Source organism: Loxodonta africana, chromosome 6 (genome assembly GCF_030014295.1).
Source record: "Loxodonta africana isolate mLoxAfr1 chromosome 6, mLoxAfr1.hap2, whole genome shotgun sequence".
In the NCBI taxonomy this organism is placed as follows: domain Eukaryota; kingdom Metazoa; phylum Chordata; class Mammalia; order Proboscidea; family Elephantidae; genus Loxodonta; species Loxodonta africana.
This window is the reverse complement of record NC_087347.1, coordinates 2076584-2199243: the sequence shown is the minus strand read 5'-3', so window position 1 is coordinate 2199243 and position 122660 is coordinate 2076584. Positions and strand designations below refer to the sequence as shown.

The 122660-nt window shown below is 53.8% G+C and overlaps 1 protein-coding gene across 4 annotated transcripts; it reads right to left on the bottom strand.

Moving 5' to 3' along the window:
* Positions 1–5128: 5128 nt before the first annotated feature.
* On the bottom strand, positions 5129–71424 carry KIF1A (kinesin family member 1A). 4 transcript variants are annotated; one of them, XM_064286385.1, is made up of 48 exons: positions 71173–71424; positions 63512–63588; positions 63178–63357; positions 62447–62512; positions 61828–62006; positions 61161–61272; positions 60255–60332; positions 59575–59640; positions 58814–58831; positions 56748–56823; positions 54380–54458; positions 53364–53506; positions 52699–52725; positions 51254–51387; positions 49554–49633; positions 49011–49086; positions 47264–47343; positions 46625–46731; positions 45445–45528; positions 43829–44009; positions 43343–43415; positions 42984–43077; positions 41342–41490; positions 40818–40996; positions 38450–38587; positions 37477–37740; positions 30206–30324; positions 28359–28444; positions 27792–27930; positions 27408–27576; positions 27116–27206; positions 26083–26201; positions 24919–24974; positions 24333–24441; positions 23304–23370; positions 23016–23100; positions 21158–21263; positions 13672–13786; positions 12155–12288; positions 11744–11805; positions 11097–11242; positions 10475–10675; positions 9998–10075; positions 9638–9759; positions 8722–8874; positions 7929–8121; positions 7173–7291; positions 5129–6508 (listed from the first exon to the last, which is right to left on the bottom strand). In XM_064286385.1, exons 1-48 carry the CDS (start codon positions 71276–71278, stop codon positions 6466–6468), a joined length of 5358 nt encoding a protein of 1785 aa, XP_064142455.1. In that variant the 5' UTR covers positions 71279–71424; the 3' UTR covers positions 5129–6465. The 4 variants fall into 4 exon arrangements, with proteins under 4 accessions (XP_064142455.1, XP_064142457.1, XP_064142458.1 ...); XM_064286387.1 differs by lacking the exon at positions 52699–52725 and adding an exon at positions 18361–18387; XM_064286388.1 differs by lacking the exon at positions 52699–52725 and adding an exon at positions 18361–18387 and having other exon boundaries at positions 37477–37716.
* Between the last annotated feature and the right edge of the window lie 51236 nt (positions 71425–122660).

Genomic DNA, 122660 nt, shown 5'->3' with positions numbered 1-122660 from the left:
GTGACAGGCAGAGAGAGTGGGCTACCGGGGCTGGGGGCCGGAGCACTGTGCTGGGGGTTGGGGGATGTTCAAGGAAGGCAGTCCTGGCCCTCAGCCAGGATGCGCCCTAGAGGGTTCTAGTCTGGAGAGTGGTGGTCTCCCACTGACGTTGGCTCCTCTGAAACCAGAACACCAGTCAGGCTGTGGGGGAGCTCAAGCGGGGCCAGGTTTTTTCGAACAGAGGCCGTGTCTGCCCTGTGTGCCCCTCGGAGCTCTTGGGGGTTCTTGCGCCTGTTGTTGTGGGTTGCCTGGTCCTGTGCCATTCCCATGATTGGTTGTGGGTCAGACCATTGTGACCTACAGGATTTTCACTGGCTGATTTTCCGAAGCAGATCGCCAGACCTTCCTTCCTCGTCTGTCTTAGTCTGGCAGCTCCACTGACACCCGTTCCACGCGAGTCCCCGCTAACAGACAGGTGGTAGCTGCCCACGAGATGCACTGGCTGGGAATCGAACCCAGGTCTCCTGCATGCGAGGCGAGAATCCTACCACCGAACCACCACTGCCTCACAATAATTCGTTAACCGTGTAATATTTATATTTGATTGTAGGAGAATGTGAAATCCTAAGTGTTCACCATTCATTCTTCTGTCGTTAAACATGTTGGCTGTGAGTTAATCGGGTTAAGCAGTTTTCTCCTATTCCGAGTTTTGATCAGGAACGGATGTTGGGTTTTGTCAAAGGCGTTTTCTGCACCTGTAAGATGATGATGTGGTTTTTCTTTTGTGAGTTTGTTAATGTGGTGAATTGCATTGATCGGCTTTTGAATGTTGAACCAACTTTGTGTTCCCAAGATAAGTATCAATTGGTCAAGATGTGTTATTCTTTTTGCCTATTGTTGGATTCAATTTGGCAAAATATTATTGAGGATATTAGTATCTCAATCGATAAAAGATATTGGTCTGTAGTTTTATTTTCTTGCAATGTCTTTGCCTGGTTTTGGTATCAGGGTGACGCTGGCCTCATAAAATGAGTTCACTGTAGCGTTGATATTTTCTCTTCCTTACGTGTCTGGTAGAATTCACCATTGCAGCCATCTGGGCATGGATTTTTCTTTATATTGAAACTTTTAAATTATGAATTCAATTTCTTTAATGGATATAGGACTATTCAGGTTATCTATTTCTTCTTGAGTGAGCTTGGGTAGTTTGTATCTTTTAAGAAATGTGTTCCTTTCATGTAAAAGTTTTCAAATTTATGGGCATGACGTTGTTTGTAATATTCTGTTATTATTATTTTAATGTCTGTAGAATCCATAATGTGTTCTCTTTTATTAATTTTCTAGAAATAATTAATTTTTCTTGAGCATTTTAGCCAGAGGTTTACAATCTTATTAATCATTTCCAAGAATCAGATTTTGGTCTCATTCATTTATTATTCTTTTTGTCCTGTTTTAAATTTCATTGATTCCTATTCTTTATTATTTTCTTCCTTCTGCTTGCCTCGGGTTTAACATACGAAAAAAAGTCATCGACACGAATAAGTAAAGTTGAAATGTAACGAGGTACCATTGATCAGCCGTCAATCAGGAGAAGAGAGGAGACTCTTCCGGTGTAGCCTGTGGTGAGAGTACCAATTGGCAATGCCCATCAGAAGCTGTGTGTGCACGTGGGTACATGTGTCCACACGCATAGGTACATACATATGTACAGATATGCATATGTGTATAAACTCAGACAAAGCAATTCCAGCTAGGAATTTGCCCAAAAATTTAGAATAAGGGCACCGTTTCATGTATAAAGATGCTTCTTGCACCATTGTTTATTATCCTGAAAAGTTGAAAAATAAGTTTTATTATGGTACATCCACGTGGTGACATTTTATGAAACCTTTAAAATGCTGTCGATTCCTGTTTGTTGACAAAGAATAAAATTCATTCTTTTATTTTAAACCGAAAACAAAGGTTCTGTGCGCGTGACAAAATCTGCCTCCAGCAAGAAAGCGTGCCGGTTTGTCAGAGCAGTCTTACATCTGCCCTCCGCTCCATCTCGCATTTCTACGGAGAAGCTGTTTGGAGGAGCTGGAGAGGGACCCCTTTGCTCCACATGGCAGAGGAGGGGGGCTGGGGTGAAGAGCGGGGCGGAGGCCGACTCCACGGGGGGCAGCAGGAGAGGAGTATCCTGGGACCTGGAGCCGACACGTGGGGAAGAGACAGGTAATGGGAGTTCTTTGGGAATACTGTTTGCTGTGAGGTGGGGGCCGTCTGGGCACCCCACACGTGACAATCAGGATCTCCTTGGTGTGACTGGGTTTGGGGGACACTGGGAGGGGCTGTTGGGCCTGGCAAGGAACAAGCTCAGCCCACAGGGCGCCCGTAGCTGAGGGTTTTAGTCGGGGAGATTTTGCATCCCAGTCCTGCATTGTGCTGAGACTACAGGTCATCCCTTTCTACCAGCTGGGTGAGGGGCACACAGGACCTCTCTCTGCACTATTTTCTGCAACTTCCTGGGAATCTACAGTTATCTGAAAACTAAAGAACAATTTTCCCTACAATTTCTAACTTTCCCTACAATGGCTTTGGATTTCTGCATGACCCTTTTAAAACAGAGCAAAAAGTAAATGAAGGCAGAATTCTGTGCGAGGCAGAGTCTTAGCCACAGCCTTGTAGGCTGTCGACAGGTTAAAAGATGTGACAGCTGTAGAAGGCTCAGACCAGGGCCTCACAGACTGAGTGTGGGTGGGGTTAAGTTTTTATTTAAAAAAATAGTAAACAAAATAAAATACTTTACACAAGAGCATGCATTTCAGGTTCAAGGAGACACCCACCAGCACCTCAGCACTCTGGCTCCACCCAACCTTCCTTGTGGGGGATCCTCGGAGACCAGTGTCCTCAGAAGGTTCTGGAAGAAGGCAAGCGCTGAGAGCCCCTGACTGGCCCAGGCTCTGATGCTGGGTCTTCCCCTTTGGTGTGGAGGCTGGGACAGTGTCCTCTCCATGGGTAGCTCTGGGGTGGCCTTGTTGTGGGGCCTCGTCCACCTGCCCTGCACAGCCCGTCCTGGCTGGGATGGCCTTTCTCTCCTCACTGGTTCTGGCAGTTACCTGGGCAGTCCTCCGACCCCGTCCCTTCTGCCACCAGCCTGCTTGGTGGGCCTCCCTCATGCTGCTGCCTCAGAGCCAGAACAGGCCACTGTGGGTCCCTGCATTGCCCCTGAGCCCCCCCAACTCTCCCTTTCCCAGCTCCAAGGGGTGCCGGCCTCCTTCTGAGAGCAGGGGACTGTGTGGAGGCAGGGTCTGGGGCGAGGAATGGGATCAGGTGCTGCCCAGCAGCGGAGTTGTCCTGAGGCCCTGCCTGAATGGCAGCGTCTGAGAGGTTCTGGGGCCCTGGTACAGCCAAGGCTGCTGGGGACCCTGGGACCTTGGGACCCAGCCTCACAGGACCCTGGCCTGTCCCACCAAGACCTGTACTCCAACCCCAGGTGCCCCTAAAAGTACTCTCCCAGCCTGACCCTGTGGCTGTCTCAAGGTCCACAGGTTGCGGGCTGAGTCGTCTTTGGGGCTGAGCCCAGCCTTGGGGACGCCTAGACAGGAACCTTAGTGAACCTCCCTCACCCTGCAGCCTTCTCCTCCCCTGTCCCCACCACCCAAAGCCTGAACCCACTGGACTGCTACTCCCTGCACTGGTGCTCCCCAAGCGTGGCCCCAGAACCTCTGAGCCTGAGCCCCCCTCCTGAACCTGAGGGTAAGCCCTCCTCTTTGCTGGCCTGTCTGCAGCCAGAGGGTCACCCCCTGTGGCCCTGGAGCCCATGGCCCAGCCTCACTGGGCAGGGCTCTGAGGGGCAGGCCCCAAAGGGTCAGCATCCCTGGGGAGGGCATGGGGAGCAGGTGGGTGTGCCCGAGACCATCACTTTTTCCCTCTTCCATCAGAAGCCAGCTCTCCAGGCCTCGTCTCCAGACTGGGTGCCTGGGTGTCTCAGCCGCACCAACTTACTGAAGCTCGAGTAATGACACGGCTGGTTGTGCTGCGTAAGAGCCACATTTATTTCTTACTAGACAGAGTCTGGGAGCACACAGACAGGACAGGGCCACAGCCCACCACGCAGCAGAGAGTGGGGCTCAGTGACGGGGTGGGTGCGGTATAAGCGGGCCAGTCAGTCACGTATGTACAAAGTGGGGATGCAGCTCGGTGGTGGGGGAAGGGCTGCAGGGGGGCTCAGGACGGAAAACTGGGGCCAGGCCAGGAGGAGGAGAGTCAGCCACGGCTGGACCTTGGGGCAGGGGGCCGCCCTCCCAGGCCCTGTGACCTCACTTATGCCCTGACAGCGACATTCAGGGACCTCACCTGAGCTGGGCAGCAGCCCATCCTGAGGTGGGAAGGGGGCAGTGGGGAGCGAGTCATGGGGCAGGGGTGATGGTGGGAACCTGGGTCACTGCAGAGGGCCCAGCTCTGTGTGTGTGTGGGGGGGGGGGAGGGCCTATGTGTAACTCGCTGGTATCTTAGGTACAATCAGAGTCTGGACCCCCCCTTGGTGAAGCCCTGGACTGGTGCTCAGGGCCCCACTTCCCCCAGGGCCCCTGGTGGGTCACTGGGCAGCAGTGGAAGGGGCACCCTTGCCCTCAGGGACAGAGCGACCCCCCAAGGGGAGGAGAGCGGTCCCCAAACCATGGTGGAGCCACAGCCTGGGCAGTGTCAAACATGACAGCAAAAACCACCCAAGGGGCGACTTTGTCTCCACCTCTCAGGGTGTGGGAGGCAGCAGCCCGAGACTGAACCCCCTCAACTCCCTTGATGGGCATGGTGCCCTTGCTGCCTCAGGAGCAGAAACCAAGTCCCAGGCAGGTGAATGAGCTAAACACACTATGGAGGCAGTTGCGGGCAGGGCAGTACAAGAAGCCAGGAGTCCTGACTTAGATGCGTGTTCCGGACTCCACTCGGGGGGGCCCCCCATTGAGCAGACTCAACAGAGGAAGCAAACGGGGCCTGGTGCCCCCAGCTCCGCAGCAGTGCAAAACCGCTCCAGGCCCAAATGAACCAGCCGGAGTCTGGGAGTCCTGGATGCTGCATTCAGCTGGCTCCCACCCCTCCTTCCTCCCCCCATCCCAGGCAGTAGGTGCTCTGCAGGTTGGCTGGCCTCAGACACCTGCGTCCTGGCGGGAGGGCTCAGGCTGCCCACGGCCGGGCTTCAGGTTGGCTGACCTGCACCCTGAGTGGGGTGGCCGGCCCTGCGCCCCCCCACCCCCTCTTGCTGAAGGGAAGGCGGTTCTCAGGAACCCTTCCATCTTAGCTTGCTCCCCCCTGCTGAGTGTGTACATGCTCCTGACATCCTGTCACCTGTGTCCCCTGCTGGAGTGGGAGCACTGGCCCTATGCTCCCCAGGATGGGAGCCCTCCTCTGGTCTGAGGAGAGCTGCTGGTTCTGTGCGTCATGGATGTGGTGAAGACACCCCCTGTGGGGATTTCTCATTGCATGCACAGAAACTCTCCCTGGGGCCAGGAGAAGGAAGCTCTCCTATAAACATGTCTGTCAGGGAGCCATGGGCTCCTCAGCCATGCTGTGCTCAGTCACCCACTTCTCGGCTGCACCACAGGCCGCTGGCCACCCCAGAACTCTGCCCCGCCCTGCCATCCTATAGCTCTGCCTAGAATTCCAGTCACCATCCAGGTGATGGACAGGTGGGGGACTCGGCACAGTGGCACAACCACTGTCACCTCGGTGGCTGTGAGGCTGGCACCCAAGCCTTCTCCCATCTGGCCCCGCCCTGGACCCTGACCCGCCCCACCTGTGACTGCTGACACACACACCCGCTCCCATGGCCTTTGGTCACATCCCAGGTGTGCCCAGATGGGACATGGGCTCTACCTCCCACTAGAAGCGGTGTGATACCACCCATCCCAGCATCAGGGCATTCCCCCCCCACACACACACCCTGGGACAGTGCGGGGGAGAGGCCCCAGGCCAGGGCTCCCCACGAGCGCTGCCCCAACCCTGTCTTTCCCTAAGAGGCTGGGGATGAATGTGGGGACAAACGGGGTGGGGGCAGGAAAGGGGCGGGGTCCATGGGCATCTGCCAGGTCTGGTGAAGGCGTCAGAAATAAATACTTATAAATAGAACAAGTCTCACAGTTAGTTTCAGGAGGGACTGACTGCTTCATTGTCACTAACTAGCGATATATTAATTATAAGTCTGTCTATCCTTAAAAAAATATTAGAAGGGCAGTGCCCCCACCCTACCCCGCCCCCCACGTGTGCCCTCTGGGGGTTCCGGCGCCTCCCGACTCTTCCTCTCCAGTAGCTAAAGAAATGATAAGAACGGCGTCAGCTGTGAGCCTCGGTCATGTGGCTGAGCCCCTAGGTGGGGAGACCCCGGGGCTTGGTGCCCCCCACCATGGGCATTCACCACCTGGTGGGGGCAGGGCTGATGGCAGATGACAGGACAGATGGGATAGGGTGGAGGCAGGCTGGGTCGGTGGCCATCACTGGGGGCTTCGCTCAGACCCTCATCTGGGCAGACCGCCTCCGGGAAAGCTTGGACCTGTGTAGGGGTGGGGAAGGGTGGTCACAGCCTATGTCAGGGAAGGCAGAAGGCTGGTGAGAGGTGCAGCCCCTCCCTGGGGGCGCCCGGCCCTGCACGCCCCTGCTCACTTTTCAGCCCTTCCCCCAAAAACCCATTGTTGCCATGGAGTCAGCCCCAACTCCTGGCACCTCCGTCTGTTAGAGCAGAACTGTGCTCCACAGGGTTTTCAGGGGCTGATTTTTCAGAGGTTAGTTGCCAGGCCTTTCTTCACAGGTGCCTCTGGGTGGACTCAAACCACCAACTTTAAGCTGAGCAGCTGAGCAGATTAATGTTTAGCATTCCTCTTTTCACCCCAAACAGAGGGGTTTAACCTGTTTCCTGCAAATACTTGTGGCAGCCCTCTGCCTGTCCCTCCCCACTGATTTGTATAAAGGCATGGAGGAAAGTTTCCAGAAATCTACAGTCTGTGTTTTTTCTCCTTTCATCAAGGCCCATTCTGGGGTCTAAACCCTTCTTGAATAGAAATGACCCCACGCAAGCATCGACATCCCCACGAACACCTGCACTCCCTTCTTTGGAACACTCGGGTGGTGCCCTGGAGGCCGGAACCTCATCAGGGTCCCCAGCAGACCTCTGCTGAGGCCGCATGGGGAAGGGGCACCCCGCCCGCGTCCCCACGCACCGTATGGTCCCGGCCAGGAGGGGGTTGAAGGCGTATAGCCAGTCATGCATGTCCTTGTCGCTGTTGGCCTGCAGCAAGATCCCACGGTGCTCCGTGCACACGGCAAACGTGTTAGGTGTCTATAGTTGGCGGGGAGGTGACTGGTGAGACCTGAGGTCTGCACTGACCCCCAGGGCTCAGGCTGGGGGGTAAGGACCCCACCAGGAAAGCTCAGGGATAAGGGGGCAAAAATGGCACCAACACCAGGGGCTAGAGAAACTGAACACAGGCTTCGACCCCTTCTGGAAACCTGACCCCACAGCTCCCAACCCAGGGGCACCCCACAGGGAGCATCACCCCTCCCGGGTTCCCTTCCCTGCTGGCCGGGGTGGTGGCCACCAGGCCCATCAGTGGTGGTGGACATGCCAGATGGTTGAATTCACACTGCCCTCCCCTCCACCCTCCCACGGAGGGAGTCCGACTCGTAGATTCCCCCTGCAGGCTGCAGCAGACACCTGACCCAGACAGCAGGAGCGCCTTCCCCTGGGGCCTCCATGGCTCAGCGAGGAGCAGGGTAAAACCCAGGAGCAGGAGGTCAGCGCCCACCGCGCTGCCCGCCCCGGTCTCAGTGCTGCCTCACCCTGGTCTTCACCAGGACTCTGCAGGCAGGCAGAGACCCCAAGATGGTGGGGGGCTGGCCATCAGGTGGGCAGGCGAGCCCAGCCCTCCTCTCCGGGGCTCTGGGCCCCGCTCGCACCCTGAGCCAGCTGGGCTCACCTTGAGCATGGCCTGCTGGTCCTCACTGTACTCCACCTGGGCAGTGGACAGGTTGAGCACGAACCTCTCCACGCTGTCCTTGTCACTGTTGTACATGTAGGCATAGGGGCGCCGCACCACCACAAAGCGCTTGGCCCAGCCGGCTGTGTGCGGCTCCAGGAAGTGCAGGTAGCCCTTCTTGGAGACAATGGGGCTGGGCGGGGAGGGGTGGGGGGGATAACCTGCTTACTCAGGTGTTCCAGGCAGTCAGTAGGGGACCCCAACCAGGTCCTCCATGACTCCCGAGCCAGGCCCCACGGCAGAGCCAGCCCCAAGGAAGAGCATCCAGAGCCGGGTGGTGGGGGCACTGGCAGACCCTTCTGTGGGGCTGGGACCACAGCCATTGGCCAGCCCCTCATCTTCCAGCTGTTAAGGGTGGGCTTAAGGAAGCTAGAGACGCCCCCTTGGGCCTGACACCGAGGCCTGACCCCACCCAGCTTGTTGCAGCCTCCTCAAGGCTGGAGGGCCAAGGGGCCTTGTCCAGAGAGGTCGAGCCAGCCAGTGAGCAGAGGCACCAAAGCCACCCTCCTGCAGGGCTGCCCACCAGGGCGGACGTGGCTGACACATCCTCTTTCCTGCTACTGTCTGCCCACTGCCCACACCGGCCAGTGAGCACAGAGCCTCCCCCCACCCACGGCCCAGGGTGCTGCCTGACCCTCCTGGTGCAGAGCTGGCCTCGCTTGCAGGCTGGGGTGGATGCCTGGCCCCCAGGCCCCCTGTTTGGGGCAGGTCCAGGCTAGACGGCCTTACACACCTGACCCTGATCTCCTGGATGTCGGGCACTAGCAGACGCTGGGGCTCCTTGTCCGTCTCTGTGGTCTGGGTGGGGGAGGGGGACTTCTTGGTGTCCACCTCAGGCACTGGCTCGGGCTCCGGGCTGGCTGGCCGAGAGCAGGGCTGTGGGGTCCTGGGAAGCAGAGGGGACGGATGTGTCCCTGTTAGATGATCCTCACTGGGCCAAGCCAGCCCACCTGGGGTCCCCCGCACGCCCAGACACAGGTAAGCCCCCACCCCCACCTGTGTGGGCCAGCCCTCACCCCTGCCCCTGCAGCAGGGCAGCTGAGCTGAGGGTGCCTGGACCCCAGGGCTATGTAGGCACCACGGGGAGGGCTCCCCTACTGACCCCAGTGGCTGGCCAAGGGGCACAGCTGACCATGTAGGCTACTGCTCCCCCCCGGCCCCCGCCCCAATAAAGCGGGCCCAGCATCTCCTCATCCTGTGACATGCTCAGGGAACCCATGGCACTGCCAGGCCCAAGTGACTGGACCTTGGGGGGGGGGGGCAATGCCTACTTCTATCGTTTTTAAAACAAAATTTGGAAACCCCAAGGCACTTTAAAAACAAGAGCAGAAATTGCCAGCAACAGAAACACTTTATAATCGGTGCCTATATACGACTGGTTTATACCCGTCCCATCTGTTTGCAGCCTGGTTTTTCTCCAGAGTGTTTACGAACTCAGATCCGTGGAAAGGGTGGGATTTTTACAGCTCTGGTGTTGGCCACTTTAGCAGACAGGCCGTCTGAAAGGTAACCACGCCCAGGGCTGTGATGGAGGTGGAGGGACAGCACTCCCACAGTGAGGGGCGCACTCTGCCGCTCCAAGTCCTAGTCTCGGCCACTGTCACTGGTCATGATGCCGGAAGCTTCTACAGGCACCGGCGATCACTCACCTCAGGTCAGTGTTGTAGCGCCCTTCGACCAGGGAGGGGCAGGTGGAGGAGGGTGTGAGCGTGGCTGCTCCGAGAGGGGACATGGAGGGGTCCCGCAGCAGGGTGACGGACATCTCAGAGAGCTGAGGGAAGGGGAGAGAGTGCCTTTCCTGGGGGCCTGGGGCAGTGTCCCGCCCACTGTGCGAGGGGACACCCCTCGGTGTGGACTTGGCCTCCCCCTCCTCCATCTCTGCTGGTGTTCCTCCTGCTCAGGAAGACAGGCTCGGCCCGGAGGACGCTGCCTCTGTCCCTCTCAGCACCCGGCTTCCCAGGGCCAGGTCCCCAGGCCCTCAGAGGGGCGTCCCTGGCACCCCCACCCACCTTGCTCTCGCTGGCGCTGATGCAGACGTGGCTGTGGGTGTACTCTCTGTTGAACGTGTGTGTGAGGAGACGCAAGCACTGTCAGGGAGGGGACAGCATCGTCAGGACCCCCTAGACCTGGCAGACAGTCGGGGGCCACAAGGGCAGAAGGTCGAGGTGGGCAGCATCCCCTCAGGAGGTAGGGAGAGGCAGGGAAACCTCAAGGTCAGGCCCAGCACAGGGAGAGGGCCAGAGTGGCAGCTGTGCCTGGGGTGGTGAGCTGCCCATTCAAGGGGGTATTCAAGGGGGTGAATCACAGCTGGTGGAGGAGGCTGTAAAAGGCCCCAAGATCCCAGGGCAGGTTGAGAAGTGAGCAAGGGGACTCTAAGAGCCCCCATTTCCCTCTCCCGGTGGGGTGGCCCCAGCCAGAAGCCAGCTGCAGAGAAGCCCCAGAGCAGAGGTCCAGTGCCCAGCTGTGCTGCTCCCAGCCCAGCCCACCTTGACGGCCAACTCCCGCTGCCTCTCGTTGGGGACCTCCAGGGGTGATGGCCGGCCCTCGGCCGAGAGAGGAGAGGAGGCACCAGAGGAGCTGCGAGATTCGGAGTCCTCACTATAGATGGGCGACAACACCTCGGGGCCGGGCCGCTGGGTGGTCTCCAGCTTCTCCCGCAGGAGCAGGTAGTGCCTGGTCTTCTCCACCTGCCCAGGATGGATGGGCGGCCTCACTCACTGCTGCCCGGGGTGCAGCCACCCTGGCCTCCATCGGGGCTCCTCCCCACCCCATCCCCTGGGTGCTGCCCCATCCTCCAGGACTCCTGAGACCCCAGGCATCATCCCACCCCTCCCCGGGCCAGCTCACCCTCCCTCCCATTCCCCACCAGCCCTCCCCCTACCTCCTGCGGGACCCCTCCCTGAGCCCTGCCCCACCTCCCCGGCCACCTACTCTCCGGCCCCCTCCCTGGACGCTGTCCCACCTCCCCCCACTTCCTGGCCCCCTCCCTGGATGCTGTCCCACCTCCCCCTACTCCCCAGCCCCCTCCCTGGACGCTGTCCCACCTCCCCCCACTTCCCGGCCCCCTCTCTGGACGCTGTCCCACCTGCCCCTGCCCTTCCACCCTACCTCCTGCAGCAGGCTGAGCTTCTCCAGCTCCCACTGGTGGTCCAGGATGAGGCTGTCACTCCGCGGCCTCCAGCCTGCCAGGTTCTCCTCACCACGCACGTAGGCCACAGACGTGTCCAGCACCCGCCTGCGGCGTCGCTGCATCCCTAGAGGACAACCCAGGGTCAAGTGCATCCAACCATAGCCCGGGGGCGACCTGAGGTCAGGCGCTTCCGACCACTGCCTGAGGGGCCATGGGTCCAGGCCCTACCACCACTCACTCCGGGGCCATTCTGGCTGCTGGAGTCCTGTCCCCTCTGGGATCAAGATTGGACTGTACCGCCGGGCCCACCCCCACCCCCACGCCCAGAGCCCCCCAGACCCTGTGCTGCAGGTGAAGAGAGAGCATCAGATGAGGGCTGTGTTAGACCCACTGCCCGACCGTGACCCCTACCCCTTGCTGGCCCCTCAGGGTGGCCACGGGAGGCACCCAGTCTGACCTTCACGCCACCCTCACCTCCCTGACCCCTTGGTTCTCAGAGTAAGCCAGGGCTGCAGGTGCACACGTGCATGGCAGGTGAGGCCACCTGATGATAGCAGAGCTTCCAGGGACCCTGCCCCAATACTCCACAAGGTGCGCCACCCCCACTGGAGGGTGGGGCGCCTACCTGGGCTGCCTGCGTCGGCCACGTGGCTCAGGCTGAGCTCATACACGCCCGTCACGCGGTTGCTGTGGGGGCAGAGGGGGCGACGTCACCCCAGCACGAAGAGGGGTGCAGATGGCGGGCCCCCTCCCACTTCACCATGCCTGCTGGCACGAGTCCCACCATACTGAGCCCTAGGTGGCCTCGCTGGGTGACCGCCACACGGGTGGGGGTGTCGGAATCCCCATGCTGCAGGCCGAGGCAGACAAACACCCAGCCCCTTCCAGCCCTAGTACTGGAGGTTACCCGGAAGCAGGGAAGCAGCAGGGACCAGGGCGAGTCCCCCTCCCATCCAGGTCCCCCATTGCTGGGGTACCTAGTGCCAGGGCCGCTCCCCCATGGCGTCCATCAGCCCTTGCCCACCTCGCTGCTCACCTCTCTGAAGCCCTCAGGCTCCCACTGCCGAACAGGTTTCGGATGGATCGAGAGGCGGGCAACTTGGCATCCCGGGAGTAGAAGACCATGCAGAAGTCCTTGGTGACGACGGCCGGCTGCGTGCAGTTCTCCATCTGGGGGGTGAAGGGCGGGGCGGGCTCGGCATGGGGACACCGTGTGCCCCCCAACCCTGCCCCGACCTCCCCCTGGGGGCCCAGGCTTGGCCTCAGGCCAGGCAAAATCTCTCCTCCTCCCCAAGACAACTGCCACAGGAAGAGAGTACCAAGGTCCTGCTGCCAGCCAGGGTGCCTGGGACAGGGTGTTAGGGCATGGGGTCCCCAAAGGCCCCCAGACAAGGCTCCTCGGCAGCACAGACCCCGGCAGCTGGTGAGGAGGGTGTCAGGCCCTGCCTGTGCACAGAGACCCCAGACACCCTGGAGACCACTTCACAGCAGGCCGTGCTAACTTTCACAGTCCTGCCTTCTGGCTTCCTGACGTTTATAGTAACTCTGTTGTGTGGACACCTGCTGATGGGTTGAGCAGCTAGCTAACTGTGTCTTCATCACCGTCCCAGGAGGCACTCACACGCCGTCCCCATGTGACAGACCAGGCACTCAGGCTCCAAGGAGAGGTGGCGTCCCACTGGCTATCCACTACAACCTCCCTACCCCTCACTACTGCAGTGCCCAGCTAGAAACGCCCATACTGCCAGTGTCCTGTACTTCAAAGGAAGGCCACGACCCAGCACTGGGCTGCTGACTCTGTGGGTGGGGGGGTCCTTCAGCTTCTGAGCTGCCTGGAATAGTGATGCAACGTGTGGTGGTGTTGCAGCCATCTTTCGACCCCGAGGACAAAATCCACACACTACAGATTGAAGAGTGGGTTAACTCCAAGCATGCCCATTAGATACATGGGTTTAAACTGAGGACTTGAGAAGTATCTGGGGTTGTCCAGAGCTAACCAAACAAAAAAACCCAATTGCTGTAGGGTTGATTTTGATTCATAGCATCTGCTCTATAAAGATTAAAGTGAACCCACTGCCATCAAGTCAACTTCAACTCACAGTGACCCTATAGGATAGAGTAGAACTGCCCCATAAGGTTTCCAAAGCTGTAAATGTTTATGGAAGTAGATCGCCACACCTTTCCACCACAAAGCAGCCGGTGGGTTGGAACCGCCGACCTTTTGGTTAGCAGACAAGTGCGTAACCGCTGCACCACCAAAGCTCCTTCCATGAGGATTACAGCCTTGGAAATCCTATGCGACATTTCTACTCTGTCCTATGCGGCCACTATGAGTTGGAATCGACTCGATGGCAATGGGTTTGGTTTAATCTTTAGGGAGGCTGCTTGCTAGGTCTTTTCTCCAGCGGAACAGCTGGTGGGTTCTAAGCTTAACCACTGCACAACCAAGGCTCCTTCCAAGGCTAACGAGCACCCTCATGTCCCCTGTGTGAGCACCCCAGGCTTGCGAGGATGGGTGATTTGTGGGGAGGGCCCCGGACATAGGACTCTTGCCTCAATGTAGGCAGAGAGGGTCATGTAGATTTTCTCCCGGTAAGGGGTGACCCGGTTCAGCAGGAGAGAGTTGTGCATGGAGCTGTCCCACGCGGCCTCAAACTGGTAAAATGTCCTGGAAGGAAGCAGACATGAGGTAAAGGTAACCGTGTGTTGCCGCTCTCAGCTGGGAGGGGACATGCAGACAGACAGACAGACACAGGGAGAGCCAAGGAGGTGCCTAGGAAGGCTGGGATCCTCCTTACTCAGGACCCAGGGTGCCGCGAGGGGCCTCCAGTGCCCTTCCAGCTCCACGCAGGCGCTCGGTGGGTGGGAACAGAGTCCTCCCAGCCCCACGCGGGCGCTGGGTGGGTAGGAACAGAGTCCTTCCAGCTCCACGCGGGTGCTGGGTGGGTGGGAACTTGGTTGCTGCAGCCCTCTGGCTAAGGCTGGAAGAGGAGGGTGGTGGAGAAAAGAAGGGCAGAGAGGAGAGGGAAGGGAAGACAGGGAGGGTGTGGAGCGGAGAAGAGAGGGCAAGAGAGGAGGAGGGATGGGATGGGAGGGGACTGGGTGGCCCGGCCCCAGCCCAGCCTTGGTCTGAGTAAGGAGGCGCCTTCACCTCTCCCTGGATCTGAGGGGACCTGGCCTGGGCTTGCCGAGAACCTCCCTGGGCCAGCCCCAGTGCTGTCCATGTGGGGACAAAGCACCCACTGGGGGAACGGATGCGTTGAGTGGAAACCGGGGAGGCGGCCCCGCTGTGAGTGAGCAGGTCTCTACTTGGTGCTAAGGAGAGCCACCTCTCCTCTCTGTCCCTGATCTCCAGCCCGGAAAGGTGACGAGGGAGTGGGACCACAGACGACCAACCCCTCCTCAAGCCAGCTCGGCCCACCCAGGAGGTCCCACCAGGCTCTGGACACACCCGGTGCCCCCTCCTCTGAAACAAGGCTTTCTGTTATAGGACAGTTTCTGTTCCCAACCCGTCCGAATGGTCAGTAAAGCCAGTCGCCATCAAGTCAACTCCGACTCCTGGCAACCCCACGTGTCAGGTGAGAACTGTGCTCCGTAGGGTTTTCAGTGGCTGATTTTTCTGAAGTAAACTGCCAGGCCTTTCTTCCGAGGCACCCCAGGTGGACTCAAACATCCAACCTTTCAGTCAGTAGCCGAGTGCATTAACGCTTTGCACCACCAGGGACTCCAGTCCTGCCGTGGGCCTGGGCTCGCGGAGGGCCATTCACTGTGAGGTTGGGAATTTACCTTGATCCAAAGGCCCCGGGTGGCCCCCTCAGCTTCCCTGGTTTCCATCAAAGCATCCTCACAAACACACAGCTTCACAGAGACATGTCAGCGCAAACAGTGAGGGTAGCAGCTCGCACCCCAACACGGCCAGGCCTTTCCCACGTTCTGGGTCCCCCGGGGCACCCAGGTAAGGCACCCAGCCTCTCCTGGGCAGAGCCAGCTCCCCTTGGGCATGGCCACGTTGGGGCACAGACAGTGCCACCACCGCCAACTACCCCAGAGCCAGTCCAGGGACACAGGGACACGGAGTGAGTAGAGGGACGGGGCGGGGCCACTACCACACACGTCACCAGGGACAGAGCTCCAGAGGACAGTGAAGACAGGGAGCCAGAGGGGGTGGAGGGGAACGTGAGCAGAAGGGATCTAAGAAGCGGAAGAGGACAGACCAAGCAAGGGTGGAAGAGAAAAGTGGGGTGTACCTAGTGTCATTTCCGAGTGACAGGCTAAAGCGGAGGCAGCCCGGCACACACACGACACACACAGAAGAAATGAGAACGTCAGAACGCGTGTCAGCCACATGGTGCCCGGGCGCGGCAGGCGTGTGGGGGCGTGCCCTGTGCCCCCCACTCTCCCCGTGAAGCCTGGCAGCATGGATACCCCCTCGCCCAGTGTCTGCAGGGAGAACCACCACTGAGGCCGGGAGACACCTCCCCTCCGAGCAGGGACTGCCGGGGCCGGCCCCGGGGTCTAGAGCCAGAGCCCAGGACACCTCAGGAGGCCAAGAACACCCTCCAGATGCCTGGCTTCAAACACCACCATGCCACTTCACAGCCAAGTGACTTCTGGGGGCCACAAAACGTCTCTGCCTCCGCCAGTGCAGCAGGGCTGTGACGTCCCTCCACACGGGAACACGGTGTCAGTGAGAGGGAAGGACTGATGAGAGGTTTGAACTGCGACTCTAAAAGCGTCAATTACACTACATCCGCCCCCACCGCCTCCGTCTGCTCTCTCGGTGGCCCTGTGCAACGCGTCTGTGTGACCTGGAACTGGTCACGATCAGCGGCAGAGATGCTCAGCTCAGTGAGTGTGTGTTTTTAACCCGACACTAACTGGGAGGGGGTAGCCACAGCGTCACAATCACACCTGTGACCTGACCCGTGCCAGGCCCCCTGCTGGGAGATTTCTGTGCCCCGTCTCACTTAATCCTCGCCACAACTGCGTCGGGCTATCATGGCCCCCATGTTCCGGGAAGGTTCCAGGGTGCTCGGCCACTTGCCCACATTCACACACTTAGCAAAAGGCCCAGCCAGGCCACCCAGAGCCCAGCCTCACCTCCAGGCTCTGGGCCCACTCCTGGCTCTGGGACCAGGCCTGCCTTCCCCCACCTCCGCACCTCTGCTTGTCCCCTGTGCCACTGCCATGATGGCTCTGTGCCCCGCAGAACGGGGCTCTGGGCAAGGAGGCTCAAGCAAGACCGCATCTCGGGGCCCTCACCCTCGCTTTTCCTCTCAGTGCCCTGAGCGCAGTCTACTGTCCACCGAGGAGCTGACGAGCTCACCTATCGAATGGAGAAGGAGCTCACGTATAGGAAAGACCAAGGCGCACATGTTCTAGTACAGGGGCGAGGAGCCCCGGCCCACCTGCTCAGGTATGGGGGTGAGGAGCCCCAGCCCACCTGCTCAGGTACAGAGTAGGGAGCCTCATAGAGGCCAGTGAGCTGGAGTCCTCCTTGATCCCTGTTGCAAAGGAGAACCAGCTCCCTCTTCCTTGGCGCCTCCACTGGTTGCCCCCCAGCCTGAGACTTTCTTTGCTTACCTTACCCAGAACCCGATCTAGGGTGGAGTTGGGGGGTGGTTTGGAGACCAGCCTGCATGCCACCCTCCAACGCACTACGCTGTTGTGAACCTAAAAACTTGACAACTGTGACTTCAAACCTTGCGCAGGATAAGATCTGACTGACAGGCCTGGGCATTGCCATGTGTGAAGCATATAGCCTCCAAATCAGGCCCCTCCCCAGGGACACCCTGTGTTGCTCTGAGAACAGGGAACTGCCTGAGCAGGCTGCAGCCACCCTGGCCAATCCGACCCGCCCTCAGAACCTAGCCAGCATGCTGCCTCCTCCAAGGAGCCCTCTCTGACTTCCAGGGAGACCTAAGTCCCTGCTTTGGCCCTGCAGGGCAGGGTTCCCATCTCCGTCGTATGCACCACCACTGCAGTTTTTCGTTACAAGTCCCATTTCCTTCTGGGAGCAAGGGGCTAGGGGTATCTGCCTTACCTGGCTCAGGGCCCTAAAACTAGCACAGCCCCAGCCTGTAGCCCCTTTGGAAGCAGGCACGTCTGCACACTTGCCCAGGGAACATGCGAGCAAGAAAGTCCAGCTCCACTGCCCTAAGGGTCTCCTTGTGGCCGCAGTGGCCTTCATCCACAGCTGCTCAGGCACACTCACAGGGACGTCTGTCCTGCCCCCCATGGCTATCATGGCCAGACCTCAGAAAGCCCCGGCTGGGCACCCACCCTACCCTGAAGGGTCAGGCACATCTTCCATTGACTTTAAGGCTCAATACGCCTGCGTTGGAGATTTCTGCTGCTCGTTCATGAAGATGCTGTCCTCCTTTCAAACAAGCCAACCCACAGAACCACCTCCAGGAAGCCTGGCTGGAAGCCCATGGGCCCCGACTCCCATTCGGAATGGATTTGAGTTCTTGTGGCACTTGGAAGCCAGCGCGGGCAGGGGCCTTGCTTGATCCAGCAAAGATTCACAGCTCCTTGCCCAGGAGCCTGTGGGGCGCCTGAGTCCCTGACAGCCCTAGCCTCTCCATGACTTTACCACCTGCCTACTTTTCAAATGCTGGTGCTCTGGCCATGGCCAACAAGTGTGGCTGGAGGCACCATCCCTCCTCCCGGCCTGGCCAGGCGAGAGGATCACAGGCAGAGAGGGAACTTGCTGGAGCCTGAGTCTGCCGTCGGCCCCTCCCCGTCCTTCACTCCTGGCGAACTGCCTGCTAGGCCCCTGCCCCTCTTTTCTCTTTCACCTTGCACAGAGGGCCTGGTCCTCAGGAGCCGGTGCAGCCACAGGCAGCCTGGCTCACATGCAGAAGCGCTGGCTCTGCGCAGCCAGGTGCAGTCAGCACAGGGCAGGCAGGGCTCAGGGCGGGAGGAGCGGGGGCCAGCCAGTCTCTACAGAGAACAAGATGCTAGGAAAGCAGCCAAACTCAAGAGTGAGGGGCAGGAGGGGCTCAGCCAAGAAGATAAAGGAGAGAAGCGATTAAAAAAAAAAAAAAACCGAAGGAATACCCCAAGGAAATGAAAATAAAGGAGACAGGAGAAACAGAAGAGAAAAAGTGAGCAACTGTGTGAGGAACCCAAAAAGCTGAAGCTAAAGGTGATGTTCGGGATTGTGGGGTGGCGGGGGGGGGGGGCTGGGGAAGGCGGGAGGAAGAGGAGGCTGAAGTAAAGCCAGGGAGAGAATGATACCTAGGCAGGTCCGAATCAAGAAACTGCCTGCAAAACACAAACATCACACGTTAGTGAGGCCGGGCGGAGGGCCGGGTGGAGGGCCGGGTGGAGGGCAGAGGACTGGGCAGAGGGCAGAGGGCCAGGCAGAGGGCTGGGCAGAGGGCCGGGTGGAGGGCAGAGGCCAGAGGGCAGAGGGCAGAGGCCAGAGGGCAGAGGCTGGGCAGAGGGCAGAGGCTGGGCAGAGGGCAGAGGCTGGGCAGAGGGCAGAGGGCCAGGTGGAGGGCAGAGGGCAGAGGGCAGAGGTCTGGGCAGAGGGCAGAGGTCCGGGCAGAGGTCTGGGCAGAGGGCTGGGCAGAGGGCTGGGCAGAGGGCAGATGGCCAGGTAGAGGGCAGAGGTCTGGGCAGAGGACAGAGGGCAGAGGGCTGGGTGGAGGGCAGAGGGCAGAGGTCCGGGCAGAGGGCAGAGGGCAGAGGGCCGGGCAGCGGGTGGGGCAGAGGGTTGAGTGGAGGGCAGAGGGCAGAGGGCTGGGCAGAGGGACGGGCAGAGGGCAGCGGGCAGCGCAGCAAGTGGGTGCTGCAGAGGGAGCCAGAGGCTCTGGCGGCCACATCCGGTGGCCACTCTGAGGGGAAGGCAGCCAAGCATGGCCTCTCAGCCGGGAAGGGTGAGACAAAGCACAATGGTAGGCTGGCCCTCGGCCGAGCCAGGTCTGGGTCTCAGAGTCTCGGCATTTGTGGGTAGAGGAAAGCTGGACTCCCCACGGGACCCATCATGGCCACAAGCCAGGGAGGAGGGGCCCTGTCTGCCTGGCCAGCTGAGCCCCCACGGTGGAGGGTTCTGAGACTTTTCTGGGCAGGGCTGCGGGTGGGGCGGTCCTGAGGCAGCACCAGCGTGGGCAGAGCCAAGCAAGGCCTCCAAGTAGCTGAGGGCAAGGTCTACTCCCGTCAGCCACGGGCCTTCCTCTGTCCATGGTCCTAGGGCCTGGGCCCTGAGGTGGGTTGGGCAGACCCCAGAGCTGCCGGCCTCACTTCTCACAGCTCACAGGGAGCGGGAGGGAAGCCCCTTCAGCAATGGACTCCAGGGCCAGGGCCTGGGTCCTCGGGCCCCAGGAACAGAGATAGACCCAAGGACAGGCCCCCAGCTGCTGTCTCCTAAGCTCCCCTCTGACTCAGCCCTGGGACTAGCTTCTCCCCCACCCCGCTGGGCAGTCCAGGGGCCAAGCTGGCCAGGAGGACGGGCAGACCCCAGAACACAGCACTGGGCCTCAGTCAGGGAGCTCGAGGCGGGAAGGGCCAGAGATACCCATCATCCCACCCCCCTCTTTGTGCCCTCCACCCCCCAGATGCTCAAGAAGCCAGGAGTTTCTGGGGCTAAGGGACAGTCAGAGGTCAGGGGGAACACCGAGGTCACCTCCCAGGCTCCAAAGCATGGCTTAGCAAGGCAGACAGACCCCTCCCAGAGGCCCAGGCATGGTTGCCCACATCCCTTGGGTGGCCCTGTGGGGCAGTCCCTACAACTCTCTGCTGCTCCCAAGGCCAGAGCACGCCCCTGCGGGGCCCCAGGCCCACCCTCTGCATGAAGTCTTAGCTCCCAGGTGTGACACCTCCACCCTGGCCTGCCTTTAAGTGGAACACAACTCCCAACCCAGCATCCTTCACCCACTGGACATAAGCAACAGGGTAAGCTCTTCTGGAAGGCCCCTGCCCATTGGCCCCACTGCCCCCCTGCACTGCCCACCCCACAGCCCCTCAGAACACAGCCAGCTCCCACCCTGAAGCTGCTGCTCTGCTACCGGCACGGAGGAGGTTCTCTTAAAGTTCACCTCCCACATCCGTGAGGAAACCAAGCTCTGTCTGAACACAGAAGTCGAAGGAACAGGACGCGACCCCCAGGATCCTCTTCTCCTGTGGGACAGGCCTCCTCCTCCTCACCCCTCTCCGAGCACAGCGGGCCCTCAAAGATGGTTTTCCTGCAAACTCAGGAGCAGTGGGCAGACGCCCCTAGCTAGAGCCCTGAGAGTCAGCTCCACCTCTGTGTCCGGGGGGGATGAGGGGTTGGGAGTGGCCCTCGGGGAGCCCCCAGCACACACTCAAACTCTTTCATCTCCTCAAACTCCTGGAGAGCTGGCTTTGCAGATGTGGTCACAGCACCTGACGTACCCACCAGCACCGACCAGACAGGCGTCTCGCCCACCTGTGAGCTGAAGCGGCCCCACCCTTCTCAGAGTCTGACTGCACATGCGCCCCCGGCACATCCCACACCACTGCAACCACAACCACTCTGACCGCCCAACCAGGGGGCTCTGGCAGGCTCGAGCGCCTGGCTCATGGCCCTGCCCACAGCCCCAGGTGTGGCCAAGGAGAGGCCCAGGCAGGGCTCCAGCTACAAGCTCTCGGCCACCTCCCCCAGGAGCCCCAAGAGTAAAAGCCCAGTGACAGGGAGGATGCGTCAAGCCATGCCCTGTGGGCCCACCACCTCCAGGTGCAGGGGCAGGCAGAGCACAGGACCTCACACAGCCTGCCTCCGAGAAGCTCAGGACCCTGTCCCAGAGTCTGTGCAGTGTCACCCTCTGGCATGGGCCTACAAGTCTGTCCACCTACCCATGACACTCCCAAGGACAGGACTCTGCCAGCCACATCTGCTAGAGAACCCCACGAAGAGGCATGGATGAGTGTGACTGCAGACAAGCGAGGCCACCAGGCCCCCTCACTGCCCAGCACCCTCGTTGTTAGTGCAATTAGTGGAGCCTAGTATCCTGACCCAGGCCCGACCCCAGGGAGCAGGGGCAGAACCCACCACCACCCCACAGGGACTCACCGGTCATCCTGGGCGGGGTGAATGTACCCAGATGAAAGGATGTTGAGAGACAAGATGTTGGGGTCGATCAAAGACTCGTCGGTTTCTGGGGTGTTCCGGATGCGACCTGCGGGAACGCAATGTGTTACCTCAGGGGGGGCTGGTGGGGTGCTCTCTCTGCCACTGTCTCCACCTGGCAGGGACCAGGAGACTGTGATTCTGCATCTGGGGGCCAACTCCACATGGCCAGAGAGGACTCTGAGGTCAGAGGCTGGCCCCATGCCATTTGTCCACAGGCTCCCATTCATTCCAGCTTCCTCCCTCCTGAAGTCCCAGTTCTGAGCATCTCAGCCATAAACTCTGTGTCCATCCAGGTCTCTTTCCCTTTTCCCTTCTTCTTTTCCTGTCTGTCTTTCTGTGTTTCTCTCTGTATCTATATTTCTGTCTCTGACTCTTCTTTTCTTCCTCTCTGTATGTCTCTCTATCCTGGCAAGTGGTGCCTGCAGCAGGGCATCTCATAAGACACCTGTGCCTGGGTGGAGGCTCATTTGGTGACTTCACCCTAATGGTAACAGTTAAATTGGCCTCTTGTTTATCCAAAGGCAAAAACAAACACCAGAAAGTATCTTTGTTATGGGAAGAGGGTCACTGTCCCCCACCCCGACTCCCACGTGCAGTGGAAGTGAAACACAGGACTGGCTAGATTTGTGCTTCCACACACACTGGGAACTGCCCGGAGCCCCCTTCTGGAACCTTCTTGATCCTGCCTGGCAGCAGTATCCAGATTCTGAGAGGAGGCAGATGTAGGCTCTCCCCAAGGCGCCCTTTCTCCAGTTTAGGGTGGGGCTAGCTTGAGGGTGCATCCCCCATGCTGCAGGCAGACAGGGTATCCACAGCCAACCTCCAGGCTGGGGTTCAAATGCAGGCGGGAGCTCACCCAGAATCAGCCTCATGCCTCACTGAGCCTAACAGGGGAGCCCAGCCTGTAAAACCGATGCCCGTAGAGCCACCCTGGTCAGGGTGGAGATGGGGGGATGTATGGATGCAGGAGCTGGGGTCCTGCTTCTCATTGTCTGCACCTCCAACCCAGCCCCAGAAGGTCTTATCCAGAGCTCCCATGAGCATCGTGGCCACCGCGGGGTCCCTGCTTATCACTCACTGGGAACAGGGGAGGTCTCGTCCCTTTTTCTGAGCCCCCCCATACCATGTCCAGGTCACTGGGCCCAGAAACCCTCACAGCTCTTGCTCCACTGGGGTCTCACAGGGGAGGGGGCACTGGGGTCGGAGGAAGCACGTGAACAGTGAGTTCAGGGTCCTGGGGGGCCAGAAGAGAGGCTTAGATCCCCCCAGAAAGACTCCACTGCCCTGGAACTGTGCCCAAGCACACATCGGCTTGATTTAAGACTCCCAGAGAGGCAACTTGGTGGGACTGGTGTTGACAACAGCATCTCCAAAAATCCCTTTACGTAGTGCCCCTCCCACACACAGATGCCCCTCTCCAGGCTCTGACCTGGGGCCCAGGGGGCAGCCCCAGAGACACTGGTCTGGAGCCACCACCCAGCCACAGGCACCGAGGGTGGAGCTGCGGGGGGGACCTGGGGGCCTCCTGCCCACCAGACACATGAGTGGACAGTTGACCCTGCCCTCCATGATGCAAATGGGAAGGTAAACTCCAACAGCTGGCAAAGGAAACCTGAGGAGTGGAAGGAAAATGCCTGACACCCTTGGTGATCCAGCAGAAATTCGGGGATCATCACTTGGCCCAAGGTTCTCCCCTTCAGGTCAAGTGGTAGCCGCGAGCACACAGCAATAGGGGCAGGGCTGCGTTAGAACGCGGGTGTCTGGCTGGGGCTAGTGTTCACACCCCGGCCCCGCTCACCCACGACCAGCTCGCGCACTTCCTTCCAGCGGATGTGGCTGCCGGTCTCGTGCAGCAGTGTCACGGTTATCCGCCTCTGGATTCCCTGCAGGGGTCAGGAGAGAGGGCCATCAGACCACCTGGGGCCACGTGGGCATGGCCTTGGAGTGGGGAAGCCAACCCGACCCGGACCTCACGGGGCGGGACCTGGGCCAGGGGCGGGGCCTGGGCCTGGGGCGGGGCCTGAGCCGGGGGTGAACGCAAAGGTTAGGTGGGGCCGTCAGAGTGCGGTGGCGGTGGGCTGCACACCTGGTGAAGCAGGAAGGTTCCCATACAGGGCATACCCCCTCGGTGGTCCACCACAGCTGGGATGTAACTGCAAGAGAAAGATGGTAAAGCGCTGGCCCCGCCTCCCTTGTCCCCTCTTGACGCCCAGCACAGCCCCTGGTTCCGGAGTGGTCAAGAGGTGGAGAACCAGGACACATCAGTCGCTCCCTAGGTCAGAGATGGAGTCTACGGAAACCAGAGCCTGCGGGGCACAGAAACCCTCCCTGGGCCGCAGCGCCCATCACCCACCCAGTTCCCCCCACTGCGCCAGGAGGCTTAGGGCAGGACGAGGTCAGGCCACTCCAGCAGGCCGTCTCCTGGCTTCCCCTTGCCCCTACAGATTCACAGCCTACAGCCAGAGGGCTGTGATAGAGTCGGCCACGCACCCCCAGGCCTGAGGCTCCCTCCAACTCAGGGCCAAAATCCAAACTGCCCCCTGCCCGGGTGGTGGCCCTGCACCTTCCCCCCCCACCCCAAGGCCTCGCCTGCCCCACTCCAGCAGCAGCAGGGGCTCTGTGCTAGTCCCCACACAGCAGGAGATGCCCCCTCACCCCTACCCCTGCCCCGCCTTTGCGCAGCTGTTTCCCCCCAGCACCCGCCCCGGCGACCTGGGCTGCTGTCCCCCCGATATTTGCTCATGTCTCCCTTCCCGGTGAGGGCTCCCCTGTCCCACACTGCAACCTCCAAGTCCCTACCCCAGCCCCCCTTCACTCATCACCATGAGGGGACAGGCGATTGCTTCCACCCCACCCCTGCCTGCCCCCATCAGCTCCGAAGGGCAGGGTTCTACTCCCCAGCACCTAGCCGGGCAGCATGATGCCTGGACTGCACCAGGTGTACAGTATACACCTGCTGAAGAATGACCACCTGCACTGCCAAGCCTTGAGGCAGCCCAGCACCTGGCCCTCTCCTTCTCCCCCACAACCCTCAGGGACACCCCGGCTGAGCCCCCAGGACTCTCTCCTCCCCACACCATACTCCCACATGGTCCCCCAGCCCACCCGCACTCACTCTCCATTGGCCTCCAGCTCGCAGATCTCGAAGTAGACCAGCAGGTCATACTTGCAGTGGCAGGGCCCTGGGGAGGGCCGTGTCAGTGTGCTCAGCTTGGTGGCAGGCACTGAGGAACAGGAGGAAGCAGGTGGGATCCTGGCCCATCAGGTAGGGAGGGCACATGCTCCGGGAGGGGCAGGGAGGGGAGAGTGTGTGTGCTTGCCTGAGCTTGGGGGCAGGGGCCTCAACAGTAGTGAGGGAACCTCCCTCCACTCCTGCTCCCACCGGGGAAAAACCAGCCACCCGCCCTGTCTCCAGCATCCAGCCCAGTCCTGGCATGGTCAGGCCCTGGCACCCATGTATGCTCCCTGCCCCATCTGACATGTCCTGCTGCTCTGTGTCATCCTGGAGGGGTGAGCAACAGTTCCACTTCTGAAGCCCTCGCCCCAGAACGGAGCACCTTGCAGATCAGGGGACAGGAGAGGGTGGTCAGGTACAGGGGCCCCAGGGCCTGGGCAGGTACAGCCCACCTCGGGAGGAGGGCACAACTTCGGTCCCAGACTGGGACACGGTGGGGCGCACGCTGGCTGGGAACCTCACCTACCTGGCTTGGACAGTGGCATGACTCTTGGAAAATGCCGGCGTGATGGCCTCAGGGGGCTGTGTAAGGAGAGGCGCAGGCTGAAAGGGAGCCCCTGCTGTGAGGCAGCCCTGGGCAGGCAGGCAGAGTCTGCGGGGACCCTGGACCAGAGTGGCCCCCACCCACCAGGCCAGTCTCTGGGGCCTGGAGACAGCAGGGATGCTGATCCCATGCCTGTCTGTCCATCTGTCCTCCCTCCCACCAGGCTTGGGAAAGGCCCCTGTCTCAGGCTCTCCACCATCTTGAAAGGGAGAGGAAGGACCTTCAGGATCCCCCCTCAACTGCTCGCCGGACGCCTGAGGCCCCCAGAGGCCACAGAACGTCAGGCCAAGGACCAGGCACTGATTCTCATCCCGGTCAGAGCTACCCTCAGCTTCCTGGGACTGATGAGGCTCCTAGGGCCAAACATCCCAAAATCAAAGCCTCTCATGGCCCTCTTCCTGAGCCTGGACGTCCTGCTCAGTTCTGGGTCCTATACGGCAGCTGAGGAGGGATGGAGTGAAACCAGGGGATCCCAGAGCCCTAGGGCCTGTACACGGTTCTCTTTGCTCCCCAGGCCTGGCCCCAGAGAGGACACCCTACCCACACGCTACAGGGTTTGGGGGAGCATGGCCCACGGTGATACACTGATGAGGGTTCTGGCCTTGACCCCCAGCCCTGGGAAGCCATGTCAATGAGGGGACTGGACACATACTCCCCAGTCGCTAAAGACCTGGGGTGAAGGACGAGCTGGGCTGCCTGCAGAGGCCTGCCTCTGGCCCAGCACTGCTGCCCACGCCCTGCCCCGCTGGGAGTCCAGGTTCGGATATCAGGGCTCTTTAGAAGCCCCCTCCTCAGCCCTGCAGGGGAAAGCCGGGTGCAGGCCCAGGTCTGATCAGCTCTGAACTGTGCCCACCTTGTGTAAAGGGCTAGGGATGGAGAGGGAGGTGGGTGTTGGGAGGAGCAGGGCTCTGTGCCCCAAGACCCAGCCCCTGTCTGTGTGGGGCCAGGGTCTGCCTCACAACTTGGAAGTGGAGGTGCTACTGGGAGGTAGGACGAGGAGGTGTCCAGAGTGGGCTTTAAGCCAGCAGTCCCTGCCCCATGCCACCCAGAGCCTCCCCATCCAGCTCCCCTTGTCAAGGTGCTGACCTGAGCACGTCCTTGCAGAGGGGTGGGAATGGGTGCTGCTGGTAGTGGCCGAAGACTTCAAACACAATAGGCTGGCTCTTGATATACTCGATGAAGGACTTGGTCACCTCCACGGCAATCTGGTGGCAGCGCCGGAGGGGGAGGGAAGTTGCACAATGAGCGCTCAGTGGAGACCCAGGCCTCCTGGACCAGCCCAGCTTCGGCCAGCGCCCCCAGGTGGGGCTCAGCGGCCCTTTCAGAACTCGGAGGTGGAGACCATGAGAAAGGGCAAGCACTGTCTCTGCGGGCACTGACCCATAACAAGCCCTCACTCATTCATAGAGTGTCCCCAGTATCAGAACTGGCCTTACACCCGGGAGTAAAAAAATCAGAGTCCCTGAACGCCTTTTGGTCAGGTCTGGCTATGCAATCTACAGGGGCCCAGGGCCATGTGAGAACTGGGGCCCATGAAGCAGTGATGAAGGTCACATTCACACTCAAGGCTCCACCACCTACAGCTTCTGTGGTCACCAGTGTCCACACATCTCTCTCCCTGCTGCCCACCTAACCCTGTGTGCAGCCCACCTAACGCTATGTCTAGCCCCAGGGAGCTGCTGCACCCCAAGAGCCTCTGCTCTCTACCATCCTGACAGCCTGGCACTTGGCCCTCTTTCTGCCCGGAACACTTTCCTGGCTTCTCTCCCCTGGAATATGCCCCCTTTGTGCACGGTACGGCCCCTTCCCTGATGTCCAGGCCAGGGGTGCCTAAGAGCTCCCAACTTCCCAGGGATAGTCCATATGCCTCAGCCTGGCACATGGCAGGGGTTCAGAACATGGAGAACGGACGACGGGGAGAACGGACGACGGGGGGAACGGACGACGAGGGGAGCGGAGGACTGGGGGAGCGGAGGACGGGGGGAGCGGACGACGGGGGGAGCGGACGATGGGGAGAATGGATGACAGGGCAATGATCAAGAGGAGAACGGATGACGCGGAGGATGACTGTATGCTCGGTGGGAGGGTGGAAGTATGGACAAGGGCTCCAAGGACATACATTCTGGACGTGATAGAAGCCAAGCGGTGGGCCCCGGCCTGTGTTCTTCAGAGGCTCCGTGGAGAAGGCCTCATCATGGCGGTGGATAAAGCTGCAAACCAAGAGGATACATGGTTTAGCCCCACAGGGGCACTTGGGACAGGGGCGGAACCCACACCACATTGGAGGCAAAAGGGGGCATGTGGGCATGCACACTGATCATGCCCCCCCCTCCCGCTCCCCGGCTTGTGTCGTGCTAACGGCAGAGAGCAAAGACCACCAGTGCCCCCGGAGACACAGGACACCGGCTCACTTGAACTGGCAGAAGATGTCAGCGTATTCAGCGGAGATGCTGGATGCCTGTAGGACTGTCACTCGGAAGGTGAAGGTGCTGCCGAGGCGGAGGTGGTCCAGGGCAGCGTCCAGGGGCCCATCCAGCATGGATTTCTCTGGGCTGTCTAGGAGGCCTTCAGGAGGCACTGCTGCTGGAGACCAAGTGGACAGTGATGTGATGGGGGACCCCAAGGGAACCTGGGCCTCCAGGGGTCAGGCAAGGAGCCCATGAAGGCCTTGGCTGTCTGTGGGGTTCATAGCTTGGGGGCTTGGAGGGGTTGGGTCTAGAGCTTGGTCTGCTGAGCGGGGATACCCACGTCTCTGTGTGCCTCAATGTCCTTGGCAGCTGAGCAGGACAGCCTACCTGAGCAGGTGTTGTTGTTGACCTCGTCAGCAGAGGGTCCCACATCAGCACCCTGGCCCTGGCCTTCCACGATGCGTAGCTCTTCCTGGGAGGTCCCTGAGCGGGACATCCCCACCACAGGGCAGGACTCGGACTGGAACTGTGGGGAGGAGGAGGAAGGCAGAGTCAGAGGGGATCCGGGAACTGATGGAGAGCCTACCCAGGGTGGGGCCATCCACAGTCCTGTCCAGGGCCCACCACCACCACTGCCCCTGTAAGTGTGGGCCTGAGCCTTCACAGACCTGTGTTCCAGATCTACCCTGCCTTGGATAGGACAACCACTTCCTGAGGCTTCAGTTCCCCGGCTATGAATTGGCCTCAAAGTCACCTTTGGGCTCTACAGTTTGTGGTTATCTGAAGAGTGAGCCATTTTAGTAACAGCTCACCACCTGCCCCTCAGCTCAGCAAGAGAAAGTGGCAGGGAAGGTGCAAAAGGTGTCTGATCTCCAACTATGCCTCATCACAAACATGGCACCCCAGTCAAGCATGCCACAGCCCTTGCTTCTGCCCACCTCATCCTCATAGTACCTTTTCGAAATGCTGGTCATCAAAGGAGATTTTGGCAGTTCCCGACTGGCGGACGCCTGAGCCATAATCGGGGGCTTCTTCATCAGCTGAAAGAGGAACCGAACAGGATAGTTGGGGACCAGCTCATCCCTGAGAGGTGGGTATGCTCAGAGCTCAGCCAAGCCTCCCCATTGGGAGGGGGTGCACAGGAACAGGACAGGTGGCAGGGCTCCGACCCACACTAGGGCAGCTGAGCCCTGGCAAAGCCCCAACACTGCCAACTGCAGCTCAGTAACCACAAGGGTGCCCCTCTTGGCACACCCGGACACCCAGCCTGTGCCACAGCAGGGTCCCAAAGTCAGCTGTTCTCTCAGCACAGCCCACTCTGATCAGTGCCGTGAACTTGACATTTTAAAAAACAAAATTCCAACAAACTAGACAACCTGGATGAAACGGATAAATTCCTAGAAACACACAAACTACCTAAATTGACTCCAGAAGAAACAGAAAATCTGAGCAGACCTGTTAAAGGGAAGAGATTGAATCAGTAATCAAAAACGTGCCAACAAAGAAGAGTCCAGGACCTGGTGGCTTCACTGGTGAATCTACCAAACATTTAAAGAATTCGCACCAAATTCTTCCCAAACGCTTCCAAAAATAGAGGAGGAAACAAGAGTTCCTGACATTCTGAGGCCAGCATTACCTTGGTAACAGCCAGGCAGAGACACAAGAAAACTACAGACCAATATCCCTTGTGAATATACGTGCAATGATCCTCTACAAAATACTACCAAACCAATCCAACAGTATGTTAACAGCATGGCAGCCATGACCAAGCAGGATTTATCCCAGGACTCGAGGTTCTACATACAAAAATCAATCAACTTAATACACCACATTAATGTTGGTGTCGTGTGCTGTCAGGTTGGTTTTCTTCTCAAAGGGAAAAAACAACCAGAAGGTCATCTCAACTGACCAGAAAAGGCATTTGCCAACATCCAACACCCTTTTATGACAAAAGTCCTCAGCAAACTAGGAATAGAAGGGAATTTCCTCAGCCTGATAGAGGTTTTTATAATAAACCCACAGCAAACATCATACTCAATGAGAAAACACTCTCTTCTCACCCCTCTTTTGTTTGAAGCTCTCAGTGGCTTCCCATTGTGCCTGGGATAAAGCCCGAAGCCCCTTTACCTGTTGCCTAAAGGCTTTTGACCCAGTTTCTGCCACCACTCCACTCTGGCCACTCTGGCTAAACACCTCCCCCGAGGGGACTTGCAGGCCTCCCTCCAGCGGCCTGGGCCTTCTGTTACACACCTCCACCCCTCCTACACCCAGTGCAGCCTGGGGGACTGTCACGCTGCCCCAGGGGATCCTTTGAGCACCAACACTCCTGGTTCTAGCCTGTGGCTTCCAGGGCAGGGCACGTAGCACTGATCTGCCATTGCCCAGTGGGGCCCAGTGCCAACCTGAGCCCATGGCCGAATCCCCCAAGTCTGTAGGTGTGGTCAGCGGCCTTTTCTAAGACTCCTTTGCCACCACAGCCACTGGACTGTGGGAATGTCATGTGTGGCCCAAAGTAAAATCAAGGGCACCCTATAAAGCGTCCTGCTTGATGGGATCCAGGTTCAACTGGCCCAGCCTGTCAGGATCCCAGGGAGAACCGAGAAAAGCCAAGGAGGGCAGAGACCCCCACCACCACCCCGGCAGAGTCTCCTCCTTGAGACAGCATCATTGCTGCTCCAGCTGCTGGGACGAGCCTGGAGTATCCCGACCCCTGCAGCTCCCACCCCAGAGCCCCCACCTGCCCACACAGTGCCTAGGAGACCCCTGCCCCCCAGGCACCCTCCGGGACGGCCTACACACACCTGAGATGGCCTGAACAGCCACTCGGAGGAAGCCCTTGACTTCGCCCTTCTCGCTGACAATGGCCACACGGTGCACCAGGGGTACAGGGTACAGTAGGTTGCTGAGATACACAAAGGCCCTGGGGAGAGGAGAGGCCGAAGTCAGGGCCGCCTGTACACTCCGACCAGAGGTGGCGGCAGGGCCCAGCCCACAACACGATGGACACGGAGCTGCAGAGCAGAGCAAGCGAAGCGGCCATAGCCAGCAGGGCAGCGAGCAGGTGGGCAGCCGGGCGTGGGGGTCCGTGGTGCTCAGAGGAGATGGAGGAGGCCCAGAGAGACATCGAGGAGGGAGGGAGTGGGCTGCAGAGAGCCGAGGGGGCAGGAGGGAGGAGTGAGGTGAGCGCAGGCCGTACCTGTCCAGTCCAGGAAGAACGTACTGGGGAGGGGAGGTTCCAGCCTGCTTCAAGAGGACTGGAGGGTCTGAGCAGGGCCTGGACCATAACCTACAACCCTAACACAGGCACTGATGCTGGCTGGCCCCCCATCCCTACTTCACCAAAAAAACAAAAAACCGACTGCTGTAGAGTTGATTCCAACTCATAGCAATCCCATAGGACAGGGAAGAACGGCCCCATAGGGTTTCCAAGGCTGTAATCTTTACGGAAGCCAACTGTTGCATCTTTCTCCCTCAAATGGCTGGCAGTTTTGAATCGCTGACCTCTGGTTTAGCAGCTGAGCGCTTTAACCACTGTGCCACCAGAGCTCCTCCTTTCCTTACTTCACAGGCCTCCACAATTTCTTTCTGAATCCATCCCTGGAAACGGCAGGGAGTCAGCCGAGCATGGATGGGCATGCCACCCACAGCCCAGTGCTGAGTGGGCTCTCTGAGAGGTGCCTAAGGATGGCCCCGGCTGCCTGGTGCGCCCCCTCAGCGACCCCACCCTGCTAGAGCTGGGAGGGGCTGAAGCAGGGGGGGCCACATGGGCAGCCAGGTGGCATTGGCCCTGTGTCCCTGCCAGGTGGGTGGCAGACATGGCACAAAACTCCCCTGCTGTTCCGGGCACCTTCTAGGGGTCACCATCCTGGTGGGGTCACCCTACTGGGGCAGAGGGAGTGAGGTGAGTATCGCTGACCCACTCAGGCTTCAGCTAGAAACCAGCCCTCATCTGCCCACCCACCCCTGACTTCCAGGTACAGCATCAACCCCTGAGAGGCACAGATATGAACAGCCCCAGCCCCCCACAAGGGCAGCGGGGAGGGGTCCTGGAGGAGGGGCACCAGAAGAGCAGGATTTGGACACAGGGGTGGGTGGGAGGCAGGGAAGGGCATACATGAACAGGTGTGGTCACCTGGCCGGGTCTAACGCAGTGCCAATGGCAATGACAGTGACGACGATGACGACCAGGAGGGAGCAGCTAGTGACAGACACCCAGTGAGTCCAGGTGCTTCTCAGGGGTCCTCACCCTGGCATGTCAGCCCCCAGGGGCATCAGGCAGTGTTTGTACACACTAGACTGGGGAGTGCTACTGGCACATAGTGGGCGGAGGCCAGGGATGCTGCCAAACACCCTACAATGCACAAAACGTCCCCGAAAGGACTACATGACCCAAAGGTGGACGGTGTGGCATGAGGATGCCTGTTGTACTGCGTGGCCTTGTTATGTTGCCCACGCTGCAGAAGGAGGGGTGTCACTGTCCACAGAAGAGGACCCACACTAATGCCAGCCCGGGGCTGCACCCAGTGGCTAGCCCCAGAGCCCTCGTTCTCACACCATGCTATGAGGGGGTGCAAAGAGAAAGGGGGCTATGGGAGCTCCCCGAGGACTGAGGGTGTCAGAGCAGACAGTGAGTCAGGGAGGGCTGTGTGTTTGACCAGGGAGGTGGAGGCAGGAAGAGCTCCAGAACCAGTCAGCATAAGGGTAGGTGAGGGGCAGGAGGCAGGAGTTGGAGGCTAGGTGGGGTCCAAAGGCGTAGCCCTGAGATGTCCAGGGCCTGAGCCAGGGTGCTGAGGCAGAGGGTCTGGGGACAGGGAGAGTTTGCCCTGCTCTGGCCAGGTGGGCGCTGGGGCCAAAGGTGGGTGGCTGAGGGTGTGTCACTTGTCCCTGGTTCACTCGCCCCAAGGTCAGACCCCAGGCTGTCCCTTGGCCTTGCCTATACCCCGCACACCCCACTCCAGCAGGAACAGCTTTGAGTGCCATACGCTGGGCACAGAGAAGGGTCAGACTCCTGAAGTGGCACTGATGACCCAGCCGAGTGGCCCAGAGATCAGAGACCTCAACATGCCCCAGCTGGCCACAAACACCCTGGCATACCTCTTAGGGGCCCTGGTCTTGCCACCCCCTCCCCACATCAGATGGCAGGGACCTGGGCACCTCCCTGGCTCCGTCTTTCTAACTAAATCCTCAGTTCTACCTAAATCTCCTCACAGTCCCCTTGGCTAACCCACCATTGTCTCCTGAAAGGAGCCTCCAGCTGCCTTCCTGCTGCCCCTACAGCCACATGGCAGCCAGGAGATCTTAGGGAGCCATCGGAACCTGCCCCTACACCACTGGATGAAGTCCAGGCTCCGGGCAGAGGCAGCATGGCCCACAAGTCCCCAGCCCTGACTCGCCCTCCTGATACTGCTCAGTCCCGCCCGCCCACACCAGCCGCTACTGGGCCCCTCTAGCAGATGTTCCAGGCCTCTAGCCTGCACCCTGAAGACCTCACTGGCCGGGCCTCTTCCAGGGAGTAGTGCCCACTGCAGCAAGGCCATGGCTGGGAGACAGAGAGGCCCTGAGGACGTGGAAAGTGGCCACACCAGGAGCAGACGCAGAGTACCACAGCCCTCACCACCCTCGGGCCTCAAGACGGGTGGGATGAGGACACAGTGTCAGGCACGAGGGCCCCTTAATCGGCACAGTGTCCCTGGAAGAAGAGGTCAGATGTTCAACCAGGGCTGCCCGGCCAGCAGGGTGGAGCCAGAGAGCTCAGAGCCCCGGTTGGCCCAGGCCGTCCCCTGGAAACCCAAGGGGTAGTTAAGAAGAGCTTCCTTCTGGCTAGCTGGCCAGGCTCTGGGACCCCGACTTGCAACAGGCACTGTCCTATCACTCTTGGAGCCACGGAGGTGACCCTCAGGCTTGTGGGCGCCTCTGGATTCATATTGGAAGGGACAAGGCTTCCCTAGCCCCAGTGGGTGCCCCTCTCTCTTCCTGAATTCCCAGAGTTAACACAGACCGGCTCCCGGCCTCTCCCACCCTGCTCCCCAAAAGGCTAGGCCCCAGGGATTTGGAGGCACATTCTAACCAACGGCCCGCTACACCGAGAGGGAAACCGAGGCAGAGGATCAGGCCTGGCCCAGGTCACATGGCGAGGCTGCAGCAACACAGGCCCCGCTTGGCTCCCCGCCAGGGCCTCTCTGCACCCCAAGCCTGCTCACCCAGAGTGGACGCTCTCCTGCCATATTGCTAGTGGTGAGCTCAGTAACAAGCTGTACACTGCACAGAGAAGTCAGCCACAAATTAGATGGGGGCGGGGCTCATGGACAAGGCCCAGACCCTCATAGGTCCTAGGCTCAACGTGAAGCAACATAAGAAAGGGCAATCCAATTAGAAGTGACAGCAACCACTACGTGCAGGGGTGAGCATGTGACGGGGCTGGAACAGGTAACTTCCAGCACCCTGGAAGGGGGAGGGTGTCCTGTCTCATGTGTCTAAGACATACAGTTTGTTCCCATCTCAAAGCTGATCTGGGACATGTCCTCCCCAAAGGAACATCTGAGTTCAACTGACGGCAAGGTCCCTCTCTTGGGCACACAGAATGCGGTGCCTTACACCTCAGACGGCACTCAGACCTGGTAATATGTTATCCACACCCCATTCTAGAGGAAGAAACTGAGGCACAAGGAGGAAAGGAAGTTGCAGGGCCAGAAGCTTAATAGAGCAGTTAATCAGTCAATTAGATAAATTCTTTCATGATCTTCCAGAATGCTCTCTCGTCAAAGGTAGAAAACTCAGACCCCCGTGCCACCCAGGGTAGCCACTGACCACGTTTCAACTGTCAGACAAGCTGGAACCAGCTGTGCCCCAGAGAGAGGGTTCCCCACAGGATGGGAGGCTGCAAGGGGCTCCCGGTTGGGGGCTGGGGTTATACCCCTTGGGTCTGTGGTTACCCTCTTCTCTGCCCTCCCAATCCGGCTGTGGGCAATGGGTATCCTCAGGCCCGTTCGCCGGGATGCCAAAGCCAGGACACCCAGGTGGGATCACAGACTCAGCAGCATCTCTGCTGCTGGCTGTTCCAGAAGGAAATGGAGGCTTGCTGGCTCCTCTCCCAGACCACAGTGGGGGACTTGCCTGAGCTGGAAGGGACCTCTGGGCCAGCACCCCACCCCATGGCCTGCGCCTGCCCCATGACCAGCATCCACCCAGAGGGAGCTGTGAGCCCAAGCCTGGGGACTACGTGGCACCCAGGCTACAGCAGGACATGGCCTCTTCCCAGGTCTCGCAGGACCCGCACCTGGCTGACTTCACTTTGAGGTGTGAGGTGCCAGGCACGTGGTGCAGGCCTGAGGGACCCACGACTTTGCCCCCCACCCACCAGGTGCCAGAGACCACCTGGCATCAGCTCCCACCACTGTGGGGGCCAGGACCCAGACCCTGGACACCTGGCTTGGGCACGGCACATGGACAGCTCTGGGTCCCTGGGCTGAGAGGCTCCACCTTGGCCATGCTAGCAGAGTCAGCCCAGCGTGCGGAAGGCACCACTACGCAGTCCCCAGGGCTCGGAGTGGGCACCCAGGCCCTCCGTCTGCACCCAGAGTCCTGGACCCTGTCCCTGGACAGCGCCTCTGCTCCCTGGATCCTTCCTCCCCCTCCGCAGCCCCTGCCTGCCCAGCCTTCTCCTGTGCTACCCCCTTTCTGGAAGCATCGGTGGTCCAGGCAGGGAGAACTAGCCTTAAGAGCCCCAGGCCAGTTTTCTGTCTAGGCAGCAGGAATCAGGAGGCTCTGTGGCCTACAACCCCTCCCCAATTCACCTGGCGCCCCAGATGCTAGAGAGAGAGCCCCTTGGCCCTGCCAAGGACCAACCCAGGGCTGGGGAAAGGGGCCCTGGCTCAGGAGAAGTGGGGTCCCCGCTTGGCGGCCTCGCCTAGAGGGGAGAGTACCTTGAAGCAGACTGAAACCCCCTCCCAGAGAGAAAGGAGGCGGGCGGGACAGGCAGAGCCGGGGGTGCGGGAGGGAGGAGGCAGGCGCTGGCCACAGGTTGGTGAGGCAGAGACGCATGCTGGCTGAGAAGAGCCTTTCAAAAGAAGACAGAATGAGGCCCCCAATTTTGCTGAAGCTTTGGAGGAGAGCCAGCAGCTACAAAATGGTGAAAGGAGCTAAAAGATGGGGGTTCACCCACAAACCCGTGGAAGCACACGTCACAGGGCAGGCAGGCGGGCCTGCACAGCTGCTGCATGAAGCCAAATTGTGCCAAACCAAAAAGATTGTCCAGAAGCTTCCGAACGAAGCCCTTGGCAGAGGCCCCATGATGCCAGGCGGCCAGGCCTCGCATAGATTACTTCGGTTTGGTTTGTTTGTTTTGTAAAATCTCAAATTCACAAGGAGAAAAAAAAAGTGTTGGAAGGACCCAGCTCTTTTCGGCCGAGACTGTGAGAGCCCACCCCGTTTCTGCTCGCGTCCTTGACCCCCTGCACCCCCTGGTCTCGCAGCCACCTCACAGCCTCTCAGGAGCCACCCCCCTAGCCACCCCGGCTCAGCAGGTGAGGGGGCATGGCAGCCCCAGTACTCTGACCTCAGGGGGCTGTTCCTCACTCTTGGGCTCAGCAGAGCCCAGACCCAGGACATCATGGGGGACAGCGCACAGGGTCTGACGCAGCGGGGCAGCATGTCACAGGCGCGACTGGCCCAATAGCCTCAGGGGAAACTAATCAGAACCAATCCATGGTGCTGATGTGCACCCACAGGAACATTTCCTTCTGAGGATGGCTGGGGCTCCCAGTGTAGACCCCAATATCTGGAGGTCACCGTCAACTTTCAGCATTGGGGCTCCAAAGTCAAGGCTTCTAGAAACTTCTATCGGGCTAGCCCAAGGGAACAATCTCAAACTCCTAAAAAAGTTTCTATTAAAAATTATCTTTTTCTATACCTAAAATACGTAAAACCTGTTTCATGAGCCGAATTCCCCACGACAGCCTTGTTTCCAAAGCTTCCCCTCACCTGTCTGGCCTCCATTTCACAATAATAAAACCATGCGTGGTGCGCTGTAATTGCCAAATCTGCCTGCAGGATGCCTCTCCCCCCCTCCTGCCAGGCGTGGTCCCTGACGGCCTCTGTCCCCTCTCGACCTCTGCCTCGCCTTGCCCATCTGGGAGACATATCCCCAGCAGTTCTCTGCAAAGGGCACAGCTGGTATCTCTCACCACGGCAACCTGGAGGTCAGCAGGGATGGTCCTGTCCTCACCTTCACACAGGAGACAGGCTGGGAGACAGGCAGAGTCAGCCCCGGCTTCAGGGGTAGGTGACCGAGCTCCCGCAGGCTCCTGAGCTGAGGCCTGCCCCTCACCAAGCACCGGCCCCTCCTGCCCTCCCTCCGGCCTCCTCAGGACTCCTCCCCCCTTCCCTGTAAAACAACCCTGAGTGTCTCCAGGCTCCATGAACCTCCAGTGGAGAAGTGCCATCAGCTGGGAAGAAGCAGGAGGTGAAGCTGGTCCGAGGTGTCAGCTCGGGGGCCTGCCTCACCTTCCAAATGTCCCCTCGGGCTGGCTCAAGAACTCCTAGAGGATTTTGGGCATCTGGGGCCTGGTTGGCATTCCCATCCCCCCTCCCACAGCCTCTGCAGAAATAATCCCACCTGCCCAGCTGGGTGACCCGCGCTCAGGTCTGTGCCCGGGGCCACAGATGCAAGCTCAGGGCCACCCTGCCCTTTCCATAACTGGTACCCTGGCTCTGCCTTGCCCCAGCCAAAGCGTCATGAAGACCAACTGAGAAGACGAGTGTTCTGGAATGTGCCGTGGGGAGCCTTTGTGCTCCCTCGAAGCCCTCTCCTGGGGGAGGCCAGCCCCTCTGTCTGCCCCACTGCCCAGGGAACACACCTGGGTCCCTCATACCTGGGTCCTGCATATCTGGGTCCCTCACACCTGGGTCCCTCACATCTCGGTACCCTCACACCTGGGTCCCCTCACACCTGAGTCCCTCACACCTGGGTCCCTCACACCTGGGTCCCGCCCTGTGGCGGCCGAATTATGCCCCAGCAGTGCTCTGTGCAAAAGAGCTGGGTCCTTCCCAGCATGCGCGCCTCGATCTCACCAACCTTCCTACTAAACTGAACAGGGGGGGCCGGTCGTAAAACGGGTCCCGGCCGTGGCACAGCGCGTGCTCCGGAAAGACGTCGTCTTCCTCCAGGTCCTCCTCCTCCTCCTCCTCCTCCTCCTCCTCCCCCATGCTCTGCTCCTCGGCCGGCTCGGTGACATCGGAGTCGGGGCTCGAGAAGGTGGGGGAGGGGGTGAGAGCAGCCATGCGCTCGCTCATGCATGTGTTGAGAAGTGGGTAGCTGCTGCAGCCAGAGATGACTGAACTGAGGTTAGTACGACAAGACAGAGAGAGGTTAACACCAGCAACTTGCGGGGGCGGGGTGGGGCGGGGGAGCATCTCTCTAAAACCAAACACACAGGCCATCAAGAATGCAGCTTTCAAAGATGAGAAAATCCAAAAGGTACCCCATCTCCAGGCTTAGAAAGAAACAGCAAGGTGTGGTAGGCCAAAAGGTGCCAGAAGGTACTGGAAGGTACCATGGAAGGCACCGGCTGGTTTAATGGAGAATAGGGGTGTGACTGAGGCCGTGTAAGACCTCATAAGCTTGGTCCCGTGGGTGCAGGGGGCCTCAGATTGGGAGACGAGGGAAAGGTGGTCGGTGAGGGTCTGGGGTGACACGGTCCTGCTCCCTGCTCACCCTCAAGGCCATGAGGTGACCCCAGAGACCTGCCCAAGGCCCAGGGATGCTTGGGTATCTTACATGTTCACACACGTAGACATGTGCCACCTGGTGGCTGCAGCCCTGCAGCAGGTGTAGGGACAATACCGGGACCCCGCGCCAGGTCCCCTGAAATCACAGGGCCTCCGAATATGGAGGGTGGGCTGGGGCACTACAAGCCGGGGGACGACGGGGGGGTGCAGTCTGGGCAGGCACGTGAAGGGGTGTCTCGCTGGCTCCCTTCCCCACACCAGGGTCCAGGCCTTGGCTCTCTCTCCCTTTCACTCTCCCAGCTGGGGGAGGGGGCACCCACCTGCCCACGAGCCGGAACCAGGGGAAGCGGTCGTAGAAGGGGTCTCCACCGGTGACCACGTTGTCACAGTCCTCGATGATGCTGGAGGGCACCTCGGCCGCTCGGTCGTACATCTCCCGCATTAGGTCTAGGCGTTGCCTGTGGAGACCGAGGGGTCAGTGGGCGCAGCCCAGCTCCAGCCACAGCTCCCTGTTTGGCCCTGGTCATTCCTGGACCCAAATGCCTCGGCCAACTGCCAGTGGCAGGTTTCTGGTGAAACACGCAAGTTTACCAGGAATCCCTCCCAAATCTACCAAACAACAACAAAGCGATCTTAACAGGTAGGATGGGCCAGGACAAGCCCACAGGATGAGGACTGAAGAGGGGGCGGCTGTGCTTGGAAGCTGGGAAGCCGATGGGAAGGGGGAGAAAATCCCAACTGAAGCTGGCTGGTGTGGGGAGGGCTCAGAAATGGGGCCCCACGCAGAACCTGGAAGGTTAGGAGTCGGGACAGATTGGTGCTGGGGACGCAGAACACTAATACTTTAAACATTACCGTTCCCAGGAGAAAGCGTCATACAAGGAAGGACATGCAAAGTCAGGCTGTCACTTCTAGCCTATCGGACTGTGAGAGAATAAACTTTTCTTTGTCAAAGCCGTTCACTTGTGGCATTTCTTTTATAGAAGCACTAGGTGACTAAGACAAGTGTGCCAAGTTCCTGAAGGGTCATTGAGCTGCACACTTACGGTATGTGCGTTTTCCATACGCACGTGACACTTTAAGAGTTTTTAAAAAGTTACACAGGGCATGGGACAAGCCTTTGATGTGTGGTATTGTCCAGGGCATTGCAGGACCCATCGTTCCTGGGCCCCGCCCACCAACTGTCAACAAAACAAAACAAAAACCAAATGTGCGAGTTCAAGTGTGAGTGTGTGACTGTATGTGTGTCTTCCAAGGTGTGTGAGTGTACGTGTGTGTCCATGAGTGTATGAGTAGCTGCCAAGGTGTGTGAGTATGTGAGTGTGTGTATGTTTGTGAGCATGTGTGCATGTGTGAGTATGTGAGTGTGTGTGGGTGTATGCATGTCTGCCAAAGTGTGTGTGTGTGTATGTGTCTATATGAGCGTGTGTCTGCCCATGTGTGTGTGAGTATGTGCATGTTTGTGACTGTGTAACTGTGCTTGTGAGTGTGTGTGAGTGAACGTGAGGGTACGCGTGTCTGCCAATGCGTGTGAGACTGTGAGTGAGTATATCAGCATTTGCGTGTATTCAAGCATGAATTATTGTGTGTGTGTTGGGTGCCTGAGTGTGTGTGACTGTCTATATGAACGTGTTTGTGTCTGTGAATGAATTGTACAAGAAAGGAAAGTTTATGAGTGTGATTATGTCTGAATGTGTGTGAGTGTACTTGTGAGCATGCATGCCTATGTGTGAGTATGCACGTCTGCCAATGTGTGTGTTATTTGTTAGTGTGAGTGTGCTTGTGTGTGGGTATGTGAGTGACTGTGTGTGTCTGCCAATGTTTGAGTGTAGGTGTGTATACAAGTATGTATGTATGTGCACGTGTGTGTATGTGTGTAATAAGCATGCGTGAGTATACATATGTGTATATGCATGCAAGTGTGTATTTATGCACGTGGGTAGTGTGCATGTGTGTGTGGGCATGTGTATGAGTGTGGTGAGTGCGGGTAGAACTTTAGGAGAGACACCATCTCTCAAGTTGAGCAATGGAGGAGGCAGCGGGATAGCAGAACATGTGTGTGTGTGTGAGAGTGTGTGAGTGTGAGAGTGTATGAGTGTGAGTGAGCAGTGGAGGAGGCAGTGGGACAGCAGAACGTGTATGAGTGAGTGTGTATGTGACTGTGTGTGTGAGCCTGAGTGTATGGGTGTCTGTGAGTGAGCAGTGGAGGAGGCAGCAGGACAGCAGTGGCCTCCTCGGCTCCCTCCTCACCCTCAGCCCAGCCCCCCCCCATGGGGCTTCCTCCACAGCCCCCCTCACCTCTACTGGGTTGGCCAAGGGAAACGTCTCCTGCAGGGGTGGGGTGGAGGAGTGAGAGGTGGGGTGCTCCTCCCCCCATCCCTGTGTGGCCCAGCTCAGGTAGCCCAGCTCCGCCTGGCTGTCACACCACCGCCCTGCACTTCAGGCCCAGGCAACAACTCCCTGCTTGTCCCTGCCAGCCCTGCTGCTGCCCGCAGCCCTGCCCTCATCCCCCAGCAGCACTGTGATGAGCCGGTGGCCCTCTGGCCTTCACCTGCCCCTTTCTCCATGGAAACACTAAAATGTCTCTCGACCATGCTAGCATCAGGAGATACTCCATTTCTGTGGCCTCGGCCCAGGACCCCGCCTGCCCTGTCCACTGTCTACCCCCTGCCCGTCTACTAGCCACACCTGAGCTTCTCCAGTGTCCAGTAGTGAGTGGCCCCATTCTTCTGGTCCTGCACCTCCACGGCCACAATGGTGCGGGGAAAGGGACGCGTCTCCCTGTCTTTGGCGGCCTCGGGGGGCAGCAGGTCGGGGGGCAGTGGGGAGTACAGCGTGTCCGTGAGGAGGACAAACTGGAACTGGACCTGGGGCAGGCGGGAGGGGCCATATGTCAGCCCCATGGGGTGACCGGGTTCCCCAGGGGTGCCCGCCCCACCTCCCGGAGGCCTGTCCCGAGACCCCTCTGCACCCACAACCGTTCACCAGAACCTTCCAGCTATCCTGGAGCGAAAGCTGCGCCTGCCCACCACCAGCCCATTGGCCTGAGTTCCCCCACCGCCTGCCCTTCTTGGGATCCAGGTGAGGTGGGGTCCATTCCACTCTCCCAGGCTGGTTGATGCCCCATCCCAGCTGTGAGCCAGGGTCCCCATCACTCATGGATGGGCCATTGTCTCTGATACATGCTACTGACTGGCAGGGAGGGGGCCCACCTTCTTCTTGAGCTCCACGCTGATGGCATTGGCCTCCTTGAGGAAAATGGCATTACCCCACAACAGGTCACGCAGGGACGTGAACTGGTACCACTTCCACTTCCGGAAGGCCCACAGTGCCAGCTCACACTCCCGTTCCGTCCACTGGACTGTGGAGACAGGCACGTGGTCATCATGGGAGATGCCATGGCCTGCCTGCCAAGCATCCTGGCCTCAAGGAGGCTGAGTGGACAAGACAGCCCTGGTCACTCTGTAGGACTGCCCTGAGCCGACCCCATGCCCTTGCAGCCAGCACTGCCAGCAGGGCTGGAGCTAAAGGTGGCCCTACCCCAGGGTCGCTGTGACTAGAGGTGACAGGAGGAGGCCCAGGCCCCTGTTCCACACACACTTCTCTTCCGGGCCCAGAGAGAAGGAGGCAGGAGAAAGAGCTGCCTGAGGAGCAATGTGCAGAGGCCCGTGTACCCCAAAGAGCAGAGGCCTCAACTCCATGAGCTGGCTGGGAGCTGAAGGGAAGCTCAGCACAGACCACGGGAGCCTCACAGCCAAGTACAGTCCCACGCCATTGGGGGTTGGCATCCGTGGGAGAGGAGGCAGGTGGGCAGGTAGCCCTCACCCTCACCCAGCTCACATGCCCTCTCTGAGCCAGGACTCCAGGAAGGCTGGTCCTGGCCCCAGGGCTCTACCCTGTGCTCCCCACGCCCCTACCGGCCTTCAGCTGCCCACCCAGAGCCCATACTTTGGGCGGGAAGGAGCCTTGGTGGGCAGATGAGGCAACAAAGTCCAGACCACAGAAGAGGCCTGCTTGCCCAAGGTCACATATAGGCCAGAGGCTGAGATGGATACGAACTTGTCCCCAACTCCATACCCTCAGACCCCAGGACAGCCAGCATTCGACATCCAGCTCACGAGCAAACCCTCAGACAGGGAATTCTGAGGGGAGGTGGAGCAGTCTCCGTCCTGGAGGGACATCAGACACATGGCTGGCTGGGTGGGGTGAGCCAGGGCCACTCCATCACCCATCAGAACCAGCTTGTGTGCACATGTGTAAGTACATTGTGTGTGTACAATGTGCACATATGTATGTGTGTGCACGTGCATTTTATATGTGCATGTTTGTATGTGCACATGTGAAAGCATTGTGTATGTACGTATGGCATGTGCACATGTATGTGTGAATGCGCATTTACACGCATGTGTGTGCATTCATGTGCCTTCAGATCTATGTGTGTGTGACTCTGTATATACACAGGATGCACACATGTATGTGCATGTGTGTTCACTGCATACACGTGTGAGCACATGTGCGTATGGCACATGCACACGTACGTGTGTTTATGTATCTGTGTGCGTGTGTGTACGTGCTCGTGTCCTTTAGAACCAGCACGTGCACACATGTGTATGTCATGTACACTCATGTGTATGCATGTTTGTATGTGCACATGTGTGCACTGTACCTGTGTGTGCATCCCTGTTGCATTACAGCCCCCCTGAGTCCCACCTTGGTGGACGCTCCCAGGAATGAGGTGCCCTCTCCTGGGGGGGGGGCAGGCTGGGGCCTCAGGGCAAAGCGATGACCACTGACCTCCAGAAGGACCTGGGGCTACCTCTTCTCCAAGACCCCTCCCCACTCAGGCCCTCTCACCTTCATCTTCCAGCTCCTCCTCCTCCTCGTTCACCTCTGGGTAGTACTTGGAGTCCATCTGCTTCTTCAGGGCCTCCAGCTTACTCTCATAGTCCTGTGGGGGGAGGAGGCCACACCAGCTGGCTCAGCCCCTCCACAGCTCTCCTGGCCTGGGTGGGGCTGCCCCCGGGGAGCCTGGACACGTCCTCGCCACATCCCACTCTGTAGGGGCAACTGAGGGCTGGGCAGGTGCGCAAGGGTGGGCTCTGGGAAAGCAGGCACACCCCAGCTTCTCCAGAGCCCCCGACCACCCAGCGTGGGCCAAGAGCCTGGGCAGGGGCTCCCCAGGGTGTGGCATGTAGATGGGGCTGGGTCCTCACCAGCCTCTGCTGCTCCAGCAGGTAGGTGGCCTCCTCCCGCTCCTTGCGGTACTGGTCCTCCAGCTCCTGGAGCCTGCGGGGGCCAGGGGTGAGCAGGCACTGAGGATGTGGGGGCACTGGGGCATGGCGGCCCTACCTCTGCTCTGCCCCCCACTTCTGCTCTCCACCTCATCTCAGCCCCACCTGCCTCACCTCTGCCCCTCTCTTCTCCCCTCGCCTCTGCCTCTCCACCTCTGTCTCCCTCACCATTCCCCACTCCTGCTCCCTTCACCTCTCTCCCACCCCTGCCCCACCAGCCTCACCTCTGCTCCCTCTCCTGCCCCCATCTCCCACCCCTGCCCCACCCATCTCACCTCTGCTCCATCTCCTGCCCCTGCCCTGCCTGCCTCACCTCTGCTCCATCTCCTGCCCCCTCACCTATCTCCCACCCCCGCCCCGCCCACCTCACCTCTGCTCCCTCTCCTACCCCTGCCCCGCCCACCTCACCTCTGCTCCATCTCCTGCTTCATGTCGATGCCCTGTTTCTCCAGCAGCTCTCGCTGGGCGAAGGCCCAGTCCACGGGCTCAGCGGGCGTCTCCGCGCAGGGCGTGCGCTCCCGCTCTTGCCGCGCCTGCTCCGGGTGGTTGAAGCGGAACACGTGGCTCTTCCCCATGATAATGCGATTCCCTGGGGTGAAGGCCAATGATGTGAGGGTGAAGGAGGGAGAAGAAGAAAAGAGGGGTGCCGGTGCCCACTTGAACAGCCTGCAGCCTCTCCACCTCGAGGGGCCCTGCCGGCTGCCATCCAGGTGCTCAAGCCAGAACCCAGGGGCACCGATACCCGTCCTTAGCCTACATCCCCTTCACCGTACCCCTCCCTGGTCAGGCCACCCCACACCTGGGTCTGGACAGGCCTCCTCACTCCCCAATCCAGCTGAGCCCCGCACCCATGTCTGTAATCCTCCCTGAGCCCCCTGCCCCATGTCTGCAGTCCTCCCCAGGCCCCCCACCTGTGTCTGTAATCCTCCCTGGGCCCCCCACCTGTGTCTGCAGTCCTCCCCGGACCCCCCACCCATGTCTGTAGTCCCCCCCGGGCCCCCCACCTGTGCCTGTAATCCTCCCTGGGCCCCCCACCCCATGTCTGCAGTCCTCCCTGGGCCACCCACTGACCTCTATGTTTACAGTCCTCCCCAGGTCCCCGCCTGTGTCTGCAGTCCACCCTGAGCCCCCCACCCCGTGTTTGAAGTCCTCCCCAGGCCCTCCATTGACCCCCATGTTTGCAGTCCTCCCCGGGCTCCTCCCCCCGCGGGCTCTGTGTCTGCAGGTCAGTCTGCCCTCACTCCTGCTGGCTGCCTGCAGCATGTCACCTCCTCCGTCCATCCTGCCCTCGGGCCTGGATGCAGCTCAGCTCAGCTCAGGCACCAGGAAGGAACCCAGACTGAGGTTCCTTCTCAACCCAGGCTCTGCCTGAGCCCCTGGGCATCAGGGACACCACAAAATGTCCAGTGGAGGATGGAAGCAGCTGTCTGAGTTGGCGCCACTCCCTCGAATGGCACCAACCAAACACACTCACCAGTGGCTGACCCAGCTCCCACCCCCTGGATCAGCTGCACAGGGACCCCACCCCCTCCACAGCTTTCCTGGGGCCCAAAGGTAGGACCCCTGTGCCCTGGGGGTTTCTACAGAGGCTAAAAGCTAAGCCCTTAAGGGGTGGGTGGGTGGATGGGACAGGAAGCCAGTGTCCACCCCCAGCCCTTCCTGTCCCTTCCACCTCCCCCAGGCTGTCACCCAGTAGAGCCACCTTCTAAATTTTTACTTTTCTAAAGAACAGACTTTAATACGTGTGTGTGTCCTAGAACACTGGTGGTCTCTACTCCCAGAGCCAAGCCCAAACCCGGGGTGCTGACTGCAGAGGCTGCGGGCCGCTGCCCCTCTGCAACAGCCCCTCCCTGCCGGGTCCCATCAGCCCTGGAGAATGGTGCTGCCAAGTGAGAGCAGACGGGCAGAGCAACGGGCCTCCGGAGAAGGGGCGACCAGGCATGGGGGCAGGGCTCCCTCATGGCCCTATGCGCCAGTATGCAGTGGGTGTGGGCTACAGGGATGGGCCCACACCCCTGCCATACCTGACCGAAGGATGCTGGGCTCTGTGACTTTCTTGCCGTTGACGTAGGTGTCTGCACCCTCACAGGGCTCCAGGGTCACCACTGCTGTGGGACAGATGGGGCGGGGGCCGGGAGGGGCCGTGAGGGGCCATGAGGGGCTGTCCACACTTCCCCTACCTATGCAGGGGCACCACAATGCCTCTCTCCTCTCTGCTAGTTGCAAAGACACCTAGGTTGGGCCTCAGAGCAGCGAGGGGCATCCCACTTAACAGAGGGAAGTGACCCCTGGGAAGGAGACCTATGTGCCTGAGTTAGAGTGCCAGGCCGTCCATGGGGACTGACCCGGGCGCCAGACACTAGCCCAGGGCTCTCTCAAGGTTTTGGCTAAGGGCATGATGAGGAAACAGGGGCTAATATCTCCGGGCCCCAGTGATGCAGCGGTTAAGCGCTCGCCTGCTAACCAAAAGCTTGGTGGTTTGAACCCATCAGCAGCTCCACGGGAGAAAGCTGTGGCAGTCTTTCCTGTAAAGATTATAGCCTTCGAAACCCTATGGAGCAGTTCGACTCTGTCCTAGAAGGCCGATATGAGTCGGAATCCACTTGTGAGCAATGGGTTTGGTTCTTTTTTGTTTTACTGGAGCCCCAGGGCCTTAGGCCATCAACATGGGTCGGGGTGGGGGGGTGGTGCAGGGCTTTGTGGGCAGAGCAGCACTGGGGCCACCATTCTGAGATGGCCCCAGAGGCCATGGGGGCCTGGAGGGAGCACGCCCTCAAACTGGGCAGATGGCTGCTCCATACCAACACGGAAATGGGAGTTAAAAATCGCTTCCCTTCCCATGTCTGGAGCCCCCTCCTCACATAGATACGGTCCTGTCCACCGGCCCCCATGGCCGCCAAGCTCCTGGCCAGCAGCCTTGGGCACAGGGAAGGTGAGGAGGCAGCTGGCCTCTGCCCCCACCCCACTTGCAGCCTCAGAGAGACGAAGCTTTCCAGGCGCTGGGCCCCCAGGGTGAGGGAGAAGCCAGTCATTCCAACTACCTTCCTAGTGGAGCTTCATCCCCAACTGTTGCCCCCCAACATGACGTCATGACGTGGGGACTGACTTAGCACCCAGAGGCAAGGCTGGGGGACCTGGGCTGACCCAGCCAGCAGCACCGCAGGGAAATGAGGGGGGACTGGGAGCAGGGGAGGGCGGGGATACCTTCGGTGCCTCCCCTGGAGTCACTCCTGAAGATGCAGTGCTCCTCCTTGATGAAGTGCCCGCTCAGGACAATGTCCTGCCGCCTCTCTCCATCCTCCCGGCCCACTCTGCAAGAGGACATGTGTCACTAGGGCCTGGACTCAGTGCAAGGGGACACACGTCACACCAGGCCCAGACCCAGTGCACGGGGACATGCATCACCCCAGGCCCGGACCCAGTGCAAAGGAACATGCGTCACCCCAGGCCCGGACCCAGTACACAGGGACATGGGTCACCCCAGGCCCATACTCAGTGCAAGGGGACATGTGTCACCCCAGACCCAGACCCAGTGCAAGGGGACACACATCACCCCAGGCCAGGACACAATATACAGGGACACACATCACCCCGGGCCCTGACCCAGTGTGCTCACGCCGTCGCCCACCAGGCTACTCTGGGGAGCGCTGGGGTGAGTATCAGCAGGGAGTCAGAGGGGACACAGCCCTGCCGCAGAGTGCCTGTGCCCAGCATGGCCACAGGAAGCAAGTGGCAGTGGGTGGGAGCCACAAGCCCAGGGTGGGGGTGGCCCTGGTGGCCACAGGAGGCAAGCTGGTGGTGGCAGGATCCGAGATCCCCCCAGGTCTGGTCAGCCCCTTGCACCTGGTGATCCCGTCCTTGATGTAGTAGAGGAGACACTCGGACATCAGCGGGTCCTCGTTCAGGTTGACCAGATGTGGTGTCTGGAGGGAGAAGGAGGGTCGCCCTGTCCTGGGGAGGGGGCTGGAGCCCAACATCACCCCCCATCTCTCCCCAGAGACTGACCACCACCAGGCCTGCTTCACAGGGGGCACGGGCCATGAGGAGGAAAGCCTCCAAGGAGGGGCCTTTGCCAGGACACGCCAGCCCCGAGCCCCCATCTCAGCTGCCCAGCAGGCTAGCTGCTCTGACCAGAGTAAAGAGCAGGGTAGGCGCAGGCCCTGCCTGGTGGGCAGTTGCCCAGAGCAGGCTCCCATGCTGGAGTGGCACGACATCCCTGTGCTTCAGGGGAGCAGGCTGGGGGGCGCCCAGCTCTACCACTCCACCCAGCCTCAGACTGTGCCTGGATACAGGGAGCCCACAATGGGGGGACAGCAGTAGGTGGGTCAGGGCCCATCTGCTGCTGGGGGCAGAGCAGGCTGGGTGGGATGTGCAGAGTTCAGCAAAGTCCCTTTGATACAGTGCACCTTAGCACCTGGAGACCACCTGTGTGTGCCAGCAGCCGATGGCAGGGGCGTAGGAGGGCCTTGCCTCCCCCCCCGCCCGCCCCGTGCACACCCCAGAGACCACCCTCCATGACCCTGTACTCCCTTAACGGAGGCTGGCACATGGGGAAGCCACCACCACAGGCATCTGGCCCTATGGCCACATCTCCCCCCCAGGAGGAGTGAGAGGAGGTGGGGACAGAAGAAGCCTGAAGCTCCCGGCCCCTATCCCCACCCCCAGGGAGTGGCTGCCCTTGATAATGAGGCTCTTCTTGGGCAGGGCCCTGAGGGCCTTCCCCCTGGGGGTCTCCAATGCCAAGGCCTCCAGGGCAGTGACTGGCAACTGCAGAAACCCTTCCCCTAAACAGAGTTGACCAGGGCGCTGCTCTGGAGGGGGAAGGTGGAGCTAGGACCCAAGAGGCCAGCACTGGGGGCCAGACAAAAAGCCACTTCTCCAGGGAGGCTTCCTGGGACCCTGGGCTGATCTGCAATGTTCCAGGTGCACGTGTGTGTTGTGTGTGTGTGCGTGTGTGTGCGCACACAAGGATCAGGGTGTCTGTGCTCTGAGAATCACCAGAGACCTCTCCTCAAATGGTGTGCTAGACCTGCTCAGTTGGGGGAGGGGCTCACATACATCCTGAAGAAACTATGAGGGGCTCTGCTCCATGAGAGGAGAGAATCCCATCTGGAAGACCCCGCCCCCCCTTCCAGGGAGGGAGCTTTCCAGTGCAGGAGCCAGGCCTGGGTGAGAGAAGAGTGGTCCCTGTCGAAACCGGTGGCTATGACTGGCCTCAGCTCCATGTTCAGTAGCCCAGGGTCCTAGCCTCTGCAGGTCTGCAGCCCTGGGCTCCCAGGCTCTGAGGGGACCCCAGGTCCTCAACCTTGAGGGGATGAGCACACCCCTCAAACAGCTAAGTGACTGGTCCCCAAAGCCACAGGTAGGCCCACAGTGGAGGGTGGAGTGTGGTGCCCTCAAAGGGGGGGTCTGGTTGTGGGCAGGAGGTGGAGCCCCACTCTGCACCCGGGGCCACATAACCCCACACTCATTCCCCTCCCAGGACCCCTCTGGCCTCCCAGGAAGCTGGGCCTCTGCTTGTTTCGTGTGGCACCCATAGAGCCAGCGGGCACCCCCAGGGAGTGTGGAGGTCACAGAGGGACCAGCCTACCTTTTTTGGAGAGAACACACCCAGGGTGCCACCGTCCTCCCTCATGGCCACACCCATCTCGGCCAGCAGTGCCTCCCTGGGAACATAAGATGGGTCAGCAGAGCCCCTGCGGGATGCTGGACTGGCCACGCAGGCTTGTCTTGGTTGATGAGGGAACCCCTGATGCCACATGTATGGCAGCAATTTAGGGAATAAACCCCCCAACTCCGTGCAGGGGAGTTGGTCCCCTGAGAATGCCCCTGAACTCACGGGCAGACACCTGTACCCTGGTGGTGGTGACACAGGGCAGGGGTCCCTCAGTGAGGGGGCAGAGCCCCAGGGTGCAGGAACCCAGGGGTGGAGCTCAGAGCCGAGTGCTAGCGCTCCTCGGCCGGGTGCTTGCTGCCTGCCCCCTGCAACTGCCTCAGTTTCCATGAGCTCACTGGTTGCCCGACTCAGCTTCCGCGAGCTTGCTGGCTGCTCCCATACCACCACCTCAGTTTCTATGAGCTCACTGGCTCACTCCCCAACCACCTCATTTTCCCCACTGCCTGCGGCGCCCACCTCTCCATCCGGATGGCCTCTGTGCGCCGCAGCTTCTCCTCCCAGGTCTCGTTCAGCTCAGCGATGATCTTCTCCGTCTCCTGGGGGCCGAGAAGGCAGTGAGGGGTGAGGATGAGCAGAGACAGGCAGGGCATGGAACAGAGCACACGACCCACCAGGTCCCAGAGCACCAGCGCCGGGGCCGCCCGAGCAGACAGGACCATTGCAGGGTTCAGGGTCTGCAGACATAACCACAGGGAAGAGGAGAGGGCAAGCATACCTGGGACCCCAAGACATGGCTTCTCAAGCCCACTGTCCCTTCACTGCTGAGAACCCCGATGTCCTCGCCCTTTTAGGGCACATCCACATGGTCTCACCCCTTCCGTCCCAGTTCCACACTCCAGTTGGACCCTTACCCCAAGTGGGCTCCCGACACCCTGAGAGGACTCCCACCTCAAGTGGGACCCCTCTAACCCAAATGTGACACCTACAGACCAAGAGTGTCTCCGCGCTTCAAGTGGACCCCCACACACCCCCACTCCCAGTGGGACCCCCACCCCAATGGGTCACCTACATGCCTGTGGGACCCCCACCCCAAGTGTGGCTCCACACTTCGTGGACCCGTACATCCTAATGGCACCCCAACACCCAAGTGTTACCCACATCCCAAGTGTGACTCCACACTTCAAGTAGACCCCCATATCTTAATTGAGCCCCCACACCCAAGTGTTACCCCACATCCCAAGTGTGACTCCACACTTCAAGTGGACCCCCACATCCTACTGGGGTCCCCACAGCCCAAGTGGGCCACATGTCGACAGCCATCCTCCAAGCCACGAGCACCCCCAACCCCACAGCAGCCTCAGGTCCGGCCTTGTGCCTCTGTCCTCACAGTGCTCACCCTCCCGGCCCCCTCCTTGCCACAGGAACGCATGGATGGAGGCCCTAAAATAAACCTGCAAGGCCCACTCGATAACCCAGGACGGTGGCTGTGGGGCAAATGGCTTGGGCGGCTGCATGTATGTGCAGTGTCAGAAAAAACACTTCAGAAGGGCTGGGAACCGACAAGTCACTGCCCTTCTCAGCACCTGGAGCCCTGGAGTGGCGCTGGGTAGAGAGCCAGCAGAGGGGAGCAGGTGGGGTGGGGAGCAGACAGCGGAGGGAGGTGGGTGGGGTGAGGGGCAGACAGCAGAGGGGAGTGGGCAGGCTAGGGGGCAGACAATGGAGGGGGACAGGTGGGGTGGGGGACAGATAGCAGCAGATGCCAACAGACTGGGTGAGGGCACAGACAGTGGTGGAGGGGTGTGAGAAGGGGGCGGACAGGGACGGCTTCCCGACCACTCACAACGCTCCCTGATCTCTGAGCCTCATGCAGTGACGTCACCTCTTGGGTGGGTGGTCCAGGGGCTCGAGGTCCCTTCTCCTCCACAGCGCACTGAGTGTGCTGGGTCCTGTCGATGTCCCCACACAAACGGGGTGCTTTCTGCCAAGTGGTCTGTCTGGTCACTGGCCAAAACTGTGCAACCCCAGCCCAGGACCCCCAAAAGGACCAGGCTGCTCTGGCACTGTGGGTGGGCTGGGACCGGTCACAGCCCTGTGTCCTGTCTGGTCCCGTTGGCCACATGCTGGGGCATCTGCTGGCCACCTCCCTGGCCCTGTGTGGGAGGTGGACTGCCCCACCTCTTCCAGGGCCCCAGCCCACAGTGCCCAGCCGCTCTCACCTTTAGCCTCTCGATGGCCTCCTCGCTGCCCGGGGCAAACAGGATGCGCTCGTGCAGGCTGGACACAGAGGCAGCGCGGCTCGACAGGGCTGAGAGCGAGGATGAGGGGCTTATGCCCACCAGTGCGTTGGTCACTGTGGAGAGAGGGTCAGGGGCGAATCAGCCCGGCCCTGCCACTGCATGGTTACTGTTCTAAAGTCTGACAATCTGCGGGGGGCGGCGAGGGGCTGACAGATGGAAAGAAAAGACGGTTGGGAAAAGCCAGAGGTGGGGAGGAGGGGGCAGAGCCAAAGCCAGAGCAGCACAGCGGGACGAGAAGCAGTGCGGTGGACAGTGCATGCTGGGCCCCCGTGCCTCCTCGCCCAGGCAGGCCACTCCCAGGTGTCCATCTGCCTTCTCCCATCTGCTCTTCAGGCCTCAGGCTGGTCGCCTGTCCACGTCCACACCTGGGCCCACACCCAGCTCCAGCTGTGCCCTGGACCTCCCCGACCCTTGTGCATTCCTGTCCCCTGCCCTTTGCTGTGATCTGTGGCTGCCCGGCACCCCCGTGCTCCTGCTCCCAGAGGATGACCCTGGCCCTCGTCCTCTCCGCGGTGCCCCTGCCCCTTCCCACATGCCCACCCCCAGCCCGTCAGCCCAGCTGGGCATGGGAGCTGGTGCAGAGACCATCCATGAGACCATTGGGGAGCCCCTCCTCCCTCTTCCTCGAGGCACTGTGGAGCACCGAGAGTTCCCCTACACAGCTCGACACCCCCAAGGCAGGAAGGGGAGCTGTGACCCCTTGTGGGCTGTGGAGCCCAGGGCCCCTTCTGGCAGAAGCAGACACGCAGCAGAGCAGCAGCAAGCACAGGATGGCACGGATGGGGAAACTGAGGCCACCTGCAGCCCCAGGGAGGGGCTCAGCCTCGTCCAGTGCCCTGGAGGCAGGCCCGAGGCCAGTGGGAGGCTTTTCCCACTGTGAGCATTTCCAGGCAGAGGGACCTTGGGGTGCGGAGGAGCAACTAGGGAAACCACAGCACGGGGGGCTCTGGGCCAGGGGCCAGAGGACCGGGCTGCCTCTGTCTCCTCAGGGAGGCTCAGACTAATACTCCCTGAGCCTGCGGCACCAACATTCTGAGCGTCCGGGCCTCTGGGTGTGCAGACAGGGTCAGAGGGCCCGGCCTTGGCCTCGTGGTCCCAGAAAGGTGTGCTGCAAGCACCTTGGCCTCCCTGGGCTGCAGTTCTCCATATAAAAATGGGGGTGACCAGGGGTGGACTCACACATTAGGGGAAGTCCCATCTACCAGGAGGGGCCCTGAGGGCAGAATGGGCCTCAGACCTCCAGCTCTGGAAGGACAGGCGGGCCTGTGAGCCTCCCCACCTCCCTGGGCTGGGCCCCCACCGTGCCGCCCTGTGCCCTATGGGGCTGGACCAAGCAGAGCGCAGGCAGCAAGGGGAATACACACATTTGGGTCCTCCGGGCACAGTGTTGGCTAAGGTGGGAGAGGCTTGGGGAAAGGAAAGACAGAGAAACAGAAGAGTAGGTTTGTCTCCAGGGTCCCTGCCATGCCCGTTGCAGGCCGGGCAGCCAGGAGCAGGGCTGGCGGCCTCAGCGCAGTGAGGGTCTTCAGTGCAGGGACATAGGGACCACTGAAGCCCAGCACCCTTGCCTGATTGAGTGGCTTCCAGGAATACCATTTCTGGCCAGCTTGGGCCAGCACCAAATGCAAACCAGGCAGTTCCATCCAGGCCGAGGCCAGGAAACATCCCTCTGGTCCAGGGCCCACACTCCAGCCTCCCACCCACAGGCAGTGTCCCCCAGGAGCACAGGGCAGGGACTGGGGTTTGCCAGAGGGGGCATTGAGGGACTCAGCCAGTGGGGGTGGTCCCAGAAGGGAGGCCCTGGATCCCAAAGCCCAGCTGCTTGGGCCAGGCTGGGCTGGTCAGACACTCACTGTCTGCGATGTGACCCAGACCCTGGGCGTACAGCAGGTCCCACAGCTATGAGTCTGAGCCTGCTGCCCTGCCCACGCAGACACTCACTGTCTGTGATGTTGCCCAGACCCAGGATGTACAGCAGGTCCCACAGCTATGAGTCTGAGCCTGCTGCCCTGCCCAGGCAGACACTCACTGTCCGCGATGTCGCCCAGACCCTGGGCGTACAGCAGGTCCCGCAGCCGAGTCACCTCGTCCTTCAGCTCGCGGATCAGTCTGTTGTTGGGGTCCTCGTTGATGACTGCGTTGCAGCGGATCTGCTTGGCCCGGTCAGCATACCTGGGCAGCAAAGGCAGGTGTGGGCTATGCCTGGGAGAGGGCTGTGCCCGGTGGGTCCAGGGCACCCAGAGCCCTGGTGGGGGAGGGGCCTCCGCAGCTTTGACACAGCCTGGTGTGGACTGAGGAGTCATCCCCACTGCAAATCACTGGGGGTGGCTGCTGGGCAACTGGCCAGAAACCTGTAGGTGGGGCCAGCAGCCTCCACCCAGGGAAACAGGCCCCGGGACACAGGACAGGGCAGTGTCCTCTCCCCATGTTGAAGGTCTCAGCATCTGGCCTGTGGCCCCAAGGAGACGGGAGCAAGTCCAGCCACAAAGGGGCAAGAGGAACTGAATGAGAACTTACACATGTATGTATATTGTACCCATACCGAATATAAGCAAACACCCGAGAAATGCTATAAGTAAGATGTATCTATATGAGACACATGCTCTTTTTCTTCTTACTAGTGGTGGCACAATGAAAAGAGGGTAGAGGACCCAGACTACCAAGCAGCCTCTGTGGGGTTGGGGGGCACAGGTTCCCCACCTCTAGACATCCACCCTACAGCCAGAGGGATCTTTTCAAACACAACTGTGCCCCTCGTTAATTAAAAACCTTCGGTGTCTCCCACTGTTGACAGGTGAGAAAACAGCACACAGGGCTCACCAGTCTAATGCTATGGTGCCCTCTGCTGTCCGCAGACCCGAAGTATACCCCATAGAGTGGTAGGAACAGAATAGGGGGACATGAAGCCCTGGGAGCTCTGTAGCAGCCACTTTGAGCCTCACGGAGTCACAAGTGAGACCCCCCCAAAAAGTACCCCCTTTCTCACTGGTGTTCCTGACTCGGGCACAAAAGGATCTATCCCCACCCCCAGACAGGAGAGCCCACCTCAGTGTGCTCAGGGTTTCATCATAGTTGATGTCTGCAGGGCTCAGGGCTGCCACCATCGCTGTCCTTGAGTTACCACCTGCAGGAAGAAAACTAGGTCATGTTCAACAGGGAGTCTGGCTGCACTGCTATGTCCTCTTCAAAAATAACCACATGGTTATCCAAAAATAAACACAGGGGTCCTCCCTGGCTACATCTACAGCTGATTAGGCTGAGGCTCAGAGAGGTAAACCAAGTCATGGGCTGACCTAGTGAAAGCAGACAACTGTGGAGAGGTCTCTTGCCATCTTTGGCTGCCCCCTCATCACTGCACTGGGCACCTCTGTGATCTCTCTCCTACTCAGTGTTTTTCTTACATTTGGGCCCATTTTACAACAACCAGGCCTCACCTTCCCTCCCCCATAAAAAAAGGAAAGTTTTAGAGGATCTTACGGCATTTACTGCAAGGTCAGGACTGTTGGTGTCCAATAATTTTTCACACACTTTGACATTTTGTTTGAAAGAGTTTTCTCAATATTTAAGGTCAGATTCCTAGTCCAGGGCAGCACAGACCCAGCATCAGGTAATACGTTGTATGAGAAAATGGACTGTTCTAATTTTTCTATCACTAGATCATTGGTGGGGCCCGAATGCAGTGAATATTTAGCAGTCAGTTCTGCCAGGGGCATCGGCCTCGAAATCCTGACAAGGCCTGCTCATTAACCCACCTGGCTACATCACCAGGACCTTGGCCTGTCTGTGCTCCAGCTTTGGACACGTGCTTCACCTGCTTGACCTCAGGTGCTTGTGTTCTCAGGGCCATCTCTCTGGAATATGACTCCCCAGTGAGGTGATGGTGTGAAGGAGGGCCTGGAGCACAATGCTGCGTTGGGCCGTGTTATGGATTAAATTACATCCCCCAAAATATGTGTTGTAAATCCTAACCCCTATACCTCTGGAGGAAACCCTGGTGGCATAGTGGTTAAGTGCTATGGCTGCTAACCAAGAGGTCAGCAGTTCGAATCCTCCAGGTGCTCTTTGGGAACTCTATGGGGCAGTTCTACTCTGTCCTATAGGGTCACTATGAGTTGGAACCGACTCGACGGCAGTGGGTTTATACCGCTGGGTGTAATCCCATTTGGGAATAGGGTTTTCTTCGTTACGTTAATGAGGCCAGTGTAGGATGTGTCTTAAGTCAATCGCCTTTGAGATCTAAAAGGGGCAGATTAGGCACAGAAGCAAGCAGAGATGGGGGAAGGTAGATGCCATGTAGAGATCTTCAAAGAACGCCAAGATGAATGCTAGAGAAGCTGACACAAGAATTTTCCCTCAGCGCGGACAGAGAGGGGCTTCCCCTAGAGCTAGCGCCCTGAATTTGGACTTCCCATCTCCAGAATTGTGAGAATATATTTCTGTTCTTCAAAACCACTCACTTGTGATATTTCTGTTACAGCAGCACTAAGAAACTAAGACGGGCCCCAAGACGGGTTCAGGGTTTCCCTTGCCCCTACCCTGGGGTTTCCTTCAAAGGATTAGCTTAGGAGTGGCCTTGCGGTAGGACCTCCTTTCCAACTCTTCAGATGAAGGGACACATTCCTGTGGCACTCGTGTCCTTGCTCAATGGGGTCAGCCTCCCCCCAGGAGCTCCCATCTGCCCCCTCCTCTACCAGGAGACCTCAATGCTGGCCAGGGCTGGGGGTCAGCCTGGCTGGTTCTGGGGTGTAGGGCCTCAACCATGCCTCAGCCATCCAACCGAGGAAGGATAGGAAACCCCAGTTGTCTATGTGCACCAGGTCAGCCTGATCTCAGTTTTTCCTATGGGTCTCAGCCTACCCGACTGTAAATGTAGCCAGGGAGGACCCCAAGGCTATTTTGTGGGAAAGGGATCTGTGTGGGACATTTTGGCCTTCGTCGGCCAGCCCCTCCCCGATTCTCTCTCACTGGCTCAGAACTCAGGTGGGGAGAAGGTTGTGATTTATCTCAGTCCCTCAAAACACAGCAATCAAGCAGGGCTCCCCAGAATCATCTAGTCCTGGGCCCGCTGTTATATTTGGAGAAACTGAGACCAGAGGGGTAGGGGCTTGGTTTGGGTATCAAGTCGACCTGAAGCAGGAGTGCTGGCACCAGTGGGTGGGTTCTGTGGAACCCATGGGACCAACCTGGTTCCCAGACAAGCTTTGGTCAACCTATTGCCAGTCGCTGCCCCAGGCCCTCTGGAAGGGCCACGCTGAGCTGACTGCACCCTCTAGGCTCGCCTCTTGGCCTTGGCACAGAAATGGTGAGAGGCCTCCCAGTGGTTGGGCACCCCACCCCATCAGGAAGAAGACATAGATGGCAGCCCGGGCTGAAGATTGGAAGCCAGGAGTGGGCAACCCTGACAAGTGCTCACCCAGGTTTTCCCGGAGAAGCCAGGTCAGCACGGAATCTCGGTATGGAATGAAATCTGTCTTCTTTTTTTTCTTGTTCTATAAGGGAGAAACATTCAAGGGGTCAATCCTGAGCCCCTGAGGGGAGGAGAAAAAGAGAAGGAGGGGAACACGGCAAGGTCTGCCACGTGGCTCCCCAAAGCCAAAGGCTGGGGCATGGGGCGGGCCCTCAGAAGGTCAGGGTACCTGCTTGGTGCATGACCACCCAGGGCAAGACCCGCAGGTGCCTCTATTCCAGGCCAGAATTAAGGACTTGCTAACACATCCCTCAGGTTCCTCCCAGCTCCACCCCTGCTGCATGTCTGGGATGCACAACTGACTCAGGCCCAGGAGTGCTGACACCACTGCCTACCCACCACTCTGTCAGAAAGACCGATCTGAGTGCACTGCCCCTCCTCAAGCACACCACCACTAAATGTGACTTTCCAGGCTCCATAATCTCCACCAGTCCCCCACTGAGCTCACCTCTGCCCATTCACACAGAATTTTCCTTCCCTCACACAGTTCCTCACAGAGTTTTCCACACTGTTTCCCACAGTCGTCACACATGCCTCATACAAGTCTTCACAGTTCCTCACAATTTCTCACAGCTCCCCACATAGTTCCTCACAACTCTTCACACAGTTCCTCACACAGTCCCAAACAGTTCCTCATGCAGTTCCCACATAGTTACTTACATGGTTTCCCACACAGTTCCTTCAACGGTTTCCCACATAGCTTCTCACAGATTTCCTCACACAGTTCCCTATACAATTTCTCACAATGTTCACAGTTCTTCAGAATTCCTCACAAGGTTCCTTATACAGTTCCTCAGAGTTTTCCAGGCAGTTCTTTACACAGTTCCTCACACGTTTCCTCATGTGGTTTCCTCGCAGTTGTTCACACAGATCCAGACACGGCTCCTTATGATGTTCTTCACACAGTTCCTCACACAATTCCTCAAGCAGTTCTTCCCACAATTCCTCTCATAGTTCCTCGAAGCACCACACACAGTTCCTCCCTTAGTTGCCCATGCAACTTCCTTCACACAATTCTGCATTTTTTTCATATAGTTCCTCACAGTTCTCACACATTTCCATAAACAGTTTCCCATGATTTTTTAGTTTCCCACACAGCTCCCCAGTTTTTCACACAATCCCTCACAGTGCCTTCAGATTCCTCACACACTTCCTCGTACAGCTCCCCATGCAGTTCTTTAGTTCCTCACAGTCCTTCCCGCAGATCCTCACACGGTTCCTCACATAGTTATTCACACAGCTCTAAACAGCTCCTCACACGGTTCCTCACACACTTCCTAACTCCTTACACCACTCTACACATAATCCAACACGGTTCCTCACGCAGTTCCTCACAATTCTTCACACAATTCTTCACAAAGTTTCTCTCATGCACAGAGTTTCTCACACAGTTCCTCTTCAGTCCTTACAGTTTCACTGTCCCCACAATTCCTTACAGTTCCTCACACAATTCCCCGCTGTCCTACACACACTTCCTCACAATTTCTCACACAGTTCCTCTCGGTCCCTCAGACATTTCTTCACAAGGTTCCCATACAGTTCACCACACAGCTCGTCACATGCTTCCTCACATACATGGCACAGGTGCTCATCCTCTCGCCTGCCTCACTCCTCTCCACCCCTCAGGTTTTGCCTGGGAAACTGTCCTGTCCACGTAGACTAAAAACCAGCTTTCTTGTGGGTTGCTCTCCTCACAGCCCATTTCCTTCCTTTATGGAGTGCACCTCAATTTGTAATTACATTTTTATTTGTCAGTTTCCTTGTTTAGTATATGCCTCCCCCATTATTCTGTGGCCCCATAATGCCTCTTTGTTCACCACTACAGCCCAGCTCCCAGCACAGCGCCTGGCTCAGAGTTGGGCTCAATAAGTTTATTAAGTGAGCAAGTGACGGGGTTAAATGTATTGCCAGGCATCACAGGGAGAGCAGGGGCCAAGGGCATGCTGCTTCCAGGTCCCTCCCCTGCAGGGAGTGAACTCCCCCCCCCCTAGGGTGTGACAAAAGCTGCTTACCTTGTTGGGCCCGGAGTCCTGAAAAAGAAAAGACAGAAAGAGTCTGAGGACCTGGAGTGAGGCCACGGTCCCAAGAGGAGGGGGACTGGTTACGGAGGGCAAAGGAGCAGGCCAAGGACTGGTACAAGCAGGGACTCCATTACTGCCATCTGGCCACAGCCTCTACCTTGAACTGGTCCTGACAGGCAGGCCAAGGGATAGTGTGACTACTTGGGCCACTGTCACCTGGTAGCTCTTACTTCCTCACCCCCGACAATTTCAGAGTAAGGTTGGTCTTCTGAAAGCCATCCTTTCCTGACCTGAGACCTGGACCTCTTGGTGAGTGGACAATGCTGCCTGTCCCATGGGGCCTGCCAAGTCCCTCAGCTCCAAGAGCCATGGGCTCCACCCAGGAGGTCAGCTTGGCTTGGGCCAACCAAATCAGAGCTTACAGCAGCCTTGTCTTCCCAGAAGTACGCCAGCAGCACACTCACCATGCCAGTGGTGACTCTCAGAAGAACCCTGTGAGGAAGGCAGCAGTGCAGGGCCTTCCCATTTTACAGGTGGGGAAACTGAGGGTGAGGGCGTGACAGGAATCACTACACCATCTCCAGCTTCATGACCCCTCATCTCTGGCTGTCCCTTGAACCCAGGCCACCTCACCAGAGACAGGCCTGGGCACAGGTGTGACAGGCTCTCAGCACCCTCCGTGGAGGGCAGGATGTGAGGTATTTCCATGGTCCCTCCCATCAGCTGGTCCTAGAAGCCCGGAGCCAGCTCACCATTTCGGCCAGAGCGGAGATGACCTTCCCCAGCGTGGTCAAGGACTTGTTGATGTTGGCTCCCTCCTGTGTGCAGAGAAGACAGTCGGGTGTCAGGACACCTCAGGACCCTCTTGCTTCTGCACATGACCCTGGGGCCTGATCTGTGTGGTATGGGCTGAGGCTGGGGGCCCTGAATGTTGACCCTGGGGCCACCAGGGGCACAGGACCCATGCAGGAAGCCGGAGTGAGGCCTAGCCCAGCCGGGAAGCCAGGTTGCCAGCGTTTCTCCACCAGAATCTTAAGAACACTGCGCACACGCCTGCCCCGCCTTGAACAACTTCCAGAGCGCCTTCCTACCTATTGGATAATGGGGACCAACAGGGGTGCTCAAGGAAACAAAGACTCCCCTTCCTGGCGCCCAGGGCTGTTTGGCGGGAAGATGTCGCTGTCGCTGGAGGGTGCTGGATAGCCACCTTGCACCTAGCCTTGCAGCTGCATCAGCGCCACCTGTCAACACCCCCAGGGGATACAAGGTCCCATGAGGGCCCCAGGGCAGTGCTACAGCCCTTAGGGGAATGGGGCTAGCTGGCCCTCTGGCTGCTGGAGGCCCACCCCTCACCCTGAGGTGGCCCCAGCCCCAGCCCAGATGGCCCTCTAAGCCAGGGACTAGTGGGTGGGCCAGTGTAGGCCGGGCCTACCTTGAGACGCGTCCCCTTGGCACCAGTGGAGTCAGCCCGCTCGCTGCCTGCCAGATCCACCAGGCTGACCTTGCTCACCTGCAATCGAGGGGCACTGTGAGGCCTAAGGGGCCCAGCAGGGCCTGCGGGGCTTCCATCATGCCCCCAGCACATGAAGCCAAGGGGCTCCTGTCACTGTCACCCCATGTCCTCAAGGCACTATCTGTGGTGGGATTCGAACCCGGCACTGCTCAGGCCCCTCAGGTCAGCTGCCCTCAGGCCGGCCCTGAGCGGGTGGCTCCTACAGAGGCCACAGACCCCTCCGCGCCCATGCCAACAGCAGAGCAGGAATGGCAGCCAGACAGACTGCATCAGCCAGGCCTCATGTCTCTTGAGCCTCCGCTCTGACCGCCCTGGGCATCCGGGAGGCCCCGTAACCCCAGGGTTCAGGGGAGCTGGGGCTGCCAGGAGAGCGCAGCTGCTGAGGGTCCAGAGGCCTGGGGATGGGACTGCCCAGAGTGAAGGCCGGGCAGCCACAGAATGCCCCGCTACCTGGGTCAGAGGTGCTCCCCACCCCCCACCCCCCCACTCAAACTTAGGGAAAGACAACCACCCCAGGAGACTCTGGGCAGCAGCAGCAGGCAGAGTGGCATCTCCTCAGCAGGTAGGAAGGCGCCCTCATGGCCTCTCCTCTGCACCCCATCTCCCAGGCCCAGACAGCTGGGACGGGATCCCTGGCCAGCCTGCGGGGTGCGCAGTGGACCAGGACGGTGCCTGAGGGCGGCCCTCAGCTGCTGCACATCTGCACAGGACCACTGGCCTGCATGGGCAGAGGCGGACCCGTCTGCAGCCTGAGCCCAGCCACACCGGGGGCCTGAAGCCTGAGGCCAGGGTCTTGCATGTGGGGCGCCCCGCTGAGCCACCCACCTTCTCGGTGGTGATGTTGGTCTCTGCGTCATGGCGCTTCTGAGTGAAGATGATATTGAAGACTGCATGGGAACGGCTGCTAGTCTCGTTCATGTTCGTGGCTGCCACAGTCCTGGGGACAGCAGGAAGGGATGTCACCCCAACCCCCTAGGCTGGCGAGGGGACAGCTCATGGTGCCAGTTGCCCCACAACAGGGCCGGGGCAGAGTGTCCTGGCAGAGTTCTCAGGCCTCCCCTCTCCCAGCCCTGGGCTACTCCAAGTGCACACCCCCGCTGTGGATCAGCCACAGGTGACAGTGCCCCTTACAGGTGAGAGCAAGTGACACTGTCCTACAGGTGAGAGCGGGTGGCACTGCCCTTACAGGTCAGAGAAGGTGATGCTGCTCCCTACAGTTGACAGGAGGTGACAGTGCCCCTACAGGTGAGGGCAGGTGACAGTGCCCCTACAGGTGAGAGTGGATGACAGTGTCCTACAGCTGAGGGCGGGTGGCACTGCCCCTACAAGTGAGAGCAGATGACAGTGTCTCTACAGGTGAGACCAGATGACACTACCCGTACAGGTGAGAGCAGGGGACACACCTCCCCAAGGCTACAGCCGGGCATGTCCTCCTTGAAGAGGGTCACGGTGGGGTGGGGGCAGTGTCATCCAGGGATCACCCCACACACACCTGGCCTTGTTCCCCGAGTCCATGAGGTCTTGGATGTCATTGTAGGAGGTGACAGCCAGCTTGGAGAGGTCCTCCACATAGGGTCCCAGAAGTGGGTGCTCCCGTACCCGCAGGTTGCCTTTATTCTTGGGGTTCAGGAGGTCGCGGACACGCTCACAGTAAATCTCCATGTAGCTGACCTACAGCACAGAGGGCCTGCCATCAGGGCCCTCCAACACAGGCCAGGGCTCCACAGGTACTCCAAATTCTCCCTCAAAAGACACAGGGCCACAACCCCTGGGGGTATGCAAGGGGGCCAGCACCAGGCCACCTGCACCCCCCCACCACCCACAGCCACCCTGGAGGCTCCCTCAAAGGCACTAGCTGAATTCAGTCACGCCCAGTGCCCCCTTGCTGCAGCCAGCCCAGGACCCACAGCCGAGATGTCTGGACTTCTGCCCCCAAAGCCCCTGGTCCCTCACTCCCCCTCCTACCCCACGTGCTGTGCAGACACACTGGCCCATGCTGTCACATGGGCGGTTGACTGACAAGGGCTCAAGCCACCAAGCACTGGAAAGGTATCACAGTCCAGTCTGGGCCCTGGCTGTTCCCAGGGGCAGGACAGAGGGAGGGGGCCCACCTCCACAGAGTAGGACATGTTGTCATTGGTTGTGTCATTGATCCGGGAGAAGAGGTCTTCACAGAGCTGTATGAGAGGGACCAGGAGAAAAGAAGAGATATGTCAGGCAACGGGGCTGGGGGTGTCGGAACCCCAGAAGCACATCCCTCATGGTGCCCTGGGCAGCGTGCCCCCAGCCAGGCCCCTCATCAGCACTTCCATCCCAAAGGTACTGTTGAGGCCCATGGTAAAGAAGCCCGCATCATCCTGCTCAGCCCAGTCCCCACACCTGCCTGAGGTCTGATCCTTTCCTGTGGATCGCCCCTCTGCTTTCTCTCCCCACACCCGGGCCACATTTGTGAGGGTTGGGCCCACCTGCCCTCTCCACCCCCTGAGAGGAGCCGGCTGTTCTCTCTCTTCCCTGACCAGGTGGAGCCGTGGCCAGCTGGAACCACAGATGTGTGTGGGTGGGGTGGGCACTCTGTCCAGGGTCCCTCGCCTCTCCATCCCAGGTCCGGGTCTGCAGCCCTCAAAGCCAGTCCTGACCCTCCCCCCAGTTTACCTCCCCAGAGCATGCCTCCCCCACCAAGCAAGGTGTGTGTGGGGGGGGGGGCTCCAAGTCTCTCCTGGGCTGCCCTGTAGGGTGCCCAGCTGGGTTTCCCAGCCCTGGGTGCCTTGTGGCCGACCCAGCCTCCTGCCTGCCCGTCCCCCACTGGTCCCGCCTGGTCCCTGCATGTCTCCCCGCCTCGTGCCTGTGGGATGATGCCCTGCTGGTCCTTCTCCTGCTTGCCCATCATGGTGTAGGACTTGCCAGCACCCGTCTGCCCATAGGCAAAGATGCAGACGTTGTAGCCCTCAAAGGCGTGCTGCAGCATCTCCTCGCCGATGTCCCGGTACACCTGCTTCTGGGAGGCGTAGTTAAAGTCTTCAGGCTGGGAGACAGGTAGGGCAGCGGTCAGAGGCTGGTGGCCGTGAGTGCTTGGGACACTGAGCACCAAGCCCACCCCAGCCCCCAGTGTCACCGCCCACTCACTAAGCACTGGCACTGAACCCATCCCCGACACCCCCACATCCCTGCTGGCTCACCGAGGTGTGGGACCAGTAGGAGTAGTCAAAACTGAAGCTCTTGGGTGTCTCTTTGGGTTGCTTGGGGTTGACGATGGCTGTGGAGAGGGAGGCCGCAAGGTTAGGGCATTCATGGGGAGGGGTCCCCTTAACTACAGAGCCCACATTGGACAGGTCAGCCTGAGAGCCTACACCCCTACAGCCTCAGGGGATGCAGCCTGGCCAGGGAGACCCCCTTTTCCAGGCAGACAAGCCCCTGCCCCTCCTCTTTGTGATGGAACCTACAGTGGCCTACAGCCCCCACTGATGCCCACTGGGCTGGGACTCCCAAGAGAGCCTGGAGTAGTTTCTTCTTGCAATGCAGCGAAGCCCGCCCCCACTGCTGAGGCCCGCACCCTTTTATCTCCCTAGGCCCCAGCCACTCTGCTTCTGCTCGGCACATGAGTCCTAGAAGCACCGGGCAGGCCCGCCTGAGTCCACGCTCTGGGCACACTGCCAGGTGTCAGGTTTGTGAGGGTGCCAGCTGCTGCCGACCCTGCTGTGCCCTTTTGAGGACACCTCCCACTTCACTCAGTCTCCTGCTAGGGGAACCTAAGTCCGTTCCAGGGTTTGCTCTTGTGACCAGAACCATGGGATGGTCTCATGTGTCTCCTTCTGCACAAGTCTCTGTGGTCAGGCGTATCCCTGACCGGCATCACATTTTCCCCCCAGCTGAGGGCCCACAGAGCCACAAGCCTGTCCCAGGCACCCAGAAGCCCCCTCCCCAGAGCAGAGCCAGGTCAGGTGTCCCCAGGGTCTGCCCTGCACCTTTGGAAAGAGCTCTGGTGTGGGGGCAGCAGTGGGCAGGTGACTGACCTCCACAGGGCAGAGAGGTGGTGGCACCCATGTTGTTTCCAGGAGCAGGGGCAAAGAGCAAGTGGCCTTGCTTCACCTCCTGCTGGGACCCAGGTAATGGCACCCAGAGGCATCGGTGTTTGCTGTACACCACATGTGGACAAGGAGATCCCTAAGGTACGCCCCCCAGGGACAGGCACAGGTGGTGCTCAAGGCATAAGGGGACAGTGCAGGGCAGCCCAGCCAGTGTGGGTCACAAGAGTGGTGAGTGTGCCCCCGCACCAGCCATCAGAGCGCCACCTAGCAGCACTGCTCAGGCCCTTGGTCCCTCCCCACATCCTCACCCCCGACCTTGGCTCTGCCTTTCCCTCACCCCTCTCTTGCGGCCCGTGGTGTGGATTTGAAACACCCTCTGCCGTTACAGTTGGGACTGCGAGCCCAGAGACAGGGCATCCTCTCTCCAGGTCACAGGATGCACAGCAGGAATGGGACCCAGGGTCCCCCAGTCTGCTTTCTTCAGGCACCTCCAAGCCTCCTCGCTGTGCTTACTGGCAGCCCTTTCCTCCCAGCCTGACTCCCAGGAGATGAGCAGAGTTCCCTGGAGAAAGGGGCTTCCCTGCTAGGGTCTCGTGGGTTTTTCCGGGTGTGGGTTTGAAGAGTGAGAACGGAGAAATGGGCCCTTGGGGGCCTGCTGCGCGGGGCGGCTCTGGCTAGCTCATTAAGACCCCCCCCCAACACACACACACTTTGCCAGCCCCTGAAGTAGCTGGGGCTCCTGAGGCCCCCCAACAGCAGGACAAAGCTTCCCAGGGCTCAGCAAAAGGAACACAAAGGGCCAGCGCCCTGAGGGAAGACAAAGAGGTGAGGGCTGGGGTGGCTGGCCCAGCCTGAATAGGCAGAGGGAGGAGGAAAAGAAGCATAACGGAAGCGGTTTTCTAAGAGTCTGAAGGTCCTCAGGCCTTGAGCACAAGAATGCAGTGTAGCCCAGCTGGCTCTTCCTGGACGCTGAGCAGTTCTTCAAGCTGCTGTTGGTAGCTGGAAACTGTCTGGGACAGGAGTGGAATATTTACACCACGGAAACTGGCAAGTGTAGACTGTTTTTTGGTTTGTTTTTAGAGAGCTGCCAAAATGTACAGGATCTGGGGGGCTGCTTAGTTTGCAGGAGACACATAGAACTCACTGGGGTTTTGGAGAACAGTTAGCTCAATACTCGAGCACTTGTCCATTCTTATGGTCCCGCAAGCTCACATATGAGCCAGGGTCCCGGAGAAGGGCTGGAGGCAGGAAGGAGAGGCTCAGTGTGGGCCAGGGCCCCAGTGGGGCTGCTGGAGGCCAGGCCCCAGTCAGACCAGCCCTGCAGCTTTGTCTGGGACCCTTCCCCTCCACAGGTGCCATCGTCCCATTGGTGTAGAGAAGGGCTCACCATGGACAATTCCCCCGGTGCCCTACCAAGACAGCTCTGGGGTAGGAGTGAGCCTGGAATGGAGGGAGAAGGCCTGGGGTGGAGTCCCAGGTTACCTCTCATCCCATCTCTGAGTTCAGCTTTCCCACCTGTTACCTGTAGAACATGGGTAGGGACTAAAGGCCTCCTAACCCCAAGTCCCCTATGTGGCTTTCTGAAAGGCTGGGAAATAACCTGGAATCAGAGCCTGGGCTCAGGGAGTATCCAGGACACCCCCTCCCACTACTGTGCAGATGGGGAAACTGAGGCACAGAGGGAATAAGTGTAGAGCACAGGACAGGGCCCCCTGAATCCCAGGCCCTCGGTCCTGGGCTAGCCCGGAATTCACTTCCTGGAGCTCACATTAGGCATCGTTCTCTGGTGGGGCCAAGGGGGCCATGCCACCATCTACCTCGAGGGCCTGCAGAGAAGTGACTGGGGGCAAGGGGAGATGAGAATTTTCTGCGAGTTTCAAAGTCTGTCCTTTGTAAAGTGAGGGCATGGGGATAGAGGGGAAGGCAGCTGATGCGAGTGACTTCTGCACTCCCGACCTCCCACGCCAGCTCTGCTATCAGGGATGAGGCTGCAATATGTGCAATTTGGCCGGCTCCTCAAATTGCTAGGTTTGGTATGTTCAAATGAAAAGTACTATTTATCCAGGCAGTGATTACATGATGACAAATTAAATTTACTTTTAAATGTTCTTAACGGTATTGCAAGTGGCCCACTTGAGAACCTAGTGCTCCTTCGTATGCACCAAGTTTTGAGGGATCTGCCAACAGCCCCTCAGGGCAGAGCGGGGCCGGTGGGCCTGATCACCTGCCACCCTGACATCCTGCATCTGGGAACCTGCTCCTCACCAGCCAGAGCAGCTCTGCAACCTCGGTTTTATTTATTTCAGCTCAACCTGAGATATTGTGAGAGAAAAGTGTGCTCCCCCCGCCCCAGTGCTTCTCTGGCTGCCAAACCCGAACCCAGCTAAGCATGGACCCTTCCTCATGCACACCGCAGGCAAAGCAGCTGCTGCTGGTGCCACGCCCGGCTCCCCCGTGTGTCCGTCTCTGGGCACGTCCTTGGGTGCCCACCAACCCCTAACACCCTGCCCCTCCACGCCCAGGCGTCCTCAGCCTCTCTAATGCCTTCCCTTCAGGCAGGCTTCCCGAAGGCTGAGTGTTTACAGGTGTCCTCCTCTCCAGAGTCCCCTCGGCTCTTCACCCAGAGTTTGGGCAGGGCTTCTAGCTCTTTCCGCATGTACCATCGCTGTTTAGTTTTCTCCAAAATGAGTATGCTTTCAAAAGGATTTTTCCTGACTGTTCGTATTCTCTCCCTCACACACATTCACACACACACTCTCACATACCATCTTTTATACTCACTGTCTCTCACACACATCCACTCTCTCACACGTTCACTCACATATTGTCTCTCACCCTCACTCACTCTCACACACGTACACACTCTCACTCTCACATTCATTCATACGTGCACACACACACCCCCACACATACATTCTCACACATACTCTCACTGTCTTTTACACTCACTCTCACACCTCACACGCTCTCATATACTCACACACATACTGTCTCTGATACACTCATTCTCACACATTCACTCCCACACACATACACACTAACACATTCACGTACCTGCACACTCTCCCTCACACACATAATACAATCTCTTACACACACACTCTCACATACGGTCCCTCACACGCTGTTTTACTTACTTTCTCATACTCACATACACACTCTCTCACATACACACTCACACATGTACACACTCTAACACGCTCACTGTCTCTCACACTCTCACTCTCACACATTCACTCCCGCACACGTGCACTCTCACTCCCTCTCGCCTTCACTCACACACACTCTCTCACACACACTTTCACTCACTCTGTCACACATACTGTCTCACACACACACTTTTACTCTCTCACACATACTCCCACACACACTCTCATATGCATTCTTACATACACACCCTCACTCACTCTCACACACACTCATATGCATCCTTGCACACACACATGCATACACACTCACACATTCATTCTCACACACACTCACACGCATTCTCACAGACACACACTCACACACACACGCCCAGTGCGTATGAAGAACTTTAATGGGTGTTCTCCATGCTGTTCTATGGCCCTCTTCCGCATTTTCCCAAGATCATAAACACAAAGCTACCCTCATTTTGACAGTCACCAAAGTCCATTGCTGCGATACACCGTATGTACTGTAACCAGCTCCCACTGGTGGACAGCCAAATGGCTTCCCCTGGCTTGATAAAAACAGGTCTGAGGAGAACATTCTCAAATGCACATCTGTGAACACGTGCTTGACCGTCTTCTGCGTCTCATTTCCTACAAGTGGCCTGGCAGGGCCTGGCATAGCCACATCCGACACCCACCCCAGGCTGCCCCCAGCAACAGGGGTCCCTGTCTCCTGCCACCCTCCCCAATGCCGGGTTTGCCCACTCAGCTCTTGTATCCAGACCCTGGTGTCACAGGCACATGGCACTGCTGGCTCCTGGCACACCTGTGGGAGCAGTGGGGCCAAGTGCTGCTCTCGCCCTGTTGCCCTGGCTCTTATTTTGTGGAGCCGCGAGCACTTTGATTTCCTGGAGCATGAGAAGCAGTATCTTCTAAAGAGTGTCTCCGTTCCCTGGAGAGCACACACTTGGCTTGTACTCCCTCCTGCTTCTGTAGTCCACTTTCCTGGCAGAACTCTGTGGCAGAACTTTGCTCCAATCCTGGTGCACATGTGGTTTGGCTAAGTTTCTTACTCATCTTTGAGTAAGGACAGTTCTTTCAGGACCTGCCTACTGGTCAAAAATAGTGTGGAGGGGGTACTCCTTGAGTCCCCACCTGACTCCGTGGACCCATGTGGACCTTCTGCTGAGAACGTATTCAGGGAGCAGAGGTTGCTGGTACACAGGAGAAATCCCAAAACTCCAACACCTTCAGGGTACCCCAAATGTCCGAAGCAGGGTAGCTTCCCTGTATAGGGCACACCCTGCCTGCATTGAAATTCTAGTTTAAAACCACAGCTGGCCAAAGAAACTGTGGCTGCCCACAAATTCAGCGTGGTGTTTGTTCAGCATTTGCTCGGGCCTGAGGAGAGGGCAGGATGATGGGAGGGGGCAGCCACAGCCTGAGGCTGGTCTCTGAATCAGGGGTGTGTGGTGTCCCTCTGGAGGGAGCTTTGTGGACAGCCTCGGCCATGTAGCACTGCCCTTGGCTCAGCAGCTCTTCGCCCCACGGATGGGGCTCAGCAAAGGTGACTTGCCTCCCAAACTCGACCTTCCTGCTTCTGGAGCCTGCCAGAGAAAGGCAAAATGGGGTGTTTGTCCACACAGTTTCTCTACAGGGCAGGTCAGAGGCTTCAAGAGGGTGCCCATGCTCCCTCGGCCCCTCCCAGCAGGGCCATGCAGCCCCCAAGAGCGTCTGTCTCTCACTCTGTGACACCCGTTCCTCGCGCCTTCGCCCAGCCCTGAACTCAGTTTGTGGCCTGATGTTGGGCCACCCTGAGTGCCAGGAAAGATGATTTCTGCCTCTGATTTTTTTGTTCTTTCTGTTCATTTTTCAGGTTTCCAGTAGGGCTTAGTGGTCCCAGTGGGGTTTGGTGGTCCTGGTGGAGTTTGGTGGTCCTGGTGGGGCTTGGTGATCCTGGTGGGGTTTGGTGGTCCTGGTGGGGCTTGGTGGTCGTGGTGCGGTTTGGTGGTCCTGGTGGGGCTTGGTGATCCTGATGGGGGTTGGTGGACCTGGTGGGGCTTGGTGGACCTGGTGGGGCTGGGTGGTCCTGGTGGGGTCCAGTGACCCTGGTGGGGTCTGGTGGTCCTGGTGGGGCCTGGGAGTCCTGGTGGGGCTTGGTGGCCTTGGTGGGGCTTGATGGTCCTGGTAGGGCTTGGTGGTCCTGGTGGAGTTTGGTGGTCCTAGTGGGGTTTGGTGGTCCTGGTGGAGTTTGGCAATCCTGGTGGGGTTTCATAGTCCTGGTGGAGTTTGGTGGCCCTGGTGGGGTTTGGTGGTCCTGGTGGGACTTGGTGGTCTTGGTGGGGCTTGGTGGTTCTGGTGGGGTTTGGTGGTTTGGATAGGATTTGGCAGTTCCAGCAGAGGTTGGTAGTTCTGGTAGGATTTGGTTCTTGTGGTTCTTGCTGAAACTGAGCCACGAATTGGAGTTACCTATTTCCTCTCATGCTCTGGCCCTGGGGTGGGTGAGGTTTCCCATGGCCATTTCTGAAGTCCTGTTGGTACCTTGCCCATATGCCCTCTGCCCACCAAAGGTTACAGTTCCTACCTGGGGATCACAGTTCCCACCAGGGTTCACAGTAACAACCAGGAGGTCACAGTTCCCACCCACAGGACACCTTCTCATCCAGGAGTCACGATTTCCACACGGGGGTCAGAGCTGCATCTGGGGGACACAGTTTCTGCACAGTTGATGGCTTACCCCCTCAAAGCTTTCTCTGGGCACAGGTGGGACAGGCCAGAACTGCTAGAAAGTCAGTACCCTGGATCAACCCCCAACAACATGGCAGGGGTTTCTGGACAAACAGCCCAGCGTCCTGGCTCCTCGAGAGGACACTTTGGGAGCACATTCTGCATGCTAGAGGACTCCAGAAGGGCTGAGCCCACTGCCCACAACAGTGACCACTCATCCACACCCCCTCATCAACCTCGCCCCCCCCCACCTCCCTAACCTGACTGGCACCCACATCCACTCCTGGCACTCAAACCATAGTCTCAGTGCCTGCTTCTGGGGGCCAAATGAGGCGCCCTTTCACAACCGCAACAAGCCCCAAGGTATGCACTGAGTACCATGCCAAACATCAACCCCACGAGCTCGCCATACCCTGAATTTAAGGAGAGTCTCCGATAAAGGCCCACCGAGGTCCCTAGGCTTCCAGAACAACCACTGCCCAGCCCAGACCCCACTCCCACAGGCCCTGAAGAAGCCCCAGGGCCCCCCAAGTCTTCCCCCATCATACTAGGAGATCAACCCCTAGGAGGCAGGGCCATCAGGATTAAGTGCCCTCTGCCCTTGGCAACCCCTCCCTGCAAACCTGCAACAATAGGCAGGCAGGGCATGCCACTGCAGAGCACCTGTGCATGGGTGGGGCCTGTTGTTCCCTGATACTTGAGGATGAGGCAGTCAGAGGACTGATCTACCTGAGAGGCTCCAGCACAACTGCCCAGCTAAGCTCAGCCAGCCACAGACAACAAGAGCACGATGAGTTCATGGGCTGAGGCTCATGCTCTGGGTAGACGGTTACCCAGCAGTAGTAGGTAGATAACCAGACGCTGTTCTATCTACATGGACCCAAAACACGCACAACCATCTTGAGTGTGCAAGGCAGGGGTGATGGCCCCTTTGTGTCTCGTGGTACTCACTGGTGGTGCTCCCGGACATCTGGATGATGCACTTTGAGTCACGGCTCATCTCTCTGGAGTTGAAGGGGCGGACACGCACCGCCACCTTCACCGAGGCCCCAGCCATCGCTGCGGCCTCTGTCGGTCACTCCTGCAGCAGTGAGGCCTTGCGAGGGCAGGAGACACCTGGGTCAGAGAGGGAAATTAGAAATAACATCTAAGAAAGCAGAACAAGTGTTCAGCGGCCAATAGAGTACACAGGTTCTTTTTCCCTCCTTTCCGAACCCCCCCAAAGAACACCTCCACCAGGTACAAGTCCGTCAGGATGGAGAGGATGAGAAATATCACAGAATTCAGAGCATGGGAAGTGATGGGGACTGTGGGACATGATTTAGAAATCTGGGAAAGCTAAAACTCAATGCAGGAGATAGGCCAATATGCTCTACAGAACCCAAAGACTCCAAGTGCCTCTGAGGCCAGCCTCTGGGGGGAACTGAAAATGCTGTTCGTGGAGAGTCAGCATAAGGAGGGTTGAAGCCCAGGTCCCCACTCTGTCCCTCAATATTAGAACACTGCCCCCAATAGGCAATGAAGCTTCAAGGGCTAGCAGAAGGTGGGCTTAAAGCCTCTCTATTGAGAAGCGGGTGCTGAGGTGCACGCCAAATGCTGAGCAGCTGCCCCTAGCCTCCTTCAGTGAGCCAACTGCCAGGAGCAGGGGGCTAACCAGGACAGAACCAGACCAGGACAGAAGTAAACATGGACAGATGAAGACAGTCAGGCAACAACCCCACCAGGCCACAGGGTTTCTGTTCAAGAGTTCACTCTCTCCTTCTTAAATGTGGACAGACAGGTGTAGATCAGTAGATCTCTGATGAAATGCTCTAACTAGAAACACAGAGACTAAAGGGAACACAAAAGAAACAAGGCAGGGGTCAGAAGAATTAATATCCTCCAAAAGAAAACAACAGCTACTAAACCTGTGCCTGAGTGCAGGATGCCATTAAAAAAAACTTTTAAAGAGTAAGAGATTTTCAGGAATTAAAAATATGAAAACAGAAATTTTATGAGTTAATAAAAAGGTTAAAAAATAAAACCAAAGAATCATGAAAGTAGAGAAAAGAAAACAGAGAATCAATGAAAAAAACTATTAAAGAAAAAATTCAAGAAAATTTCTGTGGACTAAAGGTCATGACTTTTCAAATTAAAAAGGGTCTGCTGACCCTGGTAAATATAAAAAAAGACCCACACCAACGGAAACTGTTGTGAAAGATCAGAACCCCAAGGCTAAAGAGGAGCTTGCAGAGAGAAATCTCAAAGGGTCGAGGATCAGAACGGCATCAGGTAAATCACCAGCAACACACGCTAGACAATCTGAAGCCTCCAAAGTCTGAGGAAAGTCATTTTTACCCTGAATTCTATGCTCAGTCAAACTCCTGATCCAGTATGAGTAGAACGAGGGCCTTTTAGACATAAGGTTTTACTTCCTGTGCACTCCTAGGAAGACATTGGAATGTGCGCTTTGGCAGCTGAGGGGTTAAGAGGAGAGAGGAAGATGTGTGGGACCCCAGCCAGAAGGACACTGGGGTTGCCCCAAGGGTGACGTCCCTCCTCAGAGGAGGACGTGGAGATCCATGGAGGGGATCTCACAGGGAGAGAAGACAGGGCCAGTGATGGCTTTACTGTCTGGAAGGGTCTGTCTGAGGGCTTGGTGAGGAATTAGCAGTGGACCCAAGGAAAACGATAGGAAAAAGGCTGCATCATTTATCATTGATTCCAGAGAAGATGTTCTGTAAGACAGAAAACATAATCATAGTACACATTTAGGCACGTAGAGAAGAATATGTACCTAGTCCCAGTAATGTAATATGGAATATTTATTCAACAACAACAAAAGAAATATAGTGGCGAGGAGCAGGAGAGAAAGTCATGTGTGGTGGCGGAGAAGGGGTGCTGGTAGAGGTGTGGTACAGAAGAGCTGAATCTGTAATAGTGGAAGACTCTAGATACAAATCCAAAATTGAAAAAAGAAGAAATAGCAATGTGTGCGTGATGTGAACTTACCCAGTCCTGGTCCTGCCTTGACCTCAGCTATGTGACTTAGCCCCCCAGGCCTCAGTGAAATGACAGCATTCCCGGGACCCTGAGGAAGGCTGGTGAAAATCCCGAAAGAGTAATGATGACACAGTCGCTGGCTGTTCTGGTGAGTTTACGAGGTCATTCCCAGAGGACATGACGGAGCTGACCAGCTGGACACCCACTGACCCAGTGAAGGCTTTGGAGCTGAAGAATGGGAATACTGGTAACAGAGGAAAGGGAAAGGTCAGGGTAGGATGGGAGAGTTGCCAGCTATGGGAATAGCCAGAAGCCCCAGGAAACAGAGTCGAGCCTGCGGTGAAGAGGAGTCTGGACCTCCATGCATTGCTGTCTAAAATGGACTCGGATGCCCACAAGGCAGTGAGGCGTTCGAGTAGAGCAAAGGCTGGGGTGGGGCTGTTATGAGTTGAATTGTGTCCCCCAAAAAGATATGTCGAGATCTTAACCCCCGTACTTGTGAATGTGGCCTTCTTTGAAAATAGGGGCTTTGAAGACGTTATCAGTTAACCTGAGGTCATATTGGAGTAGGGTGGGCCCTGATCTAATCTGAGTGATGTTCTTAGAAGACACAGAGAGACAGATAGAGAAAGGACGCCCTGTGAAGACGTATCTATCTACAAGCCGAGGAATGCCTGGGGCTACCAGAAGCCAGGAGAGAAAAAGAAGGATCTTTCCCTGGAGCAGAGAGAGCGTAGCCCTGCTAACACCCTGAATTCAGGCCCCAAACCTCCAGAACTGTGAAACAATACATGTCTGTTCTTACAGCCACCTACTTTGTGGTATTTTGTTAGGGCCGCCCTGGGAGACTGAGACAGGCGCAGCCTCCGAGACCCTCCCACTCTGAGATTCCATAGAATCCCTCTCCTAGAAAGGAAGCTTCTGCCTCACCCTCCCCACACTGCCTGCTCTTGGGAGAATCTGGGCAAGGGGCCCTCCTGTAGTGTCCCAACCTCTCATCTGTGAAGACTGAGTGACTGAGGACCTCTGAGCATGCCCTCCAGGACTCCAGGATCAAAGCATGAGGGGCTGCAGAGCCCCCAACCCATCTCTGCAGACAGAGAAGGGGGCACAGCAAGGCCTGGAACTGAGGCAGGGTGCAAGCTCTAAACTCCCAAATCATGCCTGAGGCCAGCGCCTTGGTTCCCCAGAACTCCGCCAAGCAGGCTGGACATGGAGGAGAAGGACTGGCCCTCAGGTAAGCCTATATCCTCCAGAGGCCCCGGGCAGAGAGAGGGAAGCACCAGACCACCCTACAACTGAGGGCCAACAAGTTTAGGAGGGGGGTGGGGGCAGAATTCCAGATGGCTGGAATCATGCCCAGCCATGCCACCACAGCCCCTAACAGCCACAAAACGCATCCACATCCAAACATCCTGAGTGCTTTTCCATTATGGGTTGACATTTGTAGATCCATTAATGACCACCGGGAGCAGAATGAAGGGACGTGGCCCTCTGAGATTCTGTGGAACTGGAATAAGGCTTAGAACACTAAGGCTGAGATGGAAAGAGAAAGGTAAGCTAGTGAATTCCTGCTGGGGATGCAAACTGGAACAAGACTTTCAACAAGCATTTAGCAGCAAGCTTTTTGTCTTAAAAAAAAAAAAAAGTTTATATCCTTTAAGCAACTCTATGTACTGAAATGGGAAGTTATTAGAAATGAAGAAAATATTTATAAGCAAATGCTCAATCAGATATTGCAGAATTTTCAGTTCTCACGAATTTAGCTACTTAAATTAAATGCAGTCCCAATAAATAAAATATTTCAACAGGATTTTCAGTGGAATTTGAGAAGCCAAGAGAATTTTGAAAAAGAAGGGAAACTTCCCCTACCCGCTATCATACATATTACAAAGCTAAAATAAGTTCCAAAGTCTAGTAATAACACAGGAACAGAGAGAGCAATGAAAAAGACTAAGCATGTACAAAAACAGACACACACACACACACACACACAAATCCAAAACACTATCAGGCAGCATTTCAAATAATCAAGTAAGGCTGGTATTGGGGCAACTGGCTAGCCCACTGAAAAACAAAGCTAGAACCTTCTCTTCAAAAGCCTTACAAAAAAATACAGGAAATTGTGCTAATGGCTCCAGGGCAGAGAACAGGCATTAAAACAAAGCATAAAAAGGTCAGGAGGACTTCTGGTGGGGGGCAGGGTGGAAAGGCTGGCAGCAAACCAATTCTCCCACCATCCACAAGCAGAAAAGCTGTGAAAAATGATCTATTTAAAATAATCAAAGAGCTATTGAAGCAATCAGGAATAGCAGGCCAAGATTCCAGAGAAGGGGGGCTGCCAAGACAGGAGACAACATTCCACAGCACTTTCTTCCTGGGAGAGTTTGTACACTGGTCACAGAGCAAGAGGCTGGAAATCTGGAGTTTTCCCAGGCAGAGAGCTGTTGCTGAGAGACAGAGAACCTGCAGAGAGCTTCTGGTCTAGGGAAACAAACTTGAGAGACCAAGATCCCAGGAGAAGGGAGAGGTGGCAAACTAAGCCCCCCAAAATGATCAATTTTTCCCTTAATACATTTGCCAAATTCTGAGACAAAAAGGCTCTGAAAATCAGAGCCAAGTCTTCTGGAATCTCAGGTGCTAAGAAGACAAAAGCCAGAGTTCAAGATCCACCAGGAAGAGGGGCCTCTGATCACACCAGGGTCTGAGAACCCTAGAAGATACAACCTAAAGCCAGGGGAGACTCATAAACAGAAGCACTCTTATCCAAACTGCAACCCCATCCTGACTGAGCTTAGTCTCTGAATTAATAATCAGCCCTTGCTCTACCTAAAAAAAAAAAGCAAATCATCTCTGCTGGAGTTCAACATGATCTGTAGCCTCTGCAATGTTTTAATAGACAATGCCTGACACTAAATCAAAAATTACTAGGCATTACAAACAATGCACAAACACCAAAAGATAAACTAGGTAATGGGAAAAAAAAAGTAAAAAAACTTTCCTAAAAATTAAAACACATACTCATCAAAAGGCTCTACCAAAAGAGTAAAAAGAGAATCTACAGACTGGGGGAAAAAAAAAAAAAAATTGGCTATGACATATCTGACAAGGGCCTAATCTCTAAAATCTATAGAATACTTCAACACTCCTCAGTAACAAAAAGACAAATAATTTCAATTAAAAAAAATGGGCAAAGGATATTAACAGACACTTCACCAAAGAAGATATTCAGGTGGCTAACAGACACTTGAGGAAATGTTCTCGATCATTAGTCATCAGAGAAATGCAAATCAAAACTACAATGAGGGGGGGCGGAGCCAAGATGGCGGACTAGGCAGATGCTACCTCGGATCCCTCTTACAACAAAGACACGGAAAAACAAGTGAATCGATCACATACATAACAATCTACAAACCCTGAACAACAAACACAGATTTAGAGACGGAGAACGAACTAATACGGGGAAGCAGCGATTGTTTCCAGAGCCTGGAGCCAGCGTACCAGTCAGGTACGGCACAAGCGCAGAGAGCTGCTCCACCCCCCTGAACTAACCCCGGGAGGGGGACCAGCCAGTTCCGCGGGCGGCGTGGGACGCAGCCAGTGGGAGAAGTCCCCGGGAGGCAGTGCCTGGTCTTCGAGCAGGAAGAGCAGCGTCCCAGCCAGGGAACCGTCCCACCAGGATTTGGACTGGACGCAGGTACGGCATAAACACGGAGAGCTGCTTCACCCCCCTGAACTAACCCCGGGAGGGGGACCAGCCAGTTCCGCAGGCGGCGTGGGACGCAGCCGGTAGGAGAAGTCCCCGGGGGGTAGTGACTGGTCTTGGAACGGGGAGAGCAGCGTCCCAGCCGGGGAACCGTCCCGCCGGGATCTGGACTGGACACAGCGGATTTTCTGGAAAAACTAGTTTCCCAGTGATGGCTCGGAGACAACAATCCATATCAAACCACTTAAAGAAGCAGACCATGACAGCTTCTCCAACCCCCCAAAGAATCAAAATCTTTCCCAAATGAAGATACAATCCTGGAATTATCAGATACAGAATATAAAAAACTAATTTACAGAATGCTTCAAGACATCAGAAATGAAATAAGGCAAACTGCAGAACAAGCCAAGGAACACACTGATAAAACTGTTGAAGAACTCAAAAAGATTATTCAAGAACATAGTGGAAAAATTAATAAGTTGCAAGAATCCATAGAGAGACAGCATATAGAAATCCAAAAGATTAACAATAAAATAACAGAATTAGACAATGCAATAGGAAGTCAGAGGAGCAGACTCGAGCAATTAGAATGCAGACTGGGACATCTGGAGGACCAGGGAATCAACACCAACATAGCTGAAAAAAAATCAGATAAAAGAATTAAAAAAAATGAAGAAACCCTAAGAATCATGTGGGACTCTATCAAGAAGGATAACCTGCAGGTGATTGGAGTCCCAGAACAGGGAGGGGGGACAGAAAACACAGAGAAAATAGTTGAAGAACTCCTGACACAAAACTTCCCTGACATCATGAAAGACGAAAGGATATCTATCCAAGATGCTCATCGAACCCCATTTAAGATTGATCCAAAAAGAAAAACACCAAGACATATTATCATCAAACTCGCCAAAACCAAAGATAAACAGGAAATTTTAAAAGCAGCCAGGGAGAAAAGAAAGGTTTCCTTCAAGGGAGAATCAATAAGAGTAAGTTCAGACTACTCAGCAGAAACCATGCAGGCAAGAAGGGAATGGGACGACATATACAGAACACTGAAGGAGAAAAACTGCCAGCCAAGGATCATATATCCAGCAAAACTCTCTCTGAAATATGAAGGCGAAATTAAGCTATTTACAGATAAACACAAGTTTAGAGAATTTGCAAAAACCAAACCAAAGCTACAAGAAATACTAAAGGATATTGTTTGGTCAGAGAACCAATAATATCAGATATCAGCACAACACAAGGTCACAGAACAGAACGTTCTGATATCAACTCAAATAGGGAAATCACAAAAACAAACAAATTAAGAGTAATTTAAAAAAATATACACATAACAGGGAATCATGGAAGTCAATAGGTAAAAGATCAAAATAATCAAAAAGAGGGACTAAATACAGGAGGCATTGAACTGCCATATGGAGAGTGATACAAGGCGATATAGAACAATACAAGTTAGGTTTTTACTTAGAAAAATAGGGGTAAATAATAAGGTAACCACAAAAAGGTATAACAACTCTATAACTCAAGATAAAAGCCAAGAAAAATGTAACGACTCAACTAACATAAAGTCAAACACTATGAAAATGAGGATCTCACAATTTACTAAGAAAAACGCCTCAGCACAAAAAAGTATGTGGAAAAATGAAATTGTCAACAACACACATAAAAAGGCATCAAAATGACAGCACTAAAAACTTATTTATCTATAATTACCCTGAATGTAAATGGACTAAATGCACCAATAAAGAGACAGAGAGTCACAGACTGGATAAAGAAACACGATCCATCTATATGCTGCCTACAAGAGACACACCTCAGACTTAGAGACATAAACAAACTAAAACTCAAAGGATGGGAAAAAAATATATCAAGCAAACGATAAGCAAAAAAGAAGAGGAGTAGCAATATTAATTTCTGACAAAATAGACTTTAGACTTAAATCCACCACAAAGAATAAAGAAGGACACTATATAATGATAAAAGGGACAATTGATCAAGAAGACATAACCATATTAAATATTTATGCACCCAATGACAGGGCTGCAAGATACATAAATCAAATTTTAACAGAATTGAAAAGTGAGATAGATACCTCCACAATTATAGTAGGAGACTTCAACACACCACTTTCGGAGAAGGACAGGACATCCAGTAAGAAGCTCAATACAGACACGGAAGATCTAATTACAACAATCAACCAACTTGACCTCATTGACTTATACAGAACTCTCCACCCAACTGCTGCAAAATATACTTTTTTTTCTAGCGCACATGGAACATTCTCTAGAATAGACCACATATTAGGTCATAAAACAAACCTTTGCAGAGTCCAAAACATCGAAATATTACAAAGCATCTTCTCAGACCACAAGGCAATAAAACTAGAGATCAATAACAGAAAAACTAGGGAAAAGAAATCAAATACTTGGAAAATGAACAATACAATACCCTCCTGAAAAAAAGACTGGGTTATAGAAGACATCAAGGAGGGAATAAGGAAATTCTTAGAAAGCAACGAGAATGAAAATACTTCCTATCAAAACCTCTGGGACACAGCAAAAGCAGTGCTCAGAGGCCAATTTATATCAATAAATGCACACATACAAAAAGAAGAGCCAAAATCAGAGAACTGTCCCTACAACTTGAACAAATAGAAAGTGAGCAACAAAAGAATCCATCAGGCACCAGAAGAAAACAAATAATAAAAATTAGAGCTGAACTAAATGAATTAGAGAACAGAAAAACAATTGAAAGAATTAACAAAGCCAAAAGCTGGTTCTTTGAAAAAATTAACAAAATTGATAAACCATTGGCTAGACTGACTAAAGAAATACAGGAAAGGAAACAAATAACCCGAATAAGAAACGAGAAGGACCACATCACAACAGAACCAAATGAAATTAAAAGAATCATTTCAGATTATTATGAAAAATTGTACTCCAACAAATTTGAAAACCTAGAAGAAATGGATGAATTCCTGGAAAAACACTACCTACCTAAACTAACACATTCAGAAGTAGAACAACTAAATAGACCCATAACAAAAAAAGAGATTGAAACGGTAATCAAAAAACTCCCAACAAAAAAAAGCCCTGGCCCGGACGGCTTCACTGCAGAGTTCTACCAAACTTTCAGAGAAGAGTTAACACCACTACTTCTGAAGGTATTCCAAAGCATAGAAAATGACGGAATAATACCCAACTCATTCTATGAAGCCACCATCTCCCTGATACCAAAACCAGGTAAAGATATTACAAAAAAAGAAAATTATAGACCTATATCCCTCATGAACATAGATGCAAAAATCCTCAACAAAATTCTAGCCAATAGAATCCAACAACACATCAAAAAAATAATTCACCATGATCAAGTGGGATTTATACCAGATATGCAAGGCTGGTTTAATATCAGAAAAACCATTAATGTAATCCATCACATAAATAAAACAAAAGACAAAAACCACATGATCTTATCAATTGATGCAGAAAAGGCATTTGACAAAGTTCAACACCCATTTATGATAAAAACTCTTACCAAAATAGGAATTGAAGGAAAATTCCTCAACATAATAAAGGGCATCTATGCAAAGCCAACACCCAATATCACTCTAAATGGAGAGAACCTGAAAGCATTTCCCTTGAGAACGGGAACCAGACAAGGATGCCCTTTATCACCGCTCTTATTCAACATCGTGCTGGAAGTCCTAGCCAGGGCAATTAGGCTAGACAAAGAAATAAAAGGTATCCGGATTGGCAAGGAAGAAGTAAAGTTATCACTATTTGCAGATGACATGATTATATACACAGAAAACCCTAAGGAATCCTCCAGAAAACTACTGAAACTAACAGAAGAGTTTGGCAGAGTCTCAGGTTATAAAATAAACATACAAAAATCACTTGGGTTCCTCTACATCAACAAAAAGAACACCGAAGAGGAAATCACCAAATCAATACCATTCACAGTAGCCCACAAGAAGATAAGATACTTAGGAATAAATCTTACCAAGGATGTAAAAGACCTATACAAAGAAAACTACAAAGCTCTACTACAAGAAATTCAAAAGGACACACTTAAGTGGAAAAACATACCTTGCTCATGAATAGGAAGACTTAACATAGTAAAAATGTCTATTCTACCAAAAGCCATCTATACACTTAACGCACTTCCGATCCAAATTCCAAAGTCATATTTTAAGGGGATAGAGAAACAAATCACCAATTTCATATGGAAGGGAAAGAAGCCCCGGATAAGCAAAGCACTACTGAAAAAGAAGAAGAAAGTGGGAGGCCTCACTTTACCTGATTTCAGAACCTATTATACAGCCACAGTAGTCAAAACAGCCTGGTACTGGTACAACAACAGGCACATAGACCAATGGAACAGAATTGAGAACCCAGACATAGATCCATCCACGTATGAGCAGCTGATATTTGACAAAAGAACAGTGTCAATTAATTGGGGAAAAGAAAGCCTTTTTAACAAATGGCGCTGGCATAACTGGATATTCATTTGCAAAAAAATGAAACAGGACCTATACCTTACACCATGCACAAAAACTAACTCCAAGGGGATCAAAGACCTAAACATAAAGACTAAAACGATAAAGATCATGGAAGAAAAAATTGGGAAAACCCCAGGAGCCCTAATACAAGGCATAAACGGAATACAAAACATTACCAAAAATGATGAAGAGAAACCCGATAACTGGGAGCTCCTAAAAATCAAACACCTATGCTCATCTAAAGACTTCACCAAAAGAGTAAAAAGACCACCTACAGACTGGGAAAGAATTTTCAGCTATGACATCTCCGACCAGCGCCTGATCTCTAAAATCTACATGATTCTGTCAAAACTCAACCACAAAAAGACAAACAACCCAATCAAAAAGTGGGCAAAGGATATGAACACAAATTTCACTAAAGAAGATATTCAGGCAGCCAACAGACACATGAGAAAATGCTCTCGATCATTAGCCATTAGAGAAATGCAAATTAAAACTACGATGAGATTCCATCTCACACCAACAAGGCTGGCATTAATCCAAAAAACACAAAATAATAAATGTTGGAGAGGCTGCGGAGAGATTGGAACTCTCATACACTGCTGGTGGGAATGTAAAATGGTACAACCACTTTGGAAATCTATCTGGCGTTATCTTAAACAGTTAGAAATAGATCTACCATACAACTCAGAAATCCCACTCCTGGGAATATACCCTAGAGATACAAGAGCCTTCATACAAACAGATATATGCACACCCATGTTTATTGCAGCTCTGTTTACAATAGCAAAAAGTTGGAAGCAACCAAGGTGTCCATCAACGGATGAATGGGTAAATAAATTGTGGTATATTCACACAATGGAATACTACGCATCGATAAAGAACAGTGACGAATCTGTGAAACATTTCATAACATGGAGGAACCTGGAAGGCATTATGCTGAGCGAAATTAGAGGCAAAAGGACAAATATTGTATAAGACCACTATTATAAGATCTTGAGTAATAGTAAACCTGAGAAGAACACATACTTTTGTGGTTACGAGGGGGGGGAGGGAGGGAGGGTGGGAGAAAGTTTTTTATTGATTAATCAGTAGATAAGAAATGCTTTAGGTGAAGGGAAAGACAACACTCAATACATGGAAGGTCAGCTCAATTGGACTGGACCAAAAGCAAAGAAGTTTCCGGGATAAAATGAATGCTTCAAAGGTCAGCGGAGCAAGGGCAGGGGTCTGGGGAACATGGTTTGCGGGGACTTCTAAGTCAATTGGCAAAATAATTCTATTATGAAATCATTCTGCATCCCACTTTGAAATGTGGCGTCTGGGGTCTTAAATGCTAACAAGCGGCCATCTAAGATGCATCAATTGGTCTCAACCCACCTGGATCAAAGGAAAATGAAGAACACCAAGGCCACACGACAACTAAGAGCCCAAGAGACAGAAAGGGCCACATGAACCAGAGACCTACATCATCCTGAGACCAGAAGAACTAGTTGGTGCCCGGCCACAATCGATGACTGCCCTGACAGGGAGCACAGCAGAGGACCCCTGAGGGAGCAGGAGATCAGTGGGATACAGACCCCAAATTCTCATAAAAAGACCAAACTTAATGGTCTGACTGAGACTAGAGGAATCCCGGAAGCCATGGTCCCCAGACCTTCTGTTGGCAGAGGACAGGAACCATCCCCGAAGACAACTCATCAGACATGAAAGGGACTGGTCAGCGGGTGGGAGAGAGACGCTGATGAAGAGTGAGCTAATTCTATCAGGTGGACACTTGAGATTGTGTTGGCAACTCTTGTCTGGAGGGGGGATGGGAGGATAGAGAGAGAGAGAAGCCGGCAAAATTGTCACGAAAGGAGAGACTGAAAGGGCTGACTCAAGAAGGGGAGAGCAAGTGGGAGTAGGGAGTGAGATGTATGTAAACATATTTGTGACAGACTGATTGGATTTGTAAACGTTCACTCGAAGCTTAATAAAAAAGTTAATAAAAAAAAAAAAAGTCTGATAAAGGCCGCAAATCACAAAAAAAAAAAAAGCTTGCAAGTCATCACTGGACATGGTTTTCTGATGTTTCAATGTTTTTCTTACACTCTAAGTGTTAATCCTACGTGTAATGCATTTACAGGTATTGGTAGGCAATATATTAAAAGTGAGGGGCTTCAAGTTTGCTTTCGGGTTATAACTTGTCACTTTCAGGACCACTGGAACCACTGCAACCCAATAAAATCTCTTTGAGGGGAAAAAAAATAAAAACTACAATGAGTTACCATCTCACCCCGACATTACTGGCACAAATTAAAAAAACAGAAAATAACAAATGTCGGAGATGCTTCGGGGAGTTTGGAACTCTTCTGCACTGCTGGTGGGAATGTAAAATGGTACAACCACTAGGCAAAATGATATGGTGCCTCTTTAAACAGCTAGAAATAGAAATACCATATGATCCAGCAATTCCACTCCTAGGAATACGTCCTAGAGAAATAAGAGTTGCCACATGAATAGACATATGCACACCCATGTTCATTGCCACATTATTTGCAATAGCAAAAACACGGAAACCACCTAGGTACTCATCAACAGAGGAATGGATAAACAAATTATGGTATCTACAATGGAATACTACCCAACGATAAAGAACAATAACGAACTCTCAAAACATCTCACAACACGGATGACTCTGGAGGGCATTAAGCTGAGTGAAGTAAGTCAATCACAAAAGAACATATGTTGTATGACACCACTTTTATAAAAACCCAAGAAAAGGTTTATGTGCAAAAAAAAATCTTTGATGGTTACAAGGGAGAGGAGGGGTGTTGTTGTTAGGTGCTATCGAGTCAGTTCCAATTCACAGCGACGCTATGTACAACAGGACAAAACACTGCCCGGTCCTGCATCATTCTCGCAATTGTTGTTATGCTTGAGCCCACTGTTGCAGCCACTGTGTCAACCCATCTCGTTGAGGGTCTTCCTCTTTTTCACTGTCCCTCTACTTTACCAAGCATGATGTCCTTCTCCAGGGACTGATCCCTCTTGATAACAAGTCCACAGTATGTGAGACGAAGTCTTGCCATTCTTGCTTTTAAGAAGCATTCTGGTTGCACTTCTTCCAAGACAGATTTGTTCATTCTTTTGGCAGTCCACAGTGCATTCAATATTCTTCACCAACACCACAATTCAAAGGCATCAATTCTTTGGTCTTCCTTATTCATTGTCCAGCTTTCTCACACATACGAGGTGACTGAAAACAACATCACTTGGGTCAGGCGCACCTTAGTCTTCAAGGCGACATCTTTGCTTTTCAACAATTTAAGCAGGTCCTTTGAAACAGATTTGCCCAATGCAATGCGTCTTTTGATTTCTTGACTGCTGCTTCCACGGGTGTTGATCATGGATTCAAGAAAAATGAGGACCTTGACAGCTTCAATCTTTTCTCCACTTATCATGATGTTGCTTCTTGGTCTAGTGGTGAGGATTCTTGTTTTCTTTATGTTGAGGTGTAATCCATACTGAAGGCTGTGGTCTCTGATCTTTATCAGTAAGTGCGTCAAGTCCTCTTCACTTTCAGCAAGCAAGGTTGTGTCACCTGCATAACACAAGTTGTTAATGCATCTTCCTTCAATTTTGATGCCCTGTTCTTCATAGAGTACAGTTTCTTGGATCATTTGTTCAGCATACAGATTGAATAGGTATGATGAAATGATACTACCCTGGCACACATATTTCTTGACCTTAAACCGTGCAGTATCACCTTGTTCTCTTCAAACTACTGCTTCTTGACCTGTGGACAGGTTCCTCATGAGCACAGTTAAGTGTCCTGGAATTCCCATCCTTTGCAATGTTATCCATAATTTGTTATGATCCACACAGTCAAATGCCTTCGCATAGTCAATAAAACACCCTTCTAATATTCTCTGCTTTCAGCCAGGATCCATCTGACTTCAGCAATGATATCCCTGGTTCCATGTACTCTTCTAAATTTGACTTGAATTTTTGGCAGTTCCCTGTCACTATACTGCTGAAGGTGCTTTTGAGTGATCTTCAGCAAAATTTTGCTTGCATGTGATATTAATGATATTGTTCAATAATTTCCACATTCAAATGGATCATCTTTCTTGGGAATAGGCATAAATATGGATCTCTTCCAGTTGGTTGGCCAGGTAGCCGTCTTCCAAATTTCTTGATATAGATGAGTGAACACTTTCAGCGCTGCATCCGTTTGTTGGAACATCTCAATTGGTAGTCCATCAAATTCCCGGAGCCTTGTTTTTCACCAGCGTCTTCAACGACTTCTTCCTTCAGTACCATTGATTCCTGATCATATGTTAAACACTGAAATGGATGAACTTCAACCAATTCTTTTTGGTACAGTGACTTTGTGTATTCCTTCCATCTTCTTTTGATGCTTTGTTCATCGTTTAATATTTTCCTATCAATTTCTCATACACAAGTTCAAGCTGAAACTGAAGAAAATTAGAATAAGTCCACAAGAGCCAAAGTATGACCTTGAGTATATCCCACTTGAATTTACAGACCATCTCAAGAATAGATTTGACACGTTGAACACTAATGTCCAAAGACCAGATGAGTTGTGGAATGACATCAAGGACATCATGCTTCCTTCAAAGCAAGAGGTCATTAAAAAACAGGAAAGAAAGAAAAGACCAAAATAGATGTCAGAAGAGACTCTGAAACTTGCTCTTGAACGTCGAGTAGCTAAAGCAAAAGGAAGAAATGATGAAGTAAAAGAGCTGAACAGAAAATTTCAAAGGGTGTCTCGAGAAGACAAAGTAAAGTACTATAATAACATGGGCAAAGAGCTGGATATAGAAAACCAAAAAGGAAGAACATGTTCAGCATTTCTCAAGCTGCAAGAACTGAAGAAAAAAAAATTCAAGCCTCAAGCTGTAACAGTGAAGGATTCTATCTAGCCAAATGGAAGACAAGTGTTAATTTTAATGAAGGGAAAGACAACACGATACAGGGGAAGTCAGCACAACCTGACCAAAGTAAAGTCATTGGAGCTTCCTAGACACATACCTTGAAGGACCAAGTTACTGGGGCTGAGGGCTGGAGACCATGGTCTTGTGGAACATCTAGGTCAATTGGCATAACATAATTCATAAAGAAACTGTTCTACATCCTACTTTGGTGAGTAGGGTCTGGGGTCTTAAAAGCTCATGAGCAACCACCTAAGATACATCTATTGGTCCCATCCTGTCCAGGGCAAAGCAGAATGAAGAAAATCAAAGACACAAGAAATATATTAGTTCAAAGGACTGATGGACCAAATGAACCACAGCCTCCACCAGCCTGAGCCCAGAAGAACTAGATGGTGCCTGGCTACTACCATCAATGGCTCTGATAGGGATCACAATAGAAGGTCCCAGACAGGGAGGGAGAAAAAAGAAGAACAAAATTCAAATTCAGACACACACACACACACAAAAAACAGACTTACTGGTCTGACAGAGACTGGAGGAACCCCCAAGACTATAGCTTCTTAGTTCAACCAAAAATACAAGACTGAATGATCAACACCCGCCCAAAAGCAAAGATAAGAAGGCAGGAAGGGAGAGGAAAACTGGACAAATGGACATGAAGAACCCAGGGTAGAAAGAGAAAGGGGGAGAGAACTGACACATTGTGGGGACTGCAACCAGTGTTATTTATATTTGTGTATAAATTTTTGAATAGGAAACTAATCTGTACTGTAAACTTTTACCTAAAACACAATAAAATTAATTAAAAAAAAAAAAACTACTAGGCATGCAAAGAAAATCTGGTGGTATATTGGTTAAGCGCTACAGCTGCTAACAAAAAGGTCAGCAGTTCGAATCCACCAGGCACTCCTTAGAAACCATATGGGGCAGTTCTACTCTGTCCTATAGGGTCACTATCAATTGGAATCGACTCAATGGCAACGGGTTTGGTTTTGATTTGGGGTTAGGCATGAAAATAGACAGGACTATTATGATTAAAAACAAAGAGAAAAAAGAAAAGAAACACACCCATACTCAATCCAGATCTAGAAGTTATCAAGGATGTTAAATAACATGATTAGTATGCTCAAAATAAGAGAGAAAAAGATGGAGAAGATAAATAGCAAAATGGAGAATTTTTCCAGAGGATTGGAAACTATTAAAAAAATATATATATATCGAACAGAAATTCTAGAACTGAAAAACACAATAACTGAAATTAGAAGCTCAAGAGATTAGATACAGATGAAGACAGCGTTAATGAACTGGAGGAGAGGTCAGCAGAAAATATAGAAAGCTAAAGAACAGATAAAATCAGAGGTTGAAAGTAAAAGGATAAAAATCCTTGGTTTATCTGTTCTATCAGCTACTGAGAAGGAAATCTATATACTACACACATTCCTTTAAAGTGCACATAGAACATTTACCAAAATTTGACATATGCTGGCCATAAAGCAAGCTTCAACAAATTCAAACTTCAATTTCAAATTAAAATCATAAGGCATGTGTTCTCTGACCACAGTGGAATTTAGCTATACATCAATCAATCAATCAATCAATCAAGGCCTACAAAATCCACCATTGCTTGGACATTAAGCAAATACTTCTAAAGAACCCATAAGTCAAAAAGAAAAAAAAAAAAGAAAGATCATATTGGGTATTAGAAGATATTTTGAACTGAATGATAATGAAGGTACAACATATGGAAATCTGTGGCACCCAGGCGAAGCAAGACTCACAGGAAGTGCATAAATTTCAGAGCAAGGGGGATCAGGGAAGGTGTCCTCACATCGCTCTCAGATTGATTCAGATCCAGCATCCCTGAGGGAGCTGTGGGTTCTCTGGAGAAGACCAGGAGTTCCGAGGGTTTGCCTTAAGAAGGACTCAGCAGCTTGTGAGCCAGCAGCTGGAGGCTCCACCAGGGTAAGACTCTGTCATCCGGTTCAGCCCTAAACCCTGGTGTCCAGCAGAATTCAGGAGTTTGGGATATGCAGAGATATCAAGGAGGTGGTTGGATGTGTGGATTGAAGAGGGGTTGGTGGGAAAAATAAATCAGTCACAGCTTTGCCTCTTGAAGTCATGGAGATTGGAGACCAATAAGGAAGAAGGGTAGGAAGAGAAAAAATGAAAAGCCTTGGGCTCAAACTGTATCCTAAGTTGACTTTGGAGTCCCTGCGTGATGCAAACAATTAAGCGCTCGGCTGCTAACTAAAAGGTTGGAGGTTCAAGTCTACCCAGAGGCAACTCCTGAAGAAATGCCTAGAGATCTACTTCCAAAAAATCATCCATTGAAAACCCCATGAAACCCCTGGAACTATTGCCCTGAGATAATCTTTAAACCTTAAACCAAAAATACTCCCCAAAGCTTTCTAAAAACCAAACAATAGTTTAGCTTAACTGGTAAAGAATGTCTGCCTTGAGTATTACGCTCTTTTAAGATCTATCTATAAAGTATCAAAGTGGCAACAGCACTCAGAAAAGGAGGACGAAAACGACTGCACGGGTTGAAGAATGTAATCAGTGTCACTGAACTGCACATGCAGAAACCATTGGATTGGTATATGTTTTACTGTGTATATTCTCAAGAACAACAAATAAATTATTTTTAAAAAAGCCTCATAGAGCACAGTTTTACTCTGACACACATGGGGTCACCATAAGTCGGAGTCAACTCAATGGTCATGGGTTTCTTGACTTAAATCCCCCTGTAAGAGGTATCTGGGGTCACCTCCCTGAGCCGTGTGGGGTGCCCACAGCACACATCAGGGGGCTTTGCAGCTTTCCCTACTGCCACCTTTGAATTCAGCTTTCCTGATGTCCTAAGTCAGTTACATGTATCCTGCTTTTCCATTTCCAAAACGTGGCTGCTCTGCGTTCTCTCCTGTTCTTTCATCCCTGTGGAGGGTTTAGGTCTTTTTTTTTTTTTTTTTTTAGGTTACCTTTGCTGTTATTTTGGAAACTCTGGTGACATAGTGGTTAAGTGCTACAGCAGCTAACCAAAAGATCGGCAGTTCGAATCCACCAGGCACTCCTCAGAAACTCTATGGGGCAGTTCTACTCTGTCCTATAGGGTCGCTATGAGTCGGAATCGACTCAACTGCAATGGGTTTTTTTTTTTTTGCTGTTATTTTAGTGACATTTCAAGACAAATGGCTAACCCTCACAAATACAACATTGAGAAAAAAGAAGCCAAACACAAGCGAATACACACCTTAAAGTTCAATTTAAGAAATCTTCTAAAAGAGTCAGAAATTAGCAGGATAACCACATTATTTAGCAACATAGAGCTAAAGAAAGAAAGAAACAGCTAAGGGAGCTCAAAGGGGCTAGGGATGCGGAAACTGTTGATTTTCTAGATAAGTTGTGAAGATTTGCTTGACTCTTCTAAACTGTGTTCATATTTGACTTAAAAAGAATTATTTTTAAAGTCATTAACAAATGGTTCAGGTAAAAAAAAACCTCATTTTGGTTGACAAACACCGGTGTGAGTAAAGACAAAAACCAGCTTGTTCATTCAAATTAATATTTCTCAGCAGAGAGTAAAAATAAAGGATGAAAGACAGCCATCCACTTCTAGCAACATGGTAGATGATTATAAAGCATCTAGAAATTCTGCACAGATAACAAATATCAGAAGAACTCCTGAGGAGAAAAAAAAAAAAAAAGGAGGAGCTAAAATTAAAGTGACAAGCCAGTGAGAAGGCCTCCGAGAGGAAGCTGATACCAGGAATCCAGAGAACTGGTTTTCATTTGCTGTTTGGGGGATGGGAGGAATGCTTCAAACATATGAAAAGGCAGAATTGGAACCAAGTCGCCACAAAAATCTGGAAAAGGCAGAATTGGAACCAAGTCGCCACAAAAATCTGGAAAAGGCAGAATTGGAACCAAGTCGCCACAAAAATCTGGAAAAGGCAGAATTGGAACCAAGTCGCCACAAAAATCTGGATCTTCCAAAGCTACAATCTCAGTGAAATGGGAGGCTGGGAGAAACCTATCCGCCATCAAAGAGACACAGGGAAATTAGTCTGAATGACTCTCAGCTCCAGGTGACAAAAAAGAAAGTGTTTCTGAGAATTTGAAGTCACTGGTCTATTCCCACGCAGGTTTGAATTTCAAATTATGATACCTGCAGGATTAGTAGTAAAACCCAGGAACCCAAGGTTGAGAAATTAGCTCAGAGCAGTTCTCAGTTGTTAGCACCCCCGCCCCCCCCAAAACTGCCATTAAGTCAATTCCAACTCACAGCAAGTGACCCTACAGGACAGACTAGAACTGCCCCACAAGGTTTCCAAGGAGTGGCTAGTGGATTTGAACTGCCAACCTTTTGGTTAACAGCCAAGCTCTTAACCTCTGCCCCACCACGCCTCCGTTAGCATCCAAAGCACCAGGCAAAATCAAACACAAATCCTCCATGCAAAAAGCTTCCTGTCTCCCCCTGCCCAGGTTCCCAAGATTCCTACAGATGAAGGTCAGTCAAACGACAGCTCACAATGAAATGCTACCAAGTACATGGAGAAGCAACTCACCATGAGTGAGAGTCATAAAAAAAAAAAAAAGAAAGAAAAGCTAAATTAGATCCTCAAGGACTTCAGATTATAAAACAAGCATGCTTAAAATAGTTACAGAAATAAGAAGGAATGGAAAATAAAGGGGCAAAATATGGGGAAAAAAGCCATGCAGAATTTTTAGAAGTAAAAATGTAATCAATTACATTGTAAAATTTAGTAGACATATTAATCAGCATATTAAATGGAGCTGAACAGAGAATTAATGAACTGGAAAATATCAGGAAAAAATTACCCTGAATGTCCCCAGAGAGACAAAATAATGAAAATATAAAACCAATGTAAGAGTAGTAGAACATGGAGGAATTAATACATCATGACAGGAATTTTAACACACCATTCACCAACTGACAGATCAAGGAGACATATAATTAGTAAGGCTATAGAAGATTTGAACAACACAATAAGCATGAACTAGTGGTTTTTAGTGGACATACATGGACTCTTGTTTCTGGGAATTAGAAAAACATATTGTTTTCAACACATATAGAACATTTACAATATTTTACCATGTACTAGGCCATAAAGCAACTTGTAATAAATTTCAAAACACTGTACCAAATAGATTATGTTATTTGTCTACAACAAAATTAAATGACTAAAAATCTATATGTTTAGAAGTTTTAAAAGTATACTTCTAAATAACTAATACACCAGAGAAGAAATCATGATGGGAATATAAAAATACTTAGTATTAAATGATAATGAAAGTACTACTAGCAAAACTTATGGACTTCCACTTCCATCCATAACAGAGTAACAAGAACCACAGTTAACCTCCCACTGTAAACAATAACTAGGAAGCTGTATAAGATAAAGGAAAAGAAATGTTTTCAGACATTAGACAATGGGCGATACAGAACTGTGATCCCTGAGAGAGGGCGAACATACTAGGTGAGCCCTATGATTGCTCCAAATATACCTGGAGACAATTTACAGATCTCGGGGATCGGGAAGTCGAACGCAAACAGCTCAGCAGCTTCAACGAGTTGAGGAGATTGAGGTCAGAGTGTGGGTTAGTTGAGGCAGCTGGAAGTTGTGGATCAGAGTTCTGGAAAGGAAGGAGCTGCTCAATAACAGAACTCCAGAGATTTGCATAGGCATACCCTTGAGTATTTGCAGAGTATTAGCTCATGCATGCGTAGGCTAGGCAAAAAAAAAAAAATTGGATGTTGTAAGCTGTACAATTCCCCAAGCTCGCACAAAGTAGGAAGACAGTTGTGCTCCAACGAGCTGAAATGCAGAGTCTTCTTTGGCCCCTCCACCCCAGACATTCAGTGGAGACTCCAGAGAAGTCATGCCTTAGTAGTTAGTGGAGATAAACTATCCCTGGAATGAAGGCCATTCTAGGCTAATTCTAGAAAAGCTTAAGAACAAGCCTTGAAGGATCAAACTGATCATCAAGTAATTTAACTGCCTGCCAAACAAAACTCAAATCCTTTAAAGGCAGAGAACATAATTCAGACACTCTACAATCAAAATGTCTAGCACCCAATCAAAAATTACTAGCCATGCCAAAAACAGGAAAATGTGACCCATAACCAGGAAAAAAAATTAGCTAGCAGAAACCTGAATTTTCTTACAATCATTTAAAAATCTATGTACCAAAAAGCAGTAGACTTGCACACTTTTTATAGATGAACTTTACAAACATTCCAAAAAAAAAAAGCGCTAATTCCAATTGTACACAAACTCTTTAAAAGAATAGGAAAAAGGCAGACAGAGAGAATAAAACCCAACACATTAACTGATACATTGACATAATATAATCTTGACACAAAACTAGACAAGGAAAATTTGGTAAACGAAGATTATGACAAATTTCACTGATGAACATAAATACAAAAATCCAAAACCTTAGCAAGAAAGTCCAGCAACAGATAAAAAGAATAACGCAGATAGGCTTATTCCAGGAATGCCAAGATGGCTTAACATTAGAATATCTATTAATACAACACACCACATACCCAGAAAAACCCAGTGCCCTCGAGTCGATTCCGACTCATAGCGACCCCATAGGATAGAGCAGAACTGCTCCCTAGAGTTTCCAAGGAGCGCCTGGTGGATTCGAACTGCCGATCCTTATGGTTAGCAGCCGTAGCACTTAACCACTACGCCACCAGGGTTTCCCTCACCACATAGCAAGGAGGAAAAAAAAAAAAAAGCATAAGGTACTCAACAGATACTAAAAAGCAGTCAATAACTTTCAAGGTTCACTTGGTAAACCTCTTAGCAATATCAGAATAAAATAACGTTTCTTTAACCTCATAAAGTTGTTGTTGTTGTTGTTAGAGGCTGTCGAGTCGGTTCCGACTCATAGTGACCCTATGTACCACAGAACAAAACACTGCCCGGTCCTGTGCCATTCTTACAATCATCGCTATGCCACTGTGTCAATCCATCTCATTGAGGGTCTTCCTCCTTTCCTCTGACCCTGTACTTTACCAGGCATCATGTCCTTCTCCAGGGACTGTTCCCTCCGGACATGTTTAAAGTATGTAAGACGCAGCCTTGCTATCCTTGCTTCTAAGGAGCATTCGGGTTGTACTTCTTTCAAGACAGATTTGTTTGTTCTTTTGGCAGTCCATGGTGTATTCAATATTCTTCACCAACGGCACAATTCAAAGGCGTCAATTCTTCCCTGGTCTTCCTTATTCATCATCCGGCTTTCACATTCATATTACGTGATTGAAAATACCATGGCTTAGGTCGCACCTTAGTCTTCAAGGTGACATCTTTGCTTTTCAACACTTTGAAGAGATCCTTTGCAGCAGATTTGCCCATTGCAATGCATCTTTTGATTTCGTGACTGCTGCTTCCATGGGTGTTGATTGTGGATCCAAGTAAAATGAAATCCTTGGCAGTTTCAATCTTTTCTCTGTTTATCATGATGTTGCTTATTGGTCCAGTTGTGAGGATTTTGGTTTTCTTTATGTTGAAGTGTAATCTATACTGGAGGTTGAGGTCTTTGACCTTCATCAGTAAGTGCTTCAAGTCCTCTTCACTTTTTCAAACAAGGTTGTGTCATCTGTATAACACAGTTTGTTAATGAGTCTTCCTCTAATCCTGATGCCCCGTTCTTCTTCATATAGTCCAGCTTCTTGGGTTATTTGCTCAGCATACAGATTGAATAGGTATGGTGAAAGGATACAACCCTGATGCACACCTTTCCTGACTTTAAACCACTCAGTATCCCCTTGTTCTATCCAAACAACTGCCTCTGGATCTATGTACAGGTTTCTCATGAGCACAATTTAGTGTTCTGGAATTCCCATTCTTCGCAATGTTATCCATAATTTGTTATGATCCATACAGTCGAATGCCTGTGCATAGCCAATAAAACACAGGTAAACATCCTTCTGGTATTCTCTGCTTTCAGCCAGGATCCATCTGACTTCAGCAATGATATCTCTGGTTCCACAGCCTCTTCTGAAACCGGCTTGGATTTCTGGCAGCTCTCTGTCGATATACTGCTGCAGCCGCTTTTGAATGATCTTCAGCAAAATTTTGCTTGCATGTGATATTAATGATATTGTTCAATAACTTACGCATTTGGTTGGATCACCTTTCTTAAGAATAGGCATAAATATGGACATCTTGCAGGCAGTTGACTAAGACAGACTAGAAAGAAGGATCCGGCAGTCTACTTCTGAAAAGAATTAGCCAGTAAAAACCTTATTAATAGCAGTGGAACATTGTCTCATAATAGTGTCAGAATTTGAGCCCCCCAGGTTGGGAGGCACTCAAAAGATGACTGGGGAAGAGCTGCCTCCTCAAAGTAGAGTCGACCTTAATGATATGAATGGAGTAAAGCTTTCGGGACCTTCATTTGCAGATGTGGCATGACTCAAAATGAGAAGAAACAGCTACCTCGTAAAGAATGCCTGTCAAAAACATACCCAAATATCATAATTAGTGGTGAAATATTAGAAACATTTCTTTTAAATTCAGGACCAAGTCCAGGATGTCTGCTATCACCACTTCTACTTAACCCTGTAGTGAAGGTTCTATCCAGAGCAGTAAGACAAGAAAAAGAAAGTAAAAAGGCATAATATGGAGTGGAACGAAAGAAGCCAAATTGTCATCATTTGCAGATCATTTGTTTAGCTACACAGAAATCAAGAGGAAACACAGACAAATTATTTGAATTAGTAGGAAGATTCAGCAAGGTTACTGGATGAAAGCCCAATATACAAAAACTAACTACGTTGCTCTACACCAGTGACAAAGAGTTAGAAAATACTTTTTAAGGTACCATTTAAAATAATAACCAAAACTATAAAGTACCTAGGAAGAAATGTCACAAAAGAAGCATATAACATTTATGAATTAAATTTTAAAACTTTACTAAAAACATTACAGAAAACCTAAACAAATGAAGAACTATAATTCATTAATAGAAATCTCAATATCTTCAAATGTTGGTTTTCACCCAGATTAATTCAATGCTATTTCAAATGAAGTCTCAAGAAAGTTTTTTTGTTTGTTTTGTGAAACTTGACAAATTGCTTCTAAATCTGTATATAGAAGAGTAAGGGGCCAAGAACACCAATAACACATTTTGAGGGGGGAAAAAAAAAAAGGTATAGAGGACAACATGCCCTACTGATTATCAAGACAATACAACCAAAAAACCCATCGCCATCAAGTCGATTCCAACTCATAGCGACCCTATAAAGATATCGTTTTTAGTACAGGATGGTATTGGGGCAGGGAGTGGTAACTAACAAGGAAACAGATCTACATAGATATGGTACTTTTTCTGACTGCGGTGGCTTTGCAGATCAATAGTGAGATGAAAGACCATTGAACCAACCATGTTGGGACCAAAAAACCAAATCCGCTGCCATCAAGTCAGTTCCAACTCATAGCAACCCTATAGGACAGAGCAGAACTGCCCCATAGGGTTTCTGAGGCTGTAAATCTTTACCCAAGCAGACTGCCACATCTTTCTCCAGGGGAACGGCTGGTGAGTTTGAATCGCCGACCTTTCAGTTAGCAGCTGAGTTCTTTAACCACTGTGCTACCAGGGCTCCTTCATGTGGGGAAAAATTAGACTCCTCCTTTATACCAAAATAAACTCCATGTGGATTAGAGACGTAAACGTAACAAGAAAGTTTTGAAAGAAAATGAAGAGTGATGTGTTCATGCTATCCTTTAAAAGGATTCCTTAACCCACAAAAGCTATAAAAGGAGAAGTCTGGCCATCAAAAATACCATTAAGAAGGTGAAGAGAAACCCACTGACTTGGAGAAGATAGATGCAGCACATATAACCCAACAAGGGATTCATATGCAAAATATATAAAGAGCGTATATAAATCAATAAGAAAAAACACACTAAAGATATAATAGGCAGTTTACATGAAAAGATACAGCAATTAGAAAACCATTTTTTAAAACTATACCCACCAGATCGCAAGATTAAAAAGGCTGATGGCACGGAGCAAGAGAAATTCCTAGAGATCACCTTGGGAAAATTAACTGGGACAACCACTTTGAAAACAATATGGAAAAACCTAGTAAAATTGTACCGCATGTGACCCAGCAACCCAGATGCCCATCGTGCTCTATTTGCTACACAGATTTCAGAGCCGATGAGAGGGGCCATAAGCATCCTTGGAGGCAGGGAAGGTCTCTTCGCAAAGGTGCAAGACGTGGAAAAGCATACAGTGAGATAGAACCCCGAGAACGTTCAAACACGCAAGCACTGCTCCGCAGAGCAGAGGGTAGGGGATGACATCCTGTGAATGGCAAGTACCACATTCAGGGTGGTGGGAAGTGGGAGGTCGTGAGGTTAAGGTCTGGGGTCTCTCGGTGCACCAGCTGTGGATGTGGGTGAAAGCATTCTTGCCTCCATGGCCTTCTCTGTAAAGTGGGGTGGCGCTGGAGCCTCTCCCCCTGCTCCCAGGGTGAGAAGGAGGGGGGATGCCATGGAAGTGCACTTGGCAAAGTCTGGCACGGCCAGCTCTGCACCTGCCTGGCGGGAGGCAGGAACCGCTTTACTTCCTAAGCTGAGGGTGGGGACGTGGCTGTTAGTGTGATACTCTTTATTCTTTTTTGTTATGTTGTAACTCATGTAATAGAATTTTTTACAATTTTTAACTTCTTCCTAGAAGTCTTCCTGTGAAGGGGAGCAAGAACTTGGGTGGCCAAGGAGGGGACTGGGTATCCCTGAGGGGGTCCACAGACTGTCTGTCGCCTGCAGCAGAGTGTGTTAAATTTGGGGCGGGGGGAGCGGGAGGCAAACCTGTAGCACCTGAGAAGGTAGAGGGCATGGGGGCCACTGCCTCTGACACACCACGTGCAGGAGGATGGGGAAGCAGAAGCTGCCCCTCCAAGGCAGAGAGGGATGGGCTACTAGGGTCAGGGGGGCAAGATGTTTGAGAAGAGACCAGAGCGTGAAATGGCCCTTCAATCACGCTGACTGAAGTGGCTCTGTAGGCTGCTAAGCATGATGGCAAGGACAGGCAGGAGGCCGAGCAGAGCCCGCAGAGCCACGGGACTGGCTCCTGAGCTGGGGGCAGGGGTATCTGCACCCAAGACCTCACAGGGGGTTCAGCCAGTGTCAGAGGGTGACAAGACCCTAGGCGTGACCATGAGAGTGAGGGATGAGGGGCCGGACAGTGGGTGGTCATCCACATGGGTGTGGAAGTGATGGAAAGTGATGCCACCATGAGAGGGAACAAGGAGCTGGGCCTCCAGGAAGGAAGAGAGATGAATTCGTTCTCAGTACAGCACCTGCCAGCCACGGTAGCACAGGATCAGCCTGGCCTCGAGGAAGTGCCGTCTCTTTGTGGCTGGCTGAGCATTTCAGATCTCTGCACCCAGACACGGCATCGGCACTGACACGGGGCAGGTACAAGGGCACGAAGGGCAAGAGAAAGCCAAAGCCCTGCAGAAAGAGGCCGCAAGATGATGACTGAGGTGCACGGGTGAATGTGCTGAGGACCCAGGAGTAGAACTGCCCCACGGGGTTTCCAAGGAGCCGCTGGTGGATTCCAAGTGCCGACCTTTCAGTTAGCAACCGTAACTCAGGCTCCTCTTAATACTGAAGAGGATAAGCATCCTAGCCAGCACCAGGCCACACTTCACACACCCCGGAAGGGTGAGGAGGGGCCCCTTGGGCCTGATGACCACTGGGCACACTGGTCATCCTGAATCCCCACTGAAACCATTTGCTGTGGAGAATCAACCCCAGCAGCGGAGGGACGTTCTGGAGGGTAGAGAGCAGGAGTCAGAAACGGGCCCAGGGGGCTCTGTGCTTGGGGCTCAACCCAGTGGAAGTCAGGAGGGAGAAGGACGGGGCTGAAAATGGGGCCCTGGGTGCAGGTCTGTCTGCGGAGCATCTAGATGAAACAGTGGGATCCTCACCTCATCCCACTGCCCACCCTCATAGAAGACAGCAGCTGCTTGCACCCCCAGGCAAACACCTGAAGGCTTTTCTCCAAAGAAATGGAAGGAAATGCCTGGCAAGAGCAAAGCCTTCAGTGTGGGTACTGGCATCCACATTCTGGTACTGGAGAGCAACTTGGCAGCCAGACCCCACCATTCCACCTAAATCAAAGCCTCCAGTCAGAATCCCACCCAGGTGGGAGTGGGAGAGACCCAGAGGGAAAACAGAAGCAGCAAACCCACGCTACTACCCAGTGGTCCCCCCTAAAATATGAGTGGATAGACAAGGAGGCCCACACACAAGAGAAGAACAAAAAGCTTAAAAACAAAGCCTGAGTAAACCAGCAGAAATGGGCCCTGCAGGAAAGAGAGGTAAACCAAGGAACAGAAGTGAAAACAAGCAAACAAAACCTCTAGTTAACACACTCAGAGTGTCTCAGGAAGATACCACATTTCCCAAACAAAAACAGAATGCTATGAAGTAGGAGCACCTAGAGACAAGGGAGATGGAGCTCTTACCGATGAAAAATGTAAGTGCTGAAATACAAAATTCAAAAAAAGAACCAGAAAATGAAGTAAAAAAAAAATTGTCCTGAAAAATAGAACATAAACAAGGAGGCAGAATATATGAGAAAAGGCAAGAACGCCAAAGATCAAGCTAGGAATTCAAGAAAGTAAAGAGAATAAATGAAGGGGAGTAAATTATGAACAGAAAAAAAGAAGAGAATTTCTCATCACTGGAGAGGCTGAGTCTTCAGCTGAAAAGGACCCACAAAAGCAAAACCCCACACTTGGAGCCAGTCTTGTGAACGTTCAAAACACAATAGATGAAGATGGGATCCTGAAAGACTTCAGACAGAAGTAACTAGTCACTGGCAAAGACTTCTCATAAGAAACTGGATGCAAAAAGACAATGGTGAGGATGCCCTCAGAGTTCTGAGGGAAAAGATTCACCCCAAAGGATTGCTGCCAAACAAACCACCTACCCAGTGTGAAGACGGAGTAAAGACACCCTCCCACATTCATGTGTCCTTTTTAGGAAGTCACACAAGGATGTACTCCAGCAAAACAAGACAGGAAAACAAGAAATAAACAGTTTTGGGGTCCAAGAAAAAGAGATTCCTATCCAGGGGTGTGGCCAGCAGTCAGAAGGTCAGGATGGAAGGCAGCAGGGAGGGAGCAACTAGCTCAGACTCCAGGAGGGGGGTGCCGGGAAAGAGGGGACTGCACAGAAGAAATAGTACGTACGGCTGAGAGCTGAGAGAAGGTGAGGACAAAAGAAGTACATTCAATGTAAGAAAAAGTTAACAGAAATCTAGGCAAAATAAGACATCCTGCCTAAATATGAATCTAATGCAAAGAGAACGAGGTCCTGTGGCTTCCCTGGTCAGGGTCTGCTATAGCAGTCCCTGCTTACCCTGGAGCTGCCGCCCTCCTCCCAGGCACCAGGGTCCTGTGGCCGTGGAGTGGCCCCAGACTCGCAATCCGTGAGAGGCAGGACCAGATGAGGCTAAGCAGCTGAGTAGCCCCTGCCCCAGTCCCCATCCCCCGACAGCGGCCACGTGCCTGGAACATCCATGGCCCCGCCCTGCCTTGAGGGGACCAGAGACGTAGAAGGGAACTGAGGCCCAGCTGAGAGTTACTGGCATTGGCTAGGACAGGGCCAGGACTCCTGAAGCCCCCTTAGGACACTTCTGAGGGCAGGCCAGAGGCTGGCTCAAGGAAAGGGGCCTGCAGAAGCAGTTAGGGCTGCCTCCCCAGAGCGGCAGGTCAGGAGTCGCACAGGAGGCCCAGAGGAAAAGGGGGGCGCCTGCCCAGCCAGCCTGGGGAATCGGTGGGTGGAGACACACAGAAGTCCCCACCCCTGATACGGTGCTCACCCAGCTCCACCAGGCAACAGACTACTCAGGCTAAAACCTCTGCCTCAGTAGGCGAAAGGGGCAGGAATTGAGTTCCCACTGCTTACGAGGCACTGTGCCGGCCTTGGGGTTAGGGTGGAGGAGGGGGATGGGGAGGGGCTGGCAGCGGGCAGAAAGCAGGGCAAACACAACAGCTTTGGAGTTGGAGGAAGCTGGGGTAGAATCCCAGGCCTTGTACAAGTCACATCCTCCCCAGACCCTCAGTTCCCTCACCTGGAAAAGGGAACACCACCTGCCTCACAGGGGTTGTTGGGGCATTAGACGAGGGGAGCCAGTGAAAATGTACCCCAAAGAGCCTTCACTCTCCTCACTGCCCCCCAACCTACAGCAGGAGGAGGGGTGCTGGCGCAGACCAGTACACAGGCAGCCCCAGGAAGTGCCAGTGAGGTACTGGGGGCGGTGCAGAGAGGGAAAAGGAAAACCTTGGAGCGTGGTGGTGACGAGGGGAAGGGCTTAGGGCAGGCTTTGTGGTGGAGGCAGCATTCAGGGGGCTGGAGCTCTCAGGTGGAAGGTGGGTGGAGAGCTCAGGGGCTCGTGGTGGGAAGGCTGCCCTAGCCCACCCAGGGGCAATGTGGGGGAGGAGGGAGGGGGCTGCCCTAGCAGGCCCAGAGGCAATGTGTGGGATGCGGGCTGTCCCAGCCAGCTCAGGGGCAATGTGGGGCAGGGAGACGGGTAAGAATCACAAGTAGGGACAGTGGGTCCTTGGCTCCTTGGCTCGCTCTCCCCAGGCCATGGGGAGCCCTGAAACCTGAGCAGGTGGCGGCATGCAGAAGGCACCCCCCACGGCCCATCTGAATCCTGGGGCGCAAGGGCCAAGGGCTTGGCAGGCCCAGACCTCTAGCCGGATTAGATTAAACCCAAGATGTCCCTCCCACCTCGACTCCCCGCAGCCCTGCAGCCCTGTGTTTTCCCCTCAAAGCCCTGCTGCGAACGGGGCGTGGCGCCCAGACAGCCCGGTCAAGGCTGACAGGAAGGGCTGGGGGAGGGGCTTGGAGGGGTCAGGAGGCTCAGCTACACAGTGTGTGTGACTTTGGCTGTGTCCCTTACTCCTTCCAGTTCTGGTCTGAAAATGGCAGCAGGGCTGAGCCAAGACTCTCATTGTGTTCTTGGGTCCTCCCGTACAAGGACAGTCTCATCCAGCAAACTTGCTATATTCGGTGAGCCCAGAGCCCATCCCTGCCTGCTGCCCCTGCCCCCACCAGGAGGGCTGAGGGACCCAGCTGCAAGGCTGGGATCCCAAACTGCCATCTGGACATCGACAGGGTCAGAGGCAGGGGAGGGTCCCATGGGCTAATGGAGCAGAACCTGCAGGGCTGTGCTCTGGGTACCACCCCTCAGGGAGAGGTCCAGCTGGGCAGAATTCCTGAACAGCTCCCTGGTGTGGGTGGGGGAGCACAGGTTGCATACCTAGTTGCCTGTGGCCACCTGGGGCTGGGGGCTGGTGATCCCTGTCCTTGGGGGCCTAAGAACACTAACCCTGGCAGTGCCCTGGGGAGCATATGGGACTGTGCTCAAGGGCACCCTTCTGTCCTCCCAGTGGTAGCTGCTGAGTGACCCAGGCCAGCCACGCCCTCCCCAGGGTGACCGTTCAACCCCTGTCAGCTCTCAGATGTACCAGGCAGGGTCACAGGCCTGAAGGACTTGGGGCAGCCTGGCTCTAGCTCTGGCCCATCAACCCTAAAGGACAGGGCACATTCCCAAATGTCCTTTGCTGGTGCCCCTCCACGGACCCCAGTGGAGTCGCATAGGACAGGCTGGGCAGCGGGCCCCCCTCTACCTGCCAGCCAGCCAGGCCCCAGCTCTGGACTGTGGGCCTGTGGCTGGCCAGTGGGGGGTCCTGAGTGGAACAGTCTATGGGGCACTCCAGCGGGGTTGGGGAGGGAGCACCCAGAAGAGGCAGTGTTAGGGGTGGGGCTAGCAGACAGCAGGCTTCTTGTAGGTCCTCCCTGGAAGCCTTGGGGCTGGGGGTGCCTACTCCATGCCCCACCCCAGCCTCTGTCTGCCCTGTGGACCACATCCTGCAGGGCCACCCTACATCTGATGGAAGTGCTCGTCTGGCCCTTCAGGACTTCCCGGGCTGACCTCCTCCACCTAGGTCTAGACAGGGCCCAGCATCTGGGTTTTCCACAAGCTCCTCAAATCCCCCACCCCGCATCAACTGACAGCAGCTGAGCAATACATATGGCCTTCACTTTAAGGTCAGACAGAGACCCCGGGGGAGGCCGAGGGGTGGTTGTCACTAGGACAAGTCACGCAGGAGGAACCCAGGTCCTGGATCCAGTCTCTCCCCACCCCCAGAGAGGCCCTGGATCCTGACCCTAGGCCCCTGGCCTACAGGCAAAGAACCCACCTCCGGACGTGCTTGTACCGCCTAAGTGGCCCTGAGATCCACCTGCCCTGCTCCTCCCGTAGCCAGGTCCCTTACTCTACACCGTAGATGCCAGCACCCCGCCCCCCTTGCTTTAGGCTTGCAGGAGGGAGCAGAGCCCCTGACCAGCCCTGCCTACTCCATCCACACCGCTGCTTCAGCCAACCACACCTGCAAAATGGCCGCCGCAGGTGTAGCCCCGACCCACCCCCACCCCCAGCCTCCCTTCTAAGGTGCGGCCACCTTCTCAGAGGGAGGGGAGGGTGGGCATGGCTACCTCGAGGGCACAGAGCGGGTGAGTCTGGGGTGTCTCCAGCACGAGAGAGGTTCTGTGTGCCCTTGCGGTCTGTGTGCCCCCGGGGTTCGGATGGGGCCAGCCACCGCAGCCGGGGCCTCTCCGCACCTCCTCCTCCTCCTCTCCGCACCTCCTCCTCCTCCTCTCCGCACCTCCTCCTCCTCCTCTCCGCGGCCGGCCGCAGGATCTAACCCGCTAGCCCGGCAGACCGCTAATCCCAGCAACGCGAGAACCGCCGGGGGAGGGGGGTGGCCGCTTGCGGGGGGATCCATCGGTCTCTGGGGCAAAGTCCCTATTCCTGGGTACGTGGACGCGCACTGGGTCCGCGTGGGGCGACGTCGCGCCCGGCCCTGCAGGCCCCATGACTTGGCATTCCCTCCTTCCCTTTCCCCTCCCCCTCCCGCCCCTGCGGCAGCCAAGAGCGACCCTCCCCGCCGGCGAGGATGCCTCCGGCCCCTTCCTGAGCCCCAGGGCTGCGCTGTTGGTTTTTCGGGGAGTCGGGGTCTTCGCTGCCAGGATTCCTTCCTGTCATCCGAGCCTGGGCGCATGGGGAGCGCCACCAGCCAGACGATGCGGCCCGGCAGCCCTCTCCCCGCCCGCGGCCAGGCCACACCTGTTACTGGGGCGCTGGCTGCATAGATGCAGGCCTCGTCCTCTGGCGGCCCCTCCCAGGCAGCCGGCCATTCGGAAAGAGGACTGGGGTCTCTGGGGAAGGGAGCACGGACGGGGACAGGGGCTGACAGGCAGCCCCGCCCGCCTATTATGCTCTTTGCACCAGCATCTGCCCTCCCCCACCCGGGGACCAGGGCTGCTGCCTGCGCCCGCCTGTCCCGGGCGCCCTCCCCTCGGGCGGAGGCGCTGCAGCAGAGCCCCGGGGGCCCCCACCGGCGCCCCCTCCCCCGTCCTTCATCCCTCTCCTCCTCCACCGGACCCGGAGCAGCCCCGGCTGCGTCTCTGCCCGGGGTGGCTCCTGTAGGTGGAAGGGGCTAGCGGGGAGGGGAAGGGTCCCTGTCGCGAACCTGCCGCTGCGCGCCCTTCTCAAGCGACCCTCGCCTACCCCGGCCAGATTCCAGCCACAGCAGGATGGCCCTGCCAGGCTGCGGGTGAAGGGCGGGCGCCCCTGAATTTGCCTCTTTGTTCTCTGCGGGGACCAAGGAGGATGGAGAAGGACGGGTCCGCGGTGCCCGCGCCTGGCGGCGCAAGGACACAGGCGCCTGCAGGGACTCCCACCCCGGGAGGGGCGGCGGCGCGCGCAGTGGTGCAGGTGCGGGATGCGGGTGCGGGGTGCTGGTGTCAGGTGCGCGGGGTGCGGTGCGGGGCGCTGATCGAGCGGGCGGCCGCCTCACCTCTCCGGCGTCAGTGGGTCAGTGGCGGCGGCCCGGCATGGGCTCGGGCTGTTCGCGGGTCCCCGAATGCGGAGCTCTGCCTTCTCCTGGGCTGCTCTGGGCTCTGTGACGGCGGCTCCGCGTGATGGTCTGCGCGCCCCCGGCCCGGCCCGCCCCAAGCCCCTCCCGCCGCGCTGGTTGGTTGCGCGCGGCGCCCTAGCCCCAGCCGCCAGCTGGTTTGTCGCACAGGGAGAGGGACGGGCGTCGCCGCCACCGCCAGGGATGGGGCTGGGGCGGGCTGTGACATCACTGCTGACACCACGGCGCGCTCGGCGGAGGGGGGCGCAGATTGCCGGGACAAGGCGCCCCTTCTCCCCGAGCGCCCGACCTCGCAGTGGAGAGGGACTGGCGGCGCCCAGTTCGCGGCCCCACCCGAGCGTGCCTGCCGCCCCGCGCCCCCCACTGGGTTCCTTTTTAAGAGAAAGCACTAGAAAGATCCGCCTGTCCCCACCCGGGAAGCCCCCCAGCACAAACGCACGGTCTGGGAGGAGGACAAAGCTCCAGCGGGCTCCCCGCGCTGGGGGTGGGGGCGTGGGGGTGATAGTGGGGACCGTGTAACAGGTGAGGGTTTATTCATTTCCATTGCTGCCCGGGCCTGAGCGCTGGAGGAAGACGCGCGCATTGCGGACATGTCACGTGTGGCTCAGCCCTCCTCGCAGGGATGATGCAACCGGCTGGGTACCCGCGTCTCTCCTCCCAGCATGCCTTGGGGTGAGACCCCCAACCCTCTCCGCCCACTTCACCAGACCACCAGCCCCCGGATCCTCACACCCTGTCTCTCCAACCTGACTCCCCTGGACCAACCAGGCGCCGAGGCTCTGGGTCCACAGTGGCAAACCCTGCCTTCTCCAAATCAGCCACCGAGGGCTGACTGTACCTGCATCCCCTGCCCCCCAGGGCTGGGCAGCCTTGAAAAACCCTAGGGCCAGCTCAACGCGGGACCTCCTTCACCGCCTGCGGTGGGTGCAGTGACGTCACGCCCTCACGAAACCGGGCGCCAGGGCTCCTCTGCCGCCCGCGCCTGCTCTCGGCATCCTCCGCACTGGCGGCTAAGCCTGCCTCCGCCGGGTGGGTGCCTGGCGCTGCCCTGAGGGCTTCACTCTGTAGACCCATTTAACCCTCTCACAACCAGGGAGGAGGTGGTTTCGCCTCCCTCCGCTGCCCCTTCAGCAACTGCCTTGTAAGTAACAGGGCAGCGACCTTGCCTTGCCTTTTCTCACCCACACTTCCCTGCAGACGAGCTGGACAGATCCTTTTTTTCTCCTTCCTGGAACCACCGCAGCGGTAATAAATGAATGGAGCTTCCAAACTTTGGTAGGACCAGCCATCCTCTGGGCCTCTCAGGACCTGGAGGAGTCTTTAATCCTCACCTCCGTTCCCAATTTAGGTGTTGATCCGGTCAAGCTCTCTCTATCTTCTTGAGCCAATTTGGCATTTTACATTTTTCTGGGAATTACCTCATTTCATTTTGATTTTCGAATTACTAACATACTTATATTTATTGTTTCTGCACTTTTATCACCTTTTTATTCTCTTTTGCTTATTTGCACTTTTCGTTTGAATAAAAAAATAGTTTTAAACAATTTCAAAGGACCAACTATGAGTTTGTTAATGTCATTTTCTCCTTTATTTGATTTATTTCTCTCCTTTTCTATTATTTTCTTCCTTCTTGGTTCTTTGGATCTCATCTGTTGCTTTGTCCTCAGCTAGGTGTTTAGCTTGTATATTTTTAACGCTTCTGACTTTCTGATTGATCTATTAAAGCTATGAAATTTCTTCTACAGTATTGCCTTAGCTGGGTCTCACAAGCTTAGATGAGCAATGTTTTCATTATCATTCAGATCTACGTATTTCTTAATGTCCTCAAGGCTCTCCTTTTAAACCCTTGGGTTATTTAATAGCGTTATTTACTTTTCCAACAGTGTTTTTTTTTTTAATTGTAATCTTTTGTTCCCTATTTACAGTTTTTGTATCACTGTCAGAGAACAATGTCTGTGTTCAGTCAGGATCCTGACAGGAAGCAGATGGCACACTCCAGTGGAGACATTTGAGGAGGGCTTAACAAATGGACTATTGACAAAGGTGTGGGCAGGTGGTGGGGAAGCCTCAGGGCTAGGGGGTGGTGCAGCCTCACCTCCCAGACAGGGTCAGACCTTGGTGGAGGGATGCGGCCAGCTGAGCATCATTGTAGAGAGAGAGCCAGAGCAACCAAGCCCTGGACCCACTTTCCCTCCCCCTGATCTGGTGGCGCTCTCATTGGCACAGCCCAAGGGGATGCTGAAGAGCAGGGGCATATATTGGTGAGGAGCTTTTACAGTGGGATCCAGGGCCCAGAGCACGGACTAAGGGGACTTAGAAACACAAACAGATTCCAGCTCAGGCCACGTGACATTGACCCTCTGGATCTGTTGGGGCTTCTTTAGGTCCCAGCACACCACCTAGTCGTTGTCTATTTTTGTAAGTGGTCTGCTTGTGCTCACAAAGGTTTTATTCCCTGTCTGATGGATACCATTGCCTTTGTTAGGTGCCGTCGAGTCGATTCCCACTCAAGTGACTCCATGTGACAGAGCAGAGCTGCCCCATAGGGTTTTCTTGGTTGTACTCTTTACCGGAGCAGATCACCTGATCTTTCTTCCAAGGAGCCGCTGGGTTCAAACCTCCAACCTTTCTGTTAGCAGCCGAACACTTAACTATTTGCGCCACCAGGGCTCAGAGGACACAGACTGACAAACGTCACTCAGGAGCACATCTTTCTCCTCACCTGGGCGCATCCCTCAGGTGCTGAGGCTCCATTCCTCTGGGGTGGCAGCTCCTCTGTCTGGCAGCATGTGGTAAGGGAAGCCCTGGTGAGCTGAAGGAGCGGCCTGGGGAGGGCCCCCACCCACAAAGCTGCTGACCCTCACTCGATGCTGCCCCCAACCAGGGAACTCCTCAGGTCAAAGTCTGACCTCTAACCCTTGGCCGGAGTCTGATACAGTAGCAACCAGGAAGGTAAAATGCCCAGGAAAAGCTAACGAGCAATGTACAGTGTACAGGTTTCAAGTTTATAAAGAAAAAATGTAGACAAATTTGGAGATCCACTGAAGAGAGGTCAGTAGATGGAAAGGCATAGCATACTCTTGGAAAGGAAGAGGCAATATTGTAAAAGTGCCCGTTTTCCCTAAATGAAAACTACATATTCAACACAATCTCAGTTAAAATACCAACACTTGGAAAAATAAACGTGTAAGACTAACCAGGAGACTTTAAAAAAGAATGAGGCATGGCCTGACCAATCAGATATTAATATACATTATGAAACTCTGGTAATGACAAAATGTTAGTACTGAAAACGAAATACTATAGCTCAAAAGTTTATGATAAAGGTGTCATTTGAAACAACTTAGTGAAAACAGGTAATTTGTTAACTGGTATTGGGACACTAAGAGTCCGGGGAGGGGCACAAACGATTAAGTGCTTGGCTACTAGCCGAAAGGTTGGTGGTTCAAACCCACTTAGAGGCACCTCAGAAGACAGCGATCTGCTTCCAAAAGGTCACAGCCTTGAAAACCCCATGGAGCAGCTCTACCTTGCACATGTGGGGCCCCCATGAATCGGAATTGACTCAACGGCAACTAGCAACAATTGAGACACTATACGGACACTGTGGCAAAAAAAAAAAAAAACAACTGGATTTCTTCCTGACACATGACATCAAAATAAATTCCTGAGGGAGTAAGTATTTAAATGCAACAAATGAAACTCGAAGTAACCAGAATAAAGCATGGGTGGAAGCAGTCATGTCTTGGGGTGGAGACAGCAGGGTAACCTATGCAAGCAGACCACGTAAGAAATTAAACAGCTCTATGTCCCAGACACCTTAAACAAAGAGTGGCCCCACACTGGGAAAAGTATCTCGACACATACGAAGATGAAGGGAATTTCCCAAAAGCATAAGAAGCTTCTACCACCTGTCAGTTTGTTGTGTTATGGTGGCTTCCATGTCGCTGTGATGCTGAAAGCTACGCCACCAGTATTTCACATACCAGCAGGGTCACCCGTGGTGGGCAGGTTTCAGTGGAGCTTCCAGACTGACAGACTGGGAAGAAAGGCCTGGTGACCTACTGAAAATTAGCCAGTGAAAACTTTACGGCTCACGAAAGAACACTGTCTGATTCTGGCTTTGGACGCACCACCAGGGGATCAGTCACTGGAGGAGGACACCATGTTTAGTGAAATAGAGGGTCAGCAAGGGTGAGGGAGCCTGCATTGAGATGGATTGGCACAATTGCCACAATTGTGGGCTCAAACATGCTGGTGATGGTGAGGAGGATGCAGGACCGGGCAATGTTTCATTCTGCTATACATAAGGTCAACATGAGTTGGAGTCAACTCAACAGCAGCTATCTATTTATCTTTTAGGAGCTAATGCAAATCAATAGCAAAAAATCATGAGAAGTCACAAGAGGAGTGGATAGAGACTATACTGGAATAGTTTTCAGAAAGGGAAAACCAGAAAAAGAACAGGCCAATAAACAAGCAAAAAGATAGTCACAGTTAAGTAAATGCAAGTCAAAACAGTGAGATCTGTTTTCAACCTATCGGATTCTCCAAACTCAAAATGTCTGGTGATGTCTGTGGGGCCAGAGTATGGGGTGGCCAGGGGCCAGTGGGTCAATTTTTCAGGAGGGCACTTTGTCAAGATGTCAGCATTTAAAGTACTCATACCTTGAGGCGGGACCAAGATGGGAGAATAGACAGATGCTTCCGGCAACCCCTGTTACAACAAAGACCCGAAAAAACAAGGGAAACAAGTATACTTATGACAAGCTAGGAGCCTTGAACACCAAAGGCAAAGTTAGAAAACAAACTGAGGGGCAGGGGGAGGAAGAGATGGTTCAGAAGTGGAGAGGAGTCACGAGACCTGAATCGCCGGGAGCCCACAGGCACCATTCCCAGGAGTGGCTGCAGCCGGCTGGTACAAGCATTCGACCACGGTTTCCTCACGAAGAAGCAGCCAGCCATGCAGCCTACTCACACCTCCGGAACCAGAGAAGAACGGTGCTCTCAGCAAAAACTAAGTACTTGTGTATATTTTACCACACCCCCGACCCCCACACTGGCTTCATGGGCTGTTGATTTCCCTGGGCCTGAGATAGGCCCTGTTGAGTGCCTAGAGCCATCCTCCTGGCCTTGGAGAAAGAATAAATTCACAACCAGGGGAAAAGATAATTTGCCAGCTCCACTAACTGGGGGAGCTCAGGACAGAAGCAGCTCCTGTCCAGGCATAAGTGGTCCATGGACTTTGAGTACCTTTCCCCCCTGCATGGACTGTGTGGGCCTATTTCAGGAGAATAGGCCCTTGTTGGCAGACTACAACTGTTTCAGCTGTGCAGTGGAGAGGTGGGTGTTTGATGTCTGACATGGCTTTGGCAATTAAACAGGGTCCTCACCTACCCACATCAGGGGCCTAAGGACTGGTGGCTCCACTCAGGTCACCCAGCCAGCCATGACAGGGGTTCAAGGATAACTGGTACTTCTCAGTCCTTACAACCAAAAACATTGGGTGCCCATGGTCCATCTGCAGAACCTACCCACCTGTACGGTCTAGGGAAAAGGGACACACTTTCCTCAGAGACACGTGTGGGATAATTCTCAGCCCCCTGCCTTGTTCAGAGCGTGACCCCCTGCTGCAACCACATACCTGTACCTACACCAATCACCCCTGCCCCTCTAAGACTGCAGGACAGAGCCTGTACCACACACTTGATGATTAGCTACCTAGACGCCTGAGTTGAATTCATACAAGAAAACTGAATGGACTCCTAAACTGATATACATAATAACAGCTCTAGCCAACTGGGGACAGGACATGAGAGCTCCAAGGGTGAAAATAATCAAGCTAGCTCACTCAAGCAACCCATTTGGACACATCAAAACAAAACAAAGCAAGAAGCTACAATACAGTAAGCAAACATAACACAAACAAATACAATAACTTATAGATGGCTCAGAGACAACAGTCGATATCAAGTCACATAAAGAAATAGACCATGATTGCCCCAACAAGCTCTCAAAACAAAGGATCAAGGGATCTTCTAGATGAAAGTGCATTCCTGGAACTACCAGATTAATTACTAATTACAAAAGATTCATATACAGAACCTTTCAAGACATCAGGAAGGAGATCAGGCAATAAGCAGAACAAGCCAAGGAAGACACAGATAAAGCAGTTGAAAAAATTTAAAAGGTTATTTAGGAACATAATGAAAAATTCAATAAGCTGGAAAAATCCATAGACAGACAATAATCAGAAATTCAGAAGATTAACAATAAAATTACAGAATTAGACAACTCGGTAGAAAGTCAGTGGAGCAGAACTGAGCAAGACGAAGATGAAAGCAGAATTGGTGACCTTGAAGATAAAGCACTTGGCACCAATATATTTGAAGAAAAATCAGAAAAAAGAATTTTTAAAAAATGAAGAAACCTTAAGAATCATGTGGGAATCTATCAAGAGAAATAACCTACGAGTGATTGGAGTACCAGAACAGGGAGGGATAACAGTAAGAACAGAGAGAATTGTTGAAGATTTGTTGGCAGAAAATTTCCCTGATGTCGTGAAAGATGAGAAGATATCTATCCAAGACGCTCATTGAACTCCACATAAGGTAGATTTTAAAAGAAAGTCACCAAGACGTATTATAATCAAGCTTGCCAAAACCAAAGATAAAGAGAGAATTTTAAGACCAGCTAGGGATAAACAAAAAGTCACCTACAAGGGAGAGCCAATAAGAATAAGCTTGGACTACTCAGCAGAAACCATGCAGGAAAGAAGCTAATGGAAAAAAATTGCCAGCCAAGAATCATATATCCAGCAAAACTGTCTCTCAAATATGAAGGTGAAATTAGGACATTTCCAGATAAACAGAAGTTTAGGGACTTTGTAAAAACCAAACCAAAACTACAAGAAATACTAAAGGGAGTTCTTTGGTTAAAAAAAAAAAAAAAAAAATTTTTTTTTTTTTTTTAGAAAATCAATAATATCAGGTATCAACCCAAGAGTAGAACACTGGACAGAGCAATCAGCTGTCAACCCAGACAGGGAAATCACAAAAATAAATCAAGATTTGAAAAGTTCAAAACAGGGTAACAGTGATGTTATTATGTAAAAGAAGACAACTTAAAACAATAAAGAGGGACTAAGAAATGTAGTCATAGATCTTTCATATGGAGAGGAAGACAAGACGATACAAAGAAATAAAAGTTAGGTAAATTTAGAAAAATAGGGGTAAATATTAAGGTAATCACAAAGGAGACAAACTATCCTACACATCAAAATAACTACAAGAAAAGAATAGAGATTCAGCAGAAACAATCAACAACAACGAATACGAGGAAAGGACAATATATGAAGATAAACTCCTCAGCGTAACGTACTCATACCTTCGATTCAGAACCCTGGTGGCACAGTGGTTAAAGCATTTAGCTGCTAACCAGAAGGTGGACAGTTCAAATCCACCAGCCGCTCCTTGGAAACCCTATGGGGCAGTTCTACTCTGTCCTATAGGGTCACTAGGAGTCAGGAGCAACTCAACAGCAATGGGCTACCCTTGATTTAGTAACTCCGTGGCTAGAAATTTGCCCATGGGATGGATATACACACGATATTTTGCCAAAATAAATAGGCAAGAATATTTACCACAACACTGATGTTAAGAGCAAAAAACTGGAGATAATCAGGGTGTCCACCCACGGGAACTGGTTAAGTCAATCGGATTACATACAGGAGTGGTTTCTGTGAAGCTCCTAAAAACAGTGAGAATCGAAAGTATGTGATGATGTGGAAATACAACCAGAGTGCTTTATTCGTTATTAAAATGGGGTATGCCGGTTTTGCCCTGAAAATCGCAAGAAGCTGTTGGTGGTGTGTGCAATGGTTGGGAGCTGCTGTTGAGGGGAGAAGGCATCTGAGGTCTTCAATTTTTTTATACAGTTTTTCCGTATATACGGCTTGGATTTTCTAATCTTATTCAGGCTTAATTTTTTTATGTCAATGCAGTTTTCTAAGAGTGTAGATTAAGATACATTTTCATTTTTAGTTTGTTTTTTACTGTTCTGAGTGGTGGCTGAGTCCTCGCCCACTCATGGTGAGGCCATGCTTGTTGGAGGATAAGTGCAGTAGACGGGGTTTTCACTGGCCCATTTTTCACAAGTAGACTGCCAGGCCTTTCTTTCGATGCGCCTGTAAGCAGACTGAACTGCCAACCTTCCTGTCAGCAGCCAAGGAGTTACCCTTTGCACCACCCAGGTGCTCCAACCGGATTGTTAAATCCCTGCTGAGGAGTCTGGGTTTTTACAACCAAGCGATGCGGCGGTGGGGGCTACAATGAATAGACTGCGATGTAGAAGAATGCCGCGGGGCCTCAAACCAGCTCTCCTCGGAGGGCGCCCACCCAGCCCTGGCCCCTCCCAGCGCCGCGCTCTGAGTCGGCCTCCACCCTCGACCGCAATCCTGAGCCCCGCATTTTTGGGGGGCGGAGCACCGGTGGCGGGGGCGGGGGATGCGCGGACCCTGGGTCAGAGCTCCAGCTAACCTGAGGGAGCGGCCTGCCGGTCTGCTCAGGCCTCTCGCAGGTGTCCACGGACACCCTGTGTCCTTCACGGGTGCCCCGCCTCCCCTCATCCTTCACTCTTGCCCTGGACACCTCAGAGATGCTCAGGTGCTCCCTGACCCCTCGTCTGTGTTCCAAAAAAACCCGAACTCGTTGCCTCCTATGCATTCCGACTCATAACGACCCGACAGGACAGAGTAGAACTGCCACATAGGGTTTCCGAAGAGCAGATGGTGGATTCGAACCGCAGACCTTTTGGTTAGCAGCCAAGCTCTTAACCACTGCGCCACCAGGGCTCCCAGGTACCCCAAACCCGTCAAGGCGCCCGGGCACCTCACAGATTCCCTCCTCTGGCCTCACAGGCGCCACTGGCAGCCGCTGCACCCCGCTCCTCACCGGCGCCCCGGCTCTGCTTCCAGACGCCGCCGGTACAGGAAGGGTAAGTTGCTCCCCGGCCCTCTGCCCCAGTGGCCGCGCTGCCGTGGGGACATTGCGCCCCAGCAGGGTGCAGCCCCCCAGGGGCCCGGCCCCGCTCTCCACCAGCTCCCGCCCCCCGCCCCAGTGGCCCCCAGGTTCCCCGGCAGAGCACTGGGCGCCCCGGGCGATGGCGGGTAGGTGGTCCCTGGGAAGAGGAGGATTGGAGGGACTGAGGCGGCCGCAGGCACCACCCTCCCCCCGAGACCCCGCCCGCCGAAGGCTCCGCCCAGTTGCCGTGACAACCTCTCCCATCTCCCCAAGTCTCCAAGTTCCAGGCTCCGATCCGCCCGGAACGCCGCTGCCATGACAACCACCCAGCGCTCGGAGCCGGTAGCGCAGTCCCTGAGGGCTGGCACAGGCGGCGGGGGGCCGGGCACCAGCCGCAGGGCGCTCTGTGGGGTCGTGGTGGGCTCGGGTTCCAGACGCCCAGACCTGACTCTGGAAGGCGTTTGGGGGGATCCAAAGCCACCTTTCCAGGTGGGGAAACGAGGGTAGAGATTTGCTCCAAGTCCACCACGCGCTAGTGTCCAAGTTCAGGCACGACCCCAGGGGCCTCTGGCCCAGCCGAGGCCCATTTCTTCCCAGCTTTGCTCAGCCGGCTCCCGGAGTGCAGGCCACATGGTGACCCGTGGGGGACAGCCGTTCTCCAGACCTGGACCTGCCACCCCGGCACGACAGAGCTCCGATCTGGCCTGGGCCCCCTTGTCCACCGTGTCCCCACTGGTGCCCGCTGCGTCTGCCCAGCCGCACCATTGTCATCCTTCTCACCTTATGAAGTCTTTCCCTGCGACCTGACAGCCGCACCTCTCAAGGCCTAAAGCCGGTTCTCACGCCGCCTCTTCCGTGAGGCCTTCAGCCCTGACCACTGCGGCAGCTTTCCTGTCCTCAGAGCGGCCATTTGAGGAAACCGAGGTTGAGATACTTGAAAGGGCCCTGAGGGCTAGTAGCTTCTCCTGGGGCCAGAGCTACAGGGGCCAGGCTCCGTGCAAGAGTGGGAGGAAGCTAGTTCCCCATGGCAATCCCCACCCCCCCAGCCCCCCACCCAAGCCTTAATTATCCGAGGGGCAAGATCAGCCCCTTTCTGCACTGATGGCAAACCTTGGAGGGGACCTCCTCTCCATACTCAGGGCCCAGGTGCCAGCCCCAGATCCTGGTGGTGCCTTCCAGCCCAGGGGCCTCAGCCCTGGCCACATATCAGAGCCACCTAGAGATTTTACCAATGCCCACATCCCCCCGCCCTCTCTGAAGTCCTACTGCAGTTGGTCCAGGTGGGTCCTGGGTGTTCTAGAAGTGGCTTAGAGCTACAGCTGCTAACCAAAAAGTCAGCAGTTCGACTCCACCAGGCGCTCCTTGGAAACCCTATGGGGCAGCTCTACTCTGCCCTATAGAGTCACTATGAATCAGAATCTACTCAAAGGCAATGGGTTGGGTTGGGTTTGGATTTTTCTAAGTGATTCTAATGTCTAGGTGGCCATGGAGAGCCCTGGTGGGGCAACCTGGAGTGGGATTTGAAATGATGTCTTCCCTGCAAACTTCCGGGCATGAAGTTCATGGCTGCTGCTATGTTTCAGTCTACTTAGCTCAGTTGGCGCACATTCATGGAGTCCCCACTCTGTGCTCCGGGTGGGGGTCCAACCCCCCCTCCATGTGACACCCAGAAAGGAGTCAGTCCTGACCCAGGTGATGGCCAAGCAAGACCGGGACCAGGGACTCTGGAACTCAAACTAACTATCCTTCCTATTTCCCTGTGGAAAGAACAATTGTCTGCCTGTTCCTAATCTTTCTTCTGAAAACCCAGATATTTATAGAAACACAAACCATGAAAGGAAATATACAAGAATGTCTTTGCTCAGAAAACTGGGTTGTGCCTCTCTCTGGAGTAAGGGGGTTTATTTATCGGAGACTCCTTGGGGACTGAACCCCAAACAAGAGAAGAGGGCAAGGAGAAGAAAGATGGAATCTCACCATTTCATCACAGAGTTTGAGAGGAAAGTCAGGTCAGTTTCTGACCCAAGGGGCACTGTGAGGGTGACCACGCCAGGCCTGCCTGGACAGCCCTGGTTTATCTGTCTTCCCAGCGCCCCCCTTCACAGTGCTCTGGTGTGCCAGCTAGATGATATGGCCACCGTCCTCACATTGCAGGTAACTGCCCGTGACAAAGAGAACCCCAACACCGTTTCCGGGACTCTGCACCACATGCTGGACCGATGCAAGTTCATGTTTGGACACTTTGTTAGGATGTGGGGGTGTGTGTAGAGTCCCTGAGGGGTACAAATGGTTAAACTTGGCTGCTAATCAAAAGGTTGGTGGTTCAAGAAGAGGGCTTGCCAATGCAATCTACACCCAAAAGGTCACAGCCAAGGAAAACCCTGTGGTGCTCAGTTCTCCTCTGACTCACCTGGGGTCACCGCGAGTCGGAGTCCTCTCCAGAGCAGCTGTTTAGGGAGCACAGTTCTACTCTGACTCACGTGGGGTCACCGCGAGTCGGAGTCCTCTCCAGGGCGGCTGTTTATGGAGCACAGTTCTACTCTGACTCACATGGGGTCACCGCGAGTCGGAGTCCTCTCCAGGGCGGCTGTTTATGGAGCACAGTTCTACTCTGACTCACCTGGGGTCACCGCGAGTCGGAGTCCTCTCCAGGGCGGCTGTTTATGGAGCACAGTTCTACTCTGACTCACCTGGGGTCACCGCGAGTCGGAGTCCTCTCGAGGGCAGCTGTGTAGGGAGCACAGTTCTCCTCTGACTCACGTGGGGTCACCGCGAGTCGGAGTCCTCTCCAGGGCGGCTGTTTATGGAGCACAGTTCTACTCTGACTCACATGGGGTCACCGTGAGTCGGAGTCCTCTCAAGGGCAACTGTTTAGGGCGTGTGTGTGTACTGTGTACTCGTGTGTCCCATTCCATCTGTGAGTGTGGGAAAAAAGAGGCACCTGGAGGAAAGGCTGGTAGACTGGGCCGCAGCTCCAGGTTGTGGAGAGGGGTCTGGGTGCAAAGAGAAGTGGGGAGTGGCAGGGAGACCTCCACAGGACCCCCAGGACTCCTGGGCACCAGTTAGCCATGCACTCCTGAGCTCTCTCTGGAGACTCGGAGGCAGCAGAGCTGGGATGAGGCCTGGACTTGGTGTTTGTAGGAGCAATTCACCCCTCCCTCCACAAATCCTAACCCCGCTTCACTGCAGCGTCACCCAGGAGCAGAGCTCTGTCACAGCATTCCCCGAAGACAGGACATGATCTGCAAGAAAGGGGCATGGCTGGGCCCCAAGCTTAGAGTCCCAGAGCAGAGCTCCATCCCACTCCCCCCACAACCGCCTCGCTTGGGAGTAGAGGCTGGCACGGGCCCTACTGAATGGCCCCATTGTCTGGATAGGAGGCCCATGAGAACCTGCACCACAAACGCTCTGCTGGGCTCGACTCTGGGTGCGCTGGACAGAGAGGTGCTGACTCGGTGTCTGGCCAGCAGCAGTGGCAGCTGGGGAGTGGACATGGGCCAGAAAGAGCCCAGTGTGAGAGCTGCCCTTCCTCTTGGGCCCTCAGTCTGTGTCCACTGACCCAGGCCAGAAGGGAGCACTGGCTCTTTCATGGTCGGCAGAGTCCCCCACACTGCTGGCCCCCCACCCCATCTGTTCCTCCTCCTTCCTCAATCCACCAACAAGATCCGGGCTCCCTCTGTATCAGGAGCTACAGGGTGTGAGGTGCACAGATATGTTGCCTACTAGCTGGGGGCTAATAAATCAGGATACCCCACAGTCCCCCAGAGCTGAGTGAAAAACAGGCAGCAGACTGGGGGCTCCAGCACCAGTCTGTTGTCGGCCTGACATAGGGCGGGGGACTGAGAACACAGAGCAGGTGTTGGGTTCAGCCCCTGGAGGATTCTGGCTGTGTAGTTGGACACTCGGGTTTACTGAGGAGGACACAGCCTATCTAGGGCAGCAGTGCGTTCTTACTGAGGACAGACACGGGAGTGCTTTCAGCACAGCGGGAGAGCTGGGATGGAGGTACCCGGGTGTGCTGGCTGGGAAGCACTGTACCCCCACCAAGATACACCCCCTTCCACTCCCCAGACCACTCTGGGCCCTGAGGCTGACCTTGGTCTCTAGATTCTGGTTTCAGCTAATAGGAGGGAGGGACAGGAGGTTAGAGGGCAAGAGAAGATGGATGGGAGGTAGAGCTGACTTCCCTAGCTCCCTCCTTTCCACTGGGTGGCCTGTGGGCCTTGTTGACGGTTCTGGTTCTACAGTGGCTTCTTCACTCAGCTCTTCTTCAGGTTCCAGGAATGGCTCCCTCTCCCTGCCCTCCAGGTCAGGGGTAGTAAAGAGCTCCAATGTTTCTAACTCCTGGGTGCCAGCCCTCCCTTGGTGGGTCCCTAACCCTGTCCGCCCCCCCCAAACCAAACCAAACCAAACCCACTGCCATCAAGCTGATTCCAACTCATAGCAACCCTGTAGGACAGAGTAGAACTGCCCCTTAGGGTTTCTAAGGTTGTAAATCTTTATGGAAGCAGACTGCCATATCTTTCTCCCACGGAACGGCTGGTGGGTTCAAACCACCAACCTTTGAGTTAGCAGTTGAGTGCTTAACCACTGTGCAACCAGGGCTCCTTTAACCCTCCCCAAAAGCCAAAAAAAAAAAAAAAAAACCATTTCCATCAAGGTGATTCCAACTCATAGTGACCCTGTAGGACAGAGTAGAATTGCCCCATAGAGTTTCCAAGGAGCGGCTGGCAGATTCAAACTGTCGACCTTTTGGTTAGCAGCCGTAGCTCTTAACCACTACGTCACCAGGGTTTCCTAATCCTGCCCACACCTGTGTAAACAGCCCATCATCAAACTCTCTCAATTACCTAACTTGAATGAGCCAACGAGTTTCTCGCTGGAAGCCTCACTGATACTTGTGAGTCTTTCTCAAAAGCCTAAGAACACTGTTATAACATGAGCTAGCCATAGTTGTTGTTAGCTGCTGTCAAATAGGCCCCCAACTCATGGCAGCACCATGCACAATGGAAGGAAATGCTGCCTGGTCGTGCACTACCCCATGATCAGCTGAGGAGGCAACCATTGTGATCCACAATGTTTTAATTGGCTGATTTTTGGAAGTCAATTGCCAAGCCTTTCTTCCTAGTTCACCTTTGTCTGGAAGCTCTACTGAAATCTGTTCAGCATCACAGCTACACGCAACTTCCCACTGACAGATGGGTGGTGGCTGCACATGAGGTATTTGGCTGGGAATTGAACATGGGTCTCCTGCATGGAAGATGAAAATTCTACCACTGAACCACCAACAGCCCCCTTAGTCATACAAAAAAAAAAAACCCTGTTGTGGTCGAATGGATTCTGACTCATAGTGACCCTACAGTACAGAGCAGAACTGGGGTTTCCAAGGAGAGGCTGGTGGATTCCAACTGCCCACCTTTTGGTTAGCAGCCAAATGCTTAACCCTTAGACACAGAGCCTCCCCCACAAATAGCAATAAATTACTCAAAACAGAAATCATACAGGTCATTGTTCTATGAGCCAAAGGTAATAAAACAGGAAATGAACAAGAAAAGTATATGGGTCAGGAATGGGGTGGAGCCTAACACCTTGGAAGTTAAAATGGAAGTTTAAAAATGTATTAGGTTAAATGAAGAATCAAAATTGAAATTACACTCTACTTAGAAATGAATGACGAAGATAACACACTTTATCAAACCAATGGGATGTAGTCATTGTGGTAAAAGGAGGAAAATTCAAAGCCTTAAATGCTTCTATGTGAATTCAAGGAAACTGAAAATTATCAACCCATACATTCAACTAAATAATTTAGATAAAAAGGAACCAAAAAAAAAAAAAAAACCCCCAGACACAATTGTTGTTGTTGTTAGGTGCCACCGAGTCAGTTCTGACTCCTAGCTACCTTATACACAGCAGAACAAAACACTGCCTGGTCCTGCTCCATCCTCACAATTGTTGTTATGCTTGAGCCCATTGTTGTAGCCACTGTGTCAATCCACTGCATTGAGGGCCCTCCTCTTTTTTGCTGACCAAGCATGATGTCCTTCTCCAGGGACTGGTCCTTCCCGACACCAAAAGAGAGTAGAAGAAAGGAATTAAGTAAGATAAAACCAGAAATAACGAAATAGAAAATTAACAAAAGTTAGACTTAGAAAAAAATAGGACAGGTTCTTTGAAAAGTCACAACTACATCAGTTTTGACGAATAAAATGAGGAGGGGAAAAGTGCCACACATAAGGAGTGAGAGGACGTAATTACAGAAAAGAAATTGTTCAAATTAAATACATAAAAATGAAAGAGCTAAATAAAATGGATAATTTTCCGAGAAAATATTAATTACCAAGATTTTCTCACCAGGAGAGAGAAAGCCCAAATGATTCAATAACCATGGGGGGAAAATAGAAGCTACAGTAAATTATCTGGATCTTAATTTTCCCACTCACCCTTACGATGTTACCAGACCCAGTGCCGTTGAGTCGATTCCGACTCCTAGTGACCCTATAGGACAGAGTAGAACCGCCCCATAGAGTTTCCAAGGAGCGCCTAGCGGATTCAAACTGCTGACCCTTTGGTTAGCAGCCGTAGCACTTAACCACTGTTAGGCCCAGATTATTTCAGGGACAACTTCTCCCAAATCCCCAAGGAATAGATAATGTCTATTTTATTTGAGGAAACCCTGGTGGCGTAGTGGCTAAGTGCTACGGCTGCTAACCAAGGGGACAGCACAAATCTGCCAGGCGCTCCTTGGGAACTCTATCGGGCAGTTGTACTCTGTCCTATAGGGTCCTTATGAGTTGGAATCGACTAGACGGCACTGGGTTTTTTTTGTTTGTTTGTTTTTGAAGTGTTCTAGAGCAGAGAAAAAGACGGCAAGATTCCTAATGCATCCTCTGAGGATAACATGATCCTGTAACACAAATCATAGCACAAAAGAGAAAACTCAAGATTAATATCACCTTTCTTACAGGAATTCAAAAATCCCAAATGGAATTTAATAGCATAGTGTAAGCGTGATATATTATGACCACACAGAATGCATTCCAAGAATACAAGGATGGTTCAACAATAGAAAATTTTGCAACGTAATTTTATTACCTTAACAGTTTTTTAGAGAAGGAAAAATCAGGTCATATTGATTAAAAAAAAAAAAAAACTGTTGCTCTCGAGTCTATTCCATCTTACAAAGACCCTATAGGATGGAGTAGAACTGCCCCACAGGGTTTACAAGGAGCGGCTGGTGGATCGAACTACCGAGCTTTTGGTTAGCAGCCAAGCTCTTAACCACTGCACCACCAGGGCTCTGTTATATTGACAGATACTAAAAATACATTTGATAAAATTCAATGATCATTCCTAATACAAGTTCTTGGTAAATTAAAAATAGCATGAAACGTCCTACGTTTGTACGGCTAGCTATCAAAACCGAACAGCAAACGCTGCCTCCGTTACTCTCAAGCGCGGTTGGTCCCTGATTCTGTTTTCACAATCATATTTATCTGGCTCTGAAATTATCTATTTTCTTGTTCATTTCCTCTGTTCTTCCAGGTAGTGGAGATTTTGTCTACCTTGTTCATAATTGTATCCCCAGAAAAAAGAACAGTGCCTGGCTCAAAAGTACACGCGAATAAACATTGGATAAATGAATGAATAAATGAAGTGATGAGTAACTTAATGTATTTCAATGCAAGCTAAAAACAAAATAAGAATGGTTGTTATTGCTGTTGATATTCAGTGTTATTGTGGGGCTCCTGATTAATACAAAAAGACGAGAAAAAGAAATGCTAGACCAAGGCATTGAGAAGGGAGAAGCATAATGATCATTTCATTCAGGTGAAATATATATATATATTTTTTTTATTTTTCCACGTGGAAATTATTTTGTGTGAAGATTTAAACACATACAACAAAACGATAAAATTATAGTATGAGACTTTTGACGCGTAAGACCTGTCAAATTTGAAATAATTATGTATACAAGTCATTATTACAGAAGTAATCTTTGTCATGTAGGACAAAAAAAATTATGTAAGTGTCCAAAAATTAAACAAGAAAGTGAAATATTTTTAATTCTTAGAAAATTTAAAAGAACAAATAAGAAAAGTTGGTATGGTGACTAAATACCAAATAAGGCAAAAAAAACTCAGCAGTGAGTATGAGAAAATGCAAAGGCAAGGATACAAAGAGGCCATTCCCAGGGGAGGAAGCTCAAATGATCAGCTAGCATGAGAAACACATGAAAAGGGCTCACATTACTGTTGTTGTTAGGTGCCAGTTCTACTCATACCGACCCTATGTACGATCCTATGAAACACTACCCAGTCCTGCACCATTCTCACAATTGTTGTTATGCTTTAGCCCATTGTTGCAGCCACTGTGTCAATCCATCTCGTTGAGGGTCTTCCTCTTTTGCTGACCCTCTACTTTACCAACCATGATGTACTTCTCCAGGGACAGATCCCTCCTGACAACATGTCCAAAGTACGTGAGAAGTAGCCTTGCCATCCTTGCTTCTAAGGAGCATTCTGGTAGTACCAGTTGTACTTCTTCCAAGATCACCTTGTTAGCAATCAGTAAAAATCAAAATTAATGTATTAACGACATACCATTGCTTGACCTTCAGATCTACAAGCACTGAGTCAGACCACACCCTGGTGGGCAGGCTGCTGGCCATCATGTGAATCCTCTCACGCCCTTTGGAACGGTGGTGTGGGATGTGTGCTTGCCCCAGGACCCAACCATCGTGCTTCTGTGTGTTAGGCTAGCCCAAGACCAGAGGAGACACGCTGAAGATGTTCATCACAGCATTGTTTAACACCTCAAGTTTAGAAACCACCTAAGTGTCCATCAATAGAAGAATGGATAAATAAAGTGTGATGTGTTTATATAATAAATGCTATAGCAGTTAGCCACCCCCCCATCTGACACTTTGTCGTACTAGGACAGCTTTCATGTTGCTATGATGTTGGAAGCTATGCCGCCAATATTTCAAATACCAGCAAGGTCATCTATGGTGGACAGGTTTCAGCAGAGGCTCCCAACCAACACAGGCTAGGAAGGAAGGCCTGGTGATCTACTTCCAAATATCAGCCAATGAAAACCCTATGATCACAACAGAATATTATCTAATATACGTTGGGCAACGAAAAGGAGGGAAACTCTCAATGAGATGAATTGACACAGTGGCCACAGCAATTGACTCAAACATACTGGTGATCGTGGGGATGGTACAGGACCTGGTCATGTTTTGTTCTGTTGCACGTGGGGTCATCATGAGTTGGAG

Bases quoted from the DNA above. Each gene is read 5' to 3' on its own strand.
- KIF1A (XM_064286385.1), bottom strand. From the start codon at position 71,278: ATGGCTGGGGCCTCGGTGAAGGTGGCGGTGCGTGTCCGCCCCTTCAAC. The intron at 59,641-60,254 runs GTAGGCCCGGCC...CTCTGCACACAG, and splicing joins CCAAGGGGACGCGTCTCAAG to GAGGGAGCCAACATCAACAA. The intron at 46,732-47,263 runs GTGCAAGGGGCT...GTCCTCTTGCAG, and splicing joins ATCAAGGACGGGATCACCAG to AGTGGGCCGGGAGGATGGAG.